The 144,179-nt window shown below is 38.2% G+C and overlaps 1 protein-coding gene across 10 annotated transcripts; it reads left to right on the plus strand.

Moving 5' to 3' along the window:
- The first annotated feature begins 45,092 nt into the window (after nt 1–45,092).
- SNX13 (sorting nexin 13) lies at nt 45,093–116,670 on the plus strand. Of its 10 annotated transcripts, none has more exons than XR_013956288.1 (27): nt 45,093–45,331; nt 45,633–45,816; nt 67,580–67,692; nt 76,902–77,004; nt 81,239–81,328; nt 81,691–81,812; nt 84,181–84,302; nt 84,455–84,556; nt 85,632–85,720; nt 86,104–86,187; nt 88,544–88,682; nt 89,109–89,197; nt 90,334–90,433; nt 92,094–92,287; nt 93,794–93,898; nt 94,450–94,582; nt 95,276–95,313; nt 98,662–98,731; nt 101,284–101,456; nt 103,995–104,102; nt 104,959–105,069; nt 106,341–106,502; nt 107,734–107,805; nt 109,373–109,518; nt 111,267–111,335; nt 112,524–112,653; nt 113,130–113,267. XR_013956288.1 is itself a non-coding variant. In XM_080611298.1 (27 exons), exons 2-27 carry the CDS (start codon nt 45,754–45,756, stop codon nt 113,375–113,377), a joined length of 2,958 nt encoding a protein of 985 aa, XP_080467424.1. In that variant the 5' UTR covers nt 45,093–45,331; nt 45,633–45,753; the 3' UTR covers nt 113,378–116,670. The 10 variants fall into 10 exon arrangements, 9 of the variants coding, with proteins under 9 accessions (XP_080467424.1, XP_080467426.1, XP_080467432.1 ...); XM_080611298.1 differs by having other exon boundaries at nt 112,541–112,653; nt 113,130–116,670; XM_080611300.1 differs by having other exon boundaries at nt 101,317–101,456; nt 112,541–112,653; nt 113,130–116,670.
- The last annotated feature ends 27,509 nt before the right edge of the window (nt 116,671–144,179 follow it).

Below are 144,179 nucleotides of genomic sequence, written 5' to 3' on the forward strand. Positions count from 1 at the left end.
CATAGCTTAATACCAGGGAGTATGAAGCATGGCGTGTGTGGAAAGAGAGCTTTTCCTGCTCAGGTCTGAGCCCTGAGGAAGGGTTATTGTAGGGTCTTGGCTTTTCCAGCTAGAATAGATGAGATGTGCTATAGATGTTTCTGTTGTCTTATCTATCCTAAAAATAGATTCCATTGTCATAGCTGCTCCACTTTTAAACAGGTAATTACACAGACATAGGATAGTTTTGTAATAACATTTGATATTAACATTAAATATATATTCCTCATTATTGATTGACTTCTGTGACCTTGGAAGGCTATTGGTGAAATAAAAATTGACATAGAACTGCTAGGCAGGTGGCAATGGAAGAGAGTGGCTTAGTCCCCTTTGCAGAAGTATGCAAACGCAGTATGCACTCCCTGCTCACAGATACTACTGTCAGGCTGTGTTGCTCCTCTTCCAATTCAAGTCAGGGCCACAGGCACCCTGCTAGTATCAGTTTCTATTTGGTGATAACCTTGTCAGTTCCCTTTCGGTATTCACGTATTATCAACCAAATCACACTAGTTTCTGAAAGTGACCAGTTCCATTTACATTTCATAATCTGTTGAAAGGAAAAATGTTTGTGACTGAGTAAGAGAAGGAAGGAGCTGTCAACCCTGTTTTGTGATTACTGCCCACAAATGTTCTCACATTTTTCTTTAAAAAAGTGTTCTGACAAAAATATTAGCACTAATAGTACAGTATACATATGTTCCTAGAGTATAAATAGTGCAACTTCATCTCATGAGATAGCTAAGGGCTCTATCCAACGACTTTAATGAGGTTTGAGGTTGCTCAGCACCTTGCAGCAGGCACTCAGCACACAGGAGGAAGGCAACATGCTAAGTTTGTAATAGTGTGAGATACAAAGCACCATCACTACTTCTCCAAGCCAATGGGAGTCACAGAGTCTCAGTGTCTGTGGCATCAAGCCTTTACTTCTCTGATAAATGCCAAAAACGTTTCTTTCTCTTATCACGCTGTATCAGCATCCCCCAACAGAAGCATCCTACAAACAGCAATCTGTATTGGCATCCTACTTTCACACCAGAAATGAAACTCATTTGCCCTGACTTAGTTGACTGCATTATCCTCAGCTCCCTGCTCAGGCAATAGAGAGAAATACCTCAAGAAATCAACTCTATCTTCATTCAAATGTAGGTGCCAAAAATTTGATGAGATAGATCCCACCATAGGTGTCTGCTGTCTTTTATTCACTCTTTATAAGGTTTCTTTTTATTACATGAAGTCTTACAGAGGAATTTTTATCAGTCAAGTTGACAGAAAAATAGCCCATCTCATTTCCATATCACCACCAAGCAGAGACATGTCTACTCTTACATAAATTCTGGATTTTTAAAGTTAATATTCATATATTAACTTTATGCCATGCAGGCATTGTGTTGTGTTCAAGATTATCAAATGGATACTCCTTCTAAAATTGCACTGGTTTGCTTTTTAACACTATGGAATGAAGTGGAAACTGACAATACTCATGCATTTGATTCAGAGACATTGACAGGCTCTCAACAATTCTGAGAGTGGCCAAAATGATTTCAGGGGAAAGTCAGAAATAGGAATTAACAGGGGGTGTCTTTTACAGACAAAAAATCCCATTAGTAATTGGCCTATTTTAAATATTCCACTCTATTTTTTTTTTCTGTACTCTACTGTGTTTCATTCTTTTCTTTCTGATCATTTGCCAAAATTATTATCTCTCAGCCAAACAAATTCAGGAAATACTGCTGACAAGAGGCCACATTTAACCTTTGTCAGCCTACCTTTCTTTTGCAAGTAACTGAATAACTTTGTAGAGGTCACACATACTCGATCTACTGCACAAATGCCCAGTTTCTGAAAGCTTTCATGCAATGTGTTGTACCCTGAAGAGACCAGGTTGCTCAAAACCCCATCCAACCTGGCCTTAAGCACTTCCAGCGATGAGGCAGGCACAACCTTTCTGGGCAACCTTGCCAGCACCACACCACCCTCACAGGAAAGAATTTCTTCCTAATACCTAATCTAAATCTCCCCTTTGTCAGTTTAAAGCCATTGCCCCTTGTCCTATCACTACATTCCCTTCTAAAAAGTCCCTCTCCAGATTTCTTGCAGGCCCCCTTTAATCATTGGAAGCTGCTCTAAGGTCTCCCTGGAGCCTTCTCTTCTCCTGGCTGAACAACCCCAACTGTTCCAGCTGTCTTTCACAGCTGTGTGGTCTTCTCTGGACTTGCTCCAACAGGTCCACATGCCTCTTGTGTTGAGGGCCCAAGAAATAAATGCAGTACTGCAGATGGGGTCTTCCAAGACCAGAGTACAGAGGGAGAATCACCTCCCTCAAGCTGCTGGAAACAGCTGTTGCATTTTATTTTTCTTAAGTTCAGTCAATGGCTCCCTTATAAATACTATCAGAGAATATGTGGCTCATTTTATTCTTAAGGGGGATGTCTCTCCTTTTATTCCCATAATTAGAAATATGTGAACACAGGTAGGAGAACAAGTCTGAGAAAACCTCAGACAATTATAATCTTAGTTTTCAGACACTAAAAAGGGCTGAAAGTGTTGTTGCCTCTAATTTTCTGATAGGCTCTATTACAATCAGAATTATTGCCTCAAGTTGTAAAATTAGATAGTGTACTCCCATGATAAACTAATAACATTACTTCTGAAGTAGCTAATTCTTTTTTTTTATTCTGAATGCATACACACAAATATGATATTTCCTTCAGTTTATAAAAATACTTCTCAAATAGACAAACATTTTGTAATATTTCATTATCAACAAAGTTTATTGTTTAAATGTTTGGAAGCAGAAATACTGTTGGGTAGAATTTATTCACAGATATTGAATCAACCTCTAAATTCAAGAAGAGACATGAAAGCTCAGTAAGGAACTGAGCAAATAATTAAAAAATTGTCAATATATGAGTCTATGTTACATTTTAGTAGTTTATGGGAAAATGAATTATGTATACCTGAGATTTCCTGTAATCTTCTACCCCTTAAGATTTTTTCATACAAGGGAATAGAAGGGAAGATGCCTGGGAATATATAGCCCTATTCATGAAGAGCACTGAGATGCGAGATGCTGGTCCCTGTTCTCCAAACAGTATTCAAATAGAGTCTAAATTAACCAGGTAAGTCTGTTGCTTTCCCAAATGAGCCAATAAATGCCAACGTCTTGGAGCATCAAAACAGTGAATTTATTTTCACATTTGTGAAATAGCAAGCATTTATTTGGAAGCATGTCATTAGGGCTAAGTGAATGGTCTGTGTCCAGACAGAAACATAGAGGTACTCATTCAGAATTCGAGGACTTAAGCTGTACTACTCGAGATAAAATTTCACAATTTTGGTCTTTAGGAATGAACACATCTATGTGCTAGTTACATAACACTGTCACTCTTAGAAAAATAGAAAGTACAAAAACTTCAGCTCTGCAAAAGGTATGGCTTCCCACAGTGTTCCAGCTTATGGGTTCAGTCCTCCAACGCAATGAGCACTTTGATCCCAGTCCAGCAAACTACTCAAATATTTGCTTAACAGTATGCACGCAAATAACTGTTATGTTAGGCTGCTACTGTAGCTAAGTAGAAGTCACAAGGTCCTGATATCATAGATGACATTTCTTCAATAGCTCCCTGAAATGCTAGCAATACACTTACCTAATTCACTGAGGTTTTATACACCACCATTCATAAAAGTCTGTAACATGCTATGTGGAAGTGTAAGCAGTCTATGAAATGGCTGAACAATTTTTTTCCTCTTACCAGTTTCTTCGAGGAGGAGATACTTCCAAGAGCTTGAAGGGATTATTAGAACTTGGAGCAGGACTAAAGGAGCTATAGCTCCCTTCTCTCCACTACTGTATATAATGCAGTGTATGCTGGACATAATCTAACTGAGAGATGCTGCCTTTCCCACCTCTTCATTGACCTTTGCAGAAAGGGTGAATGCAAAGCTTGTCACTGGCTGTGCTGGTTAGCAGATTAAGGCTGCTGCAGTCAGGCTTATGCTGCACTCATCAAATGTGATATTAAGGCTGCTTCAGCATGCTTGCTGCCAGAGCTTCCAAAAATGTTCTGTCTGACCTAGACAGGACTCTTGCTCATGGCAGTATGATTCCTCTTTTCTCTCTTCTCCCCATGCCATTTGGCCACATCAGAAACAGTTTGAAATCAATGTGAAGTTTAGCCTTTAGTGACGCCTGAGTAGTTCATCATCACATGAACTGTGGTTTGCAATCCACTTTGTTATTACTAATACTTCATCAACATTTTGCATGTCTCGTGATGAATGTGGGCTAGTGCATTATCCCACTTTCTGTGTGCATTATTAAGCTGCTCCCTTCAATCAGTATTGTTGCAGTTTTTGTTATTTGCTTTCTTGCTCTCTACCCATCTATGTATAATATGACACATTTCCTATTCTAATCTCACTATGAAAACATCAAGAGCTTTGAAAATTGCATATATCTCCAGAGCACTGTAGGCTACTTTTTACCCAAAACAATGTTCAGATGGCTGTCACAAAGAAAGTTAAAGTGAAATGTCAAATGCTGTAAGGAAGAAAAGCTGCACATGGTAGATACAAGATTCAGTGCACGGTAACTCCCTCTTAATAAACAAGCAAAGATCTATTGGAAGGAAAATTTCCTGCATTTGAAATTTAACTGCCAACCATCCACATCCCACACATAACTGTCAGAAAGGATGTCTAAATCTGTCCTCATTTATAACATGTGTTGTGACAAGATTTGACAGTCTCTGAAAGAGCTATAATTGCCACCTAAACATTCAGCATTTTGTCAACTGCGATCATGTTTAGGGAAAGCATTTATTTCACTTAAAAAACCCTAGCATTTTTTTCTTTCTTCTGAATGAGATGACAGATTTCTATTTTTTTTTTCTTTTCTCATTAGGGGTTGCAAGTGAGATTTAAGAAACTTTTTTTGTTCCTTTTTCTTTGCAGTGTTTTTCCAATGACAGAACTTTTCAGATTTAAAAAAAGACTGATTAGCTTGAAGAAACCAATAGCAATTTAACAGAAATACCTTAAGGATGTCTATCAAGATACTGATGCCACTAAAACCTTCTGATTGTCCAGCTGGTTTTAATAGGTGCTCTGCTGAATATCACAACAGGAACCAAGGTGAAAAGGGGGGAAGAGTATCTGGTATTGCCATTTTGTCACTCTGAATAAATGTTATGTAGTTTTAGTCCAGTGCATATAGTTGTCCTAATGCAACTATAAATGTTGCTGCAGCATGGAGGTAGGAGCTATTGGTGCAAGAGCAGAAAGAACGCTTTGGATAAGAGAAATGATACGTGTCTCTTGGGCATTAACAGTCTATATGCTTGGGACTGCAGTTAATATGTAACCAATTAACTCCCCTGATGGTTCAGAAGTACACAAACTCTTACCAGGCCTAAGAGTTTATGTCTTAATTGCTTTCTTGAAGTACTGAGCATTAAAACACACCCTTACTAAAGCAAACACTTCCCAGCAGTATTGCTTTAATTCGCTTGAGCAGCATTCATGGCTGTTCTGTGTTTACCAAAACCCATCCAGCAACTGAATTTTATTCACAGGAATATTCACAAAGTTAAACAAAAATCTGCACTTTGGAGAGCATCAGTGCTAAAAGTGATACTTTTTCCACATATGACAGATGAGGCAGGGACACAGGAAGCAGGAATGTATAGGAAGAGCTGATGCCACCAGATCCAGTTCTACTCATTTTTGCCTGGCCTGCCCTTGCCAGGGGCACTAGTGTTTGGCACCTGGGATGTCTGTAATTGTGCTGACATGGGGCTTTTCAGGAAGTACATGGTAAACTTTTCCTCTGATGGCTAGGGGAGTCAGTAGATGTACTAAACATTTCCTTCTCACTGGAGTTTGACTTCAAAATGGAGATGGAAGCCAAAAGGAAAAGATATGCTGTACAAGTGAGAGCACAAGTTTACATTAACTTACTTTCTCCACCTGTTCATTCCTAATTGCAAGACTCCTATACAGTATATTCTTTAACTGCCAGTTAAGATGCTTACACTCAAATCACAATCATTATTGATTCCTTCTCACACAGATTAATTATCCATAATGAGTGTCCACAGTAACACCACACTACAAACCTAGATGTCAGATAGGAGGGCCACACTGTACAGTCAGTCCAAAGCCTAGTTTCAGTCCAAACAATAAGTCACAAAATAATAATCTGACACCCACCAAACAGGTGGTTTGGTTCAATTTAGAAAATAGAAAGAAGAGTCTTAAAAAAATAGTAACTGTTATTAGTCACATACATTTCCTTAAATATAACGGAAGAGGACAGACCAACATCCATGAATGTTGCATAGCCTTCGATAAGACATCAGAAATAATTCATACATCTATCAGCTTTTACATGTTAGGGCATACTTTTTGTAAGGAGTATTGTTAAACTTAGTTCAAGAAGCACCAAGTACATAAAGGGGATATCCGGGCATACAAAATTACTAGTACTACTAGTACTACTAGTACTACTAGTCCATTTAGATTTAAAGCTACTATCTCCCCAAAAATCAGACTTAGTTACTTGGAGCAACTAATAATGAGGGGGTTGGGTGAGGGTGGTTTTGGCATCTGGGTTAGATTATATATCCCTTGTCTGTTAAGAACTTTCCAACGTGCTCATGTTTCAGTGATGTTGCTCACTTGGCAAAGCTGGTCTCCTACCTACATGCTCTTATTCCTCTGTTGTATATAACGTAACAGAACTTTTGAGTTCAACCCCTAAGCAGCTACTGGGATCAATGGAAGCTGGAGGAAAAAGTATTAGAAATATAGAAAAATTTGGATTCTGTGACATCTGACACCACAATGTCAGATATCCAGCAGCTTCAACTCCCTTTGTAACTGAAGACAGATGGATGCCTCAGGTTTTGCCAGCCAGTAACACCTTCCAGAGAAATAATAGTTTCATCATCTCCCTATTGATATGTACTGTGCATTTTTTAAACATCAGCATCCCGAATGACCTAAAAAAAAAACAAAACAAAAAATGTTTGAGGGAAGTTGGAAAAGAGAAATGCAAACATAAGAGTAGGGAAAAGAAGTACTTTCTGTTGGAATGAGGGTAAGAAAGAACCACCTAGAACACATACAGAAACTTTGGCAAGGAGTTAAAAACTAAGGATACTAGACTGGGATTCTAGGAAAAAGGTCAGGGAGTTCTTGACAGGGAAGTGGACAGAAGGAGGCAGGAGATTTCAGGAAATCTTTAAAATGGATGAGAATGGAAAATGGCACGCTAGAACCTCAAGAACTCTCTGATAAATGCATTGCTCAGCACCTTCAGCAACTGCAAAGTGAATGACAGAATCCTTTGATGTGAGGTTTGAAAATCTCTGAATTTACCATAGTATTATCAATGAGCATCTACGGGAAGGACTAAAAGAGAAAAAGAAAGATTTTTTACAAATTCTCAGTAGGCTGCCTTGCCTTTGAAGGGAAGGAAAGAGAATTTGGCTCTTTCCTGGTAAACAATGAACAATTTAAAAATTGGACTGAAGTTCAGCTTTCTAATCAACTGTAACACCTGTGCAGTGAAGTAATTAAATAAAGCATTGGGTTGTCCCTCTTTTTGTTCTTATGATTCCTTGTATATATCCACTAATTCAGACAGCATCTCACCCTGAAGCTGGAATAAATTCAGGAGACAACAGCAAGCAGAAGGAGATTTTTTTGTGAGGATCCTTCTGAGAACATTCCCCACATGACTCTGTTAAGGTATATAATAATATTAAACTGTAGAGCATACTTCCAAGCCTTTCCAGATGTTAACTTGGCATTACCCTGGGGTACCTCTGTCTGGCTAGCTAAGTAGGCAGAAAGATAAACCTTTTGGTGTGTAAGCCTCTTCAGCCAGGTCAAGAAGCAATCAGTGAAGACCTTAGGCCCACTGTAGAAGAGGATTTGGTTTGAGACCGTCTTAAAAACCTAAACGTACACAAGTCCATGAGACCTGATGAAATCCATCTGCGGGTCCTGAAGGAGCTGGCGAGTGAAGTTGCTAAGCCACTGGCCATCATATTTGAAAAATCATGGCAGTCAGGTGAAGTTCCCGACGACTGGAAAAAGGGAAATATAACCCCCATTTTCAAGAAGGGGAAAATGGATGACCCAGGGAACTACAGACCAGTCAGTCTCACCTCCCTGCCTGGCAAAACCTTGGAGCAGATTCTCCTGGAAGGCATGCTAAGGCACATGAATAACAACGAGGTGGTTGGTGACAGCCAGCATGGCTTCACTAAGGGGAAATCCTGCCTGACCAATTTGGTGGCCTTCTATGATGGGGCTACGGAACTGATGGACAGGGGCAGAGCAGCTGACATCATCTACCTGGACTTGTGCAAAGCCTTTGACACTGTCCCGCACGACATCCTTGTCTCCAAATTGGAGAGACATCAATTTGATGGGTGGACCACTCGGTGGATAAAGAACTGGCTGGATGGCTGCATGCAAAGAGTTGTGGTCAGTGGCTCAATGTCCAGCTGGAGACCGGTAACGAGTGGTGTCCCTCAGGGATTGGTGTTGGGACCAGTCTTGTTCAACATCTTTGTCGGTGACACGGACAGTGGGATTGAGTGTGCCCTCAGCAAGTTTGCCGATGACACCAAGCTGTGTGGTTCGGTTGATACGCTGGAGGGAAGGGATGCCATCCAGAGGGACCTCCACACGCTTGTGAGGTGGGCTGATGCCAACCTTATGAAGTTTAACCATGCCAAGTGCAAGGTCCTACACCTGGGTCGGAGCAATCCCAGGCACAGCTACAGGTTGGGCAGAGAAGAGATTCAGAGCAGCCCTGAGGAGAAGGACTTGGGGGTGTTGGTCAGTGAGAAAATGAACATGAGCCGGCTTCAGTGTGCGCTCTCAGCCCACAAAGCCAACCGTATCCTGGGCTGCATCAAGAGGAGCGTGATCAGCAGGTTGAAGGAGGTGATCCTGCCCCTCTACTCTGCTCTCGTGAGACCTCACTTGGAGTATTGTGTGCAGTTCTGGTGTCCTCAACATAAAAAGGACATGGAACTGTTGGAACAAGTCCAGAGGAGGGCCACGAGGATGATCAGGGGACTGGAGCACCTCCCGTATGAAGACAGGCTGAGAAAGTTGGGGCTGTTCAGCCTGGAGAAGAGAAGGCTGCGTGGAGACCTCATAGCAGCCTTCCAGTATCTGAAGGGGGCCTACAGGGATGCTGGGGATGGACTCTTCATCAGGGACTGTAGTGACAGGACAAGGGGTAACGGGTTCAAACTTAAACAGGGGAAGTTTAGATTGGATATAAGGAGAACCTTTACTGAGCAGGTGGTGAGGCACTGGAATGGGTTGCCCAGGGAGGTTTTGAATGCTCCATCCCTGGTGGTGTTCAAGGCCAGGTCGGATGAGGCCTTGGGTGGCATGGTTTAGTGTGAGGTGTCCCTGCCCATGGCAGGGGGGTTGGAACTAGATGATCTTAAGGTCCTTTCCAACCCTAAATATTCTATGATTCTGTGAGTGATCAAGCACAATTAGAAGTGATCCTGCCTATCCTAAAATATAACCCTAACTAGAAGTAAATAAATGGGTTTAGACTTGAATAGGAGCTTCTACTAAAATTTTAACTATGTAGAGATGAAAAATTAAAAAGAAACTTTAACAAATACAGTGAAAATTCCATTCCTTACTCCAGGAGAGTTTTAATGGCTACAGCCATTATTGACAGAGTATAGCTATGCTAATGTTTATGTGGTTATTACTCAATGCCAGAGACTTCATAAATCAGTATTTGTGCTTAGCTTTTGAAATCAGAAACACATTATGCCATTTCTTATGACTGCACCTTTTCCCCAATACTGAACAAGTATTTGGTTGTAAAAATAAGACTAAAATAGCTGGTTTGATGCTTAAATGGATGGCATGGCGCAGCTCTGAATGCTGATCAGCTTCAGGTAAAGAATGTTCCCTCTTGTGGGAGTTTGCTAAATGTGCAAGCTCAAGCTAAAAATAACCAGCTGACCAGGCCTCATCACAATAACGCTGTGAACTTTTTTCTCCTTGCATGACTGAAAAGCAGGTGATGTCATCATACATTTTAAGACAGAAAGAGGCCATTTTACTCATCTAGAAATTGGCTTTATGCTCGAATACCATTATTTATGTATCTGATGTGAGAAACCTGCTTCATAAATTTGCATATAAAGATCATTCAAACATAAAAGTCAATTCAGGATTTCTCCAACTGTTCTTTTTAACAAAACACTGTTGTACTACCAATGCTTAGCATTCTCTTGTGTTGCTATGATGCAAAGATGCTAACTTTAAGCCCGAAGGCTAATGGTCACCAGAGCAGCGCAGAGGGCCCAGCATTAGCTATCTGTTAGGAGGCCTATGGAAAGTTCTGGTTTGGCGCTTGCCAGAAGCCTCAGCTAAACATTCTTGTAAGAAAGCTTTTCCATGTGAGGTAAAAAGCAGATCTTGATGGAAAGGGAGAGAAAGACTTGTTCTTTAATCCTCAGAACATGCTACAGAAGAACAGAAGGATTGGTAAATACATAAAAAGGATGTCAGTAAGATTTTCAGAATGGGCCAATAATGCATTAGCAAGTAAGAATTTACATTTAACCTAGAACAAGTTTATTTGAAATGTCTATGAAGGGGGGTTGAACTAGATGACCTCTGAATGTCCCTTCCAACACAAACTATGATTCTATGTTTCTTAAATATGTTTGCCCCATATTAATTCCCTCATTACAGGATGACTCGCCTGCTGTTTGAAAAAAATTTCACCTTCTCTTTACCCATTCAATTGCAGGGAATGCAGCTGTGGCTGCTTACTTATCTATCTTATATATAGTGATGATGGTATTCTATGACCATAATAATATGGCTATACAAATCCACTGGCAACAAATTGATTTTGAACTCTGTTCTACAGTTTTTCTAAGGTGAAACTAATAGAAAAATAGTTGAAGAGATAGAAGAATTCAGTTCATCTTTATTACATGCTTAGTTTTTTGTGTGAAATACAATAAACTGGAAGTGAGTATTTTGACACCTCAACTATTATTTTGACAACAATATTAAATGTAATGCATTTTCCTTTCTGTAAAATGTTACAGGTGCTGGATTTTAGAAAATAAAATATGTATCAGAAAAATACATCAGCCGTGTCTTGTCATACTTGGGAGAGGTTTTGTTTTACTGTTGCTCTCAGAAACCCCTAAAGACAACAATTACACAACCTCCAAGGACATCTGTTCTAGTTCTTGGTAATCCTCACCCTAAGAGTGGACTTCTCTATTTTAAACGTTCTCTCCTGCTGTTTTGCAAAAGGACAGTTCAGTGACTCAAGGGGAACACTTTGCTGCGTCTAGCCAAAACCCCCCAAAGCTAGTATCTGACAACATAGCCTCCATGATGAGCTTCTGGGAACTACCAGTGAATGCTGTGCAGAACCTCAGCTTACAAAAGGTAACCCCTGCAATTTAGCTGCTTCCAGATTGCCTGCACCCCATTTATGTCTTTGATGAGATAGTTCTACTTGGGGCAAAATAACCCACCTACCACATTATATGAAAATAGACAAAGCTGATGGTAAAAAAAAAAAAAAAAAAAAAAAAAAAAGAAAGAAAAGAAAGGTAAAAAACTACTTTTTTAATATAAATACATATTAAGAAACACAGATTGCCATTTGAAGGACTGGAAATTAAAAAGTGCATGTGAAATAAACAGAACATTACCTACAATCATTATAAACTGTTCCTTCAGAAAGTTGCATACAGATATTTCACTGCATTCCCCAAGTAACTCCATCCTCTAGATTCTGTCTTTTGCTGTTGCTTCATATGTTCAGATAGAGAATGGAGGCTTCCAGTTCCCATTTTGCCTGGTGTTTTGGATTCACTCAGACTCCCACATCAATGTCCTAACACGTTCTCTTTGAGGTATTTAATATGCCATATTTAAATATTTATTATAGATACAACTAAATAACCTTGTGATCTCTAGTGTATTTTTTGCTGAGAAGAGATAGGCTTTCTCTTGTCCAGGAATCATTTGAAGAGAAGTTCCTGTTTCCCTTGCCCTCCAGGTATGTATACGTTCATGTGAGTACTCTCTCTCACAATTTAACCTCCAGAATTGTCCAACCACCAATGCATATGGGAAATAGTTATTTTTTTTCTTTAAAATAGTCTTCTACATATTTGTCTAGTTGGTGTCAATGTATGAGCTTGTAGAACACAATTTCTGAACTTTTTGTGCTTTTGTGTGAGTTTTAACAACTCTTTAGACATTTTTCCCCATAACAGACTAAGCCATACCATTCAATTAAGAATCATATTCACCAAAAATCAATTATCCTGTACAAAGTAACTGTCAAGTCTTCAAAATCCGTGTAAATATGAACTTTCACATTTTCTAGAATTGTACTTGCTTTACATAAAACTAACTGCAACTTTTGACTAAATGTAAGATTTTCTTTGGGTTGGAATGTCTGTTTTCCCAAGAATGTTTCTGCACTCTTTTGAAGACTGGGATTAAATAAAGTCAGACATTTTCAATTTTTAAACTTAAAATGGCAAATGATGATCCTGACCCCTCAATACTCATGTCTTATACTCCTTGATCCATTCTGACTCAATAGCAATCGACTGTTGATAAAGTTATTTTAGATTTCTTAGAAGGAATTTAGTGTAGAGATTTCTTAAAGTGTGAACTGTGAAGAAAGAATTAAAATAACTCCCACACTCAAACAGGACCTTCCTGCAAACATGGTAAATGCTAAAGGGATTGAATACTAAAGAGAAGAAATAAAAAAAAGGCTGGCCATTTTGCAATTCAGAGTATAATTCCTTGAAAGTGAGGGACTCCTCTTGGAAGTTCCGTAGTGAGACATGACAATTTCACACACAGAACAGAGCTTAGAAGGGTTTGATTTATCTATATGAACAAAAACATTTCTTAAAAGCTGTAAACAAGTAACGCGATACAGTAATGCAGTACAACACTGCTCTTCCATAGTTTATTTTCATCAGTCATATTAATCGCTGCAGAGCAATGCATTAAGGGCCACCCAAGGTTAAAGGAAACAATGCAAAGTAACGAACTGGAACAGAAGCTCATAACCTGGAGAACTCAGTGATTTATAATTCTGAGATCCTGTTGTGGGCTTCAGCATCAGCTTCATGCAAGTTTATTCACCTTTTAATCAGTCACTCTCTGATCATGGCGATGTTTACTTTGCATTAATTTTATTTGCCTTTGGAGGTAATGTAACTGTGATAAGAGACAATTAGTTTTGCACCATCAGGAAGGACAATGAATTGTGACTTGGCAAAACAAAGATAAAATTAACCATTTGCTTAAATGGTGCTGTTCATTGTTGTTTTCTCATAAGGCTGCTTCTGTAATGTTCAGCTCCATAAACAAAATGGCTCAGGATATGCGAGTTTACCTCAAGTAAAACACATTCTGAAATGAACACTACACTAATGTAGCAACACTGCCTAGTAATTCAATGCTTATTTTCCACAAGCCATTAGATCTGTCTAAAGATTCTATTTCACAGACAAAAGTGATGCAGTGAGAAATAAGCTAGCAGTTCAGTTATTGTGGCTAAGGCTTTTTAAATAAGAAGTAAACTGAGTTGGGCTGGGAATGCTTTTTTGGCACAGAAATAACAGCACTATCCTTTAAAATATCCCAAGTATTCTACTCAGAAGGCAAATGGATGCTGGAGTGAAACAAACTCAAATCACTGCACAGAAAAGTTTACAAACATGTTGGATTTTTTTATAATAACAACATTTACCATAAAGGAACCTAACATGCAAGCAGCTTCACAGAAATATGTGATATCACAGAAATATCACTGTGATACAGGTAACCTGTTAGAAGAAGTATACATTTTAGAGATTTAGAATAGTGTCATAGACCCAGAGATTGTGTTGATAAAATCATAATGCCCTAAAAAAAGTTAAGAAACCAAACCAAAACAAACTTAAAAAAAAGACTAATCTAAGATCAATCTTGGAAAAAAACAAGCCTAAACTTAAGCATAACAAATGTTATCTCAGATATATGATAATATTAAATACAACCATAAGAAAGTGAGAAAATAGAAACTAGATTAATTTGTAATTATCAGAATAAAAGAGCATAGATCTACAAAAAGAAATAATTTTATAAGCAATATTGAGGTGATAACTGAGCATTGGTCTGCTACTGAACAAAGAAGGTCTTTTAATTAATTAATTCTTTCAATTGTTTTTACTAAGACCACCCACTGACAGCAAAGGCCTAGAAAATTAATACCAGTAACAGAGGAGTAAGGTTTCTGTGTTAGAGCATGGAAAGAACAGGTAAGAAAGTACTTAAATTTTCACATTAGCTCAATTTGATGAACTTCCTCACATTCATGAAGACCTAATCAACATAATTGCAAGGCCATTAACAAGTGTATTTAGAAACTCATGAAGGATAGAATACTTTCTAGAAGACTTGGGAAAAGGCATGCATAACACCTAAGTTTAAAAAATAATTAAGGGCTGATAAACTCTAGAGATCTTAATTTAACTTTTTTTTTTCAAAGTAATTATGAAATAAAAGAAAATTGTTAAACCAAGAACTGTGGATTTAAAAAGAAATAATAAGTGCAAACAACGATTTCATTTTTTTACAAATTACATTTTCTGGTCAAACTAGTCTATTTTCCTGTAGGACAGGCTTTGTTGTTATAGGGAAGGAAACTAGATTTCTAAATCTTGGTGTAAATAGGTGATCACACTGTCCAGTATACTTTTTTATGGACCCAGGGGAAACATGGTCCAGATACAAATACCAAAACTTGGTGCAACCTCTTTGGGTAGATACCTAAACACATCTTTGTACCTGGTTGACTGGCAAAATGAAGGGACATAGTAGATGTAAACGTGGCCTGTCACATGCTCCAGTCTATGTCTTTCCCAGCCTGGATGGTGGAATAGAGAGTAAGTTATTATATCTGAGGAAAAGACAGACCTAGAAGGAATTATAAGTATGCTGGAGGAGAAGATCAGAACTGAAAATTATATTGATAGCTTAGCAGGGAAACATGAAAACCAGGATGAAATACTATTACGGAAGTGAAAATACTATGCTTGGGCACAAAGAATGCAAAAAATACAAAATATTTAGGTAAAGTTACTTTGAAAGAAGAGCGGAGGTATATCCTGTTGGAAGGTGAGCCTGAGTTAGTAGTTTCATGCTGTTATGAAAAAGCCACATGTAACACTGGAATCAATTAACAGCAAAAGAGACTGCAGGAGACCTAGCATAGTATTCCTGCTCTGCTCAGACAGATTGATTAAATTGCCTTCCAAGGTTGCCTTTATTCCTCTTTATAATACTGTGAGGTACACTGTTAAAATACTTGATTTATTTCGGCAAAATAACTTCCCTTTAAATCATGGAGATGGTGATTTAAGGTGGACATTTTCAAAAAGGCCTATGTACTTAGCTACTACAGGATTTTAAAAGGTTTGAGTACCAATGATTACTGAGAATTTCTGGGGATGCTTGAGAACCTGGTAGGCACATCATTCCAGACAAAAAAAAAGTCACTTTCTAGAGTGAGTCAGAAAATTTTAATACCTAATACTTGAATTTACTCAGATTTTTTTTCTTAATTACCTCTATTTTGACCCGTAGCTCATGTCACAGCCCACAGAGAGTTCGCTTTTAGGCATCCACTTTTGCTTTTCTATAAGGATATCAACAACTACATTTTGATCAATTTTTTCTTTGCTTGGAGCCCGTATTTAATAACTCCCACTGCTTTAGAAAGACATTTCCTTCTCCGTTTATCTTCTGTATCTAAACAAAGAGTTTGGAAATGCCGAAGTCCTTCTTCATAGAAACAGCTGATGTCTCAGTTTCAGAATTAGTAACTATTATTGTTCAAAAAGATTATTTTAAAATGAAACCTATTTTTCAACAGCTCTTGGAATTTTTATATATCAACGTTTTGTATTAGCAAAATAGACCTAAGACCAGTAAGATCTCAAACTTGTAGGGAAAACAGTCACATTACATAGCAATTATTAAATAGAAGTTATTAATTTATATTAGTAACAGTAGGCAAAAAAAAAGGAGAATCAATTAATCAATCCACAAAACAGTTCTATCAAAACAAAGCCTGTCATAGTTTCCCCTAAAAGTCAGATAAAGTCTATTACAGCTTCTTATTTTCATAACAGAGACCACAGCATTACATGCAATGGATAGCCTAATGCTAAGAGCACTGATCTGGACAGAAGATAACATAGCATAGTGTTTCCACACTAATGTTTAAAGAAGAGATGAGAAAGCTGTCTCAGATTCTAAACTTCATTTGCTCTTTTAGAATACAGACTTTTTTTTTTTTTTTCCTCTAAATTTCATTTAGAGCCATGGAAAATAAGTCTGCTCAAAGAAGTCTGCTTCTTATTATCACATCTGGAAACCTATTTGAGGATGTACACCTCTGGAGGAATTCTACAGCATGGGAAAAGGTACAGTGGTAGCTATAGTAAATACATTAAGCACAGAGGGAAAAAGAGGGAAACTTGTTCTGTTGACTTAAGCTGAGTTTACCTTTTTGACTACTTATTTCTGGGTATTGATGACAAGTTCCTAAAGTGTGCTTATGTAATAGTGTGAAATCAGGGAGTTTCTTTGTTAACAGAATATGTAGGGGAAAAGGAAGACAGTCTAAAATGTAGAACAGTATAAAAATAACTACCAAGTCACTTTAAAAACAGTTAGCTTTTCCATGGAAATTTGTGCCTTTCCTAGATAGCCTCTTAAAAAAAAATGTATGCCTTTTTCATGTGGTAATGCAAATACTGCACTTTCAGCAGTTGCATCAGTAGAATTTGACATTGTTTTGATGAGTCATACTAATGATAAAACACTAAAATAATTGTAATTAATATTAATGCTTAGAGTGGCTGTGACCTATAAGTATGTGCTTTAAAATGAGAGTGCATTAAACAAAACCAACTCTGGGGCACTTAACTTCTCTACAAAGATAATCACAGGGAAATCCAGCCCACAGTAAATTGTGCTTTACCATCAGGCTTTTTTGCTATGGGAATGAAGTTTCTAGCACATCCTTATGTAGGCACACACCTGGCGAAACTGACAAAGTACCACCTAGAGCTTGCACTCAAAAGCGTAAACTGGCCCAAAGTTCTTTTAGAACGTATCTTTGAGGAAAAAGTTACGTGACATTATGTATAACCACATATAAAGGCATTCATCTAACGGAGTTAGCTGAATTTCTAAATCTGAAAAAAGAGATAGAAGAAACACTGGTAGCAAACCTTTGAGCCAGAAGCCTGAGAATTCAGGATTGCAATATTTTCACAACAAATATAAAACCAAAAAAGCAGCAGTTGCTGAACCTCAGGAGAGCACTATGCCATATGGAGAGCTTTTAAATGCATTGGAACAAAATTGCCAGCCTTTAATGACACCATTATGAGAACCAGTGGTGCTTTCAGTGCTCGGGGCACAAAAGCAGGCCTTCACAGCCACATTTAAGGCTCTCAACATCTGACGGTAATGAAAGAGAAAAGGGATTTTGTGAAGAGAGATAATTAATGATTGCACATAAGGAGTTAATGATTGAAGTAGATCGTGTATCTTGCCTTGACTTAAATTGTCTTAAGTGAGAGAAAAAAAAAGATAGGAAAGCTTGTTTTAGGCTTTTTAGAGATGTTTTAGGTAGAATCAGTGGAAGATCCTTACCCTTTGGAAGATGTCTTTTTACTTACCTGTCTCGTTTGAGACAAAATCCAGTTATATACATTCTTAAGAACTAATATGTGCTTATAAAGGAAATAGGGAAAGACATAAGCATTCACAGCTATCATTTAAACAATGACACATTTTTGCTTAGCAAATGGCTGTGAAAACTGAGAAATCACTGCTCCTTCAAGTGTCTGTTGCAGCCTTGTGTCCTGCCACTCTCACCCTATAGTGGAAGCATTAGAGTGCAGGATATGCATATGGGTCTCAGTTGCTTCTGTATAAAGCCTATCAAGGTGGTTTAAACCATCAGAGCCAGCAGTGTCACATCAGGTAGCCAAGCATGTTCCCATCTGCTGTGGGGGTGAGAGAGAAAGAAGCTCATAAATGGCGATATTCTGTAAACATCTGAACTGGGCTTCTTAGTCTATGTTTGGGGAAAATAAAGCATGTTTCGTAGATCTGTCAGGTTTTAGTTATCAGACCTTCATTGGACTTTGGTGACTGCGTGCATCTAACCAAGAGTTACAGAAACGGTGGAAATTAAGTAAGATTTTAGGTACTCAATGTGTCAGTTAGGTGCCCATGTCTCTCATCAATCTAGATTGTGCACAGTCCAATAAGCTTTCAAATACAGAAGTACTTAAAATGAAAACACATTCCTGAACAAACTTTAAAGCACCTAGATTGCATGAAACGATTTCAATGGTCATCCACAGAAAGTTTCTGACTTGTAAAATGAAAAACAGATATATAAATTGCTGGGACTACTTCCCATATTCTCTGGCAGCAACCTCTTATGTTCCTTAGTCATCACGCTCACCTCAATTAGAAAAAGGTTTGGGGTTGGCTATTGATGAATATGCAACGCTCCATTGTGAAACAATAGATACAGCTCCCCCAAAACTTAAATTACTTTCATAAAGCTATTTTAATTAGAAATGAGAAACCTTCCGTCTTATCAGCAAAACCCACGATATGTAACAGGATTAGATCAGCTGTAATGCAGACACACACAGTTCCCTAGACTCTCCACTAACCTCTGTTTAATTGCTTTTGAAAGCAATATTTAGCTAATTTCAGCACTACTGAACACCATCCAAAAGTATATTAGGTCTGAATTACTGTCTCAAAAGGAGTTTATGACAAGCAAGAAAATAACATTTCAGTCTGAGGATTTTTCCCAATCAACACTAAACTAAACAGCTAGCATATGGTACACCCTGCATATGGATTTCTACAGTATACACACATCTGTTCCCACCTCAGTTAAAGATGCTGGAGTTAGTGAAGCTGATCTGGCCACAGCTGAAGTCACTGAATATTTTGTCACTGGCATCAATTACAGCAGGATGGGATCGTTTGCTATTGAATCAATTAAAAGCCAAATGAAAAACTTGATACACAGTTTCTTTCTTGGAATTTTTAGTTCCTTCTCTGGCTTCTACTTTCAAAGTATACCAAGTTAATACCCCTCAACCTAACTTCAAACATTTAATTCTACTTTCTATTGATTTCCTTTTTAAGCTCACACTATATATTTCTTACTTTTCCTCAGGTATCACTTACTTAGATTATTTCCTTTGATGAACCATATCAAGAATTTGACTATTTATACAGTAATTTATGAAAGTGATATTTATTTATTTATAGCCTCACACACAGAAAACAATTGACCAGGGAAATCTGTAACTTTCCCAATTATCAAATGCTTAGTGCTTGAGAATATATCACACTGCATTTACTTTCTTCCAACAAAAAGCAAATGAAGCTGGTGAAGGGTCTGGAGCACAAGTCTTACAAGGAACAGCTAAGGGAACTGGGGTTGCTTAGCCTGCAGAAAAGGAGGCTGAGTGGGAGACCTTATCACTTTCTACAACTACCTGAAAGGAGGTTGTAGAGAGGTGGGTGTTGGCCTCTTCTCCCAAGTAACATGCAATAGGGCAAGAGGAAATGGCCTCAGGCTGTGCCAAGAGAGGTTTAGATTGAAAAATTAGGAAAAAATCCTTCACCAAAAGGGTTGCCAAGCATTGGAACAGGCTGCCCAGGGCAGTGGAGTCACCATCCCTGGAAGTATTTAAAACATGTAGATGTGGCACTTATGGATATGGTTTAGTGATGGCCTTGGAAGTGTTAACGGCTGGACTCAATCATTTTAAAGGTCTCTTCCAACCTAAATGATTCTGTGATTCTACGAAATCCAAAGAATTAGCTGATTTGATTTTATTTTATTTTTTTCTGTCCAGAAGCTGTTACTAGAACATCTGCTCTTCTCTTAGCTGTGTTTTCCAAAACACAGCTTTCTGTAGCCAGGCAGACATTTGAACTAAATTGTTTTACTTCATGTAAATAAATACCTAGCTTAGAAGATAAATGAGAGTTTGGTCTCTCAGTAATAACTGGTGGAATTTATTGTTTGGGTGTTTTGGTTTGGTTTGGGGTTTTTGTTTGTTTGGGTTTTTTTGGAGGGTGTTGGGTTTTTTACAAGTTATGCCCTTCCACTGTACTTGCCTGCCAATATATCTTCTACTGATGTTTGCCAGTGGAAGATGATTTTGCAAAGGTGTTCTAAAATTTAAAACCAAATGAGCCAGAATTTTCACTGTAGATTTTTCAACTGAAAATCAGAGCTCTTGCTCATTGGTGCATTTTAAGCGTATATGCCTGAAGTATCATAACATATTGTGTAAGACTACTGTTAAAGTTCATATAGTTCAGGTGTATGTAGGAGAAAAGGTAAAATGTGTTAAGAGGGAAAGTTTTTCTCATAAGTAACACAATATCCACTGATTCTCTCAATTATGAGTTATGCTGTCATTAGCAGGAAAAAATTTTTAAGACTGTGAAGGAGATCAATTCCTTTCTCTTGGCTTTCTTTGCATGTGTAACTCAAGTCTAAAGTCATCAGTTTGCAAAATGAATCTCTGCAGAGCAGAGAGTAATCTGGCCTGACTCCTGGCTAACCATGCAAAACTTTCAGGGCTTTTTTGCAGCCTGAATTATTTTGTGGTCTTATTTTCTTCTTCGCATGAAAACATCCTTTCTACAGCCATCCATCCACTGGTGCTTACGTTTGTTTTCGTCTTATTAGACGCATCTGAAACCACATTGGTGGCAAACTGCTGAGAATGAGCAGAGCATAGCAATCTATTTGAAGCATTGTGGGGGTCAGTAGGGAATATACCCATATTTGTACAAGCCTTCATTTACTTATTTCAATTATGTAGCTCAGACAGTTTGCCTTCTTAATCATGTAAACTGCATTTAGTGGTGTGTGCAGTAAACCTGACCTTTAGAAGCAACTGGAGTATAGCTTTCATGTACTACATCACTGTAGTAGTATTGCTTATGCCATGATACCTAGGAGGGTGTGTATGACTTGTGAGGACTGTCTGCTACACAACAAACGCTTACCACTGTCCTGCAAAATCAAAAGGCAAAGCACAAAATTGAAAGAGCCAAAATAGTGCTGAAAGCTCATTATCTTTTGCAACTCTAGTGATACAGAAAACTGCCAATAACTTTTCATCATAATGCCTATATATTGGACAGCTCCTAACTTCTCCAATCTTTAATTATTTTTTGCATCGAAATGTCAGTGACCTGGTAAGAGTCCTTCCAGACTCTTAATTGGATCAGGACAATACAGTGTTATTATACCATCACTTGGCGACCTTCATTCCCCCTGAATTGTTTGTAATTCACATGTCTTATTTCTTTTTTAAAGAACATTTCTAAGTCTTATCCCTTAAAAAAGAAGCAGTTTTACAGAGAGCTCAGCAAGTGCAACCAGACAAAACAGTTTGTTGTGAATCCACAGTGTTGATGCAGATGGCTTGCAGAAAGCGAGAAGAAAAGGTTACCCTGGAGCAGTAAGTACCCCAGCAAGGGGCTGTAAAAATGGACGCAGGCTGCTCAGGAGCAGCAACCAACATCTAGTACTTGAATTAGCAGTAACAAGAATATTAGAGACAACGTATTTAGTAGTTACTGACTGTTTTGACCCCAAACTTGGTAAAAGAATAATTGGCAGAGGGTTTTCGCAGCCAGGATCGGGCCCTTCCCAGCCATCTCAGATTTATAGAAAAGAGTAATCTTCAGGACAGTAAAATTCAAGTCATGTCCCCTAAGCCCCATTTGCTCAGTGACCTGGCTATAGGAAGAAATATAGTTAAAAAAAAAAATCAGAATAGCTGTTGTCACAGCTTGATTTGCTTTCTCTTTCAGCATTTATACGTTGCATTTACACAAGCTTGCTGATCAACATACTGTGCTAAGCCTTTATTTAAAAAAGGGAATAAACTGCCACCTAGAGTTAAATCCTTGATGTTAGTATTGGTTATATTTATACTAAACATAGACAGCTTTAGCATTACAATATACAGGACTCAGGTATCACAAGTTAGCAGCGTCTTTGAACACTGGCAAAGTGAGTACACATTTGACAGATTACAAATTGAATCTGATGATGCATTTCATTTGACAAGTATCAACCTATTTAATAAAAAAATCACTAAGGAACTAGAGACTACTAGCATATTAGATACTAGCATACTAGCATATACATAGAAATTACTAGCATATGTTATTCTCACCCTGTTAATGCTGATCAATAGACAAGCAAGTATAATTGTAAACAAGGTACTTTTTTTTTTCCTTGCCAGTCAGTCACCTTCAGTCCATTGGTATTGCATATATATTAGCATGTCTCCACAAATTCTTAGGTGGTTCATTTAATTATAGACACATTTTAAAGCAAATAAATATCTACTGGTCTCTACCTGCTGTAAGAATTCAGAACTTCATTTACACATGTATTTAAACTAAAGTATTAATTATATTAAGTGTGGTGAGTTGGCCTCGGTGGCTTCCAGGTGCCTACCAAGCTGTTCTCTCACCTCCCTCAACAAAGAGGGAGAAAATCAGAACTATGGGTCAAGATAAAGACACTTTAATGAAAGCAGCAAAGGCTGCACATGGAAGAAAGAAAGATTTATTCTCTACTTCCCATCAGCAGACAATGTTCAGCTGCTTACAGGGAAGTATGAGCTCTGTATGCACAGCAGATGCTTCAGAAGACAAATACATCAATAACATGTGCAATACCAAGTGCAATCAAATACATCAATAACATTTCCACCTCCCCCAACACCACCTCCACTCACTCACCCAAACCCACTTAACTTGCAATGCTGAGCATGATGTCATATTATGGAATATCCCTTTGGCCAGCTTAAAACAGCTGTCTCAACCTCCCAAATTCTTACCAGCCTGGTGGCCTTTTGCCAGGGTGGGGTTTGAAGAAACAGCCTTGATGATGTGCAAACACCACTCGGCAATAGCCAAATATTGCTCTGTTATCAACACCACTCTACACACAAACAGAAAGCACAGAACTATAGGTGCTTCTATGGGGAAAGTTAATTCCATCCCAGCAATTTCTGTACAAGTAGTAACTTGAACTGCTGATAAACCTGGTGTTGTCCTGTGTAAAAGTAGTTCATGTTAAGGCAGTTTTGACAGCTGAGGATAGCAGTGAATCCTGCATGTTGTCATTGCCCAGAGTCTTGTGAGTACCTAGCTTCTCCAGACACTGATGGCTTCTCTAATCTGACTTCCCATAGCATCTTACACAGATTTTATATTTTAAAAAAATCCCCCTACTACAGACAGAACCTGGAGAAGAGAAAGCTCAGGGGCTTATTAGCACATATTCCTGTTGAATGGAATAATGGCAAAAGTGACCATTCAGTTAAACACATTTGACTCTTGATAAAGGTGGAAGTCGAAGGCATTAACTGACATCAAATGATTAGTGATGTGCAAAGGCAGAGCTGTTGGGAAACACTGAGAAAAAATCCTAGATTTGAGGGCTTGGTCTATCTTACCGGTAAAGACAAGATACTGCACTAATTTTAATAACAATCCCATTGATACACCTGTCTAGTATACTTGTAATAGTCAGATACAGGATCCAAAATAATTATATCATTCTCTAATTTGAGAGTTTTACTTTTTTACATTTTCACAGTGTTTGCCTTTGTGTCTCAAAAAAATCACATTTAAGCAAATTATCTTAAATTACATACCAGCAGGCTTGCATTCCTGTCTCAAACAAAAGAGTTCAAGGTTTGCTTAATTTCAGTAGGAATGCTTAAGTTCTTCTGGAACTCACCTTTCTAGAATGAATTTGATATTAGAACTTACTGTCTTGGAAATTTGGCCTTCTAGTCCACAATACAAACCAAAATGCAAGAAAAAGAATCATGTCAGTGAAAACACTTTTTCCTTATATAAAAGTCTATCAGTCTAATAATATATTGCTATAATTGTAGCTTTAAATAAAAAAAAAATCAGTAACATTATTAATTTTGAAGCTTTCACATTTGTATTGCAGAAGCACCTTGCATCTTCACTCTAAATGGCCACTAGGTATAGGATACACAGATCCCTTTCTCAAATGCATCAACATTTCTTTCTTCCTCCAGCTTCTTCTGAGAGTGCTACATTCTGTTTGTCTGTACCCTTCTTTTTAATACCTATCATCCTGGCCAGGATTATATACTCTCCCTCCAAAAAAGGGAATTAAAGTATAGGGAGTTTATTTCTTCAGCTGCATAGCAATAGCTATGCTTTAAAATAGGATCTTTGTGCATATTTGCTATATTGCCACAATGTGCTGGAAGCACGAGGTCCTTCTTCTCTGTAACAGCTTACAGCAAGTCTTGAATCCACTATTAAATTCTATTTCAGACAGTAGCTGACACGTAATCAAGTTACTTCCCATTACAGTGCTGATGTGCAGCATTAAGTCTGTCACTAGTACTTTAGAGGCATTTGTAGAAGCCATGCTGTTATTGGTGCTATATCATGATCATGGTTTGTGAAGGCTTGTTACATCACAAATATTGAAGTAGCAAACAAGTTTGCCCAAAGTTCATTACAAACCATTAGATGTTAGAAAAGTTGCATCTATTTTTGCAAGTGAAGTACTGAGTTCTCACAATACAGGGAAAACATGCAGTTCAGCTTATGTTCAATAACTGTTTATCAAGCTATAATTGTACCATAATAAATGACTGCTTCCATACTTTCTGCTCTGCTTTCAAGCTTTTACTGCTTCCCTCAAGCACACCAATTCCTTTCCTCCCATCCTCTTAATTTTGTCTAAGTCCAGTGACTTTGAAAACAAGGTTTGGACACATAGTAGTGACAGATAATCCATTTCACATATTTGGAAATGTTTCTTTAGTTTCGTTATTGCTAGCATTCTTTAAATTTAGAAGAGCAAGAGGCAATATCATTAAGGGATGTTTCTTGCCTGCAGTAACTAAAGCATCCCATTCTTCCTTCTCAGTGTACCTGGGATATTCAGAATCATTTAGCATCATTTAATATTATTTAAAAGGGACATGTTTTCAAAAAGCTATAAACACATACTTTGTATTAAAAGTACATTTATATTTGTAGATGATTCACATAATGAGGTTCAAGATAATACTGAAGTAGCAACAGTTACATTTATCAAAGTAGTCAGCCTTGAAAGCCTCAGATACCTAGGACAAGCAAACTACTCATAGATACATGATTCTTCCCTAAGAGCAAGTAAATATAATCTTTTTCAACTGCAGAATTGCTTTTTTCTACAATATTTACAGTCAGGTTTTATTAAATACTTGTGTATTTCTGTACTTAAATTCAATGATAGACAACTATCAAAGTACTAAAAAAACATTGTGGAAAAGCATACTTTTTTTATCAAATGACTGAATTCCTTCAAAACATAGGTTTTTAGCTGATCACCTTTTTCTTTTTTAAAATCTATGCAGCGGCTGGGTTCTAACTCCATCAGTAGCCCATGCAGCCTTTGTTTCATAAGCAGCCTGAATGCTCACAAGATAAGAAATAGGATGTATAAAAATAAACTGTAATGACCCAATTCTAATGAGAACAAACACAACCTATGACCTTCACAGTCTGGAATTTTGAACCTCAGTCCCATCTTGCAAGACAAGAGGGGGTGAAATATACATGTCTCTGCTTGCCAAACACTACCAGTTTTGCTGCAGCTGAGTTGATTCATAAGTCAGTTTGATAAGTCATTTTCATAAGTCACTTCATCTAGGACCACTGAAATCACACAAATGACACTGAAGATCCTGCTGCACTGAAGAAAGATGTTGCTTCACGCTGAATATGCCTTTGGCTGAAGGAACCCTCTGTATTGCAATTTTGAAGTCAAATAGCTTAGCTAAAACCAGCAGTTAATAACCCACTCCTATTTCTGTTGTCACTGACTAGGCTGCGATAAAGATAAGTTTACAATGAAGAACACACAGTACCCAAACACATACCAAGTTTTCCTTACACTCCTTCAGATATTCTAATACTATTAATGCATACGCCAAATACTGATAGCAATGCAGGATTAATTTGGATAAAGTCCTTACTTGAGGAAAGAAGTTCTTACGTCTAAATTTCACAGGTTAAGTCCTGTTTCTCCAAGTACTGATCAGTAAACTGTTATCAGTTAATAGTTGGTTGGTTTATTTAGTAAAAAACCTACCTTCTGACAAAAAGTCTTGATAAAGCTTGCCTATTCTGGCACCGAATTGGAGTTACAAATGGACTGCTGAGTCCCAGCCCAATTCCTTGCCCTGCAGCCACGCTCAGGCTTTGCTGAACCTGTCGAGCATCACTAAGTGTGCTAGCAGAGGCCATAGCACCAGCATGTGTGGCAGAAGGGGAGATGGCTTTTGGAAAGAGTCCTTAGCAATAATTTCAACTATATGACTTAGAAACAGCAGCCTTGTTTTCCTGCCTTTGGCATTTCTTAAGTTCAGAAGTGCTGTCTAGAACTGCCACAGAGCAAACAAAACCAAAGCATTGGTCTGGAGTTACACCTCTCAATGGAGAGGCAACAGATAGAATCATAGAATCATAGAATCATAGAACATTTAGGGTTGGAAAGGACCTTAAGATCATCTATTTCCAACCCCCCTGCCATGGGCAGGGACACCTCACACTAAACCATGCCACCCAAGGCCTCATCCAGCCTGGCCTTGAACACCACCAAGGATGGAGCATTCACAACCTCCCTGGGCAACCCATTCCAGTGCCTCACCACCCTCTCAGTAAATAATTTCTTCCTTATATCCAATCTAAACTTCCCCTGTTTAAGTTTGAACCCATTACCCCTTGTCCTGTCACTACAGTCCCTGATGAATAGTCCATCCCCAGCATCCTTGTAGGCCCCCTTCAGATACTGGAAGGCTGCTATGAGGTCTCCACGCAGCCTTCTCTTCTCCAGGCTGAACAGCCCCAACTTTCTCAGCCTGTCTCCATACGGGAGGTGCTCCAGTCCCCTGATCATCCTCGTGGCCCTCCTCTGGACTTGTTCCAACAGTTCCATGTCCTTTTTATGTTGAGGACACCAGAACTGCACACAATACTCCAAGTGAGGTCTCACGAGAGCAGAGTAGAGGGGCAGGATCACCTCCTTCAACCTGCTGGTCACGCTGCTTTTGATGCAGCCCAGGATACGGTTGGCTTTCTGGGCTGAGAGCGCACACTGAAGCCGGCTCATGTTCATTTTCTCACTGACCAACACCCCCAAGTCCTTCTCCTCAGGACTGCTCTGAATCTCTTCTTTGCCCAACCTGTAGCTGTGCCTGGGATTGCTCTGACCCAGGTGTAGGACCTTGCACTTGGCATGGTTAAACTTCATAAGGTTGGCATCAGCCCACCTCACAAGCGTGTGGAGGTCCCTCTGGATGGCATCCCTTCCCTCCAGCATATCAACCGAACCACACAGCTTGGTGTCATCGGCAAACTTGCTGAGGGCGCACTCAATCCCACTGTCCATGTCACCGACAAAGATGTTGAACAAGACTGGTCCCAACACCGATCCCTGAGGGACACCACTCGTTACCGGTCTCCAGCTGGACATTGAGCCATTGACCACAACTCTTTGCTTGCGGCCATCCAGCCAGTTCTTTATCCACCGAGTGGTCCACCCATCAAATTGATGTCTCTCCAATTTGGACACAAAGATGTCATGTGGGACAGTGTCAAAGGCTTTGCACAAGTCCACGTAGATGACGTCAACTGCTCTGCCCCTGTCCATCAGTTTTGTAGCCCCATCATAGAAGGCCACCAAATTGGTCAGGCAGGATTTCCCCTTAGTGAAGCCATGCTGGCTGTCACCAGCCACCTCGTTGTTTTTCATGTGCCTTAGCATGCCTTCCAGGAGAATGTGCTCCAAGATTTTGCCAGGCAGGGAGGTGAGACTGACTGGTCTGCAATTCCCTGGGTCATCCATTTTCTCCTTCTTGAAAATGGGGGCTATATTTCTCTTTTTTCCGGTTGTCGGGAACTTCACCTGACATAATACATTATACTTCCTGGATATGCAGCTGTAGTTCTCAGCTGCTCCCCATGGTAACATTCGTTCCACACTTGTCTTGTGACCTTTAGATTTCATGCTTAAATGATCCCTCATTGGCAGAAATTAATTTTGTTAACCCAAAATACCTTTAGTACTCATAAAGCACTTCTGCAGTAAGCAGAGCTCTGCTCTCAGAATAGACAACTAGGTTTCACTTTTTGACTTGCTCTACTGAAGTGGAAACCTCATCTTATGTTCTATCACATTCCAAGACAAAACACCGCACTACATTTTCCAACACTTCCTTCAGAATTCAATGTGATAAACAGAGCAGCATAACCAATATCATCTGTCAGATGAGAGAAAAAACACCCAAGACGTTTTAAATGATAAGAAAGCGTCCAATACCTCTGATTCTTCTAGCAAAAGATGTTCTTGCTTATTTTACTCATACTGCTTTCCCTCATCCCTTCTTTCTCTATTTTCTCACAAGCTACTGTGGAAATTTAGATCAAACAAATAATTAGTTGTAGACTTTTAGACAGGGAACTTGGTTTATTAGCTCTATTCTGAGGTGTTAAGCAAGAGAGCTTTAGAAGAAATAAGTTGGGAGCATGCAGCAAAAACACATAGTTCTGCATCCATCACACCCAATGGTAAGAGCCTTAAGTTTCAAATAAGAGACAAGGCAAGGTTATGCCAAGGATTTTTTTTCAGTATTATACTCTTATTAAAAGTGAGCAGGCAAAACGAACATTTGCTGTTTTTGACATACCAAAATAGCACATTATGCAATTTTTCAGTATGAAACATTTTCCAGTTTGCTTAATATATGGTAATAGGCTTGAATGAGCAACGCTCTTTATATTAAGCTGACATTTTAGTAAATAAATGACTAATCAATGCAGTCAGTAAAGAAAAGTAATTGGCTAATTTTGCTAAGATTTCTGCATCAGCACTTTTCAAATTAGCAGAGATATCCCAATACTCTTCCAAAATCAGGAGCATGTTCCTCTTCTCATTTTTAAATAGCATAATGAAATCCAAGATGAAGATTCACTCTGTTTGCCTTTTATAGACAGACTTCCTATTTGAAGAAAAGAAAGTAAATCCAAGCCAGGAAGTTAAGGTAGTCAGCAAACTGAAACAGAAGTTGTCAAAACGCAGCTCAAGCAGGGCTGGTCACTGAAGATGAATACAGTATAGGTAAGCAAGCAAGGCACAGTGCCACCACACCACAGCAGGGCAAGCAGAACAGGGACTATGATGACAAAACTGTTTCACCAACTATCTAGCCATCATCAGGCAAAGAAAAGAAAACAAATCCAAGTTTAACCTACAAAATGTAAACAAACACCCCAACAAACAGGACTGACAAGAAGGACTGTTATGGCTGAGCTCAAACAGAGATTAATGGCCTGGGCCAGAGCTAAAGGAGACCTTGGGCCAGTGGCAGCAGCTGTGTGAGTGAAGGTCTCAAGTGAGTCCTCTCACAGCAATTGCAGCCTCTTTCTGCACTCAGGGCTTTGACATGAACCATCTGCCTTCATTCACCAGAAGAATTCCTTTGGCTACAGAACTAGAGTTATCCTGCTGAGAAAAAGTAATGCAAAAATATTGCCTCGAAATGGATCAACTCATATAATTAAACAACCAGACAGCCTCTGACATCCTCTTAGAATTATCAAAAAAAGATAATTGAACATAGGTATACATTTATAAACATTAGCAACACCGGCTGGGACAAAAACTGGAAAAAATACTTATTTCCTATTAGTTACAACCTGCATTGCAGCCGAGAATGCAATTTCGAGTCTTCAAGAGACTCTGTAGTAAGCAATTGTAGTGCTGAATAAAAGACAGTAATTCTTGAAAACGTTTGTCACAGATTTTATAAGTGTGGTTTCTGGCATTGTCTGCTTGACAGATAGCAACTGTATTAAATACACTTTCTGATTTTTAAATAATTTTGTGAATTTATACACCTATTAGTAGCTTCCTTATTTGATTGCAGAGGTTTATATTTTTAATTTTTAGTTAGTTCTTCAGCTGAGCATGAAGCCATCACTGTGGAAGATAAAATACACCAAATTAGGTCTCCTGGGGCTAAAATGGGAAAAAGAAAGAAGATAACGTGATTAAGAGGAAATTCAGGCAGATTGTTATAAAGCTGGCAAAATAAAGAATCTTACGGTATTCCTGCACTAATGTTAGAAGCTTGGGCAAGCATCAGAAACTACTACAGATTTTCATGAATAAACATTAATTGTAATTGGATTGACAGAGACAACGTAGAACAAGCCTCACAACTGAAATGCTCATCAGTGATACCCTGTACCCAAAATCTAGGGATAGCAAAACTACTATGGAAATAGCAGGCCTAGTGTATTATACATTTGGAGCCATACATTAAAGAGTCAGCCCTGAATACATATGCAAGCAATAGGATCTGACCAAAACAGATAATCTGATTCAGAGGCTCATTCTTCTGCCGCATGGTGTTTCACTTTCGTAGTAGCTCAGAATCATATACTCAATTCAATCTCACTTTAGGAGCCAATGCATTATGCTGAAATGCATGGGCCTCAAAAAGAACATGCTCAGAATTACTCGCATATAATAATTGCTCTTATTTTTAATATAAAAACCATAATGAAAAAATGTGGAAGATAATTAGAAGGTAATGTGACAGTTTTAAACTTGAATTTGGTTCTTTCTTGTGTGTTTTCCTCAGCAAACGAGGATTATGAAAAGGTTATAGTTCAGCAAATTCCCCTTCTGGTAGCTTGGAAACAAGAGGAATCAACAACACCAAAGGCACTGAGGTTTCACAGTTGGTATACATCCTCATGAGCAGTGAAAAAGACACCTAGGAAGAGAACTGCTGCTAATGTTCATTAGAAGAAAGACAGGAAGAATGCAGATATTTTACATCCTACATAACAGAAGTGGTTTGCTGATCTACATAAACTGGCCAGGTGGCCAGCACACGCATAATTGAGCTAGTCATACCAAGTGCTTTGTCTTGTACAGCCAGCAGGTGAAATAAGAGATTTAGGATATGATGGGTGCTGAGGTATTTGGGTTATATTTGCAGATCATGGTGGACACTGGAGATAGTGCTATGAAGGAAGTCAGCAAAGGTATTGCAGAAGACCAGAGTTCTGTAGTGGGTGTGCTATATGCACCTGGGCAACATGAGATTATTAGAATATATGCAAGACTAGGTTATAAATCCACACAAACCCAAACTTTAATATTAACTGCAGTTTTTAAGACAGCTTGTTTTTCTCCTTATCATTTAAAACTAGGGTTTGAAAGTATGTTTTTAACTTAAAATTTTCAAGAATGTTAAGGTTTGTAATTCTAGGTCTTGTGGAAAGATATTATAGGAGCCTCAACCATTTAATTTTGAAATCTCGTATCTTAACCGAAACAGCAAGAAGATGCATATTTAATAAGATGCCTTTTCTCCAATGTGCATTTTAGCCTTTGAAATTAAGCAAATATAATTAGTTATAAAACAGCTTGTCTATAAACATGTTTTTATGATTGAACTATGGAATTAATTCACAGGTACTTAAAGTTTTTAATTTGATCCTGCTTTATATATCATCAGTTGTCTTCTATATGAGTTTCTATAGTAAAATATTTTTGAAAACCCAACATTCCCAAAAAGCTTATAAACTCCATAGAAGCTTCCGAATTCTTACTATATATGTATACTGCTACACAAATAAGTTACATAATCCACTTATTTTTGACTGCTCTTTGCCTTTAAAGCAGTAGTTTCATGCATGGATGATGATTATTTCCCAAAATGTCCTCCATAATTAATTTAAAAGAGGTAAATATTTGCCCTTATATTTTCTTAACCTTTTAGAAAAACTATTGCCAAATCAAATGCCCCTCAGTTAAAATAAGAGTAACAATAAACCAGTCTCCTCTCCTCTCAGTTTCTATACTAAATGGATTTTCACAGAGAAGAAAACTTCAGTTCTTAATGAAAAATTTTGAATATATTTTCATACAGAATATCCAGAAAAATATCAAATTACAACTTACTACACATTTTTATAGTAGAGTTATATCCCCTGCCAAATGGAGAGCACTTTTTCTAGGCTACAGCAAACAAGAAATCCAAAAGTAGACTGTAACTCTAGTACTGCTGTTGCTATGGATGTTCTGCATGTCTCCTTTGACTTCTTTGTCCAGTTAAGATACACTATTAATATACAAGGACAATACAAGGACATTCAAAGTCATGAGTCAATATCATGAGACCAGTCTACAAACAATCTGAGATTATCTTTGTAAATGCAGGGTTGTGTGTTTTGGTTTTGGTTTTTTTATTTCTTTTGATTTGCTTTTTTGTCATTACATCTTCTTTATTTCTTAAAGTTTTCTCTTCAACCACAAAATTAAGAAATTCATGCTTTGTCTTTTTTAAGAAAATCAAGATCATATAAGAATAAGAACATTTAAAAGCTTTGAGAAAAGTACCTGAGACACATGCAAGATTCATAAGAAAGCATTCACTTTCATCCTGCCGTATAGTATTTTGCTTGAAAGTATCAGACAAATGGAAAATAACTCCCCTCCCCCAGAAAAAAAACAGTTGTGAAGTATCAAGTGGGGCACATCCTGCAAAGTTTCATGCACTTTCAGTTCCTTTAAGCTATGTGATCTAGTGCTCTGGAGACCTTTGAAGGTGACTGGCAGCACTGAGTCTCTGCTAGTCCATGGAGACAGGCCTATGGAGTAAACTTTTCCAAATCTACCTTTACACCTTTCAGTCAGCTATCTGATTGCACAGTATTCCCACAAAGCACAGGGGGACTCCAGAGGGTGGAAGACAGGGTAGCAGGGCTGGATGTACATTCCTGTAGCAAGCCCTGCCTGCTTTGTGCTGCTGTCTGCGGGCAACAAACATCTACACAGGCTGGATGGAGGCAACAGGAATCCTTTAAAACTCTTCCAAGCAGTTTTATTAAACCAGGTATTCTAGGGACTAACATCTGTAACATCAAAGGCTAGACATGAATGGAGGACTTGGAAATACTCCCAAAATTGGTAAACAAAGAAGACATAAAACCAGACAGTTGTGCATGTAGAGTGTATCATAACACACACCATCCAGTTTAAGCATAGGCCAAAAAAGTCCCTTTTTTCCACATCTGAGCTATTTATACAGGGTGTCCTCAAGGTAGATTCTCTAGTGTCTAATTATTGTAGGCACTTATACCATGACTTTAATCAGGACACTGATAAGATTTCCTTATTTTACTTGGCCACTTTCCAAGCTTTGCAGGAACACATTTAATTTTAGAACTCTGGGCCCAAGTTAATTTGGTTGGAATTAGCCAAAGGGCTCAATGGCATTAATGGAAAACTGAGAGATAAACAGGCATGTGTGGATACATGCACACTCACACACATGAGCCTACACAGGCAACTTTGTTATCATTTAAAAACAAATCTGAAAATACAACATAAAACAAACCCTTCAGCAGTAATCTGCATGTTATACAACAGCAAATACATAAAGAACAGCTGACTATGTACTTGGTTTGGAAAATTTCCCTGTTGCTCATGAAAAACAAAACTGAAATATAGCGTTAAGCTTATATAGCAGAAAAGGTTATTTTTATAGTCCCAGCAAGATACTTTAACTTATGCAAGTCATAGCACAATGAAAGATTTCCTATTTGTCTAGTAAGATTATGGTGGTCTCTGACAAACACTAATATAACATAGCATGCCAGAGATCAAAGCCTCCATTCTAAAAGACACAGGATAACTCATTAATTCATAAATACTCTTTTGATTTAATTCAAACAGTTTGCTTAAAACATTTTTTAAAGATTTGCAACCATTTTGAAGTAAACAATTTCCTGAAGACAAAACAGGAAATTATTTGGTTCCCTGTCCTTCCTCTTTTTACTTTGTGGCACACCTATTTTTATATTATATGAAAAGCACATGTCCAACCTACTATTTCCCTCATCAAAGTTTTTCTTCAGCACTACTGTCAGCTGTATCGTACTGAAGTGGAAACAGATTTCTTTTCCATAGGTCTCTGGATTTGTGCTTAATATCATACAAGCTATAACATGATTTAAATTTGCAGTCTTTTAAGACGAAAACCTCAAACTTATGGTTTTGCAGAATCAGGTCATGATTATACAGTCAGTTTAATGTGATTAAATCCTGCTGATTAAATTCTGCTGTCAAATGGGTGACATGTGCTCCTTAACTTGTCTGACTGCGCCCACTTGAAAGCCTCAGTGCTTGTACCAGCATAAGGAATATGATGAGAGTGAGCAACTGGGCACACAGGGAGGCAGAGTCAATTTGTGGCTGGTTAATGTGAACCTGTAGCCATTGCTGCATGCCTCTTATTTGCAAGTTAGCAGTAGAGTTGTAGTTTTACTTATTTCTGTGAAGCATTTCATACAGTTGGGGTACTTTAAAAGGTGTATTTTCCTTGTAACATTTGCCATTTTTAACTAAGTAACTTACAACTATTTGTTATGAAAAAGTACATGTTATTAGTTCATCCATTGTATTTTAACAAGAAAACTGCCAAATAAATTCTAATGCACACCTCAAAACTGACCTTAGGACAATTTATGATCTGCATAACAAGCTGATTTTTCCCTTGCTCTTCTTGAAGAGAAAAGCCTACAGCAAATATTTGTGAAGTCAGTGAAGACCTGAAACCTACATCTTCCTTAACCGCCTAGACATACATAAAAACTGGAACAAAAATAAATTTGGGATTGTGTCAAAGTATAGTCTTACACATTAAAACTGGGACTACTGGAAAAAGATACAAGGGAGCATGTGGCCCACTCTGTGCCTAAAATCCTGAAAATTACAGTCAGTAATCACAGTAGTAGGCATATGCACCCAAACCAACAAAACGCCATCTTAAAAACAGATCAACTCTTAAAATTAAATGTCATTCTTAAGTGGAAAACAAATCACAAAGTGACACTCAAACTATTTCATTCTGTATGTTTACAAAGATCTATTTTCCACATCCCTTTTGCAATCTTTTAATCAGCAGCTGTGTACTTTACATACACGATGAGAATGTTAACTACAAAGGAAAAAAAAATGTTCAGTGGAAATGAATGTCATTTTGCTTTCCCTAGCTCCAGTACAGCAGTCTAATTTGTTCTAGATTCAATTCGATTCATTTCAATTCATTCCACAATTGAACTTTCTCTAGACATAACTTCAAGATTTAAGGAGTTTACAAAGCTATGACAACTTCTGTGTAACTAGCCCAGTCCTACCTATGTGCATCCAGTGAATTAATGCAACTCTAGCCACAGCTCTTACCTAAAGTAGGAGAAGAAAGGTATTTTTCTTTATTACCCATGGAAGAAATATCCTTAGGGAACAAATCTCTGTCTCTTTAGTTATTTTTGGGTACAGAATGTGATAAAGAGATGTTCTAAGTTCTGGAAATCTCCAGATTTTGGAGAAGAATACTGAGGACATCCTTTGAAATATTAATCTGATTGTGGAGCACTGCTTGGAATAGCTACCCAATCCTGGCCAGTAGACAGATGTCACAAAGTGTCTAAATATGTTTTGGTCACAATCCTACAGACACTTACACATGTTTGCTTTAGTTCTGTGCATTGAGTTATTACAAAAGTTATTCCAGTAGCACAGTTAACAAATCCAAAGGTTCTGAAGGCTCAAAACATTAGGAGTAACAAAGATGAGGAGTTTGAATCTGGGGATATCTGTATCACAAACCAGAAATGCATCTTCTGTATTTCCCTGGTTTTCTAAGGCCTTAGGATTCACATACGCAAGCAATTCTGTGTCAAGAGGAAGGATGAAAACTTGCTTGCCTAGAGCAGAATCTTTCATCATTACATGGCTCAGACACATGACTCCTCAAACGGCAGCTTTAGGTGAAACAACAAAATCAACCACAGGACCTGCTATAATCATGAACTGTAACTGTATTTCACATGTCTATTAAAAGCTATTTCATATTTACTAAAAAGCTATACAGATTAAAGTCACAGAGCAGACACGTCCTTTGATATATTAGATCCAGAAGTGCTTTTGGTAGCTACCATGAGCTTTATCCCAGAGTAACTTCCCTCTCAGAGATAGATGCTCTTGGGCTTGAGGGAGAAGTAGAAGATGGACAAAGCCCAGCAGCTTGCTCACTGTCTTGGGATGGCACCCTCCCCAGGTGCAAAGCAGAAGACATCAGCCCATATTCATGCTCAGCTGTGAGAAAGAGGTATTTCTGTAAGGAATATGGAGATGTTGCCACCCTAGGGGCCTAGGAGCAGAAAGGAGGAGGGAAGCATATTCTCAGTATGGAAAAGGAAGAATAGAAGTAAAGAAGTATGAAGTCAAGATATTGCAGGGTGAGGAACAAAGGAAAAGATGGCACTGGGTAAGCAGAGAGAATACAGATTGATGAAAGTGAATATTAAGAGACTTTTCAGGGCAGATGTTTATTTTCCACAGCTGGATGTATATGGGACTGCAATTTATTTATTTATTAATTTTAAAATTGTGCAATAAGTATATTATTCTAATATCCTTTTGTTTCTTTCCCCTGATATATTTGGTAGCTATGTGTTCATTGAACCACTCCAGAAAGGTGCAGAAAAAGATCTAGTGCAGTTGATTTATGTTTTGTAACTGGAAAATCTCTGTTCCAGCCTTGCTTTTTATCATTTTTGTCAGATAAATGGGAGCTCAAATTACAGAACTATCTGCTGATTGGGTATTAACTCTGGAAACACCTGAAGCTATTAAATAAGTCTTTAATTGCATCTTGTATTGAGGAAGAACTTGATGTAGATAATATTTTTCTTAACTGGCAAGTTTTTAATCCAATAGATGACTAAACAATTCTAAATTACAAAGACAAAAGTAATGTATCACAGTTGGACTGAACACATCTTTTCTCCTTTCCTCTCTCACCCCCAAAGCACCAGTGAGTTCGGAGTAAAGCAGGCTTCTTCTCACAGTTATTTCATGTCTCAAAAGTGAAATTATGATCCTCATGAGAATCTAATAAGAACAGGTTTATAATAGGCTATTAATCAATCTGCATAAATTCAAAATCTCTTATCAGTATGATGACTAAGCAGATCTGAATTTCAACTCGAAACTGCATTGCAGACTCCTGTGCATAGCTGTTTAAAAGAGTTCAGTTCAGTCTGTTACTTTGCAATCTCAACTTTGACTCCAGAATAGTTTGGGTCAAGTGATGTTTACATTCAGTGTTTTCAAATAAAATCTATGTCATTGTATTGTTGGTTTAATGTGAGAATAAAGGTTGACTGCAGCATTTATACTGCTTGTAATCTGAGGCAAAAATAAGCCTGTAGTACTGTATGCTCAGCCTGAAGAAAAAGTGATACACTTCGTTAAACCCACTGACATCAAGGAGGAAGAGAAAGATGAAACATGCACTTTGGGCTTATAAATCCTTTTTCAAGTTGTCATTTCCAGAGGAACTATGTCAAGAGAGAATGGGAATTATAAGGAAATTATGGGATTTAATATGGAGAATTTCACCATCCTACCTTAGCATATGTCTTTGCTGCAGGGATTAATACTCAGATGCGTGAGTCACTCTGCAAAAGCCTATCTAAGATTATGCCTTTACTGATCCTTCATGACCTTGGATGTATTGCTGATGTCCTCATGTCAGCAGTGGTGGCATAGGTTTTTCCAGTTCTTCCACAATAAACTGTAGAGAAACCTGTCTGTCTTTCTGGAAACTGCATGCAAATTATGAGAACGGACAAGTGGCAATTAGTCCTCTCAGTAAAGCAAAGGAGAAGCCCACACAGGAAAGCTGAGCTCCACTTCACAGCTTCCTGTCAAGGTGACTCAGATGGATAGATGGGATGCTCTCGTGTATCAAAGGAAAAGGCAGCATTGGCTTTTCACGTGACCAGGAGTTGAAGTTAAGTGTAATGATCCTTATCTAATCTTAAACAGTCTGCGGTAGTCTTGCAGAAGGTCTCGTACCTTGTAGAGGGAGTATTACAATCAGAAAGAATAATTTTTTCAAAAAGTAACATAAAAAAAAATCTTGTGAAAAACTTGTGGAGAAAAACAGAATGTCAAAGATAAACCAAACCAAACATAGAAACAGTCAGGTATCAAATCTTTAGTCAAGGACACATTCTGCATATAAAATCCACCCGGATAAAGACTCTTCATAATGGCCTCTCTGACTATGTGTCTAACTATGAGGAAGAGGAGTGTCTGAGGAACAGGTTTTTCTGGTGAAGAGGGGACCTGGTCTTTGTAATATAGGAAGAACAATTTGGAATTGACAGAGGGCCAGTTCTTAACCCTTCTTCAGGGGAGTGGTAAGTGACTTGCGTTGTAAAGTACGTAAGGGAGAGTATTCTGGGTTTGTTTTTAACAAAACCAGGAGAAATGTAATCATTCAAATAAGCAATGATTATCGTACTCCTTCGTATTGTCCTCTTCCTAAGGCATTACAAGCAGCCTTTCACTTCAGGAGTCTGGATTTCCTGTGGCTCTTTTTGATGATTAAAGTAAATCTCCACATTTTGTAGATTTTTGCATCAGTCTTTGCTATGAACAAACTGCTGCAAGTGGGCAGCAAAAAAAATGACCAGAAAAATGAAGCCAATTTGCAAAGTGACCTCAAAGGTCTAAGCAGTGAGAGCTTCAGCTTTGAAAGCATATGTAGTACTAATAACCTCTTTCAGCCGGAGAAAAGACACAAACATCAGTGACGCACAAAGGAAGAAAGTAAAATAAGTCTCAGTATCCTCACAGTTTTTGCCAAGTCCTACAAATTTATTATAACTTACAGTATTTAACGTCTTTCTTAACGTTTGTGGAGCCACATCACTCAACGCAAGAAGAAATAAGCTTTAAAAAGTGTTTGTAGCCTTCACGATTGCAAAGCAAAGCTTGAAAGTACAACTTGACTAATTAGAGGTTCAGGAAAGGGAAGATGTAAACAACTTTCATTTCCAATGTCACAATTCTTAGAGCATGGGTCATGGCTCTGAATATCTGAGGTTGTTGATACCGCCGACAGAATATTTATTTTACTCTCAGCTATTCCATTCTTCTCATCTTCTCTCCCCCATCATCCCCACATAAACATATTAACTGTCTTGAAAAATTTGTTGATTATAGATTAGGCATTTAGGACTCAGTGGAAAACATCACTTAAAGAAAAATAATAAAGTACAAAGTTTTAGAACCACTTTAAATTCCTCTCTGCTCAGGTTTTGTTTTTTAAAATATATTTCCTAACTAAGGAACCTCTCATTTCATGTGTTAACTGCAGCACAGTTAGGCAGATTTCTTAGACTTCTCAGGATATCTTCATCTGGGTTTATGTAAAGAGGACACCAATTTTGCAGAATACAAATACTGCAAATGAAGCTAAATTTTTCAGTGCATAGTAAGTACCTTTGCTTCCTACTTATCTTTCTTTTGCTAGCCATTAGTCTTATTAAGTGGGTATTTTCTACTGAAATGCTTTAGATATAGCCCATTTGTGTTCTTCATGTCACTGAATGTCTTCACATTGGTCATATCAGTCACTACCAAAGTTCAGTAGCACAGTAAAACTTTATCACAGTAGCAATATCAATGTAATTACTATCAAGTCAGTATGTAACCTGAAAATTCTCACCTAAATGTCATCTGCTTGTGACATACACCTAACGCCTGGAAGGATAACCAGGAGATAATGATGCAAATAATTTTTTCTTACCAGAGAAGTAAATGGAGTCCACATGGTCTCCATCCTCAAACAAAACTAAAACCCAAGTACACAAATTTTTTGCAATATGTTCTAAAACCAGCCATATGTGTGCTTGAGAAGATACCAGAAGTCAGTACTTTTCAAGTCTGTGGACCTGTCACTCAGGCTGATCTACCTGCAGACACATTCGAGAGTTCAAAGCTGAGAGGAGAAACCATCCAAACCCTTTAACAACAGGTAGTTGCTGTCATCAGATCAAATGTGGGTAACAGCAAATACTCTGAAAAGCAACAGAAATATTTTCAAACCACAGATACATTCTGATGACTCTTGACCCACTTGAAAGGAGGGAATGGGATCATTTACCATCCTGTGGGATACAAATTCCTTTTAACAGTTTCATCTTCAAATTATTGTATCATTCAAAGAGTTGCAGTTGTTGCTTCCAAAGGAATTTTACGAATTAAGGTGACTTCCCTAAATGTTTTGTATCCTATCTTCCTCCCTGCTGTAGCAGCAGTGTGCAAATAACATAGGAAGCCTTCTGTTTGTGTGCATTATTTTCATAGAAAATTCATGGCCAGAAGCTAAGCAGCTGATGACTAACATCTGTCCTATGATTCTGAGATTACTCTAGTCATTATAGACTTCTGAAAGAGACACCACTATAATTTTGAGAGAGTTCCCTTCGTATTATGAAATAAAGTTTATCTTTATTCTAATACTTGCTTAGACAACTAGGATTAAGCTGATAAGGCAAAACAGTGTCTGCCCTAGCTGGAGACAGCTGTTCGAAGAGCAGAAAATTCACTTACAGTGAAGACACATAAGCTGGGAAAAGCTTTAAAAGAAATTTCAGCCTACAGTAAACAATTCTGAGAACATGAACATTGGGCAGATAATGCATCCGTATTGCAAACATTAAAGCATGATGTACACCTGATGTACATTATGTACCAGGTGTACTTCATGTCACTGAATTGTACATCAGGTGTACCTCAAATTTCTTCAGTAATTATTTATCTAATGCCCAATATTCACATCATGTTGTCTTGAGTGGCCCTTTCACATACATCCTTGCATTTTCTGTCTGTGCTGCATCTCAGGTGAGTGCTGAGAAAGCAGAAGGTGAATGAGTTTTTTAATAGGAAATTATAGAGTTGTGATTCCGCAAAACTTCTCATCAGGCAGCTCAGACCAAAGAGCTTAGAAAAGGCAAAATCCTGAAGTAACACAATATGCAAATTTCCCACGTAAAAGATGCTCTGAGTCCCCTTTCAATTATGTTGCTATGTAGACTTTCGGGGTCATCTGATCTAATTTGGAATGTAATGGATTGCAACCATAGAGAATTGCTTTTAAACAGTAAGACTTAGTACTTGAAACATTTAATGACTACAAAGTTTTCAGACCTCTTCCACCTCATCTTTTCACCCCCCCCAAAAAATAATCCCAAACTAAACAACCCTACGTAAACTCTAACCATGCTTCCAGCCTGAGCTACGAACAACAAAAGAACAGAAGTCAAACTTTGTTCTACGTCATTTGGTTATGGACAATTGGAATTAATTTGTAGTATACAGAAATAATTCTGTAAAAAGATTTTTTCTAGACTGTAGAGAAAGGTAAAAAGTTCAGGCTTGCTGCTGAAGTTAGAAACAGTCTTGCAGCCATTCTAATGAAACTGCTTAGTAAAGCAAAATTGGTCTGTTTTTTGTTCACTGCATCCATCCCCCAATCCTGCCTGTAATTTCCCCTTTCCTTAGTCTTCACTTGTTTTGTTTATGCCAAGAGAACACATCCGTTTGCTCTTCAAATGCAGGTTACTGCTGTTTCAGAGGTTATCTTAATTGCAATTAGGTCACCAATTTCTTTTTTCATAAGCTAGTGAGCTAACAATTATTTAGGCTGTGGGACTGCCCTCCTTTCAAGGCTGTAAAATAATCTGTGCTCTTTTGTGCTTTGCTGCAAGTTGGCACAGTTGCTCTTTTATTGCTAAATCTTGCCTGTGACCCTTCTTCTGTGTGTGTTGCATCCACCCTCTCACAACTATATTTTTGTCTCTGAGACTGCCTCTTAATTTAGTGCACTCACTATGCTTCAGTTCATAAAAATCTTTATAAACTTCAGGGTGGAGAACCTGCCAGTGCTGTCTCTATCTCCTCCTGTTCTATTTCCGATTTCAATGCTTCATTCATCCATAATTTCAGTAGATAACCCTGCACCTTCCAATGTCTGCAGTGGGATTTCAAAATGTGGGTCCAGACCACCAGATAACTTTCTTAGCTTATAGTCTGTAAAAACTGTAATAAACGCAAAGAACACTAAGATATTTGGCAGCAGATAAGAGTTGTTTTCTAAGTAAGAAGCCATTTGCAGCCATTGTTAAGGTACTTCTAGTTGAATTACACATTTCTCTAGGTCTATGAGAAATAAAATTGAGTATTTTAAGGACTGGGTGCAAAAACTTTCTGCAGGTTTGCATTTGACTACAGACATATATACTTGCCCTAACACAGTTCTACATACAGTGTTTTCGGGTTTGTGAAAGTGACAAGAGAAATAATGCGCATGCTGCTCTGCCTGGATGAGAACACTGCTAATGTGGCTGCATTGCTTCCCCTAAGTAAACAAGCAAGTACATTGGCTCCTTGCACTGCCAGTCCCAAGCTCTATGTGTACGAATGTACAAGCATAAAATGTAACGACTCTTTTATGGATGACTCATCAGGTCTAATAGCATTACTGTCACTTGAAGATGGGCTCAGAGAAATAAGTGTTTAAGTGCTTCTGGCCTACCATTGGAAAACCTCTCAACAATCACTGTTGAAGCCTAGTTTCCAGACCTACTCATACTAATTTAGAAACACTCTCTTTCCCAGGGAACAAAAAGAAAAAACAAAAAAAAAACACCACACACAAAAAAAAAACCAACCACAAAAAAAAACAAAACAAAAAAAAAAAACACAAAAAAAACCCCAAAAAAACCAAAAAACAAAAAAACAAACCCCCCCCAAAAAAAAACAAACACAAAAAAACCCAAAAAACCACCAAACAAACAAAAAAAAACCAAACAAAAAAAACCAAACTTTTTTTTTTCTATTTATTCCAAGAACACAAACAGGCAACATAAATGTTCAATTCCTCAGTGATGGGCAGCTTTCTTTTCCTCCTTTGTGCTACTCCTAGCAGACTACTTTTTCAAGAAGTCCCTCATATCCTCTTTCCAAGGGTCTGCCTCTTCTCACCTCTCCTTACGATGCTGCCTCTTCTGCCTTGAGTTTACCTTTGTGTGGTTCAGTCCTTCCTCACAGCCTCATTGCTGCTGTTGCAATTACATTACCTTGCCCTTTTGAAGCTGAGATGATATTAACCAAAAATTACAGCCATGGATTAGAACATCTGTAACTATTTTGTGACAATATTAAATCTATGCTGACAACTGTAAAATCAGTAGGCGTAGATGTTTTTGCATTAGTTACACAACAGGTGATTTGCTGATCATTCTGCTACAGTATGTGTCCCTTCAGGATTTCCTTCCACAGACCTGAGCACAGGGCATTATTTGGCTGAACTGAAGTGTGATGGAAGCCATGAACAAAGAACCACAGCTGTGTCGATTACATATATATATGACTGTCTTCCAAATAAGCATCTACAGCATGCTGTAAATAAATGTTAGGGGACCAAAGCAATACCATGTATTGGGTATTTCACACTCCCATTGCTCAATGTTTTTGAACAATTTCTAATTTATCAAGATGGTGAAAAACCATGTGCAAGATCACTGCATGCTTCTGTTACTGTTAAACCTATTGTTTGAAACAGAGTTTTTGTGTGTGCTGTGAGATTTGTATTTTCTCTGAGGGATCAGCTTGGAGGGAAGATTAATTCTACCATGAAACATTCAAAAACACAGACTCAGAAGTACCAAGCTTACTAGATACTTTAAAAAGTTAGTATTTTGGATTATTTAGAAAAGGCAAATAAATGATTACGAATACTGAGAGTCTGCTTTTTTCGATTCATATGACTAACAGCTGGGTCGCCGACAGGCGAATGACAGTTGTATGAGTAAAACTGAAACTCACAAATAAAAGTAAGAAGTGGGCAATCTTGAAGTGCTAAGTATTTAACCAGCCCTGGGAAAATGAGGGAACTTCTGCAAAACTCACCAGCTTTAAGAGCTGCCTAATGCCCCTTGCACCTCTGCAAGGAAAGGGACTTTGCTTTTATTAGGGGAGAAACCCCCCTGTAACTGAAAAGCATTGGTTTTCATCACATCATAATAGTAGTGCTGCTTTTCCTCCATCTTCACTGCTAATTATAATGACTTCTGTGATGTGCATCTTGTGTTACTGGCAATATAGAAAAAAAATCCCACCTTGCTTCTACTCTACTCATGCACCCAAGGTTAACTTTGTAACTTTGAAGTCTAGCAAAGAAGCAAGCAAGCCAACAAAACAAGCAAGAAGTTTCACCCAGGAAGCTTTCTGTGTATTCAAATGCAGAGCTGTGGGGTATGTCACCCCATGAGCATCTTGCTCTTGCAGGTACAACTCTGCTTCTGAGATGTGTATCTAGAGCAGGGCAAGACATGTAGAGCTGCATACGCTACTGGCGGGCGGGAGGCTTGGTCAAAAATTTAACAAAGTATTTCAATTAGCGTCCTCCAAACAGCTGCTTGGCACCGGAGAGCTCAGACAAGGCACACCACCCTTTCCCGGGAGCCAGGGCTAAAAAACCCAACAAACAGCAGAGCGGCTTTGACAACCGCCTTTCGAGTTCTGCTGCCCTCAACTTCTCCCTTGCGGGCTGCGCAGACTTCAGGGCCAGTGCATCGCGGAACAGGCTCCGGCACCGACACCCCGAGCCATACCCGAGCCCCGGATTCACCAGAACGAGGGTCCTCGGCGCCTTTCCGACCCCCACACGGCCGGACCCTGTGGGAGGGCCGCCTGTGTCGGTGATGGTTCCTCCGGCCCAGGTAGGAAGGTAACACTGGCAGGGAAAACCGCGGGCAGAGTGAAGGCCAGGCCAAGCTGCGGCGGGGCGGAGCGTGAGGCGGACGCGGTAGGGGCGGCTCCGCGTCCCGCAGCCTCAATGGGCGGTCGCGACGGGTGGGGAGCGGCGGTGGTGGTGCACGTAGCTCTCCCAAGATGGCGGCTTCTCCGGACCGAGCTGCGAGAGAGGCTGCGGGGCTGGGGGTGGCAGGCGGCCTCTGAGGGCGGCGGCCGGGGGCTGGCGGCGCTCGCCTCGGCTCCCCGCGGGGTGACGGGGAGCTTTCCGCGCTGCCGCAGGCTTCACCATGCTGCGGGGCTAGAGCCACCGAGGCGCCGCAGCGCAGTGGGGTAATAATGTTAGCAGAGGTAAGTGCCCTGCCGCGGCCGGCGGGGTGCGGGACGGTGGGGGAGCGGCTCTCCGTCCGCCCCAGCCGCCAGCTGCGCGCCGCGGCCCGGGGTGGGGAAGAGATTCTGCCTTGCTCCGGGGCCTCTGACCTGCATAGGTACAGGCAGCCTTCCCCTTGGCCAGGGAGGGCGGCAGCTCCAGGGCCCTCTTACCACTTCTCCCTCCTCCCCGGACAGGCGCCGTTCCCCAGTGGGGGGCTGGCAGGGCCGGGCAGGACGGGGACACTGCAGCCTACGGCAGCCGGCCGGGTTGGGCTTGCAGGTCTGCCGGCAGTTGGGCTTTCCCGGCCGATGAGGGGTCGATCCGCCGCGGTGGGCCCCGTTTTTGGAGGAGCGCACCTGGGAGGAGGGAGCCTGTCTCAGCCGTAGGCCTCGCCGGAGGGATGTCCTTGCCCGGGCCCCGAGCTCCGGCTCCGACTTCAGACCCTCTGGCCTCCTTCTCTGTGGTATGTTCTAAAAGGCTCTGCATTCGTTTTCTTCTTAAAACGAACATTTTTGTTGTTGCAGGAGTTTGTGGTTGTACGTAATTAGTGGAAGTTAGCTGCCTCGGTTCGCCTCTCTGGCAGGGATCTTCTGTCCCAAAGCAGCTGGGCAAAAAAGCTGAGGCAACCAAGTATTTGAGGATCAGCATGGGCTGGAAATGGCTGCTGTGTCTAAAGGTGCTCCCAACCTTATCAACGTGTAGTTGCTGGAAATGAGGCTTTCCTCCATACTCAGTTTTCTCTATAAAGACTGATTAATTTTTTTAATATGTCAGTAGGGTGTCTGGCACGTGGATACTTCTCTAACATGATAACTGTGATACCTGTGGCTTATAATTTGTCGCTTTATCCTGTGCTGAATGTTATTTGTCCAAAACTGGATTGTTTTAAATGGTGAAGGATGAAGGCTTAATTTCTGGCTCCTGAAAAATTTAGCTTTGCTTTCCTGAGTGGTAGCTAAAAGAGTATCCTGAATCTTTCAGTTTACATCAGTTCCAAGTTTCATGGCATTATGAACTCTGATTTCCTTGGGAGGGTGAGATTTGCTGAGTGAGTTAAACCTGTAAAAATACATGACCTATTTTTGCATGAAGAGTATTTGTTGGGTGGTCAGGATTAATAAACTTAGAATTGTAGAATAGTTAGGGTTGGAAGGGACCTTAAGATCATCTAGTTCCAACCCCCCTGCCATGGACAGGGACACCTCACACTAAACCATGCCACCCAAACTTCATTAAATGGTGTTGGTGAGTGTGATGCATAAGCATTAACCATAGCAGCTCAGATTATTTTGAAGGTGGCATAGAATGTTCTGGGTCAGTGGCTCAATACCAGACTGTTTGTTCTGTTTGATGGTGGCTGTGTGTGCCTATCTAAGACACTTCATTGTCTTGGAATTTGTTTTAATTTCTAATAGCACTGGTGTAGCAGCATGGATGACATTTGCTCCATTAGGTTTTTGAGGTAAAACTTAGGCCTTATGCTTGTGATGACCACTGATGATACTTAGCCTTGGTCTCTGAAGGACTGGCTTCTGATGTCCTTTACTTGTACCTGTATATAAAATATTTGTAGACAAGATGCTTCAGGGCGAAATATTCCAGGCTTGGTGTCAAGGAGGTGACTTTAAATTTCTTTTTTGGGAGAGGCTTTGCTTGCCTGCCTGAAGAGCAGTTGTGGGGAGTTCTTCAAACAGCCAGACAACTCTTGGCTGTCAGAGGACCCACCTGACATGAACTGGAAGAAGTCCTTTCCAGCTTGCTTTTTTGAGTGTTCCAGTGGTGACTTGATATCTAAAACACCTTGTGAAAACTGTGCAGTCACACCCATGAACTGTTTCCACACTTTATAGGAAGATGCAGATTGCCTCAAGCCTACTGATACATGTATTCTATAAGCACCTAAATGTCTACCCCCCCCCCTTTGTGAAAATTGAGATGGAATGGATGGCAGACATTAGAGTAGGGCAGTAGTAATAACTGTATGTATCTGTAGGCTGTCTGAATTTATCTTAATAACTTCAAGGAGGGGAACACTGAACAGCCAGCAAGTTGTCATGGTGGTTTTTTTTTTTCCTCTTTCAAAGTAACTATTTTAAGGACATACAGTGAAATGGGGTGAGAATTACTGGATATTTGCAGACGTGTGTAGTCTGCCACTGTTTAGAATGGCCAAGATCACTGTCATTTATTGAGCCATTAAAAATGGTAAGGTTTATATTATAAATGTAGACAACATTATTCTTAAATCTATGTAAACATGAAAGGCAGAATCTGTTTTGACATGTATTGTTATTGTGCAGTTAAAACATAACTTTCTCCTGATCAGTTTCCTACATCCTTTGACTGTGTCCATATATGCAGACCCCAGCAGCTTCAGTCCAGTTTTGTGTGGATGCAGTTAGGATTAGGACCTTGTAATCAGTAATTTCAGGGGAAGATCACACTTCCTGTCAGGAAAAAAAAGCCAGGAGTGTTTTTATTTGGCCTTCACTGCAGGTCTTCTGATTTTGGTTGCATGAGAAATCATGTTGTTGGATGCCAAACACATATACTTATTTATTGAAGCAGCAACACAATTCCCCAATTTTTATCACCTTGGCTGTTGGAACTTATTTCTGCAGTCATGTTGAACACATGCATTGTGAGTCCTGTTGCAGTGATCTTTTCCCTGGACTGTTGGGTTGGCCTTTCTGTGCCTTTTCACTTGTTCCCCTTTTCTTGTGCATCAGATGTCTCCTTTGCTTTTCAAGACCCAGTGTGGCCTGTTTCCATGTGACTTACTGTTTCAGCACTTTCTTGTCTCATGAGGCCGTGATGGACACAAGTTGCAGTGCTCTCTCTTGTTTTCAGATAACTGTCTTCACCGTTTTTTGCCTCTTCTGCAATAGCAACTGTACTGTCCTGGCTGCAGTGAGGCAGCGGATGTTTTACAACTCTGGCTCTAGTTGGTCAATATGTCTTAAAATTTGATGGAAACAAACATTAAATAGGATTTTCATGGGACTTTATTTACAATAAATTTTAGAATGTCTTTCGAATTGATGACTTGTGCTGTCTGCATTTGCAACCTGTGTTGCCTTTAAAGAAGGCAGTTTAGAAAAAGTGAGGACTAGATCTTTTTCCAATTTCTTTTCCTCCAGTTGTTCATTAAACTTTTGAGATGCTTAGTGAGGATTTCACTCTGAATTTAACAGCTACGGCTACGTTTTCAACAGCTTAATTCTCAGTTTAGCAAGGGTACTTTGTTGCAGTACTAGTGATGGTTGAGAAGATTTTTGAAATTTTACAAAGTAGGAAAGCTTTTTTTTTTTTTCCCTTGTCCACAACTAAAAATAAGCTCATACAAAATGAGCTCTGATGTGTTGGTGTTTCTTGTTATTGCAACAAGTCAAGGTAATTCTTTAACATGCAGTATTTCCTTTCTGTTAAACAATCTACTTTTGTTTATAAAAGTTTCTTAAACTTTTTGGATAAACTTTGATAGCTTCTAACCATTAGAAATAGTTTTTGAGCAAATGCAAGCAAATTAGCTTGATTTTTAAGAGTAAAGGTTGACTCAGCAGCTAGTTTTAACTTGCTTTAGAATAATAATGAATTAGCTTTACTGGAACAGTAAGTCCAGCTCCGAAAGATGCAGAATGCAGTTAACTGCTTGATGTACTACAGCATTGTTCATTTTTTCTGTTCCTTGATACATGGCTTTGGAAGGTTGCTCTGATGCTTCATGTGACTGAACTGTGTTTTGCTGGTAGAGACAGATGCAAATGTGTAGAGAATTAGCAGGGCATGGAAAGAAATTAGTTTTCTGTCCTTTCTTGAAACTTTTATGAGAGAGCTTTGCCTGAATGCCAGTGTTTTGCCAGATAAGATCTAGCTGGAACTTCAGTTGCAAGCCCTTAGAGGGAAAAAGCCTCTATCTCTTCTTCGGTGTATTCTGTAAATGAAGTCTACCTTTTTGCTGGTCTGTTTTGTGTTTCTAATTGTTGCTGTGACAGCTTTTTTAATAACTCCATATTCTGTGGAGTGTCAGTTAAAATTACATGAAGAATGGTCGAATTAGGAAAATAAATCTTTTACAAAGAACAGATGTCATTTGTTACTAGTATTTGTTCTTATATTTTGCTGGATATTAGTGAAAGATAGTGTCTGAACTCTCAGGACTATTCTTAGAGTTTACAGTTGGGCCTAAACTGCTGAGAGGTTGCAGAACTCTGCATTCAAACTCTAAAACGTCCATTCTGAACCATTCCCCAAAACAGCATTGAAGAAAAGTGTAAAGTTCCATAGTTCAATAAAAGTAGTAATAGCTTGTTTTGGTAGATAGCTGAAGTAGCTCCAAATGTTGATTTCCTCTCTCTGGTTACACTTGAGGGATTATCTCTGTTTTAAATATGTTTGTCCCTTTCTCCCCACCCTTGCAAAGATGACAAAGCATGTTTCTCTTTGAGCTAGCTTTAGGAGAGTTGCTATTATTAGGAACAAGAAACCACTGGTGTTGTAAGTCATTGGCAACACTTGAAGAATTAATAATTTGAAGTCCCATTAGCACTTTTCACTGTTACTTGGCTGAGAGTAGCAAGGCTGGAGCAGCAGAAAAATCGACTGTGATTGGCACTTGCAGTTACACGAGAAAGAAACTTCAAGAATTACAAGGCATTGTGCTCTTGGGCTGAGCTGCTTATTTTCTCCCTCATGCTCATAAGTAATGTCTGACTTCTGATGGAAAAAAACAAGTCATTATTTCACAAGAGCACCCTAACCCTGCCTACGTAATTTCTATGGTGTTACACCTTAAAATGATGACTGTGCAATTGTGATTATAGGTATGAGGTGAAACAGGCATTTACTCTTAATATGAATAAGCATATATGATAGGTGTGTTCAGTTAGGGGACTCCTTCTATAACTACTGTTTATTTTGGAAAATAAGTAAATTTCTATGCTGTCAGAGTTTGGGAATACCCGTTAAAGATTTTATTCTTGCTGTGGAACAGAAGTAGCTGTAAAATCCTCAGAGAGGGAAGGTGAATTTTTGAAGAAATCAAATGGTGTTAATTGTTTTTCTGTTTTCTGCATGGAAGGGAATGTGATCTCTGTATTGCAGTTAAAACACCATGAGTCAAATTTATTCTTATAGTTTACGGTGGGTGTTTTACATTTAAAAAGCCCAGCAAAATTTTAACTCATTTTGTTTAAGTGAAATTATCTGAAAATCCAGGGATTTCCCATACAGCATACAGTTTGGCCGTAGTGGTGAGTTCAGTAGTTTATTTTGAAGTTATTTCACCAGTGGCCCTTAAACTCATTCAGTCCTGCTGCTTTGCATATTTTCTTGGACAGTAAGCATAAGACCAGTTTGATTTGAACCTCAGCAGTTGGTCAGTCCACCAGCTGGTAGCAGGAGAAGGAGATAAACTCATCTATGCTTGCTTATAAGTCCCTTTCTGCATCAGATGACCTGTATGATATCCTTTCTGTGCCTTGACTTGCTTGGAAGCAATTTTTGATAATCAGAAATATTAAATACCAAGAACTGTGTGTATTTATTTATTTCACAGGTAGAAATAGCGCTGTATTTATTGAAGTGAGGGATAATACGGCCTAATTAAAAGCTCATAGGTACCTGTTGTCCAAAATGTCCATTAATGTCCAAAATGCTTAACTTGGTATCCCATTGCAGTCGGAGTTTCGGGTAGGAAGATGAGCTTTTTACATACTTTCTTTCCAAAGATGGTCCTCAATTTGAGGGCTTACTTTGAGGAGTATTAGCTGCTTAAATGCAGCTGTGCTTCTGTTACAGTGTGGGTTTTATTTTTTATGTCTGTTCCTCTGCCTTTTTTCCCCTTAATCCCATGCTTCTGGGAGAGGAACAGGGTGATCCCAGTTCTATTTTAACCTGTTTGTGTCAGAATGTTATTATTTCATAATTATTACTATTTTAAGATCATGTATTCCTGGTCTTCAATATATTTTTGCAGTTCTAAGAAATAACTGTGCTCAATGCTTCTTCTGGTACCCTTGAGGCTATGTCTTGTGATGTAAGGGAACAAACTTGAGCAGGAAGTTTGAATTGCTACATATCCTATAGGATGCTCTGCATTTCCACGCTTCTAGTCAGTGCTGTCAGACAAGGCCAAGTAGAAAATACTCTTAAGTTCATAGCAAAATAATTTCCACATTTAACCAGCTGATTATGAAACACTGCCTGGGACTCAGGATCATTTCTCCCATAGCTCTTAATTGGTACTGAAAGCACTGGGAAAGATTGTGCCTGATGTTCCCAGTCATCCTGTATTCAGCATTTGGCATTCCAGACTGTGGGGATGAGTGAAAAATCTGGTGTTGTACATGCTTTAGGAAATAAGTATCCAGCCTGTGTAACTGTAGAAAGAATGATTGCTTTAAAGTTTTGCTGACTGTCAAAATGATCTTGGACTGTTTGACTTGGAGGCATAATGAAGCCTTGCTCGTTGCCATGCTGCTGTTCTAGCAACTGCTGCTACAGGCTGAGGAGAGATGTCTCTGATGAGGCTTTCTTTGAGGCCTGGCACTTCTTTGCTTAAACCTGTTCTTTCCATATCCTATATAATAACTGAAAACTTCGTTTATTTTCTGTTTTCCCAGGTATTGTACTATTTGATAACATTGTATAGTCTCACTTTTCTGAAGCATATGAAATGATTTCTGTGACATCTTGAAAATAACCGCATCAGTAGTAATATGTATTCCTTATCCACTGAAGGAACTATTTGTGCTTGAAATTGCATCTGTGTTTTGGTATGTGATGGTTTGTTGTGCTGAATGTTTGGGTTTTTTTTTTCCCCCAGTATATCATGACCTATTTGTTACTGATATAATAATTTTAAGTTATGTTTGAGTGAGGTATCTAACCTCTCATAGCATACTTGGAAGAGAAATATTTTTCTATGTTTTGTACACCAAGTTAGTATTTCTGATCACAATGCTAAAAACTTGAATTTTCATTCCTTTAGTAAAGTAAAATCTCATACTGTGGAAATCTTAAGTCTTGTGATGTCCTAATTACAGGTATAATCTGTATATATAATGAAATGGGGAATTACTTATTATGGTTCATTTACTGTTTATATATAATTTTAAAATTCTTGTGGAAAACAAATTCTTTTATGTGAATACAGAATCATAGAATAGTTAGGGTTTGAAAGAACCTAAATATCATCTAGTTCCAACCTCCCTGCCTTGGGCAGGGACAACTCACAGTAGACCATGTTGCCCAAGCTTCTGTCCAACCTGGCCTTAAACACTGCTAGGAATGGAGCATTTACCACTTCCTTGGGCAACCTGTTCCAGTGCCTCACCACTCTCACAGTAAAGAACTTCTTCCTTATATCTAGAATCATAGGATCATAGAATAGTTAGGGTTGGAAAGGACCTTGAGATCATCTAGTTCCAACCCCCCTGCCATGGGCAGGGACACCCCACACTAAACCATGTCACCCAAGGCCTCATCCAATCTGTCCTTAAACTCCGCCAAGGATGGAGCATTCACAACCTCCCTGGGCAACCCATTCCAGTGCCTCACCACCCTAACAGTAAAGAAGTTCTTCCTCATATCCAATCTAAACTTCCCCTGTTTCAGTTTTAACCCGTTACCCCTTGTCCTGTCACTACAGTCCCTGATGAATAGTCCCTCCCCAGCATCCTTGTAGGCCCCCTTCAGATACTGGAAGGCTGCTATGAGGTCTCCACGCAGCCTTCTCTTCTCCAGGCTGAACAGCCCCAACTTTCTCAGCCTATCTTCATATGGGTCACGCTGCTTTTGATGGAGCCCAGGATACGGTTGGTTTTCTGGGCTGAGAGCGCACACTGCCAGCTCATGTTTATTTTTTCCATCGACCAATGCCTCCAAGTCCTTCTCCTCAGGGCTGCTCTGAATCCCTTCTCTGCTCGACCTGTAGCTGTGCCTGGGATTGCTCTGACCCAGGTGTAGGACCTTGCACTTGGCATGGTTGAACTTCATAAGGTTGGCATCAGCCCACCTCACAAGCGTGTGAAGGTCCTTCTGGATGGCATCCCTTTCCTCCAGCATATCAACTGAACCACACAGCTTGGTGTCATCGGCAAACTTGCTGAGGGTGCACTCAATCCCACTGTCCATGTCACCAACAAAGATGTTGAACAAGACCGGTCCCAACACCGATCCCTGAGGGACACCACTCGTTACCGGTCTCCAGACGGACATCGAGCCATTGACCACAACTCTTTGCATGCGGCCATCCAGCCAGTTCTTTACCCACTGAGTGGTCCACCCATCAAATTGATGTCTCTCCAATTTGGAGACAAGGATGTCATGTGGGACAGTGTCAAAGGCTTTCTACAAGTCCACATAGGTGACGTCAACTGCTCTGCCCCTGTCCATCAGTTTCGTAGCCCCATCATAGAAGGCCACCAAATTGGTCAGGCAGGATTTCCCCTTAGTGAAGCCATGCTGGCTGTCACCAACCACCTCGTTTTTCATGTGCCTTAGCATGCCTTCCAGGAGAATGTGCTCCAAGATTTTGCCAGGCAGGGAGGTGAGACTGACTGGTCTGTAGTTCCCTGGGTCATTCATTTTCCCCTTCTTGAAAATAGGGGTTATATTTCCCTTTTTCCAGTCGTTGGGAACTTCACCTGACTGCCATGATTTTTCAAATATGATGGGCAGTAGCTTCGCAACTTCATTCTCCAGCTCCTTCAGGACCCGCGAATGGATTTCATCAGGTCCCATGGACTTGTGTACATTTAGGTTTTTAAGATGGTCTCGAACCAGATCCTCTCCTACAGTGGGCCTAGGGTCTTCATTCTCACAGTCCCTGTGTTTGCCTTCCAAGACTTGGGTGGTGTGGTCAGAGACTTTGCCAGTGAAGACCGAGGCAAAGAAGTCATTAAGAACCCCAGCCTTCTCCAAATCCTGGGTAGCCAGTTCTCCCGATATCTTCCGAAGGGGGCCTACGTTGTCCCTAGTCTGTCTTTTATTTGCAATGTACCTATAGAATCGCTTCCTGGTATCCTTAACATCCCTAGCCAAGTTCAATTCTAACTGGGCCTTAGCTTTCCTAACCTGGTCCCTAGCTTCCTGAACAGCATCCCTGTATTCTTCCCAGGTCGCCTGTCCCTGCTTCCACCTTTTATAAGCCTCTTTTTTCCTTTGAATTTTCCTGAGCAGCTCCTTATCCATCCAAGGAGGTCTCCTTGCCCTCTTGCTGCACTTCCTTCTAGTTGGGATGCAACATTCTTGAGCTTGGAGCAGGTGATCCTTGAATAACAGCCAAGAGTCTTGGCCCCCCCTGCCCTCTAGGGCTGTGTGCCATGGAACCTTACTAAGCAGACTTACAAAGTCTGCTCTCTTGAAGTCCAAGGCAGTGAGCTTGCTGCACACTCTTCTCACTGTCCTGAGGATCTCGAATTCGACCATCTCGTGGTCACTGCAACCAAGTGATCTAACCTGAACTTTCCCTGTTTATATATAAAAATAATTTTCACTGTTTTGAGAAGAAGATATTTCATTACAGTGCTGGGCTTGGAGTAAAAAGTTGTATTGTAAATTCTCACTCTTACCACAGTTTTCCTTCTCACAGTCAACTTTTTTTTTTGTTTGTTTTGTTTGTAAATTGAGTCCTTTGTAGTAGTTGTGCTAAACATAATCTGTTCTTGCTTTGTGTGTACAAGCATTTAGTACTAGCACTTTGCTTTCTAGTCTTACAACTATATACTGCATTCTCCTTTTTGTACTTCATGCTTGCATTAATTTGACTCACAAGTGTGATGAAAATTTAGAAATAGGTTTTATTTCTTTGTTTGGTTTAAGCTGTGGACTTTAAGTAGTATTGGTCTTGCATCTTTCATTTGGCAGTTGCCCTACTATAGCTTTTTAAAAAATTGAGAAGCTTACAAGTTAGCAATAGTAAGACCAAAGGCAAACTTAATGTTTCTGTGAATATTTTTAAGCTCTTCCATTACTTTATTGGGTATTTTCCTTTACTGAATGCTCCAACTAATGATGGTCTGCTGTTGTCTATTACTGTTTCTTTTAATTGTGCTTTATTTTACCGATACCCTCTTTTCTTTTGTTTTCTATTTGAAATTATTTTTGTTTTAATAATCCTTGCACTCTTAATTTTGCTGTCTGGATTTCTAGAGATTTGCCCATAAGTGTTATTTCTCTTTTTCTCTATTTTTGATGCATTATGCAAAACATTTTTCTGTTTTCCAATTATCAAAGTAACTACATTGCTGCTGTGTGGAATAGTATACCTGGGTTAATCTATGAATGCTTCCACCTTGCTGTCTGTATGGTTATTTGTTTATTGCTTGTTGCTCTTGTGTGTGCCCGTTTTCTTCCTTATATATGCATCTTTTACACTGCTGTTGCTGGAGTGGCCATATATTTTTCTTATGATACCCTGAATGCATAAAGGAATTTGAGTCAATAAGAGTCCCCTTTCGTGTTTGCCTTATCTGGACCTAGCTTGGGCTGCCACTGAAGAGATTTTCTTACTTCCACCAGACGTAAGCTGGTGTGATGCTGCTGCTTGTATCAGGCCTATCAACTACATGAGGAATTGTTTTGTCTTGCTGAACCAGTCGTCTGGGGAGGCATGAGGGTGGGAACGCTGGAGAAGCTGCCAAATCTACAGCTTCATGGTCTGGTGTGAGGGAAGTGCATAGTGCTTTCCTGCATTTCCTTCTGTTTAGATCTGAAGTGAATCAGTATCTAAAATAATTCCTGTCCTTTTGAAAATGGGGGATATCATCATTCCTTCTGTGCCTTCTGAATGTGTTTCTGCCTCCAGGAAAAGTTATGAGTAATGTTAGCTAGCTCCACTTTCGTTAGGTTCACTTTTTGTTCTTGATGTTCTGGACTAGATGGCAATGATTGAGGGTTTTAGATGTCTGCTGTAAACTTACCTTAAGAGCTGGATACTCAAATGACTTAATTAACTTAATCTATAATTAGTTTCAGTCTATAATCTTGAAGTATTAATAGCAAGAATTGATACACCGTTTCTGTGGTTACCTGTCACTCCCCCCCCCCCCCCCCCCCCCGTCAGTTTAAATTTGTTGGAAATATTCCATGCCCTGATGTTTGGTAATGAAGTGTTCCAATGAGTTCATAGGATATTGTTGGCAGATTTTTCCTCTTCAGTGTTGCAGTGGCAGGAGGTAGTGTATATACCTGGGAGTAGTTGGCACAGTGACTTTGGGCTCAGATTTTTTGTGGGGAAGGAGAGAAAGACTACTGGAGGCTGAAAGATGCATCTGGGATACTCGACTGGCTCTTGGCTTCCATAGTGAGGCTGGATGTACAGAGGTTATGGAGCAGAGTCTTGGAAGAAATTGTAGGAGGTTTCACTCAATTTATGCATATCTGATTGCTTCTGAGCTAGGCAGTGCAGTGCCTGTCAGAAGTGTTACGTGGCAAATCACTTGTGAAGTTTCTTAGGGGCTGCAGAGGCAGCAGGCAGAATGGTTTTCTCAGTTACAGTATTTGGAAAAAGGCAAAAGTGCACAGGGGACCCTGAAAGAGATGCACAGAGCAGTCATGCTTTTCCATCATCTCTTGGAAGTGGGTGGTTAAAACAGGCAACTAATAGGGACTGAAGGAGGGATTGGGAAAGGGGGTATTAAACGCTTGAAGGGAAAGATCTGATTTGTTTTCATTACATTTATCCCATTGGAAAAAAGTGTTTAAATATTGTTCCCTTCCCTCCCCCCCTTAAGTATCTCAAAGTACCCTCAAAGTCCTGCTTTCTATCCATTCTACTGCCCATTCTACCACGAGTTCAGTGTCAACTGCTCATTAAAGATGTTGCACTTGTTTTTGCGTATTGTGGACTACTGACTCATTTGGAGACACTAAACTAATCTCTTTCTCCATTTTATGCAACTGGATGATATTCTATCCAGAAAAACGTGTAAGGAACTGGCAATTTTGAGGCTTACTCTAGCTTTGTAAATGTTTTCGTCATTTTGTATTACATGTGTTTCTATGGTTATTTTGTTTTCATCCAGTAAGCATGCTTCATAGGAAACTTAGCTTTGTAGGAGTTCAGATGTACGCTGAGACTACTAGGAATTTGTAGTGAAACAGTGGTTATATCAGAGTTTCTGTATTTTGTACTGGGGAAAAATTATGGCACTTGAACTGCAGCAAGTTTAAACTTAAGAAGGATGCACTGGACCAACTTAATCTTCAGGGGAAGGTGCTAGTAGTCTGTCAGTGGGTATAAGTTTCTTGCAAATGCACTGTATTTGCAACTTGGGATCTATTTGTTATTTGGCTACTGAAAACTGTTTCTTTGTAGTGCATACTATTGTCTTTGAGGTTCCTCTATTGTTTACATCAGTTTCCTTTTGTAGTTTTAGTTGTGATGCCAATTAAAAAGCACCACATTTTTTTAAAGAGTGTTGGGGAAATTTGTCCTGAAAATCAGTCACCTCATCACAGAAAGCTATTAGGTTGGTCAGACAGGATTTGCACTTGGTAAATCCATTTTGGTTGCTCACAACCCTCTTAGCGACTGAGGTGAGGCTGACTAGTGTGTATTTTACTTCCTTTCTGGCCTGGACCTTTCTTCTTGCAGATTTTCTGCAGCTGCCAGTATAATCTGGGAAGTCATTTATGTTGGCTTTCTGCTGAATTTTGGCTATCTGGATTCCATAATACTGGTGGCAGTACTGCTTGTAGTCAAGATGCCATGTGACATTACAGCTGAAAAACTCAGTGTGGTTTTCCTTTCTGAGCTCTACATTGTTAGGGGTTTTTTTTATCCCTTTTAATAAAGAAAAAAGTTTGGTGTTTTTGTTTTTTTTTTTTTTTTTTTTTTTTTCCAGGGGTGGAGAGGGATGGGGATCTTCTAAGAACATTATTTCATTTACCAAAACAATTCCACAAAGGTATGTGACATGACTGACTCTAGTTAGAGACAACAGCCTTGATCACTAGGGACAATGTAGAAATTAATTTTCAGTTGTGTTGAGCATGTGTGTTACTGGAGGACTTCTACTTGTGTTCTCTCATATTTGTAAACTGGCTTAATAAGGCAGTTAGAGTCTCTATATTTAGTCTAGTCTCAAAAATATTCTAAAGTTATACTGCTAACTATATTTTCAAACAAATTTTTTATTTCGGTGAGGAGTGTTGCCTATTTGGGAACTTTCAGATTGTGGTATGTATTTCTAAACGAATAAAAAACCCACAGTAAAATACTATACTGCATCCAAAGTGATTCAATCTTAAACTTGGTAGGATAATATTGTAGTTCAGAGGACTTCGAAAATTGTGCTGCAAATAGCAGAAGCAATACTACTAATGGATTAAAGATTTAAACAAAGCTCTTGGATGACTAATTTTGGAGCCTATGGAAGCCACGGTACTAAAAGGTCATACAGAAGGTAATGCCTGTGTCTTTCTACAGTAGACTTAAGTGCTGGTTTTGTGTGGTGTGTTTTTTTTTTTTTTTTTTTTTTTAATTATTTTTTTTTATTTTTTTTTTATTTTTTTCCCCTCTGTGTGTGCATATATATGTATAAATATGAAATATATATAAGTACATATAATAAGTTTAATTCTCAGTTAAAAAATCAGACATCCTGCGGCTATGCCATTGAAACATATGCTTTATCAGTCTTTTTAGAAGAAATTACTGGTTTTAAGGAATGAGAGAATATCATTTTGTTTATAGATGCTTTCAGTCAAGTCATCAAGTGGTAGAAACAAAATATTTCTCCTTTTTCAGTACAAAATTTTGAAGGTACTGGCTGCTGCTTCATGTGTGAATTTTTTTGGGAAAAGCAGAATAAAAAAACCATAATTACTGCTGCAGTGTATAGTACCAAAATGTTCATAATATTATGGAATTTATCTTATTTGATACCTTCATGCCTTTGACAGTTCTGTATTTGCAAAAGCAAAGTACTTTGACTTCATGTTGCTTTCTTTTTTGTAATATTGTTTGAAGTTTCTGAGACTTCCTAAAGTAGATACTGTATCATTGTGTATATACTTTTTTTTTTTTCCCCCCCTTAATCTAATTCTATCAATTTTTAAGTTTGTGGAAACTATTTTGTACACAGCATCTGCTGTAGAGTTGTGTGATATCTCTATAGAAGAAATAATAGTTTTGTAGTAAGAAATGTAATCATTGTTCATCAGACCTCTTATAATCCATCTTTTTCATTTTCTTAAGATCATGGAGAAGAGTAGGTTGCCTTTGAACAGGAGGCTATGTCTCAAACCATTTATATGTAAATAATCTTTATATATGTTTTCTTAGTAAGTATGACCTGATATAGGTAATGGCATGAATTGGGCAGTATGGGTGAGATTTTGAGTTCAGGGAATAGGCAGCTGCTTATTGCTTGGCAGAAAGGATGCTCATGTGAAGTTAACCACTACTATGGAACATGATCTTAAACCTGAAGAAATTTCTCTTTTACCTTCAAAAAGCATGGCTGGTAAAGTATGAAGAAACCTGTTTAAAAATGTGTCCTGTGCGACACAGGACACAGTTGTGACTGTTTCTGCAGCAGCTCTGAGCTCTGGCCACAAGTTTCTAATTAGGTGGAACATAATGAGATGGCCTACTAGATCTGACCCTTAGGGAGAGAGGCTGATTTAATATATTTCTGTCTAGATAAATATTTGGAATCGTAAGAAGTAGAAATTGTTCTAGAAAGAAAGTTGGTGATTGCTTAAATTCATTTAGTGGGATCAGGTGACTTCATTATTTTTAGCCATTTAGGAGACCAGACTTTTTTTTTTATCACTTGATAAAGATTCTGGGGGCTTCCCCTGCTGTCCCCTTTGCCAATGTTTTGCACTAGCAAAACTAGAAATAGATGTAATCTGTTCATATAGAGGCTGAACAGAGAACCGTCTAGATGATCTTTGGCTTGAATTCAAGCTAGAGTTAGAGAGATTATTTTTCTCAGTTTAGATCACCTTAGCTGATCCTGTCAAGGAATAAGCCTAGCCCCATTTCGATTGTCTAAGGTGATGCAAAGTGTTTTGATTCTTTTTGCCTGTTATCTATCTGTGTAGCTAAACTAGCTTAAATACAAGTCAGTATAGATTGTTACAAAGGAAAAAGGATCACTTTTTTTGAATATCTCACTTCTGCACTTAAGAAAGTAGGTGAAAATGGGCTTGCATCTCCTATTTGCCACTGTTACCTAAAATGCTCAGGTGTTTCTTTTAAACTTGACCGAGACTCCTATCCTTTTAAACTAGATTATAATTCAGAGTAGGTTTTAATGCAGGCATGTTGTCTGAAAGCATGTGTGTGTGTCTGTGAAGGTGGCCTCTTGTTTTTCATAATAAGATAAATTTTACTTTCAGAATAAGGTTGTGTGAAATGAGGCTTTCTGTCCCTTGTTGATAGTTCTGCTGTATGATAAAATAGCTGTTAGCATTGAAAATAAAGGTTAGTAAAATGGAATTAGCAAGTGGACTTTTTTTTCATGTAGTGAAATCAGCAATGCTGTCAGAGCAGATGTGAGAGAGGAGGAGTCAAAAAGAATAAACCTTGACTCTGGAATCCAGGCTGAATTTTACTCTTTTTTTTTTTTTTTTTTTTTTTTTTTTTTTCCTCCCTCTCCTTTTTCTCCTCACTTGAAGAGAAGGCTTGTTGAAAATACCATTTCTGGTAGAAAAATTAGGAGTGTTAATCAAAAGACTGTTCTTTTTCTTCATGAGCTTTATTACACAAGCCAGTTATATCAAAATACAGAACATAATTTGTCCATTTTTACTTTAGTAACAATATTCTGACTATAGCAAGTGGGCAGGTTTTAGTATTGGAATTTGTTGCTTTCTTGATAAGTGCTGAAATTGATCTAACATGCACAATAGCTTTGAAACTTTTTAGTTACATGCTGTACTTTAGTGTTATGTATTTTAAGAAAATGTTAGCAGATATTTTCATTTAAAGGTTTGCACTTCTAAAAATGAGTTTGGTGAATAGTTGAAACAGTGCAGTAATTGTGGTTCTAGAATTTAGATGGAAGGTTGTTCCCTGTTTGTAAGAGCTTTGTTAGACCACCTTGTAAAAACTGTGGGGAGGGGAGGGGAAATTGATCCTCAAAGCTTTTCTGTCTCACCAGTGTGAGGAGCAGCAGGAAAATGCAGACTAAGTAATTAGATGTGATTGCACTTGAATTAATCCAACTGCTAACCAGTTAAGCCATTTGACATACAAAGCACATGTTGAGTGGAAGAGGAGAAGGTGAGGTAGAGAGGGGACAGATGTACTCTTGCATAGCATAGCAGAGGAAAGGAGGGTTCCTGGCCTCTGTAGCCAGGAGGGATCAGCAGGAATACTGAACTTACCCAGAAAAAACTTAATTGGCCTAAGTTCTTAACTCTTCAATTATGTAATGCTTTTCTTTATTTAGAAGATGATTACTGCATATATTTATACTTTAATAGTTTAAGGTTGCTTTGGGGGAAAAAAAAAAGCAAAACTTGGAACCATAAACCCAAAATAGACTATGTAAAATTCCTGTTAAAAAAAGTGCCAAGAGTTTTCATATGAGTGCTGCAGTAAATTGTTGTGTAGGTTCACTACAATTATTTTTGTGTGCTGTGAAGTAGGAATGGTGCTTAGGGTTTTGTTTTGCCTTGCCTCTTTGGGCTAAGGAAGGAAAGGGCAAAACAATAAGGAAGAGGAGGTTAAAAAGAGACCTTTTAGTGATGTTAGGAAATGAGGATATGCACAACTTTTCAAAAACCCCATTTGGCATGTCTTTCACTTGATTGCTGCAACTTTTGCAAATAGAATGTAACTACGAAGATGTTAATGGCTTATTTCACAATTGTTAAATATTTCTCTAGCAGTGTAATATAGCAGTTTCAATGCAAATGAAATTGGCACTCCAGTTTTTACAGCTTTCCAATTTTACTTGTCAGGCTAGTGAAGCGACACTAATTTGAATCCTAAAATAATGTTTTTAATTACTTGACAAAAATGACACCTTAATTATAGAAAGGTTTATATATGAACATGTTCCAGTTATACTCAAAATGGAAGTAAAATTAAAAGACAGATGTGTAGAATTAACAAAATTTAACTTGACATCTACCGTATATGTAATCCTTGAAAATTTTTTAAAATGTGAGCCCAGAGGTGGCATTAAATACATTTGGCAAAACATATTAAAAAAAATTCCAGTTTAAACCACCCAAATGGCAAATGACAGTTTGCTTATCAACGTCTAGTTAGGGACATGTCAGCTGCTGTAGTTTTTCAATATTAATGGGCAAATGTAGTTGAATATACACAGTAAAAGAGTTGTGAGCAAAGTAGTGTGGTTTTATTTTTCAGTTATGCCATTCTTTCGGTGTTCAGATTATTCTGTTGCAGCTATTATATTTGAAAACAATCACACATGGCAATCTCCAGAAGTGGTATGGGCCTGCTGGATGCTACTGGTGCAAAACTTATGTAGTGTTCTGATGAAGCTTCAGGATTGACAAACTGATGATTCCAGAGCCCAGTCACCTTGTACGGATATTGTTTCCCCTCTTGCCCTATCTCCAAACTTGAAATCATAACTACTCTGAACATGGCAGGGAGTTGACAAGAGAGCTGAGCACGTGGAACAGGAGCTTCCAGCTGCAGTGGGAGGACCCTGGAACCCAGAGCCTCTTGAGAGGAAACAGGTGTGGTTGCTGTTTGAGGACAGAGGGAAGGATAGGAAGAAGTGAAGTACCTGCTGGCTGGACTTCTGGAGTAGCACCGGTTTTGCACTAAACTATAAACAGGTATCTTATTACCAGCTACAAGCTGAAATTGACAGCACCAGTTGAAATCCAGACTGCAGACCTATAGTTACATTGGTGAATCATTTTAGTGAAAGTGTATCGAGTGTATTGGTATCAGGTGTGCAGGCTTGATTTTGCCTGTATCAAGCAAGGATTTTGCTTAAAGATAGGATAGAGGCAAAGCTCTGAAAGCATGTCAGGTGGATTAAGCAAACAAGAAACCTGTTGAAGCTACTTTGAAGTATAGTACACATAGTTGTGTTTGTTATTTGAGTAAATTGTTGTGGTTGATACATTAAATCTTTGCCATGCTCCCATTGGTTTTTCTGAAAAATACTCCATTCATAACTACTAAATTATATTATGTCTAAGTGCATACTAAAATACAGTGGGATTTTTCTTTTCTTAAAACTGTTGGTTGAAGACTGTGGCTTAGGTTTCTATGCAGTGAATTTTACGGATTTACGTAAGCTCCTGTGTGGAATGGTCATGATAAATCACATAGTCTTAGTTCAGCACTAACAGTATGCAACTGGGACCATCAAAATGCTGCATTAATTAGGAAGCACAAGCCAAAGAAAGGAAAATCATGTGTATATAAGGAAAAGTGTGGTTTTTTTTTTTTTTTTTTTTGTGTGTGTGTACCGCTTTTAGTAGTTGGCTGTAAACTGTGGAAAAAAACATTCAGGGCAAAGCCTAGTCAAAAAAAAAAAAAGCAGGTGTTGAGAGGTAACAGTCTCGTTATCTGTAGCATCTGGATTAAGCTCATATGAATATTACCTTGGTGTGTCTTCTCTCACCTGATTAGCTCTTCAGTGTCTCTTTGGACTTATAGGCAGCCCTTTTCTTAAATCGCAGTTTATTTTGCTAAAGCAATTCCATACTATGGGAAGAAAATTACTGTGTGTAACTGGTGCTATATTAAGTGTTTGCATATTTGACCTTACAGATACACTGCAGAAGTCTTTCTTTATATTATTTTAGATATGAAAGATAAGAAGTGGTGATGGTGCAGCTGGTATATGGCATCTGTTGTGATGGTAACCAAAAGTGACTGAGTGATGGAATGGTTGTGGATCTGGAATAAAAGTCCTTTATCTGTGTGCACATCATACAGTATATACCCGTATATGCCTGCTATGGGATTAAGGCCTATATTCTTCTTCAGTAGTTAGGTAACTATCCCTAGTTTCTTGAAATTCAGTAAATAGTACTATGATAGTTCAGTTTGGATGTTTGCCCTCCCAGCATAGGCCATGTCAGCTTCTCTTAAAGAATCTGGATAGCTGTGATGTAATGCCAGCATGATACCATCTCTTCAGAAGACTGGCTTGTTCTTTCTGTCAACTGATAAATGTTCACCCTGCACTTTAACTAACTGCAGTAAGGCTAGACAGAGCTTCAGTAAATCTGTGAATCTTCTAAAGAATTGACATTATAAATGAAACTTATTTGGAGCTAAGTTATAAGTAGTGGGGTTTGAATTTAAATACCTGAGCTAGTTCCATACTGACCAGCTGCGTAGTCATAAGCTGCATAGTCATACCTGTGTAATGTTTGGACTTCCTTTTGATAGTTGATTTTGATATTTTAAAGGGACTTTAAACAGAGTTTTAGTTTTTGACTGGGACTTATACTGCTGAAGTCCTTTTAAGAACTGTGAAATTAGAGGAAGTTTTGTTTACAGTTAGCCTAATGGGAACTATACTAATGTTTTTTTTTTTTTTTTTTTTGAATGTCCCAAAATCTGTTAGGCTATAAACCACTTATCTAAATTATATGAGAATTGAGCCAGTATCTTTTGTACTTACTGCAGTCTACCAAGTTGTGCAAGTTTTAAGAAATCCTATTAAAATACCAGATGAGATTTGAATCTCTGTAGCCATATGCTAAATTGCAAAACTAGAGCATAGGACAAAAGGTCACTGTTTTATTTGTTAGATTTATGGAACTTTCTTTGTTAATTATGCATTCATCCAACTCTGAATATGTGTCCTGCTATCTAGTTTAATTAAGTTTTGTTAAGTCATTTAGAGTGCTAACCCAATATTCAGAACTTAACGTTTTTGAATAATGCCATTAAGCATACTGATTTTTTTTTTTTTGACAAAAAAGAGCACGATTAAATGTTATCTTCTATGTGCATGTCTTCCTGTTGCTTATAGTGCTCTGCAGAAGTTCTAAATGTATTTTCGAGGGCATGAATATGAGGGATGTTCTTTGTGTATTGAAATGTAGCTGTATAATGAGAGCTCATGTCTTTTTTTAGTTAATTGTTGTATTTGCAATTTTTTTTAAGTTGATGTCTTTCTCCTCCCCACCCTCTGTGCAGTTTATCTACTGCATTTGCTTATTATGAGTCAACAAAATCTTCTATTCGGTTGTGGCCAAAAATTGTTTTTAATTTACTGTAGCACAGATATTCAACCTTTTAACTGTGTGGATTGTATTGTGAATGTCATCTAATAAAGCACTTTTTCAGCTTAAAGAGAATTGAGTAACTTGCAGACCATTCTTATAATTGCAACACTTTTAATTAAAGGGCATATAAGTAGACAAGAGTAATTTTTTTCCAGTCTCAAACACTAAGAGGAAAAAAAAAGTATAACTTCTGTCTCTTGCTAAGAAATTTTATCTAGAAAGAAAGCAGAAAATCATTTTAATGTTCCATTAAACTTATAATAAACTAGGAAGAATTAAATTGCTCCAATAATTACAATTTACATCTATGAAGCAGTCTCTTCTTAGAGCTACAATTTTGCTTTTGGGCAATCCGATGTCCTGCTCTCAGGAAAAAACTGAAGCTACTTTATGTAGGAGCCTTATTTTATATTATTTTTCATTGTTTATAGGATTTTTGAAGCTTTTTTGTGAGGAAGTTGATTTTTCTGAATCCCATGCCTAAGATGGAACGATGCAATTTAAACAGTCACTTTACAGGAATGGGAGAGCTGTAGGCAAGCCTCTCTTGTCCTCTCTTTTAAAAGCTAAAACAGGGCTCTCTGCAAATATGGTGTTTGATCTCTGCTTGTTTTCTAAATGTCAAACTGCAAGACGAGTTTATTTAAATACTTTCTTAGTGTTACTTGTTGACATAGCAGTTGTCTGAGTTCCCATCAGGGTGTCATTTGATCACTGGTAGGAAAGGCGTAAATTAGACAACAAAAAAAGAAAAGTTGAGAACCTTAGAGCTGGAACAGTTTTGGTGGCCTATAAATACTTATCATGAGCTTCATGCTTTTGGACTTGGCTGTAACACGCTTTCCATATTGCACTAGAGACTAGATTGAATTAAATTTATATAATCTTTGTTGTCTGCATTGCAGCATTGTGAAGGTCCCAAACTATTGTAGCTTTGTTTTCCCTACCTTGCTTTTTAGATTACCCTGCATATATGTGTATATATGAACATACAGACATATGTCTGTCTGTCCAGATAGATCGAGTGTGTATGTGTGTATATGTTTATGAATGTACACGTATTATGACCTACAGTGGCACAATAACCTGAATCTCACTGCTTTTTCATACTCCTGGTGAATCCATCACTGCAGAAAGTTTTGCCTGCTGCATTATACAGGGCACCAGCCCCACAGATGCACTTGTGGGTGATTTTACTGGTACCAGAGGCTTTCCAAACAAGCTTTGTCTCCACTGCTGCCAGGGTATCAGTCCTGTCTGCTAAGCCAGGTCTCTTCTAGGAGCATGATGGTACCTGTGTGGAGAAAATGTTCATCTGGGAATCAGGGATCTCTTCAATATATTAAACATCCTGGTTTTAAAACAGAATTTTATTTAGATATTCAGAAAAATTGTTTGAATATTCTTGATATCTGCGGTAAAAATTGTTAGAGGTAGTTTCTGAAGTTTCTCTCTATTTAAAAAGTAAACTTGTGCAGTAAACACCACCTGTTGGCCCATTTGAGACTTGACTGGAGAAAGTGACACTTTTTTGGTCTTGCAACTGCTTTGAAGAAGTGTAGTGTTCCTGGTTATGGAAAATGACATGTTTAGTTGTATAAAATGAGATTGTATTCATCTCCTCCTATTTTGTTACAAAGCCTACATTTTTCTTGGAAATAGCGGAGAAATTCACAGGGAGGAAGAAAAAGGGTATCTCAAGAAACAAAGTGCACAAAATGAGAATAGAGAAGAAAGAAATTGCACATTAAAGGGCAATAGTTGCATCTGAAGAGAGATGAGTAATAATATTTGAAAAAAAAAATGCTCTAATGTTGGCTTAACTAGACTACTAGCCTACAGCATAATTGGATAGCAATATGCTTTTAAAAAATAAAGGTAATTTTTATTTCATCAAGCAAAATATATTTTGTATGTAGTTAAAATGTCTCAAGCTTTTTAGACACAGCAAATATTGATTTGAAGACTTCAAGTTGCATGAATATCATATTAATTACTTCTTTTCCATGTGTTCTTGTTTACAGACCAGTCTTTCCATATGGGGATGGGGAAGTCTTGGCCTTGTGCTTTTTCTAGTAACTTTTGGACCCTTCGCTATATTTTACTTTGCATTTTATATCCTCTGCTTTGTGGGTGGGTAAGTATACTACTCAATGTTTTTTATGATTTACTATAAACATAAAATTTCAGTGTGTATATTAGCAAATAGTTTGCTCTGAATATCTGAAGTTACTTTTATGTAATTAATATTCCCACAATTCATAGAATCATAGACTAGTTAGGGTTGGAAAGGACCTTAAGATCATCTAGTTCCAACCCCCCTGCCATGGACAGGGACACCCCACACTAAACCATGTGTCACAAGGCTTCGTCCAACGTGTCCTTGAACACTGCCAGGGATGGAGCGTTCACAACTTCCTTGGGCAACCCATTCCAGTGCCTCACCACCCTTACAGTGACAACTTCTTCCTTATATCCAATCTAAACTTCCCCTGTTCAAGTTTTAACCCGTTACCCCTTGTCCTGTCACTATAGTCCCTGATGAAGAGTCCATCCCCAGCATCCTTGTAGGCCCCCTTCAGATACTGGAAGGCTGCTATGAGGTCTCCATGCAGCCTTCTCTCCTCCAGGCTGAACAGCCCCAACTTTCTCAGCCTGTCTCCATACGGGAGCTGCTCCAGTCCCCTGATCATCCTCGTGGCCCTCCTCTGGATTTGTTCCAACAGTTCCATGTCCTTTTTATGTTGAGGACACCAGAACTGCACACAATACTCCAAGTGAGGTCTCACGAGAGCAGAGTAGAGGGGCAGGATCACCTCCTTTGACCTGCTGGTCAAGCTCCTCTTGATGCAGCCCAAGATACAGCTGGCTTTCTGGGCTGAGAGCACACACTGAAGCCGGCTCATGTTCATTTTCTCATCGACCAACACCTCCAAGTCCTTCTCTGCAGGGCTGCTCTGAATCTCTTCTTTGCCCAACCTGTAGCTGTGCCTGGGATTGCTCCGACCCAGGTGTAGGACCTTGTACTTGGCATGGTTAAACTTCATAATGTTGGCATCAGCCCACCTCACAAGCGTGTGGAGGTCCCTCTGGATGGCATCCCTTCCCTCCAGCGTATCAACCGAACCACACAGCTTGGTGTCATCGGCAAACTTGCTGAGGGTGCACTCAATCCCACTGTCCATGTCACCGACAAAGATGTTGAACAAGACCGGTCTCAACACCGATCCCTGAGGGACACCACTCGTTACCGGTCTCCAGACGGACATCGAGCCATTGACCACAACTCTTTGCGTGCGGCCATCCAGCCAGTTCTTTATCCACTGAGTGGTCCACCCATCAAATTGATGTCTCTCCAATTTAGAGACAAGGATGTCGTGTGGGACAGTGTTGAAGGCTTTGCACAAGTCCAGATAGATGACGTCAACTGCTCTGCCCCTGTCCATCAGTTTCGTAGCCCCATCATAGAAGGACACCAAATCGGTCAGGCAGGGTTTCCCCTTAGGGATTTTCCCATGCTGGCTGTCACCAGCCACCTCGTTGTTTTTCATGTGCCTTAGCATGCCTTCCAGGAGAATGTGCTCCAAGATTTTGCCAGGCAGGGAGGTGAGACTGACTGGTCTGTAGTTCCCTGGGTCATCCATTTTCCCCTTCTTGAAAATAGGGGTTATATTTCCCTTTTTCCAGTCGTTGGGAACTTCACCTGACTGCCATGATTTTTCAAATATGATGGGCAGCAGCTTAGCAACTTCATTCTCCAGCTCCTTCAGGACCCGCGAATGGATTTCATCAGGTCCCATGGACTTGTATACGTTTAGGTTTTTAAGATGGTCTCGAACCAGATCCTCTCCTACAGTGGGCCTAGGGTCTTCATTCTCACAGTCCCTGTGTTCGCCTTCCAAGACTTGGGTGGTGCGGTCAGAGCCCTTGCCAGTGAAGACTGAGGCAAAGATGTCCTTAAGAACCCCAGCCTTCTCCAAATCCTGGGTAGCCAGTTCTCCTGATAGCTTCTGGAGGGGGCCTACGTTGTCCCTAGTCTGTCTTTTATTTGCAATGTACCTATAGAATCGCTTCCTGGTATCCTTAACATCCCTAGCCAAGTTTAATTCTAACTGGGCCTTAGCTTTCCTAACGTGGTCCCTAGCTTCCTGGACAACATCCTTGTATTCTTCCCAGGCCGCCTGTCCTTGTTTCCACCTTTTATAAGCCTCTTTTTTCCTTTGAATTTTCCTGAGCAGCTCCTTACCCATCCAAGGAGGTCTCCTGGCCCCCCTGCTGCACTTCCTTCTAATTGGGATGCAACACTCCTTGTAGCAAGTGATCCTTGAATATCAACCAACAGTCTTGGGGCCCCTCCTGCCCTCTAGGGCTATATCCCATGGAACCTCATGGAGCAGGTTCCTGAAGAGGCCAAAGTCTGCTCTCTTGAAGTCCAGGGCAGTGACCCTGCTGCACGTTCTTCTCACTGTCCTGAGGATCTTGAATTTGACCATCTCATGATTGCTGCAACCAAGGCTGCCCTGGAGCATCACATTTCCAACCAGCCCTTCCCCGTTGGTGAGCACGAGGTCAAGGATGGCACCTCTCCTTGTCGGTTCCTCTATTACTTGCAGAAGGAAGTTGTCTTCCACACAATCGAGGAACCTCCTGGATTGCTTGTGCCGGGCCGTACCGTCGCTACAACAGATGTCAGGGTAGTTGAAGTCCCCCATGAGAACAAGGGCCTGCGAGCGTGAGGCTGTTCCTGTCTGTCTGTAGAGTGCTTCATCTGCAGATTCCTCTTGATCAGGTGGTCTGTAACAGATCCCCACAGTGATGTCCCCCATCGCTGTCCTCCCTTTAACCGTGACCCACAAACTCTCTGTTGATTGCTCAAGTGTCTCCAGACAGAGTTCCATACTCTCCAGCCTATCCCTAACATAAAATAGCAACTCCCCCTCCCCACCTGCCGGGCCTGTCTTTTTTAAAGAGCCTGTAACCTTCCATTCCAACACTCCAGTCGTAGGAGCCATCCCACCATATTTCTGTTATGCCTACTATATCATACCCCTGTAGACATGCCCACATCTCTAATTCCTCTTGTTTGTTTCCCATGCTACGGGCGTTTGTATAGAGGCATCTGAGCCAAGCTCCAAATGAAGCTGGCTCATTGGCTGGAGCAGCTGGAATATCTCTGCATCGCTCCGAGCATTTGTGTAGGTGCTGGCAACTGACTGGGTGTGTTGGGATGGAATGATGCCCCCCTCCCCCAACACATCTAGTTTAAAGCAACCTTGACCAGTCTGGCAAGCCTTCTACCAAAATGGCTCTTTCCCTTCTTTATCAAAGCAGCTCCACCAGCCCCCAGTAGACCTGGCCTACGAACTTGGGTCCTGTGTTCAAGGCACCCAAACTCCTGACTATGGAACCACTGTTCTAACCATTTATTAACCTGGCCAATCCTCCTAGCTTTTTTAAGGTCCTCCCCTGTATCCTGGAGAATTGACGGACTATTTGAGCTCCAGAGCCCCTGACCACCTTTCCCAGGGCTCTATAGTTCTTCTTTATGCTCTCCAAGCTACTGCTATCTACATCCCTAGCGCCCACATGGATCACTAGAAGAGGGTAATAGCCTGTGGGACTTCCTAGAGCAGGCAGCCTCTCTGCAACATCCCTGATCCGTGCCCCAGGTAGGCAACACACCTCCCTTGAGACTGGGTCAGGCCGACAGATGAGTGCTTCTGTCCCTTTCAAAGTAGAGTCCCCTACCACTATGACCCACAGCTTTTTCCTGGCAGCACCAGTAGAGATGATCTTTACCAGTGCACCAGCCGGTTGTTTCTGGTATGAGTGCGTTTCCTCCTTAGCGCCCTGCAGGACAGCAAAGCAGTTCTGGGTGGGAACAACAGATTTAGGAGGAAGCCCCTTGCTTTTAATTGTTCTCTTCCTCCTTTTGTTTGTTGGTTTTCTTTGTTACTGTTTCCCAGCTTCCTGGGTTAACGGCCTCCTTCTGTCCTCCATGAGCTGCAGGGGATGCTTGAGGCCCCTGCACAGTTTGGGCCTGGAGCAAGCAGTCCTGCTTCCTATCAGTTTCCGCGACATCTTGCAGCCTATTAACAGCATCCCGCAGCTCAGCCACCTGCTGCAGGAGGACCTCCACCAGGGAGCACAGAGTGCAGCCCTGCCCACTGTGCACCGTTCCCTCACAAGACCAGTACAGGCACTCTCTACACTCTGAGCATTGCACTGCAGCCTCCCCTCTCATTGGCTCTGTCTGGGTGCCTACGCTGGCCACCGCCGGGGCAGCCAGAGCAGAGCTCCCAGACCAGGCACTGGTCATGACTTCTCACCATCCTGCTCACCTGCCTGCGCAAACTCCCTCGACCCGCCCTGGTTGCTCATGCTCCCTAGGGCAGGTTTTTACCCAGTCAGGGCTGGTGCTGCTTTTCCTGGCTCCGCCCCCTGTGAGTCAGCTGCTCGCGTCAGCTGAGCTGCCGGCTCCTGAGCAAGTCCTGTTGAGGACCTGAGGCTCCCTCGCTGGCTCTGGCCGCTCTAAGTTGAGGCTCCTGGACGCTGATTTCCCCCCCCCCGCTCCAATGTTGAAGGCGTCCTCTCTCGAGCTACTCACCTCAGCAATTGACCGACAATGGTCGATAATGCCTGGTTTAAATCTGCCACTGTTCCTCTTAGCTCTTTGTGAGCAAAATTCTTTTTATTAAAGTTTTCTATCAAAAGTTTTTGTTTTTTTTTGCCATTGAATAGTGTTTGTACTACCTTTGTCCAGGAAAAAAAAATCTAATTAAACAAACAAACAAAAAAGTATCTATTTCTAATGAGTGTTAGAGGACAAATGCTCATGTAAAATCAATGTTAACTTCAGTTCATAGTTTCTCTTACCTTGTCAGTTCTTTTCCCGGTGCCTACTAAATAATTATGTCCCCTTTCATTGTAACAATCTCATTTTCCTACCTAAAATACTTTGTTCATGGGGAAAGTGAGTGTATTTTTTTCTGGCTGTGTGGAAATGACACTATGTCTTGAACAAGTAGATCAGTTCAGCAGCTGTAGACATGTCATACTCTGATCTATTTTACGGGGAGGGAGCAAGTGGGTGATGCTATTATAGTCTTTAGCACCATTATTGCATCCTATGTTTCTATTTCAGCCTTGTAACCATTAAAAAAATTATTTTCAATGCCAAGTCTAGATGTGTTAGTGGGATATTCTTCCCTCATCTCATTCATAAGACAAATCTGCAGGATAGTAACATCTTTATGATCTTTAAGACCTACCTGACTTTTCATGGGATGTTCAGGATATCTTTAATATTTTTTACCTTCCTTTGAAATGCTCTTTTAACCTTCTTACTGGATACAGCATAGTCCTGTGTGTCTCATCAAAAAAATTAACGGAGTTTAGTGGCTAGAATAAGAGCTGTTATACTTGGGTTTCAACTGTATTAAACTTGTAATTCCATCTCTGAGGAAGTAAAATAGTCTATTAAAGTGAGTTAAAGTAAAACTGACTTCTAAGTAAATGCTTTTGTCTTGTTAAGTCTTAATACGTGTGTGATTGAAGTATTTTGCTGACTGTTTTTCCAGACCAAAAGGCAAAGAGTTCATCTAAAGGGCAAGAGTTGGTCCGTTTATGCTTGTTTCGTAGTACCACTTCCTTAGTATCTGCAGGATGAAAAATCATGTGGGGTATAATAATTTCTTAAAAGCTTAGCTTTCCTTCTCGCTTAATTTCAGTTGCTTAGCTTTTCGGAGCTAACAGTCAAAGCAGTCTCTCACGGGGTATGTCTGAAGTCAGCTGCAGTTTGCCACCATGAGGCTGCCTGTAGTTCTTGAGCGTGCCTATTCTCAAGTCAGTTCTGATATCTCTTTGTTGTGATTCTTTTGCTGCCTTGTTTCATTTTCGTAGCCAGTGAACATTGATCTTCTTAGGGAAGAATTCATCTTGTGGTAATGTACCCGTTAAAGCAGAATTTGTATTCATCTCCCTAGTATGTGTTTACCTCTATAGAGAGATATGAAGTCTCAGCCCTTCCTGTAGAATGTCATTACTTCATTACTTCATACACATCTACTTGGCTAGGGCTGCAGTCTGGCCCTTTTTTACACTGTTAATCTTTTTCAGTGACATACCTACTTAAGTTTTAACATCCAGCATACAAAGCCATGAGTGCTAACTACGTCAGATAGCTTTATATCTAAATTATTCTTGCCTGCTTTTTCTTTTTTAATTAATTCCCATGAAGTTATGCAAAATACTTGTTCATGTGTCTCTTAAAAACAAACCAAAATTCATGTTAGGAAGTAACTTGTTAACTTATAGTTAGCAGTTAGATATCATAACATAATTAATATAACTTTAGAAAATAAAAAATCTGATTTTGGCTCATGATTATGGCAGTGTCCTTAATATTTAGTGTACCCTTATCTGAGCTGTGCAGGAAAACAATGGTGATGCCTTAGCTATATCAACATATTCAATCTGTTTATACCATTTCACTTCTGTTATGTGTTATTCAATTATTTCTTCTTGATATACTCTGAATTGTGTGCTTGCACAGATAGCTTGTAGAAAGTGCATGCATGGAAGGGTACTGAAACCCTTTGTGTATATGGATAAAAGCTTTAATTTGGTAGTTCTTGTTTCATTTTGTGTTGTTTCAAGACTGATTTATAAAATTTTGATTTTTAGTACACCTCCCTTCTATTCAGGATCTGAGGGATCTTAGGGAACTGAGCTCTTTCCACCAAAAGCAGAAGGCAAAAGACGAATGTTGTTTAACCTGTGTTGCCAAGGCTATTATAAAGTGTTAATCTTCATGAAATATTTTTCACCTTTACTTCAAGTACTGGTGCAGACCCCTTATACTGAGTGTTGTGCCTGTCGTTTACCTTCTGCCTTTTCTTTGTGGTTTGGATATTTCTTACTTTATCTTCTTCCCTCTTTCAGTCCTAGGGAAGTGAAAGAACAATGATGTGAATTGCAGCTCTGCCAACAGCTTTAGGCTTCTGATGTGAGAATTGAAATTTCTTGGACCATCAACTGCTTTTCCATTTAAAAGAATTGGCTATATCATCAAAAAACATATTGATCCTTAATCACATCTGTATATATGTGATTGGCTGCCTGTATTGGTGTTTCTAACTGCTGACCAAATAAGAAGTGGTTCTGAGGGTGCTTTTTGACTTTCACAAAGCATTCAGCTGAGGCTGTTGCTTTTCAGACTTGGGGGGGGGAAAAGTGGTAGATCTGTAGTATTAATTTTTCTGTCTTTCATCTTTGTGGTGTTAATCTGTCCCTGTGCAAAGCTGGTCATAGATTAGTATTGGGAAAAACCATAGTAACAAAAAATATAAGATACAAATTTCTCCTTTTTCTGCTTTTCATTTAGAGAAAAGACTAAAATGATTTCTCATTTGCTGTGTTGAATATTCTCTTGATGAATTAGCCATTTATAGTAGAAGCTTCTGGTTAGCTAACAGAAACACTGAATAGTCAGGCTATGTATCTTTCTCTAATTCACACAAGGTTTTAAACTAGAGAATAAAATATATTAATTTCTGCTATAGAGACAGAAGCTCCTAGTGTTTCTAGCTTAAAGGTGAAAATACATAAAGGCATCGAAGAAGATGAGCACATATTTAAACAATAGCGTATTAGAATATTAGTATTTATTAGCTTTAAAAGTGTCAAAACATTCAAGAGACAACAGATGTATAATCTATAGCTAGTTATTCCTAAGGCTTAAATCCTATTGAATAAAAGAAGGTAAGTACCTTTCCTGTCCTTGCCTTCTTCATTACCCCCAAGTTACTGGCATGTATTTGAAGTTAAAACTGTGAACTGAAAGGCTTAAAAAATAAAAAAAAATAAAATAAAATTTTATATAGATATAAAAAAAATGCATTTTGATATACTGTTTTCTTTAAAAGAAAACTAAGGTTCCTTATAGAAAATAGGTAACAAAAAGAAAACCCCAGCTTTTTAATAGTTAAAATACCCCAACAAAACAACTCACCCCAAACCAAAGCATTAGTTACCTTTTAAGCATAGTGAAACTAATACTGAGATTTTTCTAAGCAAGTTTTTGTCCTTGAACTGAATTATGGTGCTACTAGCATCATTGGGGTTATGATTTTAAAGTTATCTAGAAGTATCTGGAGCAGAAGAGCAAGTAGACCTGCTTTTATTTTTTTGTCCTCAAAGGCAGAAAAACAGATAAAGGTGGCTGTAAGGAAATCAGAGTATCAAGTGAAATTTTGTTATGTATTACCAAGTTATAATTTTGTGTAGCTTTTTTGTTGTTGTCCTGGAGTTGTTACCTCCCTGTGTCTGAATTACTGAGCCTCTGGAGTACATAGGCTGATTCCCGGCTTGGGAATCAAAACCTTCAAATGGCATATTTCAGCTTTGTTGGTAATTTTATTCTAATCATATAAATAAGAGTATTGTATATCAACAGCAATCTATGTTAAAAAAATGTATTACTTCAGCACATTTCAAGTCTGAAATAACTTTGTGAGTCCCTGTGGTCACAAATGTTGGTCAGCTGGCCTTTAAATTGAAGGCTTTGAAATTTTGTAAAAATCTATGCATATTTAGCTTCCCAAAGCTAGTCTGAGCAGCAGTAACTTCATATTCCTTTTCGTTTTTTTAAATGTTTGGCTTTTTAAAGGTTAGATGTTTTGATTATGCTATAATTGGCACAGCCCTTAGGCTTTTATCTATCTCTTAGTAAAACCAGCTCTATGTTTATGTTTTTGTACCCTAGTGTCATAACCCGTAAACAAATTACTGCTATTGTAACAAGGTTGAACTTTTTGTAATGGTGGTTTTTTTTTTTTCCTTTATGCTTTCATTATATCGTAAAGAAAACAATAATAAAATTAACTGCTGTCATACATAACTATAAGTCATAATTTAAATATCAGTGTAGAATTGTGAGGGAAGAAGTCAGTGCATTTCTGATCTAACATTCTTTTAAAATAAATGGTCCAGGAGCTCATTTATTTAGATTTTTATATGCTGAATTAAAAACAAAACAAAAAAGGCACCGGAAAACTCTAGCACACCAAAAAATTCACAACCCCCAAAAAACCAACAGCTTGGGTTTGACTTCAATTTTCTTCTAGATTTATACGTTGAGTCTGTTCTTATGTTCTGTTAATACAAGGCTGGGAAACTTTATACTTAGTGTTTTGTCAGTTGTTTTGAGCTTCATGTGACACTGCAAAAGAGCACTGTACTAGGAGAGTAAACAGTGAGAATTGTCATTTTATAACTTGCCGTGAAATATTTTCTAGAGGGGGTAAAAGTTTACTTGTTCTGCCTGGTATTTCTTTTTCATTTTAGAGGTTTTGTGGTTACTCTTTTATTTGGAAAAAGCAACTCAGAAAAACATCTTGAGCAGTGTGAACATTCATTTCTTCCTTGTACATCAGTTGGGATCCCTAAGGTAAGGAGAGCTTACTGTTTTTAAATTCTAGATCAGATTTTATAACTTTGAATATTAGATTGATGTTAGAATCAGTGTTAATCTAAGGACTGTACCCATTTCCCAGGATAAAAGAACCTGCTTTTATGTTTTGAGTCAGCTGCAGTGTGCAAGTAAAATGCAGGATTTTTCCTTTTTTAAATACAGGCTTTTTAAGCATTATGGGATGTTTGTTTGTTTCAAATATTGTTTTTGGCTTCATTGTGAGAAATTAATTAAGATGTGATTCGCTAATATTATCTGAGAGGGAATTACTGAACCATTCCTTTACAGACTCCTTGTGTGTGTTGGGGTTTTTTGGCGGGAGTGATAGCTCCTCCTTGCCTTTTCTTGTAAGATTGTCGTGATTATTTAGGATTCTTCTGTCACTGGATCTGTAGTCTCTCCAGTTTCGATTCTTTCAATTGTTTGTGTCAGAAAGTTGCTTGCCTAACTGAAGTTTAAACTGTAATAAAGTCTAGATTTACAGTACTTCAGAGATGTAGAAGTTACCATCTTTGGCTGTCTTTAAGACAAGCAAAAGTCCTGCAAATTCATAGATAAATGTAGACCAGCAGTGACATCCCCCTTTCAAATTTGTAATAGCCAAGAGGTAGAATTTCTAGGAATTCCTGGTTTATGAGCCAATATATCTTGGCAACTCAGATGTTTAGATATGTCTTGGCCTAATGCATTTGCAGTCATCAGAATAGAGAAAACACTTTAACTCAAAGGTTTCTAGTATGTTACGTTTAATCTCACAACTCTTTTTACTGAAATGTACCCTTTCTTAGCTGTCAGGTCATTACAATTCATGTTGTCTGTAAAAGGGTGTGTGTGTTTAACTTTCTTATCTGTAGCACATAGAAATCTGTTTTGTGATTCAGCAGTATGTTTTTTGACCACAGACCTTTTTCTGTCAATGGTTCATAGCTCAGTTGATAGGTGGCCTTTTCACTTAAGATTCCAGTCTGTTGAGATAAACCTGGAACTTACGTATAAAATAAACCATAAAGTAGTATCACTGATCCAAATGAAAAATACGTAGTTTGAGGCTGAAAAAGGGCAACCAACTAATGATTCTATTCTGCTAATGAAACCTCATTTTGGGGGACTAAGGTGCTTGATGTTATATAGACATTAGTGCTTAAATGGATTGTGGAGTATTGCTTATGGCTCATGTTTTGAAAGCAGATTTACTAGGTTTTGCATCTTTTAAGTTTCCGCTACATCGCTGAAAGTTTTTTTTATGATATTGTTACTTTTTGAACTCAATATGTATGTATGCCCTGGTTAAATGAAAGAATTATATGTTGTGGTTTGGTTGTTGGTTTTTGTTATGTTTTGGTTTGGTTTTGGGGTTTTTTTGTTTGTTTTTAGGTTTTTGTGTGTTTTTTTTTTTTTTTATCCTTGCCAATTTAGTAGTTTGATTTCTGATTAGAGTGTGGATTATTGACAAATCACTCTTCTCAACTGACCTGTTTTGGCTAATCTCTGGATTTAAGTTCTGTAGTATGAAGGTACTTATTTTTACTTGGCTCACCAAATTATATTTGCTTTCAAAGTGAAATCTATCTTCTGCAATAGTGTTTCGTATTTCTTTTTTGCCACTGTATTACAATAATATTAGGTAGCGTAGGAGAGCTTTTCAGTAGCAGAAAAAGGAGTGCAAGAAAAAAGGGGTCCTAGCCAAAACCAAATATATAGTTTGCTCGGAATTCCTTCTTGCCATTTCTGTATTAAATGTCTGCTGAGTTACCTTTATTGGAAAGTAATATTTTTAACTTTTTTTTTTTTTTTCATGTTTAAAACCCTTGTGGCCCTAAGTGGTCTTGAACAGCAAATATTCTTTCAAGTGGCTAGTGTATGTTATGCTTCTTCCATGATCCAAGTATGAACTGAATTTTCCTTACTATGAAATTATTTTGTGATACTGTTTTTTGAGAAGTAATCTGATAATGGAGGTTGTTTTTAAGAAGCTCTTTTCCTCAAAGTCAGTCAGATTGACTGCCTGATTGATTGTAGAGGTTTTGGTTATTTGGGGATTTTTTAGGCTAAGATGAATGTTCAAATACTTGATTTTAAGGAAATCAGTTATAAGTTTGAGCACCAAAGTTGTGGATGGAAATATTGCATAGAATGTACTGGACTGTAAATTGCAACATAGGATTTGGTGCCACTTATTATACTTATTGGTGAATATATAATGAGTGCCTCATGGCAAGGAGAAGCAGTTAAGTTTGATGGCAGATTAAATAGTTTTGTTTTTTTTTTTTAAGTCTGTTTTATGTAGCTTTTGTGGCAGAGGTGTACTTGATGATGCCATAAAGTGCTGGCTCTATAAAATACAGTTGTCTGCAGTTTTATAATAAAAGTGTTGAATGGAAGGTAAATTTAGAGCCTTCTAAACTTTTTACTGGAATGCTATTTTCAATTAAAGTTATAGATTCAGCCAAACTTTAACGGAAGTGTGGAATGTTCAGTTGTTATAATTCATGTCTCTCATACTTCATCCAAAAGACACAGAGTTTCTGTAGGCAAGGGTACATTATTGCCAAATCACTGTAGGATAACAATGATAACTTAGAAGTACTAGTTGCATATTTGAGACTGACTAGTCTCTGAATCTTTTTATTTTGAGTCAGTTGGTCATGTACTATGTTACGTATTTGATACAGATGTTTAAGTCCTCTGTATCTTGTGCATTCACGAAATCTGTGACTGCAGGTATGCAATTTGGAAAATAGTGGCAGAGTCCAAATGAGGCATTTTTCATATCTAACGGTTTCCAAGCACAGGTTCAAGAAAGGACTTTAAACATATCTGCTAGTGTTTCTTATTTTGCAGCTGAGCTTTCTTGTGTGTTTCCGAATGTGGCTTTATGTATGCAGTTCTCAAACTGAAAACAATATTTACAATTTAACAATTATAGGATTTTATAGTTTAGTCTCTTCTCATGATTTTTTGGCAATTTGAACTTTACTGTGCTTAGTAGAAAAATTTAAACATGCCATTCTGTATTGTTTTGGTAATTTTAACACTGTCAAGACAAAATATTTTGCCGATTCATTAGTATATAACTGGGAGTATTGTTTGAATGAGTCAACATTATTCATATTAAAGTAGTGTTGAACTGTCCCCTTGTCTTGAAAGTTTAAAAATATACAGATTTTTCCAACATAATATTACTTTTCCATTGGGATACAGAACTGGTTAAGTAGGAGGAAGAGGAATGTTTTCTGGCCTCAGTTATTTCACTGCCATTCACTGTTAACAGGTTTGAATGAGAGCTACTTAGGGAAAGCCATGTGGAATAGAAATACTGGTCATATGGTTTATAATTTTTTCATTTATGGTTTTTGCCAGTTCTTCTGTGTTTCCAGTGTAGTCATAACTTTCTCTCTCTATCAAATAATAAAATAGCTTGATTTATTTTGAATAATAGTGCAACCTGTTCGGTCATTATTTCTGTGAAAATAAAGGGATTTATTGCAGATTTCTTCTTAAGTTTGTAGACTGACACTGCATTAATCCACTCAGAGAAGCACTGATAAAGGGCATTTTTCAGTGTGTCACTTGCAAAAAGTCTGCTCTGATGAAGTTGTTATTGGAGTTAACTGCTCTGAGTTGCATGTCCTGCTATAAGATAATTTTTTACCCCCCATCAATTACGTTTTAAAGACTCATCTGCCAAGTAGTGATGGTACAGAAGAGTAATTTTTTTTCTGGCATATAGAATAAACTGAAATGGATGAAGAAATTGAGAGGAAAAACCCCGAACAGCTGAACAATTGCATTATTTCCTTCTTATCTAGTGTTTTAGCAAGCTTGCTCCTTTACAGTAAACAGGTAAGAAGTAGGTTTTCAGGTTAGTTCCTCACCATTATTTACTATATAGTGATATTGTTACTCAGAGAGGTGGTAGATGTCCCATCCCTGGAAACATTCAAGATAGGATTGGACAGAACTCTCAGCACCTGATCTAGTTGATGATGTCCTTGCTCATTGCATTGGGTTGGACTAGATGATTTTTAATGATCTCTTCCAACCCAAACCATTCTATGATGCTATGATTATATGTTTACTGCTCTCTACATTTCATGCTACCATAAAGTCATTACTGGAAGTGTGTGTGTATGTATATATCATGAACAGTAGAGCGGATTCTTAATTATAGATAAAATCTGCAGAGTTACATTTCCTAATCTCTTTCAAGTGCATAGAAGAAATGAAACGCGAAGCCAGACCAATTAAGATTGACAGAAGACTGACGGGTGCGAATATAATTGATGAGCCTTTGCAACAGGTAAGTTTGTTTTGTTTGTTTTGGTTTTTGTTGTTTGTTTGTTTGTTTTAATTTTTGTGGGTTTTTTTTTTGTTTGTGGTTTTGGGTTTTGGGTGGTTTTCGTAGGGTTTTTTTTTTTTTTTTTCGCAAGTAGTGACTGTGTGGTATCTAAGTACTTGAGACAAATACAAGTTGAGAAATTCTATTATATTTAAGAGTATTATGTGAGTTGCATTGTTTCACTCACAATTTCATAAGGGTAGGGGGTTGTATGGTTCACTATGTTTTAAGATGATTGCTGTTGTATTATCAGGCACAAGAAGTTATTTTTTGTTGTCTTGTGTTCATTAGTTCATCCTAATTTTTTTCTTTTCTGATTTCAGGTAATCCAGTTTTCTCTGAGAGACTATGTGCAGTATTGGTATTACACGCTAAGTGATGATGAATCGTTCCTTCTGGAAATCAGGCAGGCTCTTCAGTATGCACTTGTTCAGTTTTCTGCCAGGTAAGATTATCTGTGTTTATGTCAATACACTGCCTAAACAAGTGGACACATACCTTTGTGGGATATATGGTAGTAGATAAATGATTGAATTTATCTATTAGCATAGTTCAGAGCATTTTATAGAACATGTAAAATTTTAAGATCATAATATAAGAACTACAGTCTTTGCTTGTCCCTTAAAGAATGAATGGAGATGATCCTTGTAGTCATGGTCTTTTGCGAAATGGCCTTTTCAAAATTTAGATTAATATCTAAAATTATTGAATCGCTTTTTTTTTTTCCCCTGCAACTTAAGCATGTAAGTTGCAGGAATTTTCACCTTTTTGTATGCAGGTGTGTTTCATAAACAGCAGGGCTATTCCAAAGGTAAGTCAATCTGAAAGCCTTTAATTCAAACATCTGTATCAGCTCTGATAACTTTTTTAAAGTGGCATTACTCCTTAATATGTAAGAATGAGAAGTATTTTTAAAAGCATGGTAGTCTAGGGAACAAAAGGACATGACATGAATGTAAATGATTTTTTTTTCAATCAGGGTTGATTCAGAAGAAATGGATAGTTTGTTAATTGTCCAATGTTTTTTATGCTATTTAAATAAGTAGTAGGAAGTCAGGAAATTCATCTGGGAAATTATTTATCTTCAGTATGGCTTGTTTCTCAGCCCAAGTACCACATGCCTTTTTATCTGTCTACACATTTGTTAGGTTTGATTTTTTGGTATTCATCCACTGTGCTGATTGTTGTCTGTTTTCTCTTCAGAAGTGTTTGTGGGTCACCTAAATGTAATAAACTTAGCAATTTTGATGAGTTGCTGTTCCTCCCTCTGTTACTTGAAAACATAAATCACTGTGCTTTTCTGACAAGGTCTGAAATGGAGAGCTAGGTTTAAGCTTGAAAAAAATTATAATAATATCTCATTGATTGAGAAATAATCGAAAACCTAGGAAATAGTGTTGGAAACAGCAAAAACTAGGCTAAATAAAATGTACATTGCAGCAAGCAATCCTGTGCATGAAATGGACCTGGCTTCAGTGTTTTTGTCTATTTGGCAGAGTTACTTCATTGAACAGGATCAAGCACTGGGTTTGTGTCAAAGCAGGTCAAGTTATAGCAAATTTGATTGTATTTTTTTTCCCTGACAGTACTATAGCTCTTCAAAAATAGCTACTAGTTCTGTGCAGTTGTGGTGTTCTGTACAATGGGTTTCACAGGGCTGCAGCAGTTGCTGTTATTAAGAAAAAATGTAGTGCAATGACTGTAGTTGGATATGGCTGTAGTAGTGTTAATACCATCATCTGGGTATATTTCATATACCCAGTGAGCTTCTGGAGAGAATGAATGCAGTGGGATATTGTGGGGGTTTTGTTGGGTTTTTTTTTTTGTTTGTTCTGTTCTTTTTTCCTCGTTGTTAGTTGCACCTTTTGGCGATTGATGTAATGCTGCCACCTAGTGCTGTTGTGTGTTTTGTTGATTGTGTAGATGGTTTTGATTGACTGCCCTTTGGGACATCTCTGCTTCTTATTTTCACATTTTCACATCTAGATTTTGCAGTAGGCTTCCCTCTCTTCCAGAGCTCCTTATCCCATTCTCTCTCTTTAAGGGAAGAAAGAGCAGGTGAGGAAGAACACAGAAAATGAAGTGTTGTAGAAGGATTCTGCTATAACAGAGTAGAGAGAAGTCAGGTGGAATATTCAGTGGAATCCTTAATGCAGAGTAAAGCCATCAGTAATGTCAAGCTTTGCTAGCCTTTTCAGTTTGGCTAGTAAGGCGTGAATATCATTGGAATCTCTCTGCATCTTCATACCACTGAGGAAATAGTTATATGAAAATCTAACTGTGGCTATTTTCTGACAACTAACCTGTGTGCATTGCTGGAGATTCACAAAAATTACCTCTTACACAAGTTTGTGGAACCAGTTGTTGATAATACTAGGTCACTTGTAGTTTCAAGAGAAACGTGTTTTTTCACTCATATGTATACTGCAAATTCAGAAGAAAACTATTTTGTTTCGGTGCCTTCCAAAACAATAGGAAGTACAGTTGAAGAAGACCTGGGGGGTATTGTAGTTTTAGGTTGTAGGCTGTTTACATCAAGGTTTTTCACAAATGTATCAGAACACTATTCCAGATACTAAAGTTGACCTTAAAGTAATTCAAGCATAAATATTAATATGGTGCGAGAGTGGTATTTTACAATATTTGCTTTGTTTTGAGTGGATAGGCAATTGAGAAACAGATTTATTTATTTGTTTTTTGATGTTTACTGTCTGTATGGCTCTTGGCAGGGAGGAAGGACAAGTAGAAATTCATTATTGTTCTTTGTGTTCAGGATGAAGAAATTAATTTTCATGCATGTCCTTTTCCAATAGGTCAAAGGAAACAGACTGGCAGCCTTATTTCACTACACGACTTGTTGATGACTTTGGCACTCATCTTCGAGTTTTCAGAAAAGCTCAGCAAAGAATAGCAGAGAAAGGCGACCAGATGAAAGGTAACGTAATGATGTAAAGATGTTTTTTATTTGAGTCTGAGTAGGCAGGTGTCTTACATGTATGAAATACAGTTAGCTTTGTAATTCAAGTTTACTCTAAAGTTTCTAATCTTTACAAAAAAGTATGTTTCTTTTTATTTTCTGTTGTATAGATCAAGCTGAGGAACTTGTAGATACATTCTTTGAGGTTGAAGTGGAAATGGAAAAAGAAGTCTGTCGTGATCTAGTCTGCACTTCTCCCAAAGATGAAGAAGGTCTCTCAATATTATTTTCTCTAGTTACTTTTAGTGTAGCAGACTAAATGAAATCACTTAACAGTTGTGTTCACAATATGAAATATACTGAAATCTTAACGTGTGACTTTCAAAGTGTGATTATCTACTTTACATGTATATTTTATATTTCCTAATTTATGTTTTCTAATTTGTAAATATTAATGCTATAAATTATAAAGAGGTATGTATGTATGTAGCTACTCTTCATTAGGAAAATTTTAAGATAGAAATATGTTAGAGATAAATATGATAGATAGAAATATGCCTGAGAGGCAGTGGATGGCTTTGTGTATTCTCACTGCCTTTTGTTAAATCTGCATTACAGTATCACAGTATCACGGTATGCTAGAGATTGGAAGGGACTTCAAAAGATCATCTAGTCCAATCCCCCTGCTGGAGCAGGAACACCTAGATAAGGTTACACAGGAATGTGTCCAGGCGGGCCTTGAATGTCTCCAGAGAAGGAGACTCCACAACCCCCCTGGGCAGCCTGTTCCAGTGTTCCGTCACCCTCACTGAGAAGAAGTTTCTTCTCAAGTTTAAGTGGAACCTCTTGTGTTCCAGTTTGTGCCCATTACCCCTTGTCCTATCATTGTTTGCCACTGAGAAGAGCCTGGCTCCATCCTTGTGACACTCCCCCACTCCCCTTTTATATATTTATATACACTAAAAAGGTCACCCCTTATTACTTATTCCTTATTACTACTCTGTAGTCTTTGTTTAAAAAAATCAGTTATCTTTTTGGGCAAAGTGTGAAGGAGGGGAAGAATCATCTCCATATGTTAAATAAGAAAAATACAGTTAGTTTTTGCTTTTTGGAGTTTTGTTTTCTTTTGTCTAGGTTTTGAGACCAAGACCTGTCTCAGATCAACACCAGTGCAATTTATATTCAGTCTGAAAGTTGTTACTGTGATACTTGGACTTTAAGAATATATATGACTGTATATTTGAATTTAATTTTAAGGATTTATCTGTTGGTTTTTATGATATCAGATAAGATGTGAAATAACATAATATAACATTGTTCTGAGGGTTTCTTGTTCTCCTTCCCTAGGATTCCTAAGGGATCTATGTGAGGTTTTACTGTATATATTGCTACCTCCTGGAGACTTCCAGAACAAGATCATGCGATACTTTGTCAGGGTAAGTACATCCCAATTCTTTGGTTTAGTGTCATAAAAAAAAAAAATAAAATCTGAACTGCTTTTCTTATTTTGTAAAATTGATCTAATAATAGGTTATTTTAAATGCAGTACAATCTTGGTACACATTTAATATCAGAGAGGTGTTTGTGAAATGTTTTTGAAGTTCCTTTTACCTTTAGCAACATTAAAGAAGCTTAACAAAATGGATGTTGTTTTTCTTGAAGTATTAATGTTACATAATGTTAATTGGAATGGAGTGTGCTAATGCCTACTGAATGTTTCAATGATTTTTTGTTTAGTCTCTACACAGGCTACATTGTTGCAGTCATATTAGCTTTATGAATAAATGTATAAAATGAGTTGTTATATTTTGTTTTTCAGGAAATCCTCTCCCGAGGAATTCTTCTTCCATTAATAAACCAGCTCAGTGATCCTGATTATATTAATCAGTATGTCATATGGATGGTAAGATTTATAATGTTTAAAATGAGGGACATTTCCAGACTATTTTCATATAGAGCTTTTCTTGTGTTCCCTGTAATCATGGCAGATAGATATCTGATAGGAAAGTTGTCAGTGGATATATCAGCAGAGATGGTGAACTTACGACTGCTATGTTAAAATATATCTATACATCATTATAAAAATATATATATGTACACACACACACATTCACACTATGTCTGTATTATCTGTATATGGTTGTGGTGGTTAGGCAGAAGTTGCCTGGCTGAGGACAGATAAATGACAGTATAAAGCTTGAGTCTCCTGTTGAGTTTACTTAGCTGTTCAGGAAGTGTGGCAGTAACTGTGGAAGTTTTTTCCTTGACTGTTTTTACCGTGTGTTCCTTAAAGCTTAAGAGGCCTCCAAAATGACAAGTAGTGAGATGGGGTTTTTTTGCTTCTGCTAAGGAATCTCAGGGTGATTGGTTTAAGGATATTTACTTTGACATCTCTCCAGTGCACCTGCAACCCCCCACTCCAACATTTAAAAATAGTACTGTAAAGTAAAATTAACATAAATAGAATATTCACACTTTTAAATTCATGTTACTGATTTTTTGCAGAGCAAGCTAAAACTTACAGTTTATTATCCCTTATAGGTCAGAATCAAGTATATCTCCCCCCCCCTCCAGTTCTCTCTACTTTTATTCATATATTTTAGTCTTATAGAGTGTGTTCAATTACTATGCTGAAATTTGGATTTCAGTGTAAAAGTTCTTACGTATGGAATGAATTGAGGTGCACGTATATAATGTTCCTTTCATTCCAGCCACTTCAATTTCATGTAAAAGCTTGCATGCTGCTTTTCTGTAGGAACCTACCTTTAATAAGAACAAATACCGCTGCTCATATGGACTAAGCTTTTCAATTTTTGTTTCTCCTTTCCTCCTACGCGTGTTCTTTATTTGTAACTTAGCCTCATTCTTTATTTACTGAGCACTGCCCCCATCTACATCCAAAGATAGAATTTTTATATAGTTTTTTATAAAGCTTTCTGTTATGGTAGTGATGTCCCAAATACTAATTTTCATAATTGCTTTCTGAGACACAGAAGTAAATGTGCTGGGGGAAAGCTAAGGAAGAATTAATGCTTTCAAAAATTTAATAGAAGTCTTATGAAATGAAGATTGCAGCAGAAATTAAGGTCAGAAGTAGAGATGACTGAAATAAATTCTAGCTTCTTTTGGAACCTGTGATATAAAATCAGATTTGAATGAAAATACTCAGTTTCTGAAAGTAAGAAGTTTAATTCCATGTTTCTAGGCACACTACAGTTTGATACTAATTATCTTGCAGTAAAATTAGAAGTTAATCTAAACTTGTCTCTGTTCGGTGTGAAATTCGAGTTTCTATAAAACATTTGAATTTCAAGTATTGCTTGTACTATTCAAAATCTAGTAAGATTTTCCATTAGATTAGGTCAGAGGTAGCCAGGCTTCATTCTTTGTGCTCTGTGCAACTCATGTCAGTGCACTTCTGCAGTACGGACCAAGAACTGCATTTTCATAGCAAAACAAGTGTTTATAAAAGATGTGGGTGAAGTGACACTGTGGCTTTGGATGATAAAACTCAACCCTCTGCACCTGCATGCACATGCTATAAAGCTTCCAGCCTTTTCCTGATCTCCACATTGCATTCACAACACAGTTTTCAGTGATCCTGGTGGCACAGCAGGCTTCCTCGACTTGCACAAATTCTGTTGAGTCTCTTGAGCAGGTTCCATCTATGCCAATGGTGGGAAAACAGTATGTATTGAGATACCCTTTGTCAATACTATTAAGCTATCTGAATTAGGGTTTCAGAGAGGATATTTATTAATTAAGTAATTTATTTTTTTATTTTCCTTTTTATTTTCCCCAGTAGGTTACGATTACATTGTAGAATGTTTTCATTCTTTTTCTAATTCTGTATCTTAAGAAGCCATTATACTGGGACATGTACACTTGCAGGGGACCTTGGCAAAGCTGGAACCTTTTCAGTGGTCTCACCAGTTTCTGCCTGCTTAGCTAAGGAGGTGGGTAATAGCAGAAGATGTTTGATGGGGTTTTGGACAAGATCATCAAGTAGGCTGATGGATTTCCATGTGTCTTTGTACTTCTTGAAAACAGAAAATTATGGTGTGAAATAGGTTTTGACTTCAAATGGTGCTTCTTCCTCAGTCTGTAAAATTTTAATATCAAAAGGAAGGTTTAGAAGTAGCAAAGTGTTTTCAGAATGATGCTTCACAGTACTGTATCAGAATAATTCACTTAATGAAAAATCATGTCCTGCTTTTAGTTATATTACATTATTTATACTATAAAACTTTCTGTTTCAGATTCGTGATTCCAACTGTAACTATGAGGCCTTTATGAATATTATTAAATTAAGTGATAATATAGGAGAGTTGGAAGCAGTGAAAGATAAAGCAAGTGAAGAACTTCAGTATCTTCGATCTCTAGATACAGCAGGAGATGGTTAGTGCTATATTTTACAAAATACGAAATGCAGATGCCAGCATGATTTTGTGCTTGTTGGGTTGGGGTTTTGGGTGTTGTTTTGTTTTGGTTTTGTTTTTTAATTTTTAACATCTAGACTAACTGGTTAGGTATGTGTACTTCCTATTGAATTGAAAGTTGCCTGACTGGTGGTTTTGAATTTCAGTAACGCTTTAGTGTTGGTAGTCAGTTAACTGTTAATCCAAAAAAAGGAGAAAGAAGAATATTTATTCCTGTTCACTTTTATCAGTAAAGTATTTAAAACTGAAAAAAATCCTCTTCTCTTCAAAGCCAGTGTGTTTTGTATGTAGTGCTTCACTTTTTGTATGGTATTTTTACAGAATTTCAGAAAAAGAATTTATTTACTCATCTGCATTGCTTAATCCTCTATGTTTTTTCTTTCAGATATCAACACTATAAAAAATCAAATAAACAGTTTATTATATGTTATTAAAGTATGTGATTCAAGAATTCAGAGGTTGCAGTCAGGAAAAGTAAGTGTTTCCGATTTTTTTAGTTCCGAAAGAGTAAAGTTTCAAGTGAATTGCGACTTCAGTCTAGTTTTTAATTCTTGTGTTTTGAAACACAATTTGAAGCATGCAGTTATAGCCAATATATTATACAACTATATATCTCTATATATATATTAACTGTAGTTAGTGTGGTATTTGCAGTTTAAGTACAGAAAAAATTTCTAGAGGTTAAAAAATTTAGAGGTTTTTTGATTCTGGCTTAGGTAGTTTAAATATGTCAGTACATCTTAAACTGTTCTTAGCCTCTCAATACAGGAGTTACACCAAAATGTTACATAGGTGCAAAGCATCTTTGTATTTATACACCTAGATTCAATTCTTTTTTTGCTGCTCCAGTGCATACCTTATGGGCTTCAAGCTTTACTACTTTTTGGCAAAGCTCTCTCTTCTTGCTGATAAAGGTACCTCTCACTGATTATTTCGCAACACCTTGTAGGCTCAATGTATTGCCTTTAGTTAGACATATTTACCTGTTTAGTTCAATGCAAAGCCTAAGGCAAACTGGGATTTAAGTTTGAACCTCATGTTATTTTGCTTTCCTATAAGTCCGTATGTTTCACTTTGCTTAGTTTCTTGACTCTATTAATTGGACCTACATGTGGCTCCAAGGTAATGTTAATCTGGTGCATATTGACTGTTAATATGATTAAGTTTTCTGCAGCTGGACCCAGAATCATTACTGTACCAAGATGTTACATTAATGGAAGAAAGTCGGGCAGAGATTAAGTTGTGGTGACCTATACCCCATTAAATACCAGAATTAGTTCCTCCTGTTAATTAATTTTCACACTACTGTTACTGTTGATGAAGGATTTGTAGTTAATTTGATCTTTATAGTGTTACATGAACAGCAGTATTTAAAACCAGTTTCCCATGTAGCAGAAATAATCCATGTTGACGACAAATAGTTATGATAACATGACCTTACGATCTTGATCTTCACTTATTAGTGATTGTGAAAGTAACTGTGAAGAGGCTGCTTTATTATCTATATTGTAAATTATTTTGTATTACATCTGGCTTGTGGTAAGTAGAAGTTTTAAAAGCTAATTAAAAAAAAATTAAAGCCTATGAACCCACTGAACTGTGTCTTACAGGAAATAGATACTGTGAAGCTGGCAGCAAACTTTGGAAAACTTTGCACAGTCCCTCTGGACCATATTCTGGTAGACAATGTTGCACTACAGTTTTTTATGGGTAAGTGGTAATTTCTCTGATTTATTTTATTTGTAAAGAATATGCTAACTCACAGGATTGTTCGCTCAAAGTCACTAAATACAGATGTTTGAGAACTGAATGTGTATAAGCCCCTTGCCAGAGAGAACTGAAACATTTTTTGCAAATCAATCTATAGTGACTGTTCAGAACACCATAGTACTTACAAGAACTTGTATCAAGCTTGTTTGAATACTGATCTCTCTCTAAGACTATTCTTGCAATGTTTCGTGGTCTGTCACTTCAAGTTTTGTTCTGTTTAGGACAGAATCATTGCAAGAATTGCTTGTAAGTTTATAATTAAAATGACCGAAACTTACCACAGTCATTAACTTTTTGCTGGTCTCACTGAAGCAATTGGAACTAATGGTTATAGATGCTAGATTGAAGCTTAGCAGATTATAAGGCTACTGAAGGTTGTCTATTTGAGAAGCTAAAATACAAGATTGATTTATGTACTACTTTAGGTTTATCCTATAATCAAGAAATTCATGGATTAAAGTTGTAAAATTTAAAAATTAATTTTTAATACTTTCTAATGTTTGATTATCTTCCGTGCATTAATTGGGCTGCTGATGTCATTACCAAGAATATCCATCAGTTTTGGTGGTGGTGATAATCCTTTTAATGCAATAGAGGAAAATACAGTACACCAGAGAGGAAGAAGTCCAGGAGGTGTCTGGGATGTGTGGAAGATAACTTCCTGACACAGCTGTTGAGGGAGCCAACTAGGGAAGGGGCGCCCCACTGGACCTGTTGTTTGCAAACAGAGAAGGTCATATGATGATTGGAAGCTGTCTTGGCCATAGCTATCATGAAATGATAGTTTTCAATTCTTGGAGCATTAAGGATGTGCGGGGGGTTAGCAGAAGTACCATCTTCGCCTTCTGGAGGGCAGACTTTGGCCTGTTTAAGGGCCTGGTTGACAGAGTCCACTGGGAGGCAGTCATGAAGGGCGAAGAAGTCCAGGAAGGCTGGGCACTCTTCAAGCTGTCTTAAAGGCACCAGAACAGGCCGTTCCCATGTGCCACCAGACAAGGTGGTGGGTGTTGGTCTCTTCTCCAAAGTATCAAGTAATAGGACAGAGCAAATGGCCTGAAGTTGTGCCAAGGGAGGTTTAGACTGGATATTACGAAAAATGTTTCACTGAGAGCATTGTCAATTGTTGGAACAGCCCAGGAAAGTGGTTGAGTCTCCATCCCTGGAGTTATTTAAAAAAACATGTAAATGTGGCACCTAGTGACAAGTTTTAGTGGTGTTGGACTCTGATCTTAAAGGTATCTTCCAACCTAAGTGATTCTATGACTCTGTGTGCATGACCTGTTAGAATTTAAGTTTGAACTTCCTCTCAACTTCTGTCGTGCTGTAAAAGTCTGTTATAGCCACACAGTAATGTTGGATTCACTTTTTAAACATGAATTTTAGAACTCTGTGCTTAATTCCTAGACTTTGCTCCCAATTTCGTTTACTAATTATCACCAATATGTATGTAGTACATTTTATTTTTTGACTCTAGATGAGAGTCAAGTGTTCTGAATGCATAACCAGAACCTGAAGTTCAGTATGTAGTTAACATCATAGAGAATTCCTTTTTTAAGATGTGCAAGAATAACTATGATTGTGTGGTGGCTGTTTTCTGTAGATTACATGCAGCAGACCGGTGGCCAAGCACATCTGTTTTTCTGGATGACAGTGGAAGGATACAGGGTTACAGCACAGCAGCAGCTGGAGGTACTTCAAAGCCGGCAGAAAGATGGAAAACATCAGACTAATCAAACCAAGGGTCTATTAAGAGCAGCTGCATTTGGAGTTTATGAGCAATATTTATCAGAAAAGGTAGGAATAACTTCTGCCTTATTTGCAATTTATTCTTTGTGCAGATGCTTCCTCGGTAATCAGGCTATGTTAATGTGAAATGGATGTAATGTAGCACAAGTTGTTTACTAGTTGGCATTTAAGCTATTACTTGTGTATCTTCTTCCTCCTTATGTTAAGCAAATGTCTTGCTTTCCTCCCCCAACCCCCCTTTATTTAAAAAGGCTCAGACCTAGCACTGACTGTCCTGTCAAATGCACTAAATGTGTTCCTCAGAAGCTGACTTTCTAGAATGGAGAAAAATTAGACAAAATGTAAAGACAGAATAAGGAATTCTGGCCCTCTCCTTTCCCTTCCTTTTGCTCTGCCCTCCACCCCTGCTTTTAAGAAGAATTGTTTTTTTTAAACAACCCAACCCAGTATTTTTACAAACCTGGATTAAGAATGGATTTTCAAATGACATAACTTCCTGTGCCTCTCTACATTGTCTAAGTTGCTCAAATACCACCACTAGGTATCTTTCAATAAGCTAAGCTTGAATGCTTCCAGTAGTCTTGTAATAAGTGTCTTCTATGAAATAAAACACTTGTCAACTTGTGCTAACAAAGCATCTTTGTTCTGAATTTGTGTATGCATAAAAATCACCTCTCGCTCAAAAGTTTCCCTCAACAAATCCCCCAAATATGTTGTAATGCTTGCCTTTCTGCATCATTTCTTTAACTTTGGTTTATCATCTCAATAGTCTTATCGACATGGTCATCTGTGTAGAGGTTGCTGTGTTGGGTTTTTGAGCCAACTGAATGCTCACCATTTTGAAGTCAGAAGCCACCTAACGCTAGATCTATTCCAAAGCCAATGAAGTCAGCCTCTCAGCTGTGCTATCAAGTGAACTGCTTTGAGTCTGATTCAGTGCTGGCTCCCTGTCTCTATTACAGAAGATGGGGAAAGCGTGTGAACTTTGGCTTATCTAGAGGAGTGCTTAATGAGTGGTAGTTTGAAATGTGTCACACTGAGAAATGACTGGGAGTCTGATGGCTGAAACAGTTAGCATGCTGATAGCTGTAATTGCATAAAAAGCCACCATGATTACAGCTACTGGTAAACTTTCCAGAAAGTGTCAAGAGTTGACAAACTGTTAGCCTTTCCTCAGATGTTTGAGGAATTCATACATCTGCTTTCTGGTTTGTTCTTGATTTCTGAATCTAGATCTTTCTATTCATAAGTAAGTAAATAAATTCTGGTTTTAGGCCTGAGTAAATCTGGTTTAGACATTGCTTCAAAGTAACATGCATAAATTGTTTTTGAAGTGATTCTTAGTATTTGATCCTGAAACCTCTGAGTTTTAATACCAACTCTGAACTTAATTTTTGGTGGAGAAGGGGGTTTACAGTGCTCTTGTGTGTCCTGGAGATACTAATCAAGGAATTCCATTTACTTAGAAAATTGCAGCATTGTGTGGTATTTTATTTGTGAAAATAAGACTTTCTTATTTTTATGCTGCAAAAGTTGATTTAGATCTCTGTGCAGGCATCTCCAAGAGTTAATATTGATGACAACTTAGTAGCAAAACTGGCAGAAACACTGAACCATGAAGACCCAACACCTGAAATCTTTGATGATATTCAGAGAAAGGTATACTTTATTTATCCTGTATTTCATAAGAACTCTTAAACCTTTTGTGAGGTAGGATTATACTGTTTTGGCTGAACTGGAGATTTTCAGGAAAGCAGTATGCAGTGTCTTCCCTCTCTTCCTTTACCTCTTCTCACCTTGTCCCTCTAAGTGTTTGCAGGTCTACATTTATAGTTTATCAACAAAGAAGGACTCAGAGAGAACGTGTTCTGAAATGAGTAAAGGCCAAATATGTTTACAGTGCAATTGGAAAGGTTAAGAAGAGAGGAAGGAAGCATTTAAAGTTCATGTACTATTGCCCTTCTTATCTGTGCATGTCTCACTAGTTAAATATTTTTGGAGACTATATTATACTTCTAGCACAGTTAGTTTTCATAACCTTTCTGTTAAGTGTAAGCCTGAATTGAAATTTCACAGACTTGCATTAGGGTTTTAAAGGAAACCCAGACACACAGAATGCATAGATGTTGTTCAAGCAGAATTTAAGAAAGCTTGCCTGATTGAAGTAAAAAAGCTGACCTTAGAAATACTTTTTACATTTAATCAATCAGGTGTATGAATTGATGCTGCGAGATGAAAGATTCTACCCTTCGTTCAAACAGAATGTGTTGTATGTACGTATGTTAGCTGAGCTGGATATGCTGAAGGATCCTAGTTTCAGAGGGTCAGATGACGGTGAAGGAGGTAAGCTCTATATCTTTAAGAGGGATTTCATGGAACCATTCTTTTTTTTTTGCTTTAAAATGAAAATCAGGAAGTTATCCACATTGCTTTTGAGAAGTTCATGTAGTATCACATCTGATTTTTAAATTAATGTTTAAATTAATGTTTCCTTCTTGTGCTGCTTTTCTGTAGTAACTTTATTAATATCACTTTTTTTTTTTTTTAAGCTTTGGAAGTAAGTATGTTGCTAAAGTAATTGTGCAACTTTTTTTTTTTCCAGAAATATTTGAGGTTGTTTTAACATTGGGTTGTTTTGATACAGAACTATATTCATATTCTTCATCTGGAAATAGAAATTGAAAGTACATAGGAGATGGGGCTTTTTAAAGCAATTAAAATAATTCTTCTCATTACCTGAAGTACAAATCTAATGGAAATTCTTTAAGTATTCAACTGACTCCTTAGTGAAGCAATTTCATGTGGTGCTATCAAGTTAAAAGGAATATTCTTCTGAGTATTTATTTCATATCTGTAGCTGTATAAACTTACATGCATTTCCCTTATGTGTCTTTACTGAAACTTTGAAATTTTGTGCAAAGTCCAGTTGTCCATTATTTGCCATAATGTTTTTGCATTTTTATTTCTTGTGTGTGGCCCAACATTGGAGCAAATCTTCTAACCTTTTTTTCCTTTCTATTTCCTCACTGCTCACAGAATCATTTAATGGGTCTCCTACTGGCAGCATAAATCTGGTAAGTGTTTGGATTTTTATGGGTTTTTTTATTAGTAGTATTTTTTCACCCCCAATAGTAGGAAAATTATTATTAAAATAGCTTAGGTTATGTATATTAGAGGTTTTACTTCACTGCAGCTTAATTTCTGAAAAAAGTTCTTGAATTGAAACACATGTAAGGTATCAATCAGCAAGATAAAACTGTCCCTTTTGTACTTTTCTTAATGAAATTTTGCATTGTTTGTCACAGAAACAATGTGTAATAATCTATATTTAATTTATGCAAAGCATATTTTCTTATTCCTGCCTTTTTTTTAATAGACATAAATTTGATGTCAGGTGAAAACAAATCCTTTGAAATCAAGATCTTGACGGATAAAATTCAAGTAGACTGTAAAATGAGGCATTTAATAGATTTTCATAGATTGATTGTTGCTTGTGGGTTTTTTGAGTTAACATTTGATTTGGAAACATAGAAGTACCTGGAATTCACTCAGAATAGAATCTTTGTTTTCTAATCTGGCGTTTTTGATGTTCAGTTCTTGGTTTGGTTGGTTTTGGTTTTTTTTGCTTTGCATTTTGTTTTTTTTTTTTTTTTTTTTTTTTTTTGTTTTTTGTTTTTTGTTTTTTGTTTTTTGTTTTTTTTTTTTTTTTTGTTTTGGTTTTTTGGTTTTTTTTTTGTTTTTGTTTTTGTTTTTTGTTTTTTTTTTAGCAATTCTTGGCTGAGTCAGTTTGTCAGAATCTTTGTTACCTGAATGAACCAAAAATTTTAAATATGCTTCTGCATTTGCCAGTGGTTGGATAAGTATAAAGAGAACAGTATACTTCTACCAGTCTTTTTCCAAATAACCTGTTCCATATAGATCTTCCTAGATTCAAAATGTTTTAAAACAGAAATCAAATGACAGCTATTTAAAAAGGAAAAAATCATAAAAATTTTGATGTATTTCCTCCCCTTGGTTTTTCAGGTTATGTGTAGCTGAGCCACAAGGTACAAAAGGCTCAGCTGGGCATATGAGAGTATTTTTCCAAATCTCTTAGTTTTAGGAAGGTTTGCAATCTGCATACAATTTCCTGGCTTTATGTGATTCACAAGCCTTTCCAATTCATTCTTGGAAGATGCTGTAGCTCTCTAGCAGTTCCAATGCATTGGTTAGGTCATGCTTGCACGCAGAGGAAGAGAGTTTATTTTGTAAAGGAACACATTTAACATAAATGTAAATGTGTTTCCCTGTGGATTGTGGGGTTTGTTTATATTTTTTGGTTTTTTTGAAGCTGGGATTTTTTCTGTATAGTTTTCCTCTTGTTTATATTTTGAAATACAAAGAAAAGGGGAGGTGTTCAGCTGATACGATTTACACAAACTCCTGTTAAGTACAGAATGCAAACTTAATTTAGCAAAATTTTTTATAAATTGGCATACAACTCTGGTGATATTTCACAAGAGATTCTTTTGATTGACTTGGCTCTTAAAAAAGATCTTTCAGATGTCTCAAGTACTTTTTCTAAGAATGTTCTGACATGAAAGTCATGTTTTATGGATGGGGTTTGGTCATTGCAGTGGCTCCTTTAGCTGGTTGTTACCTGCTTAGTTTCATATGGCCTTTCCAAACTAAGCTGTAAAGTCTTAAAACCTTTATCAAGCACTGTTGCAATGCAAATAGACAATTGCATGTTACAGTTGAAGGTCTTGATTTTTTTTTTTTTTTTTTGTTTTTTGGGGTTTTTTTTATGAAAATATGTTTGCAGAATAGTACATTTATTATTTGCATTAAGAATGAAGAACATTCTAGGAGAAATGCATAATCCTTTATTTATGCTGAAGAACTTTTGCTTTCTGTAGGCCATATTGTCTAGGGTTTTTCGATGCTTTTACAGGTGTTTGAATACTGGTAGATTAGTTTTTCCTGGCTGAATTCCATGTCAAGAGCAAATTTCTATACACATAGTTTAGCTCCCTTGTGTTAGTCAGTTACATGAAGAAAAACAGACCTTGGAAAGGTGACTTTAAAGGTCAGGGAATTTCTGTACTTTTAGCTAATGACGATGTATTAAATAAGATGGGGTTGTGGTGTGATATTTTTTCCTTTTAATTAACTTGTGTTCCTGTGAGTATACCTAATGTCAAAGATATTAGGTAATGTTAAATAGAAACTGTCTGTTGTGCTATCTGCTCAAGCTTCAACCATTTCATTTACTCATATTAACTGTTGCTGTATAATGCCTTGCCACAGGAGTAGTTATGGTAGTGAGTTGTGTCATGAGATACTTAGGAGACTTCTTACTGCAGTACATGTTAAAGCATAGTTAATGTGTTCAGACCTTTTTAATGACATCATTTATTTAGTATCTAAACTTGATAGCAGAAATATATTTTACTCGCCTTCTATAGTGGATGTTTAGCAGAGACTGATTAAGTGGTTGAGGCAGAGAAGAGCTGTTCCTTCCAGACAGCTTGAAAAGGAAGGAGTGGAGTATTATGTTGGGACATCATGGGAATGATAAAGATTCAGATGAAGAGTGAACAAGAGCAGAGTCTTTATAAATAATTTGTTTTCAAGTTCAACCTATCTTTTGATTGTAATTCCATAAGATTTAAGGCAACAGGAATTTAGAAACTTGATTAATGCCTATTAAGGTTTTAATTTGACAAAAGTTTTTCACCCAATAATCTTGCAGAGCTTTATCATGTTAAATCTTAGTAGTCAGATGTATTAGTTTGAAATAATAGCAAAGCTACTCTAAAAGACCCATTGGGCTTCTTTTGGTCCCAGCAATTACTGAATAGGGAGACAGGGCATTAGCCAGCTGAGGATGTACCTGTTCATTTTTTATGGGGGAAAACATTTGAGAAAAGCTGGGTTTTTTTACATGCAGCAGAGAAATCATTTAGGTTTTACTGCACTGTAACTCTTGTGTAGTGCTTTCACTTAATTAAGAGAAAACAAAAGGATATAAAGATAAACCCAAAAGATCTGTTATACAACATTTGTAACAAATGGTTTGGGTTCCATTGTTTGCTTTGGGGTTTTTTTCATACACAGTAAAGACTATTTGAAGCTGTACTTCTATTAGAGTTGAGGTATCAAGTGAAAGTGGCAAATGTTAGAGTGGTCACAAAATTGTGAAACTGGTAGGGGAAATTAAGGGCTCTACTCTCTTAAGTAGAAGAAAGGCTTTAGTAACCAGGCAATACAAACACTTACTTGCATTGTTGCAGTGCATTAAACTATTCTATTAGTGTAGTGAACTGAAAGCTTGAAAATTAAATGGATGAATCAAAAAGCCTCTCTCAAATGAGATGTATCTGTGATCTCATTCTGTCTTGCCTATTTCTTCCTTTTCCTCTCTCTCCGCCACCCCACAGTCCTTAGATGACCTTTCAAATGTCCCTTCTGATGAGACGGTTCAACTTCATGCATACATCTCAGATACTGGTAAGTGAATCTGTTATGATGGTTACTTACTCGGTTTCTGCCATTTGTTTTACATTTTCTAATATTACAGGCCCTTGGAATCCTAATCCTTTAATTTTTTTAGCTTCATAAAACATTTGAATTCATATTTTCTATGAAGTCCATGTAATGGAAATCCTTATAGAATTGGTGCTGTAGGTCATAGACTATATACCTGTACTTGAAATGTGATTTAATTTTTATGTTTATGGTAATATTACTTTTCATGTATCTGGAGAATCGTTCATTAAACCTAATATTAAGTAGCATTTATTTTAACAGTGATTTAAAGGACAAATTCTGAAAGCCATTTTTGTTTTTCTAGTCACACAATAATAATTCTTGACTGTTTACTTCTCTTACTATAATAATTTTTGCTATTTTTTGTGCTTCCTTGTTGACTTACCTTAATTTACGGTAGTGACTCATTACAGTGATGGCATTTTCAGTAATCTTCTGAAAAAAATTGCCTAGTAATAAGGTAACCTTTTCTTTATTACATGAGAATAAATAGCAAACTTCTCAAGTATTATTTGCAGATATTCTTGTTATTTGCGATTGCACTGGTTAATTAAATTGTAAATTGATCTTCAGATACTTTTTTTTTTAAAGTAATAATTTTAAAGTAGAAATTTTTTAAAAGGTAATTTAAAAGTTAAAAATTAGAAGTTTGGGTTTTTTTTATTAAAATGGTGTGTAATATTTTTTCCAGAATTAAACTTAGATGTTTCATTGTTTTGATCTAAGAAAGAAGTTAAACTTAGAACCACACAAATCACATTAAATTTATAATCTTAATGGCATTGTGTATTGATAAACTGTTACCTTGAATCTGTGAATCTGTAGTATTTCAGTTGAACCAGGGGTATGTACAGATTCATATTGTAAGATAGATTAAACTGGACATGTTCTTCCTCTTCACCTCATGTTTGAGCAAGAAATGCAAGTTCCTGCTTTCTGAATGCTACAGGCAGTTGGTGCATCTTGCACCTGTGTACAGGCTCCTTTCCTCTTCCCTTACTACCCTTTACTGTGTTTGTGGGGTGTGTACAAGATCTTCACCGGAATCTTTGAGGATTCATCTTGTCTTGTGTTGCAAAATAGATGCTAATTAAGAGGTTGTGACACAAGGGGTGGTGGGGACAATTTATTTCTTTTTCTGCCATTCTTGTCCTGAAGTGTTCCTCCTAAAGGTGCAACTTAGCAATGCCCCTGAGATGTGGTCTGGTGACCGCACAGGAGAGCAGTCAGTGTGGGTTTTAGAGTATAGAGCTTGCTCAGCATATGTGGGACTGGTATTTCCTGGCTCCATTCCCTGGGCAGTCTTTTGGCAGCATCCTGACTGCTTGCTCTTTTCTCTTGGGATTCAGCACTCAAGATTCTTCTAGAGGGTAGATGGCAAAGAAAAGATGCTCCATGCCCACTGTGCACCTTGCTAGTGAGTAATTCTTGCATTGTCAGCAGCTGCTTCTAAACTGGAGCTGCTCCCTGGCTGCCTAGACCATGGCATTATACTTGAGAAGAGTCAAGGCTGGACGTTGGTGCTGATGATTTATCAGGAAGTGTATTTTATGGAGCATGGCGGCCTTGAAAAATCCAGAGAACTTGATTAAAAAGTATTTCATCTAGTCGCTGGAAAATTATGGTTGCTGAGCATTGGCTCAGTACTTAGAGGTACAACATGTTACCAATTTAAATGATGTGCAGTGTAAACAACATTGGTTCTAGGTTATTCTGTAGATTAAATGGAAGTTTTTGAAACAAATTCTATGCTGGGAGAATTCCATGATGGAGGAATGCCGTTGAGAGTTTAAATATTCAATGAAGAACAAAAAGATGCTTGCTTCTCTTTAAGATAGCTATCTATGTTCTTTCCATTTATAAACTGACTTCTCAATAAAAATTTGTGCGTGCATGTGCATGTACACACACAGAATTCATTATATATATGTACACAGAGAATGCATACATATGTGCATATAAGTAGTTTCTGTTGACTTAAATGCAGGGGGAAGAGGATTTTTTTTTTTTTTATGTTACAGTTAATAACAAACTTCTGGTGTTAATAAAGTCAGATGCTTACAGCTTGTAAGTGCTGTCTTGTATTTATAGATCTACTTTTGTTTTTTGATGGGCAAACGTTTGCAATATGATTAGAGTACTTTGCGAAGTGGAATTTCTTTTGATTTCACAGCTGTCTTTCACCCCTATCTTGAGTTCTTCAGGTTAAAATTATTTTTAAATGATACATTCACTATTCCTAAAAGTTAAAACCCTTTCTATTCTTTCGTTTTGCATGAGCGTGAAACTTTTATAAAGCTGCTTAATCTCTCTATTTAGGTTTACGTAATAAGTTTCTTGAAGGTGTCACTTATACAGTGTTTTGCATAAAGGGATGGCTTACTCTTCTGCTTGCATGTCCATTTTTGTCTTTCAAGTCTGTCATTCCAGACTTTCTTTCACTTCACATTTGTGTCCTTCCGTCTTCCTTCTTTCTGTTTGTCCCTTTTTTGTTTTTGTTTTTAAACTACTAGTCTATGCTGACTCTGACCCATATGCTGTGGCAGGAGTGTGTAATGACCACGGCAAGACATATGCACTGTATGCTATCACAGTCCACCGGAGAAATCCAAACAGCGAAGAGACATGGAAGACATATCGACGCTACAGTGACTTCCATGACTTTCACATGAGGATCACTGAGCAGGTAATTAATCTCCTAAATTCTTTCAAGGTTTCTTTGAAAGGTGCTTTTTCTGTGGGATGGCATGGCATGAGTATTAGTTTTCTCAAAGTGACTTAAGATGTGGAGTTAAAGCATTACATTATTTTCCATAAAAGTTTACCTTTTTTACTGATTATATCATGTTATTTGTACTGAGCATTTTACAGGTGCATGTTTATATAGTTTAGTACCTGATGGCTATATAATTGCTCTAACAAAAGAAAATGGAACTTAAAAATCTTCCTTCCCTCAGCAGTTGAGTATTTCATTTGATATGTTTGTCACAGACATTAAGAAATAAAAGCTGAGCTTGGGAAATAGGTATTCAGGTTTTAAGTGAAATGTTAAGGATCGGTGGGGTCTCAAAAGGGACAGCTGTTGGCAGCTCAGTGTACTGCTAGACAAATCTGCCTTTTATTGGTGCACTTGTATTCTCAGGCTCTTTAACTCTCCTAAAATGAAAGAAGTTAAAAATAGAGACTTGGAATTCACCAGCTGGTACAAAGTAAACCTGATGGTATGAAAGAGTGTCAAAAAAGCAATGCTTTTGAAAGAGGAGGGTGAAATGCCTTTAAACCCAGTCTTTGGAGAAGTCAGATTTGACTGCATAATCTTTAAACTAGTCAGAATTGTTGGATTATATCCCTTTACTGTGTTATTCATAGAAAGGCGTAGAGAACAAATTCTGTGTAGGTAAGCTAGCATTATGAAATCACAACAGGAGTAAAAATAGAAAAGACTTCATTGAAAAAAGCGTACATCGTGTTGAATATTTATATTAATTATAAAAGAAGTCTGCTCTGCATTTCTGAGTATTTTAGTGTGCTATCACTAAATTTGCAATACCAGTTTTTGAACTCTTCTTCAAACGGACAATTATGCCTTCCTAGATCTCACAGTGAGTGAATGTTCTGCTGATGTGGGGCCGTTATTTACAAATGGACTACCAAGAAATGACTAGAAAAAATGTCAGAAGCAAAATTTTTCAAAATATAAAAGCTCAGATTTTTTTTGTTGCTAAATCTGATTTCTTTGAATTTACAGAAAATTGAAATGTTATCCTAGAACACAAAAATTGCAAAAAGTAAAGAAATTCCTGTGCTATATTGTAGCATCTTGGAAACTCCCGACAATTTTGCTTTGTTGTGAGAATGAAATAGACATTTCTGCTGAGTTTGTGGGCACAGAAATGTCACTGATACACTGAACACCCTTCTTGTGTGCGTGTCTCAGATATTTTGGTGACATATTAAGGGTAAAGGTTTGGATTTTTTATTTAAAATTAACAAGTAGGGCAGAGATTATCGGTTTATATTTTTTCAGAGAAAATAGGTACTTGATCCAAAATGGAATTGAAGTTAGCTGTGCGTAGTATCTGTGCGAGCTTTTTATTCCTTAAAGTACTGAAGAGATTCACACCAATTTCTTTAAGTCAGTAATGTAACAAAAATCATTTGGAGTAGCTATCTGTATTTAAAATCGATGATTTTCTCTGCTTACGTCATTTCAGTTAAGCTTCAAATATCCAAATAAAAACTAGACTGTTTTCTGTTATTTCCCCACATGACCTATTTGTTTCTAAAGTTATAAATTTATTCTTTGGTGCTTCCTACAGGCCATAAATGTTACAAGAGCTCTGTGACCTTCCAAAGTTTAATGCTGTCTTTGCACAAACACAGGTTACAGGGACTGAATTAAATCACTCCTTAAATCTGTAATTTTGTGTGCTTCTCTAGGGAGAAAAGGATACAACCATTTTCCAGGTTTTTTTCTTAAGGCCTGGATACTATACCTCTCTCTCTTTACCACCTTAAAATTATTATTTATTATTTATACAAAGTCTAGATTCTATATGTGAATAATCCTGATTCTTAGAGTTTTATTCTTGTCACTTTTTTATTTTTGTGCACTGTAGCAAATATATTCAACCTTCTTAAGTGCTAGGGCTTCTTGTTTCCTAGCTGCTTCTCTGGAACACAAATTCTATCTGTAAAACATGTCAACCAGTGCCAGTCGCTTGTTACCTGGGGAAATGGCACGGGTGATAGCGTATCAAGCATGGTATGATAACATATGCATAAACTGGGTGCTGTCATGAGTTCTAGGAATAAAAGCTTAATCATTTCCTTAGTAGGTATGATCAAGAGAAGAAGAGAAATACGTTTTAGAAGGATTTACAAGTTCTCTTGATGTAGTCTCATAAACCTATTAACTTTAACAGTGAATCTTGATACTAAACTTTTTGCACATTATGCTAGTCTGTATTTAAAAAATGAGTATCACGTCTGTGCCCAGAAGTTGAATTTTGCCCTTGACAGTCTCCTGAGAAGTTTCGTGCATTTGTTCTTGTTGGCTTACTGCTCATTTTGGTTTTTCCAAGGAGTCCGAGTTCCAGGCTTGATGCAGAAATTATTTGTCAGATGAGAAAAGGTCAATGTAGTGAACCCTGTAATTTCTGAGCCTATGTGGTGATATGAAACTTTTGAAAACAGAAAAAAAAAAAAAATCTTCTTTTTCTAGTTTGAAAACCTTGCAAATATACTGAAACTTCCCGGCAAAAAAACATTTAACAATATGGACAGAGAATTCTTGGAAAAGAGGAAAAAAGATTTAAACGCATATTTGCAGGTAAGCTGATAGGCATCTTTGGTTATGTTCTTGGTTGGAATTCTTTTTTTTCTGAGGTAGAAAATATGGTAGTGTGTTTTGTTTGTGTGTTGTTTTTTGGTGGTGGTGTTTTTTGGTTTTTTTTTGTTTGGGTTTTTTTTGGTGTGGGGTTTGGTTTTTGGTTTTTTTGGGGTTGTTTTGGGGATTTTTTTTCTCTTTGTTATTCTCAGCCAGTTCTGTCATAACTCCTGAGCTGGTGAGATCCACCTGTGCTGGTTTTGAGGTCTATATGATTAACTTTCTTCCATTACACTTGTGTTTGTGGTTACTTTCGCTTGTGCTGTTGCATAAGGATTGGTGCGGCACCCAATCCAGCAGTGTAGCAAACCACCCAGCTTCTCCATTCAGATAAGGCCTGTATCAGCAGAACCAAAGGAATCTAGTTATCTGACTTCATAAGGACTTTCTGGTCATCCAGAACTAAAATATGTTGGCCAACTCAATGGACATGTAAACAGTAAATAATGAAGATGAATAAAGCATTGTGAAATCTGATTGTTCTGTTTAGAGTGCTTATATTTTTTCTTTTGAGATATGCCCTATTTTTAATAGCAATATTTTTTCAGTCTTTTTGTTTGCTTTTTTTAGAAGCGGTTTGAGTAGTCATAAATACATGCATTTTTTTGTGAGATACTATAATTAACCTGGAAGCACACTGTTTCCATCTTGAGAACAGTGTAATGTTGTAATAAAATTTAGAGAATGAAAGAGAAAATGCATAGCAAGATGTAGTGTGTTTGTGCATGGTACTTTTACCAAGTTGCATGGTCTGGCCTTTTTCATTATTTATTAAAAAGCATTTTAATATTTTACTCAGCTCTTGTTAAATCCAGAAATGATGAAAGCTTCTCCAGCTTTAGCCCACTATGTGTATGACTTCCTGGAGAATAAAGCCTACAGCAAAGGGAAGGGAGATTTTGCACGGAAGGTAAGACTGTGAACAGAACTTCAGAACATTCATTAGTGTGCAATGATTGAATTAAGCAGAGATGAGAACTGGGATTGAACAACTATACAGTGTTTTTCAAAACAACTTGCAAGTGAGTTGCTTTAATACTTTGAGTGGCAAAGTATCTGAGGACTTGTGGAACCAAATATTTACCAGTTTTATAGCATGTAAATGTATGACAAGGAAATAAAATTTTCAAATTGGACAGTGTATCACACCAAAACTACTTTAAAAGTTACTTTGTCAGATATCTGTGTTCTGTTTTGTTTTTTTCCATAGTCTTATTCTTTCTGATTTCTTTTTTCCAGTTCTTTACTCTATATTTGCTGCTGTTACCATGCTCTCCACTCTTCAGCTCAAAAGATGAAATGCATTTCCCTTCAAAAGCACATGTTACGTATTTAGTTGTTGTAACCATTCAAAGTCATTGGTTGAATTCGGAGCTCTGAGCTGTGCATCTTTTTTGTTAAGCCACTGGAGCTCTCAGCAGACAAGTGATTCCATGTTCAGTTTTCCAGTTTGTGTGGGCATCTGCTTTGCAAATACAGCTATTTGTAAACTTCTAGTGGTTTTGATATAAAAAGCATCTGCAACTCTGTTGTCACTTCAAGTTGTTCTAGCTATATTCCTTAAATGGTTAATAGTGAAACAGTTATTAAGGTTTATGTAATGACTGCTTAAGATTTGATTTCCAGTGTATCAGGTTCTTCATAAACTTAATCTTTTAAGGGCATCACACTAGTATTTGTGCCTCTGTTTGGACTGAATTTAGAGTATATACTGAAAAAAAATTGTAACATCTCCTATGAAACTACTTTGTTTTTAATTATACTTGCCATGGTATTAAAGAATATTACTCCAGTGCTGTTTGAAAGAGGCATGTTTCAGAGATGAAGAGTTGAAATCAGAAGTGAAACATCTGGAAGTAGGAAGCTTGGAAGGGAGAAATGGCATTGAATGGAGATGAAAAGGCAAATAAGATCAAGCTAAGAAAAGCTGAGGGATGGGAAATGGGACTCAGAGAATAGAAGTGTTGAAAGATGTGAATAGCTATAGTAGTGCTATAAGGAATGAGAAATATAAATGAAAGTGAAGCTAAAGCTTTATTCTATCTTCTGTAATGAAGTTATACAATGTGAGTCGTTCTTTATATTATTATTCTCTGGAACAGTGTGATACTTCTCATAGCATATTAATACACTGGTGTCCTCATAGATTATACAATTATGGTTAAACATCTTCCCCTTCAGATGGACACATTTGTAAACCCACTGCGTAACTCTATGAGAAATGTATCAAATGCAGTCAAGTCTCTCCCTGACAGCCTGGCAGAGGGAATGACTAAAATGTCAGACAACATGGGTAAAATGTCAGAGAGATTGGGACAAGACATAAAGCAATCATTTTTCAAGGTAAGAAAATATTTGGTAGTTAATACATACTAGTAAATTAATAGAAGATTAGCTACTGACTCACTGAAACTTATGTATATCATAATGAGTCAAGTCATTGGACAGAACTTTGCTTTATACTTCTACCTTTTCAGTAGGGTTCAGCAGTTATACTACAAACATGGAGTTCTCATTACTATTAAGTAACATATATTAAGATAGCATCTGCAGGCTGTTAGAGCAATACTTTTTTACTTAATTCAGTGCAGCCTCTTGATAGAAATGAGAGCGGTTTTCTTTTTTTTTTTTTTTTTTTTTTTAGCAACCATTCTCATAAGGCTAGCTTGCTGCATCTGCTGCTTTCATTAGAAAAAAGAAAACCCAACAACTATATTTTGAAACTTACATTTAGAAGATAGCCTCTTTTCTGCTTATTCCTTGCTGAATTCTGTTTTTTAATTAAATTTTCTTTCTGTCCTTCCTGCCATCTTTTCTCTCATCTTCGTAAAATATAGTACCTTACAGGTGGGGAATGGTAGCATGGCATCCTATTTAGAAAACCTATGAAAGTAATAATAATCCTAACATGTCCATCTTACTTTCTTCCACTTTCTGTGTGTAGCTGTAAGGTCGGTGGTCAGGGATTGTTCTGTTTTGTGTTACCAAAGCAGTTGCATGTGGCAGATGTAGGACAGCAACCAAAGTGAGATAACCCTTAAACCATGAAAGGGAATAATTAATCTGTGGGGGTGTTGGGGAGGGTTTCTGGGTTTGGGGTTTTTTGTTTGTTTCTGTTTGGTTGGGGGGGAGAGGGGAGTTAGCTTTTTTCTTAATTGCTTATATAATAAAATGAGTGGCTCTGGACTTTCTCTTTGCTGGTAACTTTTCTGGTGTGTGACTAACAATATATCTGCAATTATACTCACTGGGAAGTGTCTGGCTAGGCAGGACTTCAGATAAAGGGGAAGTATGAGAAGAAATATCAGACACATATGAATTTCTAGGTGTTTTCCAGTTGAAGCATTAGGCATTTAAGAAAATGCATGGGGATAGTCTTAAAGCTGTTGGTAACTTAGATAACTGTAGGAGAATACCTACAGGCTTGATTTGTGGAGGATGAAAGGACTACTGTATGGTTATCTGCAGTTATCAGTATGGTTATCTGACTTTTGGCCAGTTGCAAAAATTGGTCTGATTTATTGGTATTATTAAATATTATTTCCTTTATAAGCTTTACTTTTTTTTGTTGTAGGTGCCTCCTTTGATCCAGAAAACCTATTCAGATCCTGACCATTGCCGTGTTGCAGCACCAATTGATGACAATGTATGACATTCTTCCTTTGAGTTGACTCCTTTAAAACCAAATTAATGTGTTCTTATTCTGTATTAAGCTACATATTTATTATTTTCTGATACTATACTAGGCACTCATAAACAGTTCCAAACTTTTTAAAAAAAAAAACATGCTTCCTTCTAAAATTACCATCTTTATTAGTACTAAAATGGTTTGCAGAACAGTGAAAACTTAGAGTGCTCATGCTACGACTTCTGTTTTTTGTGAGTGGGGTTTTGTTTGGTTTTTGAGTTTTTCTTTTTTCCACTTCTCTCTCCAATATCTGTATGTTCAAAGTTAGTATGGTACCAGACTCTTAGCATCATTTCAGTTGGCATTTTACAGATTTTGATTTCTGATGTGACCTATTTTAAAAAGCATTTGGTTAATTGATCAGGAGTAGTGTTTGATATGTTGTTGTGGAAAACATCTTCAGAATGTTTTCCTTAAATAATAAATGTTTAGTATGTGGATGCCTAAATTGTATTAAGTAGTAATATTAGAAACTTGAAAGTGAAGTTTAAGCTTTTGATGCTATCATAAGCTATGGTATTTCGCTATTGTTTTGATTGAAACATTGATCTTATATGTGAAAACAATTGGTAAAAACCTTTTATCTCTAAGTAGGACTGAAAGGCCATGAGATTACCAGTGATTATATGCAATTTGCTATGGTCATAAATCTGCACCTGTTCTGTCCTTCACATTTGGGGTTTTTGGTCACATCAAAGCATTCCAGTTTGTCTTCCTGTGCATAACTGCTATGGTGGCTTCTATAATAAAAGTGTTAATAACAATTAAGATGAAAATCTAATTATACTACAGAATTTAATAATCATACTACAGAATTTAGTAAATTCTCCCTCAAATTTTAATATTTGAAAAAGAAAAAATATTGACAGTTTCTACAAATATATGCCTTCCATCGTTTAAGATTTCTACATAGTTACTGAATCCTCTGTTTTAGTGTTTCCGTAGCTGTTTTCTGTAAGGTGGTCTGTGTCACATCATCTATTAAATAGTAAAACGATGATGCTTTTCATCTAAAGCGTAAAAGCACTTATATCTGTGCAGAATTGAATGATATCTAAATAAAAAGCAGTTCATTGCAATGAAGTGTCATTGTTCTTTGGAATTGTTCTGAATTTGGCACAGTGCATCCATAAGAAAAAGATGCCAAAGAAAGCTCCTTCTAGACTTTTCGTATTAGGCAATTAGAACAGCTAACAAAGGGAGAGTTCAGGGACAAGCTGTCCCTCTAGGACATGTTCACTTGTCTTAACTTTGTTCAGCTTTGGTGAAATAACTATTTCTGTCTTATTTTAAAAAGTCAATGGATTTAAGCCTAGTTCATCTTCAATTTTCAAGCTTGCTTTGCTGTTAGTGATGTTACAGGAGATTTAGGGAAGATTTCATATTACAGTAAAATATAGAGCAAAGTGTTTCTGTCATTATTCTGCTTATACTGAAACCTTTGACCTGTGAAGTAACTACTAATACTGTGGCTGTCTTGAACTGAAATAAATGTTTACTGATTATACTTTTACTTGGTGGTTAGGTGGATGACAATATTCCACTGAGAGTAATGCTCCTCCTTATGGACGAAGTCTTTGATTTAAAGGAAAGAAATCAGTGGTTAAGAAGAAATATAAAAAATCTGCTTCAGCAACTTATTAGAGCAACATATGGTGACACAATTAATAGGTACTGTTTTTCTTATATAGAGTGATTATGTGAGTGAGACTGTGGACTGTCTATAAATCCTTTTTGGTATTACTAAATTACTGTGATTTAGATCTGCTTTCATTTGCCTTTGAAGAGGATCAATAAACGAAGTACAAATGTAGTGTAAAATGAAGATAAACACAATGCATTACTGAACGACGAAGTCCAGTAACTATTACATGCCAGAGAACTTCCAAAGAGCTTTAATGTATCAGCAAGGCTGTGAATGTAACTTAATATTGATGATGTCTGTACTTTTTGCCTTGTGTTTTACACTATACTTTTTTATTAATACTATTTATTAGTTTCTGTGCTATTTCTGTTTGCATCTCTTTAATGCCACAAATGATACCCTGGCACTATCAAATTATGTGAACTGTACTGAGTTGCTGTGTTTTTTTCTCTTACACTTTAAAAGATTGAGGGGGGGGAAGGGAAAAGACAATTATGGGGTCTGTTCTCCTTCCTTCTTCTCTCCCCCTGTGTTCTCTGTAATTCACATGTGCTTATTCATGCAAATGCACAGCAAATTAATGGTGCTAAATAAGTAATGTTTCTTGCCCTAAGCTTAGAAATCTGTTTTCATGCTTTCCCTTCTAATAGGTTGCTTATGAAGTGTAAATAAAAATACAAAGAAAACCCAAATTTGTAGAAACAGGATTGTCAGTAAATTGCCACTTCAGATTAGTGCCATGAATCAAAAGCTTAATTTCTACCAGGTGGGAAGTAGTTTCTTACTGCTTTTTCAGGATATTCCTCACAGTACTTCTTACCCTTCGCAAGTATGTTTGTAACGTTTTTATCGCTCTTAAACATACAGACAGTTCTTGTGGTACCAGTAGTGATGCAACCATATAGTAATAGCAGCACTGGGTATTTTTCAGATAATTATCTTGAGACCTGTGCTTCAAAAAGCATGCTGCCCTTTTGAACAACTAATAGTTGTTCCTGTTTTCAGACTGTAGTATATAACAGGCTGCTGCTTACTTACTGCAGAAATATTATGCTTCAACCTTTGGAGCTATTCGAGATACTCACAACTTCCTCTGGTTCATCAGTCATAGCTTGTCCTGGCAGATTCTAGGGGTTTTAGAAAAACATTGTGTTCTTTTTTTTGTTGTTTTGGTTTGGTTTTCATACTTGTCGTATTTTCTTATTTCTTAGAAAACTAAATTTAAATTATGTTTAATTATTTCCCAGGAAATAATCCTGGGATTGTGGTGATAGACGTGTATATAATTTTTGTAAATATCCTAGATTTGGATATTGATCTGTGTGTGTGTTGATGAATGAAGGTTGAACTTTATGATCAGTCTGTATCTGCTGTTAAAGGTTCTGAAGTAAGCTCATAGATAAGTATGTAATTTTGAGATAAATTGTCTTTTTGCTTGCAAAAGCAGAACTTGAAGAGTGATCCATGAAGAGGAGCCCTTTACAGGCAGAACAGTTATCTAATGCTGATGGGAGATGCAGGATTGAATTTGCAGCCTGCTTAGTCGTCATATATTTGCCTAAAAAGGTGTTAGCTTTAGGAGTGATCGGTGACCTCAGATTTTTATCTTTAGAATCAACACTTGCCTTCCTAGTGTGTAGTTTATAAAACCTACTTAAGGAGTTGGAGAAAGCTGAAGTTGTACTTTGTTTGCCCTAAAGTGCTCTTTAAAATGCTGTACTTTTGTTCTCTGTTCTAAAAATTAAATGAGAGACTTGTTTGCTTTGATTTTTAGAAAAATAGTTGATCATGTTGATTGGATGACATCTCCTGAGCAAGTAGCAGATGCGGTGAAACGCTTCAGGTATGTCTTTTGTCATAACTCTTGCATATGAAGTACTTGCCAATTGGTGTCTAATATCTCTGTATCCTTCCTATTCTTTTTATGTGAGGAAGTTGTTTGTGTACAGAGTTCCAGCTGGAGCATACACTGCTTTTTACATGGGTTAAGTCAGAGAAAGTAAATTTCATGTGAAGAAGAATGTTTCTGAGCTCTCTCCTCTTTCTTCAGAAGTTCTTCGTTAACCAGTCTAGAAGAGCTGTACGCTTACAAATTTCATCATATTACTGATCAAGTGTCTTGTTTGCCTTGATGAAGGCAGTTGCATGCTCTACCTTAAAAAGACAATTATTCCTAAAAAAATCCCCTAGCTCTAGGCCAATGTGTTTCATATGTGGGCACATACTTTCAAATTCAAGCTTCAGTTCCCTTGTATCAAAGGCTTTGTTGTTCCTTTTCCTAAAAGTCTTAACGGCTTCTGCAGCACTGTTGAGCAAGAGCTGTCTTCCTTGCCTCGTGTTTTTTGTTTGTTTTTTTTTTTTTTTTTTTTTTTGTTGGTGGTGGTAGTTTTGTTTTGATGGAGTAAAGGAGATAACACAGGATAACATATTAGGTAAAGTATAAATAAAGTAGGATAACCATATTAGCCATTAGAATACATGCTTTACAGGTATTCTGTTATTTTTCAATAAAACCGAGTAAGAATCTCTGCTTCTTATTCAGAAAGAGAATGTTATTCACTGAGGCATATAGCTTTTTAGGCAGTCATGTCTTTTGCATTGGGATTTAAGCTATACTGAAACATCTCAGCTTTAGCTTGTTGATAGGCTAACTACTGTCAGAGATCTAATGAAGCATTTAATAGGCCTAAGCCTAGAGTCTGTTAGTGGTGATAGACACTGGTTGGTAGAAGCAAATCTGAAATACATTTTATGTGAAAGCTAAGTGGTATTTGAATGCTTTTGGTGTGTAATGTTTTCTTACAATTTTCTTCATCAGATTGTTGTGCTAAAAAAAGTATAGGGTAGCTACTAATACACTGAGTGTACTGCACATCTTGCCTTTGATTTCTTTTTTGCCTTTTCCCTTTTCTAATATTTGAAGTCTGTGTTAGGTGGTGTGCAAATTACTTTCTTGTATTTAATTCATGGGATAGCTTTGAGGGATTAAAAAGAGCCTTTCACTTGATAAAATTTTTATGTATTTTGACAGATTTGCTTTTGTTACAGAGATGCTTTCTGGCCCAATGGCATTTTAGCAGAGACAGTTCCACGGAGGGACAAAGCTATTAGAATGAGAACAAGAGTGGCAGGGAAGACCAAATTACTGGAGGTAATGCCAGGTAAGTGAGTCTGGAATTGAAGGCTAATAATCTTTACTATATATTGTTGCTGGAATTAGTCAGTATTCTTACTGATAGTTAAAATGTTAACAAGAAATGTTGACATATGAACTGTATTTAAATAAAAAGGTTTTTTATTATTAAAGCACTGCATATTTTCACATATATTGTGACTTTGCAACTGTAATTCTCTTAGAACCACTCAGTATTTAGTTTCACTAAGTTTAGCAGATGAAATACCTGTATTCCAGTGCACCATGATTACATGTAAAATAACATGGTTACACATATATAGTGTAAAAGTGAAGTAATTTTCAGAAATCCTTTCTGCTGTAAGAGAACTTTCAGTTTAATTATGTTGTGTATAATAGAGGCACTGTTACTACAGATTCCAGGCTACATAAGTTGAAAGACTTAGTTTGTTAACACAGAAGCAGAATTTAGATTGAACTTCTGTGTAACCTTCGTTTTTGTAGACGAATTGAAGCACATCATCGGCGCTGAGACTACACGGAAGGGCATTCTTCGGGTCTTTGAAATGTTCCAGCACTCTCAGCTGAACAAGAGAATGGTGTACGTGTTTCTGGAGAGATTCCTAGAAACCTTATTTCCACAAAATAAGTTCCCTGAGCTCTTCAGCAAACTGCATTCACGGTCAAAGCAGATGCAGAGGTATAAGCAGAGACTACTTTCTACTCAAGCGCCTTCCTTACAGAAAAGGTGACACTTCAAACCTGCAAAGCTGGTGTATGTTTGTCCAGGATTAATTAACTTGGGCAGATTCTCTGGGGCTTCAAACTCACATGCTGTTATTTCTGCACCAGTCTTCTAGTGTCACATATTAGGTTATTAATGCATCTGTAAGACCCGTGGATCTTCTCATCTTCACTTGTAATTCAACCACTACCAGAAGGGTTTGTGTGTTTTAAATGATTTGGTGCGTCTTCATGCAACATTGAGAGGAATACTGGCCCAATATATAAGAATTCTGATTCCTTCCTTTCCAGAGTCGATGTTTTGCCAGCAATGAAAAGTGCCAGACTGCTCAAGTAAAGCACAACTGTGGTGACACAATAGAAGGAAAGGATGTTTTGGCAGTGGGAAATAGTGCAATGTGTGAGAATCAGGTGGAATTGTTCAACATTATGACTGTTGAGGCTCTGTAGGGCTCTCTTAACATTCCTGTAAAGGCTGAGCTAACAGGAAAAACAGTCTCTGGAATAGCAGGTTCGTAGGAGAGGGGAGAAATAGTTATAGCCCCATCATAAAAGTACATTTATTAAAGAAAAATAAAGGCAATGTGGCTGTTATGCCCCATTTACAACACCTTTCATGTTTTAAAGAATAACATCAGATCTAATAGGGGGTTTAGCAAAGGCAGAGGTGCAGTAGAAACAAACTCTATTTTGATTATTCTGTAGCTTAAGGGCCATATTCTGCTCTTACAGCACGTGGCATAGATATTGCATGTAACTTCAGTGGAGAAGTGGCATCATATTTATGTTCGATTGACATATTTGAACATATGTCAAGTTGATAGTTGTAGAGGGAAGGGGATACATGTTAAAAAGAGGATAGACATGCTAGAAGATGAGGAAATTGCACTAAGACGCAGTTTACACACAACTCCCCACTAAATTCTGAAACTTTTTTTGGATGTGAAAGACTATGTCCTTCATAAGTGAAAGATTCCTAACCTTTTAGTGTGTAAGCCTCAAATGGAAAAATGTTAAGTAAGTTGGCTCCTCACAGGTAAAAGATTTCATTAGTCATATGCAAACACTTGGAAAATCCTGAACGCATCTCAGTGTATATATGAAAATAAAAATGAGATAAAACTGCAATATTTTTTTAAATATTTTTTTTATTTTTTTGATGTAAAATTTTAATAAAAATTTGACATCAAGGCCCCACATCCATCTGTTTAGTTTCAGTGAAGAATTTCTGTCCAATTAAAAATAAAGTAACAACCAAATAATCCTGTTTGGCCACAGCATATCTCAGTTTGTGTTTTCCATAGTCCCCTACTGTTTGAGCACCGCTATCTGGATATAAATAGGAAGTAATCCTACAGAGGCCGGTACTTTTCTGAACGCTAAGCGCAGGGTAAGATAGAGCAATTGATCAAGGATCCTTATAGCAATTTGTGTCATAATGGGAACAAATGATCCTTTTACATGAGGGAGGAACATAGACCTTTTATGAAAGCGTTCTAAGAGAAGACAAGAAGGCTCTCAAAGGACCTAGTTAAATTGACTGAAGCCTCTATATAGATCATTTTTTCTCATGGACTCTAATGCAATGTAGCCTTTTATCGTACTAAATGATGATCATATTGTACTGTTAACATTCTCATACAGTATGCATGGACTCAAGTGCACTTGTTTTTTTTTTCTTTATTGCAGAACTAAATACTATAAATTAAATCCCTTTCTTTTATAGTCCCTAGGAAGACAAGTTGGTTAAATATGTAAGAACCCTTCCCCCTTCCTCTCTGCAGGTTCTGTAGAACTGTGTTGAATTTAACAAGTTTTTTGAGTTCTGTGTTAAGTAATCAGTGTAGCCAGCTCCTGTTGTTTACAAGCCTGTATCTTCCTCTAATGTCAGGGTGCTCAAGCATTCCTGATATCTGACTGATGAAACATCGTTCAGCAATTGTTTTTCGTGATATAGCAAATACATCCTTGAGCCTACCAAATCTAATTTATGGCTTTTAAATCACTGAATTTATTATGCAGTATGAAAGCGGGAATTTCAAATACTGTTTTGTCAAATCTATGGAACTTTTTATGTATCTGTAGGTACCATGAAAAAATTCAAGAGAATAGTGGTAATGTGCAAATTTGGGATTTTTTTTTTTTATGATTATCTGGTACATTTCTATACAAAAATAATATCTCTAGGAATGTGAAGTGAACATAATGCACCATGTTTATTAGTTTTACTTAATGAATTTATTACATATATATACCTATACACACACTTGTATGCCTATGTGTGCATAGGTATATATGTATTGAAGTTTCGTCTTCTGTATTTAATTACAGAATGTGGCTTCCTAATTCAGTGGTGCCTGTTGGCTGACAAGAATAATCAGAAATGAATCCTTTTTGTTAACAAGAGTTTGTGGTGTATCTCTATTTAAATGGTTTTCCTGTTGACAGCTTAAAGTACCTACCCTGTCAACCCAAGCAGCCTCTTATCCTAGGAAGTTTCCAAAACTGAATGTTAATATACAGCACCTAAGTGTCTGGGTGTATCTTCTGGCCTTTGGGTGCTGTGACTGGCTGCTGAAAATTGTGCCATTGTCAACAAATGCACTTGTTTTAGCCTTAATTATTTTTAAGAGAAAACAAGCAATTGAATTTTCCATTTGGTTCATTCTCAAGCTTGTGCTGCTGGTGTTTGCTAGAACTATACAGTAAATTTTAAGTGCTACCAGAATGTGTACCAAAATAAAAGTATATGAATTCCACAATCTAAATTTTAATTTTGTGCAATATTTTCATTTACTGCATGTGTATTTGAATAACTGTAAAATAAATGAATTTTTAATGTTTTGAAGTCTAGGTTAAAAATATCTTCTCAGCTGAACAATTTTGCATTCTGTTGTTGCGTTAGTTTATTTAAGGACTTGTTTTAAAAGTCTTATTTGTTACTCCTGTGTTAATTTTACCCTTGTTCTCAATGATCCTTGCTCATCTGAGCAAAGCTCATATATTACAAGGGAAAAATCTGAAGAGCACATCTCATGAATATAGCTGTTATGAATTACTTGTGCATATCATTGTACAGTAAGTGTCAGCTGTGTACCTAATTGTTCTATTGATGCTTTTTCCCTCCCTTTTCCTTCCTCTTGTTTCTGTAACAAAGAATGAACATGAACCAGGCCGCCATGGTCACTTCTACTGAATGGCAGAAGACTGAAATTTTGTTTTGTTTTGTTTTTTTTGAGTTTGCATTTATGTTCTGTCCAATAGAAAGCTAAAAAATTACACTAATAAAGTATTAACAGGATTCCGACCAGTCTGTTTGTTTTTAAAATAACTTTCTCACTAACAGGTACGAATGTTCCTCAAGTCTGGAAAAAAATCACTGAAGATAAAAACACTGCTTTTAAAGCAATCCTTTCATGTTTGGAAGGTTTTGCTTTTAACCAGTTAATCTCTACATTCATCTTCAACCAGCTTTTGCAAAGAGTCCTGTATTTTAAAAGGATTTATGCAGAAGCTGTGAGATTGTTTGGTGTAGGAGGTTTTTTTTATATTGTTGCATTTTTTTTACTCTCTGGCTTTTTCCCCCAGGTTTATTTTTGCAGCAGCTGAATCTACCATGGGAGCACAATTGTTACCCTTGATATATTTATTCCAGCTGTTTCACATTCATCAAAAAGACATCCTGAGTTACGGAGATGTTAGTTCTTTGACCCTGGGGTAAAGTGTTTACCACTTTCACTAATTTACTTTTTCTACAGGATATAGACCCATCTCAGGAATTTCGCTAGCTGATTGCAAGGTCTTATTGAAGCTAGAATAACTTCATGGCAAGAAATTCACACCATTATGAACTTCCTCTAAAAATCTTTAAAGTATCTGCCCTTTGCTTAGTGAGGGTAATATGTTTTAGTGTATTATTTAAATCTCCAGTCTATTTATCACATCTGGTTTATTTTGGTTTTGCTGTCTAGTGAATATGTGAGGATTGCTGAAGTTTTTTGTAAAGTTCAGTAATCAGCATCACTCTGCGTTGACTTATTTAACTAAAGATTTCATGATTCATCTTTTAGAAGGAAATTATATATTGAAAGCATATAACAAAATTCTGTGTATTTGAAAATAAATTACCTTTGTTTTCACTGTCACTGCAGTTTCCTCCACATACACAGAGAAATATGTTTGAATACTTTCGTATTCAGATATCTGAAATAACTGTTTCCCATGCTATGTCTCTTTGAATTACTATGGCATGTTGGGGTTGGGATAATCTGCATGGGTCAGTTAAATTACTTGGTATCTGGTTCAGCAAGGGCCTACTGGAACTCTCAATTTGACATTTTAGAATTGAATAGGACATACATTAATTCTGAGGTTGGGCTTTAATAAAGAATGATGTATTGAATTTACTGGTAATTTGGGTGTAAGGAATGTAGCTTTTAAAAACAGACCTGCTCTTTCTTACTATAACAGCTTTAAAAGTAGTTGTTTCAGCCTTTGTGCTGAATTTTCTCATCTTGAGGTCTAGAAACATGGTAATTCTGAATTGAGAGATACTGATGGAATTTTCAGTTAGCAACTTACTGGAGGTTTAGGCAAGAGATTCTCATAAAATTTTTAGAATTGGGAGCACCATTTTTAATTTTGAATATGTGGAAGATGGTTTTGTGAGTTACCTGGTTATTCAATGCACAGAATAGCCAGAACTTGAAAGAAACTTCTACTTTTCTGTTCTTTTTCTTAAAATAGCTGGCCTGTACTAGGGTACGTACAAAACTTCATTTGCAGAAGTCATTTCATGTTACCACGTAACAGGTTTCTTACTTTTCAGTGTGAAGTTTAAGTTACAATTTGATCATCAAAGGCAACATTTGCCTTTTTCTTAACATTCTTTGTAGTCTGTTTAAAAAAAATTGGTTTCATATCTTACCTGATCAACTTTATATTGCCTATGTTGATTTAAATCCCTAGTTTCCCAGTAATCCCTAACATCATTTTTGCAAACAGATGAGGCCTACTTATACCCAGTGTAAAAACAAAAGGTATTTTGGGGAGAAAAGAATAGGAGCTTCAGTCAGTATTCTGCTGTCTTGGATAATTGTATGCATACCAAAGCGAAATGGGAATGTCAGGCAGTTGGAAATTCACAAATTTTGCTGTGCTTGTGCAGTGCCATGTAAAGGAAACATGCAAGGTTCTCCTGTGTATTACACATATAAAAAGAAAACCAAGATGTTTTTCTTATGTGTAGGTTTTAGGTGGTGCTGAGGCCAGTGGTTAACAGGTGTGCTGAGGGTCTTTGTTGTAGTGTTAGTGTTCTGCTAGAAAGATACATGCAGCCTGCAAAAGTGTGTTACTGACAAGGGATCTTTAGAACCAAAATACAGGCTGTCACCAGGAAAAGAACTTGCTCAAGTACCTGAGCACCTCCAAGTGATTCCACATATAAATATTTGTGCTATTTCACTTGCTATAGAATCCATCCTATTTTTTTTGTGAGTGTCCATAGTAGTGATGCTACCAAGAACGTTGTAGTCTGTAGAGGATGTGTCTTCTCGAGCCATAAGAAGCATAAAGATATTATACGGATGTCTGTGTAGGTGGAGTCTTTCGTCTTGACGGTATTGGGGACAGGATGCATCACAGGTGATGTTGCAGAAGATAGTAAGTAGTATTCTTTTCAAGTAAGGTGGTAAACTACTGAAGTAGGAAAAACAAGAATACCTTCAGCAGTCATTCGATTTCTGAATTTAAACCTTTGGTATTATGGTACTTTATATGCCAAGATTTTTACTGTGATAAAGGCTGTGCTGTGATTCAAACACTAGAATCAATCACATAGTAATCAACCTGTTACTGTAACAGGCTATCACTCGCTTCTGTGGAATAGAGTGCAGGTGGATACTGGAGAGGGAAACATCCCTTGATTTTTTTTTTTTTTATTTTTTTTTTTTTCTGACAGAGATGGGAAAAACTTCTGTTTCTGTCCATTCTGGTGGTGGTTGCTATGCAAAGAGACAGCACAGTGGTTAGACCCTTCCCTCTAAGTAGCATGTGAAAATATTCTGTATGCAAGATCATCTACTAAATCCGTAGTTAAGAAAACTGGATTGCTGATTCATATCTAAATAAAATGACAGTCACAGCTTCAGCTGTTCATGTTGAAAACAAATCCTTCACCTGATTTTTGTCAATGCATACAATATATCTGCGCACTTTTGTGACCTCTGTAATGATTTTATTATTGTGGACTAGAATTAATAAGAATCCATAAGAAGCTTCCTTTTAATTTTAAAAGTTGTTTTAACTGACAAGTAGTGTACAGATGATTTGTTTTATGCCAAGTCAAGTGATTTTTTTTTTTTTTTTACTAAACTGAAAGATGTGCTCTCATAATGAGTCCATTAACCCATTTCTTCAGAAAACAAAGAGTTAAACTTTGTACCCACTTAGTAACAGCATGTGATGTACAATATTCTCACTGTTTCCATTAACTTAGAGACTTGAATAAACTGGAAAGAAAGCACTACAGAAGAGAATTTGAGGTGGGTCAGAAATATCCTTCAACTTCAGAATTGTATTGGAAACGTTAAAAGCACCACTAACCTCCCTTCCCACCTGACACTTTCACACTGCTTATACAAATTGGATTGTACATAATTGAACTTCGCAGGTTGTGAAGAGCAGTTTCTTTACAGGTCTATTAGGTTTTTTGTGCATCTCTGATACTGTGTGCATGTGTTCTGATATTTAAACATTTTGAATCAAGCATTTCACATTGGAGAAATACTATTTCACAAGGAATATTCCTTTCCCATAAACTCTTAGTGGGTTTTATCACAGATTGAATTACTCTCCAAATCATAGAATGGTTAGGGCTGGAAAGGACCTTAAAATCATCTAGTTCCAACCCCCCTGCCATGGGCCCGGACACCTCACACAAAACTATGTCAGCCAAGGCTCTGTCCAACCTGGCCTCGAACACCGCCAGGGATGGAGCATTCACAACTTCCCTGGGCAACCCATTCCAGTGCCTCACCACCCTTAAGAACTTCTAAACTAAAGAACTAAAGAATTTCTTCCTTATATCCGGTCAAAACTTCCCCTGTTCAAGTTTGAACCCGTTACCCCTTGTCCTGTCACTATAGTCCCTAATGAAGTGTCCCTCCCCAGCATCCTTACAGGCCGCCTTCAGGTACTGGAAGGGTGCTATGAGGTGTCCACGCAGCCTTCTCTTCTCCAACTTTCTCAGCCTATCTTCATACGGGAGGTGCTCCAGTCCCCTGATCATCCTCGTGGCCCTCCTCTGGACTTGTTCCAACAGTTCCATGTCCTTTTTATGTTGAGGACACCAGAACTGCACACAATACTCCAAGTGAGGTCTTACGAGACCACAGTAGAGGGGCAGGATCACCTCAAATAAACTGCATAGTCTTTGCAAACTGCTGTTTTTAACCACATCAGAAGTCAGTTAAATCTTCATTGCCTAGTCAGCTCAGGTAGAAAGTATTTATCTTGCTGTTAAAAGGCAAAAAGGATGGAGTGCCACCACTAGGAATGGCCGGAGGTGATGCATGTTTTTTTTCTCTGATTACTTCTTTTTTTTTTTTTTTTTACCAATCAGGAAATCCCATTTTCCTTCTTCCAAGGAAACCAAAACAAGGAAGTCTAAAATATACATATTCAGTACAAACATCCTTTTTTTTTTTTTTTTTTTTTTTTAACCATATATGCTTTTGCCTTTTACATGGTGGCAGTTGCTTAAGTTAACTGAGAAAAACACCTCAATTAGGACTTCTATTTCTGGGCCTGTCTCTGTGGGCCTGGAATAATTTTATTTAAATAAATCTTCTCTTTACTATTAACAACTCCAAATGTAAGACAAGTTCTATTGCTTAATAATAATAGCTGCTGCATCTTCTGGGTCATTTCAGTTCACAAGACCCAGGAAGAAAATTTTGTAAGAATAACTACCTGAGATTTTCCACATATCCTTAGTGTAACTTGTCAAGTTAAAAAAAAATAAATCAACAAAAACCTGCTTTTTTTTGTTTGGTTTTTTTTTCTTCTTTTTTAGTGTCTTTGAAGTCAACCAGACATTTCTAGGCTTGTTTGTTCTTAGCAGGTTTGGCTGCAGCAGCTATTGTTTACTCAGGGTAGGAGTATGTATGAGAGACTGGGTTTTGTTAAACTAACTCAACTTACAGAAAAAAAATACTTCCAGATGCATTTAAACCAGATAAAACAGTATTTAAAATGTGTTCTGTTTCAATTGTATGGTCAATATTGAATCAGTTTTTATCCCTCAGACCAGTTTGCACAGCCAGGATAGCATGCTTCTAAAACAAATTAATTTTGGAGGAATAGTGCACACGTAGAGGGTTGAATGAGGGTAATCTTGGACTGGCAATGAAGTTACTGGGAGCAGCAAGGAAGAAGTGGGGTAAAGGAGCTGAAACTCCAAATATAGACACCTTTGGATTGTAGAGGTTAAAAGGGAAGTGGGGTGGTGGAGTGGAACTTGGATCTTCACCCCATCTATCCATCCTTCCTGCTCCCTGCAGAGTGTTTTGGTTATGCTTCATGGCTTCAAGGAGCTTGTCACTTGGTTTGATTTACTGCTGACATTTCATAAGAACAGTTGGTTGTATGAGATGAAAACAAATACTTTGGAAATATTTATGCATTTTGATCCAAAACTTCATGACACCAAGTTCCAGACCTCTCATTTAATCTAACCCTGAAACACATTCCCGGTCTGCATTCCTTTCCCTTTACAAAGCATTTCATGTGCTGTGTTTTTTATCAGTATGTGATGGGCCAATTGCAGAAGATCTGCGTGGTATAAAGAAAGTGATTGTATATGTCAGTATGAACAGTGCATGCAGTAAGGGAGCTGCAAGGGGGAAAACTGACACACAGCAGGTGTGCAAGGAATAAGCAAAAACATTTTATTATGATAATGATCATGAAACTGAAGGCCAGAGAATGCAAACTATTTGTAAGGCCCCTGATAATTTCATCAAGTGGTCTTACAGTACGCGCTTGCCATCGTCTGTTCAGTTGTAGAGAGTTTTGAGGGAAAAATGTTAATTCAATGCTGCTGTGTTTAACAGTCCCAAAACTTCATGTCAGCACGTGAAAGTCAGTGAGCTTAAAAACGAGCAGAAGGTGTAGCTGGAGTATTTTCTCCCAAAGCACTTGGGATCTGCACATTGTAGCATGTTTGGGGGTAGTTCATGCTTCACAGGTTTGAGGTGGCAGGAGTAAGTGTGTTTCTGTGCCCCACAGGATGGGGCTGAGTATTAGCTGCAGCCAAGCATGCTGCAGGGTGGGCATATCTTCATGGAGCCAGGGGTAAACACCAAAATCCTCTGTTCTGGTAATTCTGATGCATTTGGGAAAGAGGGAAATGGCTGCTTGGAAAGTTTCTCTGTGGCCACAGACACTACATAACACACCTGACAACCATTTTGTTTCAGAGGTGACACTTCTGAAATTGCCAGGGCTGGGGCTATATGAGGAGGTTGTCCTGGATTTAGCAGGTAGATCTGGCGCATATTCTACTTCATATTACCACACCAGAAGATTTTTTTGAGTCAGGGACCTCCTTGGCATCTGAATCAGATTGAGAGAAATGACCGATGTGTTTAGAGGTCAATTTGTTGGCGATCTACAGTATTTCGTTGCTAGGAGAGAGCCTCAGAATAGGACCTGTCTGTGCAGAGCGGGCGCTAGCAGGAGAAGCCTTGAGAAACCTCCAGTGAGCCCTCCAGCCAAGAGTGGCTCCAAGAGGAGAGGCTGCCCAGGCAGTGGAAGAAGAGTTTTGTTTCCCACCGTGTGGTTGCACCAGCTATAGCTTCGATGGAGGAATGTTTAGGTGTAGTGGTATTGGGGTGATCTCCTGTGCCCTCACTTCTCTTTCAGGGAGTCCTGAATGGAGCTGATACAAAGTCAGTCCTGCTTTCAGTGACACAGAAATATCACAAGGCTCTGTGGGGAGCAACTGGGCCTGATGTGTCTCACTTTGGTCCTTCCCAGGACTTCAAGATGGTGCTCACAGTCTTCTCTGAACAACAATTAAGACAGCCCTGATGGCGCAGACAAAATCCATTAGTTTGCCACCCTGGTGCTCGTTTAATACCCTGTGTTTCATGCTACTTGTTTTACTAATTTAAGAAAAGTTAATCTGACTATGATCACCCAACATACGTGTATTTTTGCCTTAGTGTATCAGTCTGGCCAACCCAGCTCCACAGTAGTTGGGACCTTTTACCCTCTTGGGAAAAACCTTCTAGCTACAGGTGTTTTTCTTTTTCCATAGTGGGGTTCTCAAAGGTCACAGAAGCATGAAATGGATCCTAATTCAGCTTAGCTGCTAATCACCCCAAGAGAAAGGGAAGTGTGACTGAGCACTGGGTAAATGTCGGCTGGCACCTGTTTTCACAATCTCAATTTGTTTTTTCTTCCCACACCATATTACACCTCTTAATTTAATTTGTGACCGGCCCTTTCTCCCCCAGCTGTCCAGGGCTGCAGCGCACACGTTCCAGCTGCTGTAACCGGGGGCTCTGCTCGGCCCAAGGACTGAGCTCAGCAAATTACCCACGTTCTGTGGCCGCCTGGGGTCTCAGCGCTCTCTCGCTGCTTTAGCTCACTTACAGGCTGGTAACTTGATTCCCAGGACCTGAAACAGAGTATACATATTTCAAATACCTTTAAGAAGCCTTTCCCATCCTAACCATGTTGGTTTGGGATTAAAATGGGCTTCAGCTAACAGAGCAACCCATTCAACAGCTTTGCAGTAATTGCGGTGCTAATGTTGATTTAAGTCTGTTTTTTTTGAATGGGAAAGTTCCTAATGGTATTTGCAGAAGGGCAGGCTGGCAGATGCACTGTGAGGGTGTCACGTGCAAGGGCTGCATTCTCCTTCCCTCCTGTGTGCAAGCACATGAAAAAGCAGAAGGGCTGGAGAAATTCAACATCCCACCCCTGTGCCCCAGAAAAGTTTAAGGCAGTCCCAAAGTGACGTTCAGAGAAGTAGCAAATTTAATTTCTTGGACCTCAGGTTATGATAGCTTAATCCTTCCTCTCTAGAACAGCTATCTTCAGAAATAAGATGCATAGCTGTCTGGCAAAATTAACTGAAAGATGATGACTTCGCAAGGTACAGAAGCCAGTGTTATCTCTAGAGCTCCCCTTTGCGGAGGATCTCAGTGTTTCAGGTCAAGAAAGAAGAAAATTGCCCAGCCCTGTTCCCCCTGAGCAAATGTTTCTTGTCTTCTGTCAGCTCTGTGAACTTGTAAAAATTACAGTGGTTGTATGTGGTGGTGTATGTTATTAAATAGGCTATTAATTTGCTCTGCTAATCTAACTTACCAGCTCTGACAACCGCTGAAGCCTCTCAGCTCAGGATGGAAGCTGTGACAGCTACCAGCCCTACCAGCTCATACGGACTGTGTAAAGAAGCTCTAGAAACTTATTTCCCCCAAACCCCAAGTGATTGCTTTGTTTGTATTAAGGATGGTTTGATATCACATTTAGCTTCAGCAAGTCATTCTCTGTTGCCTTTCTCTATCAGTTTCTTGCCTCCATGCATCTGTAAAAGCTTCTGGTGGGCAAAGAAACTTACATCTTTAAAAATGTTACCCTCATTCTACATTGTTTCTCATGGATGTAAGATGGATATTTGAGAAGAAACCATCTTTCAGTCCCCAGGTTTTGATTTTTAGTAAGTATCTGCTTGCACAAGATGACTAAAGAGGAATTTTTAGAAAAGTCACTCTTGTCACAGCCGGTTACTGCTTGAAGCTTGAAACTTAACACATGTAAAAGCTATCATCAAATAGGTTATTGCTTTTTCCCCTAGCCTTGACAAGTGCAATCTTACCTCTCCAGAGTGCTGACACAGAGACCATCCTTTTAACATAGGCTCTTATAATTTTCTGCTTTCTGGCTATAGCTGTTTCAGAGTACATGGTCTTTCCAGTCCCCCAGAACCTGCAGAAGCAGTACTTGTAACAGGAAAAATTAAGCTGCAGAGAGATCTGACACCACCACCTGAGAAGTCCTCTGTCAGTTTTTGGCACATGGTATTTAAAAAAACTCCACAAACTCATGCTGATTGACACTTGATCTTTCTTTCAAGAAACTCTCCCAGCTGTACTTCTCTATACTCCTCCTAGGCCCACTCACTGCTCATAGCAAATGTTTCTTCAAGCAAATGTGGAGCAGAGTCTGCTGTCTCTCACTTCACCTGAAGTCTGGTGGCTGCTGCTGCAGCTGGTAGGAGACCTGGGTCTGCTCATGGCATCATCTTCCTATCCACCCTGGTGCAATGCATGGGATCCATCTACCAAGTGATGAAGGTTCATTTCACTGATATTCATTCTTCATGTCATTCCTGATGTTTGGCAAGACTATGACACTGAAACTGGACACTTCTCCGCTTTGAATTTCCACATATTCTTTTTCCTGTCTGCTAGACTTGCAGATTTGCCCTAATAGAATTATCAGGTTGAGTATTTTTTGTTTGTTTGCCTGTATCTCGTTCTGAATGCCACTATTTTGAGTCAAAAATGTGTGGTTGGTAGCACCCTATTTTGACAGATCTCCAGCTGAAGTCAAAGTGAAAGGTTTGTATAAAACGTTGGAAGAGATTTGACTCACTGGCAGTCTTCTCTCTCCCTTGCCTCACTTTGCTGTGCTTATTTTAGCCCTTACATTGAAACCTGCCCTTTCGAAGAGTTGTCACAGGGGTGATATGGCAAATAACTTGTGCTGATGACAAAAATGCCAGAAAAATCTCCAGCATGAGCAGGTTAATCTCATGGGAAGACTTCCGAATTTCTTCTCCATTCTCTCTGACAAAGGATGCTAAGATTGTCACACTGAGGTAGAAAAAATAAAAGTGAAGCTTGGAAGGGAAGTAAACGCTGGGGAAATATGCTCACCTAATTAGTACTGGTGAGAGCAGGCTGGGGTGAACTTCCTAAGATCCTTCTGTGTTCTGGCAGACTTTTATTTTTCTAAGTGCAGAGAAATTCTATGTCTAAAAAAACAACCAAAGATGAAGGCACTTGCCTCAAAAGCAGGACCACTTAAAAGCAAGTCTTATCCCTTTCCTGCAGTAAAATTTGCTATCCTAAGTATTTCAGCCCCAGCACATCTTGAAAAGTCATGAGAAGTAACATCCAAAGTCTGTAAGGTGAAGTTGTGCATCCTTTGCCTGTGAGGCATGGGGAGGAAGAGAAATTTGGTGGAAGGCGCTTCTCTTGAGAGGAGCCATATGTTCAAACAAGAGAAGCAAGAAGTCTTCATAGTTGGAAGTACAGCAAGATTCTGTACAGGAGGAAACAGATTTCTTTTATCAGCTCTGAACAATTTACCCAAATCAGTAAAATGACACTTCTAAAAGAATTGCCTCTCTGTTCCAGATGGTCCTTACTGAATAGATACTGCAATGTCCATATTATTTTTTTCTGCATAAGATGAACAGCCCCTGTCCTGTGTTTCTCAAATTGCTCATACTCAACTTCACTGTCCATCCCAGCATGGCTGGAGGAGAACACAGTAGACCTTTTACTACACAGCAAAAGAACAAAGCTAATGCAGGATCTTATGCACAATCTTATGAGGAGCAGCTGAGGGAAATAGGGTTTTTTGGTATGGAGAAAAGGAGACTGAGGGGAGACCTTATCACTCTTTACAACTATCTGAAAGGAGGATGGAATGAGGTGGGGTTTAGTCTTGTCTCCCAAGTAACCAGTGATAGGACAAGAATAAATGGCCTTAAGTTGTGCCAGGGGAAGTTTAGATGGGATATTAGGAAAAATTGATTCACAGCATTGGAACAGGCTGCCCAGGAAAGTGGAGTCACCATCTCTGGACGTATTTAAAAGATCTGTAGATGGGGCATTTAGGAACATGATTTAGTGGTGGCAGTGCTAGTTGGAATCAATGATCTTAAAGGTCTTTTCCAACCTACATGATTCTGCGATTCTCCGGATATTATCTGAAGTCTCTGCTGCTTAAGGAGGTGGCTTGGTTCTTCTTGTCCTGCTATTTGTCTTAAAGACAATATGGAGGAACCCAGTCATGTAGTGCCTGCGCTATTTCACTATTATCTATGCCCACTTGGCTCTTTTTGCATGGCTGATAATTAAAATTGGTGTTTAAGGTCTTTTGATGGCTGTAGCCAATAACTGCTGTTTGTTCAAGCTAACTTTGTTAAACGTGGCCCCCCTGCCTCTTACTGTTCAGGTTTTGTAAAGCTGCATTTTTAGATTAGCCATGCTTCACTACCGAATCTACTTGTTAAAGGAAACTTTGCTGCCTCAAGTTTTTATGCTGACTACCTTAACTTAAACAGAGATGCAGGTTTTGCTGAAAGAACATCTTTTGCAGAATGGTCGTGACTTTGGTTTTGGCTGCTGGCTCCTGCAACAGTATCATGGCATATTACTAAGGTAAGAAATACGTTTCCTATCTTTGTGCTTGTCCTTGTTACTGGCAAACTCTCAGACAAATGAACTGTGCAAATAAGCATATTTTTCCAAATATTCATTGTCAAACCAGAGTTCAAGTAACTGACAATAACTTGGCTGCCTTAAGACAGAAATCTGTTCTGTCCTTGCTCAGCTTAAAGTGCTATTAATAACTGTAAGTACACTTTATTAATAAGTTAATATTTTTTGTAAAGAAGCTCTTAAGAAATTCTTGAACTAATGGATATTGAGCATTTACTGAAAGAGATTTGAGGCTTTCCAGCTGCAGTATACCTACTCTAAGGGCACTGAAATATACTTTTCTTGTTTGAAATGTGCAGATTCTGAATGTATCACAAACTGCAAGCTAGTAAATGCCTTAGTAATCATACATATCTTATTTTATGGATGAAATACTTCATTTTCCACAGATTTGCTTGGCTCCCTAACTTGCTGTATTCAATCTCTTTCAAATTATAATATGCCTTTCCTTTTGGGCCTCTCCATGCCTCAGAGTTGAGGAAACTGGGAAGAAAGTGACGGTTACACAAAATTTGGCAAGGAATGTATGCTGTCACCATGGATTCTAGATGATGCTGTTGTTCTTCCTTCTCACTTTTTCATAGGGCTCTGCTGGGGGTTGAGCGTGTTACTGGTGGTGGCCCAGCCACTGCTGTGCCCTAAAAGGTCTCTGTTTCTCACATGTGCCCTAATCCTGAGGTGAGACAGAGCTGCTGGGGGTGACCCGGCTTTGGGGTGTCCCTTTGATCCCCCACATGTGGGCTGATGGGCAGCACACCTTGGCGCAGGGAGCACTTTGAAGCAGGAGTGGGGCAGTGGCTCACTGAGCAAAAGTAAGGGAGGAAGAAACTGTGCTCAGGTCTCAAAATGTTTCTGTGGTCCTGAGGTTTCAAGCTCCTCTGTAATTTGAGTTGTACCGTGCTCACTTCTGGGGACATAGAACACTAGCAGAAGTTTTTCTTCATCCCTTCGCTATAGCCCATGTTGCTCTTCTAACAGCAAGGATAAAGCAAGCGAGCTTCTGTCACTGTTAGTGACATTCTCCACTTGATACCTCATTGGTACTTCGTTAGCTGAATGTTTTTAAAAAGTGCTTGTTTTATTCAAGTGGTTATATGACATAATCTAAAATCAAGAGGAGAATTTTTACTGTTGTCTTTACAAAGCTCAACACAATGGTGGTGCCCCTCAACCTTTCTCCTCACAGCAGCATGGGTGAAGAGCTTTCTGACTGTGCTTTCTGACATGCTGCTACCTTTTTCTTTTCTTGTGTTTACCATGAAGGACAGGTGCTAGCAGCAACCATAACAAATTTCAGCAGAGGCATTTCCCGGTGAGCTGATGACTGACTGGCTTAATGACCCTCAGCTTTTCTCTGGGTCATTAACTCTTCTAGGTAGTTATTAATCCCCAGGAAACATCCTGGGTCTTAATGTTCAGTACTTAAAGACAAGACAGTCTCTTGCAGATATTTTTCCTACAAAACATCCAAAACACACATTCAGATAAGTCTTTTTTTGTTTTCTTTCCAGATATTCCAGTGTTTTTCAGCCTTCTGGAGAAATCTTCTCTTATCTTGGTGATTTATTTTGGCATCTACTTGAGTTGGGTGGTTGCTGCTGTTACATGTCTCCAGACTGAATATATCCACAGTCTTTGCTCTTAGGGCCTTCACTCTCGTTTGATTAAGCTAACTGCAAATGTCGGTGCACAACATGATGATTGTTGTGCTTTGGAACATATAATTATTGACCTAATTCTCTCTTTCCATCCTTTAGAGTTACTGCACTTTACAGATGTCCAGAACAACAGCTGCTTGCAGAGGATGGAGAGATTGATGCTCTTGCAGACACTAGCACAAACATGTCCTCTGCAAGTCAACAATTAATTCAGTATTTTTAGAGGCAGAAGATGAGGACTTCAGCCATTCAGTAGCCACAGCATGGCTTGAATGGATGATGCCTCAAAGAACCAGAAATGCTTTTATTTTACTGTTGTGTGCTCTTATTTCCTTTAAAATACAACCGCTTAAGGTGTTAGGGGGGATCATTGAAAGTATTTACATTATGACGAAAAAGCATCTGCCACAAGGCACAGCTGAGTATTGGAGAAAACAACTCATTTCAGCTGCCTCCAGAAGTACATTAATGCACCAAAAGCCTTACTCAGAATGTGTCTGAGGTACAATGACAGGAAAACCTGACACTAGACACATTATGAAATGCTCCTGAGAAACCTCAGCTTCTGGTATTGTTTGTGCACAAACTCTTCCTTTAACATTAAATGTTTTGAAATCTTTAAAATCAGAAATGGTTTATTACTGCCTGATTAGACCTCTGTAGCAACTGATCTCTGGGTTTTACACACAGCTTGCAAGAGGGAGGATTTTTTTCAAGGCGGCCTCAGTCTGGAGAACATTTCTGAGGTGCAAAATACCAAGTTGTGTGAAGTATTGCACGTGTGACAGCAATGCCTCCAGAGAGCACGTGCACTGGGAAAAGCTATAACCAGGCTGTGACACCTGTAGAAGATCCCAGTAAAACTTCTTCCTGTTGCACTTTCGTTTCTCAGTTTGTCTCTGTCTGTATCCAGGACCTTAGAAAGGCAGAATGGCCAAACCATTCCAAAATGAACAGAAAAGCCATGAGAGAAGAATAGACCTGAGGAGTGAAAAATCACCCCAGACTTTTATTTCCTCCAGTTCAATGAGGACAGCAGGCTTTGCTGTGGTAAATCTCCCATTCTCTTCACTAAAGTGTTGCAGGTGAGATTAGGCCCTGTGCAAGAAGTAACTCCTTCCCCTTTATTTGTAGGAAGTTATCGTTTCTCTGCAGACCAGGGCTGAATTGCTTTGGCTCATTTATTTCAAATACATATTTGGATAATTTGTGTGTGTTCAGGCACCTATTCCTTTTTTATTACTCCAGGTTCTTCCAGGAAGAAAAACTTATGGTATCTTCCCTGTAGAGAGCTCCTCTGTGCTTCTTTTGTGAGGTAAGCAAGTCACACCTCCAGCAAACGAACAAAAACTTTACACTGCAAGTACTTCCACTGAAAAAGTTATGCCTATAAAAATAGGCCGATGAGCAGTTTCTCAGTCTTAAATGTAGCTATAGATAATGAAAGGACAGTAGCTGCCAAGAACAACTTTTTAAAATTATACTGTTTTCAGGCAAATGCACAACTTTATAATATCTTTATCTCTAGAGACTAGAGTTGGGTTTTTTTCTTTTCTTTTCTTTTGATTTTGTGCCCGTGATAAGCCTGTAGCTGCCAGTTTAAAATCAAGTTATTTACTCTGTGTTTTTTTCCACAAAGGCTGGAGTCGTGCTGCTGGAGTCTGACTGGAAATGGCACAAATATGAAACAAGATTGCCACCTTGTGGAAAAGTTTTGGAACCTGAAGTGAACCGAATGCGCTGAAATTTGGGATGTTTTTGTTTAAATGGTTTTCAGATGGTGGTAAGTATTAATGTCTACTTTTCTGGCCATGTGCTAGCTAACTGCACGGCGGAGTTCCCTCATGATGAGCCTGTGATTCCCAGGGAGAAGGGTATCACGCAGAGAATCTGCTGCAATGACAGTGAGGATGTTTATTGCTTTTAGTCAGCTCGGTGACTCCTTTAAGCCATAGAATACAGGGGGGAATACATACCAAACAATTTAAAGATATTAACTAATTATAGGTGTGGGAAGTGCAACCAGTTAGAGCTGTCTTTCCTGCCCTAAAAATGGAAAAACAATTGAGAATTATTGTTCCTCAAATATTCCTATGAGGATAAGAAAGGGCAAATATTTTGGACTTGGTCTCTTTAAACTATCTCTTTGAAAAAGCAGTGGTGTGCAATGTGCAAGTTTACCAGTAACACTTTGTTTTCAGAATTTCTTTTTAATTCCTCAAGTCAAAGCCTGGAAATGAAGCTAGTGAATATAGTTTTAAGCACTGTGATAATATCTCAGTATTCAGTGTGTGGCTGTGTGGGTGAACACTTGCAGTTCTATTCAGTTCCAAGCCAAAGGTGACTTCCTTCAAAAGCAGAAGCTGCAATATCAGAACTGAATCATTTCACAGTCAGGTAAACTGGCATTTTTCCAGTGGAGCAAACAATGCCACATTTGTTTTCCTACTGCAGTTACTGTTTTATAAGACATGTATTTAACAGTTGGCATAAGTCAGCCTGAAGAAAGTCAGCCTACAGACCTTAAACCACAGTATTTTATAAGCAAACTATAGCCCTAATAATTCTAAAGAGAGTATTTTTTCAGAGCTGACTGGGACTGCTATGGATAGAGAGCCCTGCTGCAGGTCCTCTGCCTTGGTGTGTCCCTCTGCTTTGGCCATGGGCACAGGCGAGAGTGGCCAGTCCTCTCCCCAGTTGCCAAATTACATTTGTGCTGTTTCTCAGTTACTGATTCTTGCTCTGACTGATCTCTCCCTTGGGACACTAATAACAGAGATAAACGACATATTTGACTCTTTGCACAGTGTGCATAAAAAGATAAATCAGTCTTCTTGACTGGTTGCCTTGAAGGCCACACTCACTGTCAGCTGTTTTCTGACATTCAAATGATACCTGAAATGGAGCTTTTGCTATAACATTCTATTACAAATTCAATTATGAAGTCTGAAGTTGCTTCTCTGATCTCTTTTTCAACTGTAATGGAAGAGCAAACAGCCTGTATGGAAGTTGCATAGACATACATCCAAACTACAGGGAAATCCACTTACCGAAAGTATATAAGAAGTGGCTAAATGCTATATCGTTCAAACAAAACTAGGCAATCTCCATTTACCTTAGCTGACCTCTGAATATGTTAGTGCCTGTGTTTTGCTTTTACCTCATGCATTTATTTTGCACCAGTACAAATAAAGCTGCAGAAGAAAACCTATCCATGAAAATCTTTCTTCAGCTTGTTAACGGAGTGCAGAAAAGAGAGGTAGAAATAATGGTGAGGTGCTAATTATTTACTGCTTATTGATGAAACAGAGGAAAAATAAAAACTCCAGCTTTTGGAAACTGACCCTTCCAGTGCTCAGAGGTGACTGGTTTTATCTAATGCTGTTTCTGAAAGCTGAGGTAGCCTCCTGCAGTGTATGTAGTGTGGAAGGTGCGGGGTAATGCACTGTCTGAAAATACTCTGTATGGAGGAGATCAAACATGGCACTCTAAAATGTGTTTAAGCCAGCTTATTAAATGTACAAAATAAGCAATTCTGAAATCATGTTTTGTAAAAGAATCAGAAGCTGATTTTTCACTGCAGATACTACTTTGAATTTGAAAAGAAACAAAGGATAAAAAAAATCCAATGGTGAAGATTTATTTGGCAGAGGTGATGCAATGAGCCACTAACACAGCACAAAACAGAACAAAAAGTTTCCCAGGTTCCATGTTTCACGAACTGATGCCATGCTGGAGACTGTTACTGCTCTCAGGCGGGTTGTGTAACAGGGACATCAGGTCCTGCTGTGCCTGTGAGGTCGCAGTTGTGGGCTGAACTTCATACTTGCTCTCAGGTATAGATGCTTCTGTGCAGCTAGAGCAGAATGAGGCTCACATAGAGTTTCCTTCCCAAGGCTGGGTCAAACAGCTGAAGAGTAGATATATCTACCATTACTTATCTACTAGAAGTCGTACTGAGCTAACTGACTCAATTTAGCAGAGGTTATTTTGCAGCTGTCTCATTTACATCACTGAAAGGAAGACTTAAAACTTCCAAACATGAAGCACTTGTAAAGTAATGCATTAACTCCTATTAAACTCTGCACTTGTTCTTCCTCTTACAGGATCTGCTTGGTGAAACAGCAAACTGGAAGTGTATGCATGGAGACAGGCTTATAGCACTAAGCATTACTGCTGAAAATTTGAGGAGAGCTGCCAACTAATTAACACATCCAAGCAGCTTTACTTTCCTGCTGAGTTACAGCTGCAGAGGGACTATTCAGGGAGCTGGTTGTGAGCACAGTAGTTCTCTGTGCTTTTTCCCAAACTTCTGATATGTGAGCAAGTGACAAACTGGAAGAAGAAAAACATTCATATAAATACTTTTAAAGGACCTCAGGAATTACTGAGAAGCTCCTGTTCCTGTGAATGTTAATATCCGATTAAAAGAAAAAGGCCCCACATGGAAACACTGGAAACACGTTTCATAGGGAAGAGATGGTTTAACAGGGATTTTCATCTTTAGTATGACACCTTTTAAGAGTCAGAGTTATCCCATCTCCTATTTCATCACCTGAGATCCAGATTTTCAGAAGCAGACAAACTGGTAAGTGCCTTTGAAAACATAACCCTAAAGGCCTCTTGGTCATTCGGAAGCCTGGTGCATGATTTACTCTCTCAGCAAGGCTGGAGTGTGTTCTGTGGAAAGTCTGGGACATGTGGACATGTGAACAGACCTTTCTTTTCTGTGGCGCACCAATTAGACTTGAATTGTGGCCTTCATAAGCCCTTGCTAGAGCTTACGTATCTCCTCCCTAGGTACTGGGTACCTGTCAGAGCTGCCTTGGCATTCTGGCCTCTCCTCTTCAGGTTTCACCTGCGTTAGCCTCTGGCATTAACTCTATTTCATAGCCAGAACACAGACCACATAAAACCTGTTCCTTGTGCATACAGGCCCTTTCTCTTCTAAAAGTGGAAAAGAGCTTTGTAACAGAACCTGTCTGTGACCTTAACAGCAAGGAGAAGACTCCCAGGTGGAGCAGGCACTATCCTTTCATGGGTAATCATCGTGTCGTCACTTGGGCTGAGCAGTGCCGCAGCTATTTCTTATTTTGGCTTTCCTTTGCCTTTTCCTTCTGCATGGGGTGATGCTGAGGACTGACCATGCCAGATCCTGGCTGTACCCGACATGTCCACAGCCTGTGGACAAGCTGCAGGGTTTCCAGGAAAAGTAATCCATAAAGCATGCTGGAGAAGCAGCACAGGCATACAGCAGGGGCTGTCATTTTCCTTTGCCATCACTTCTTTAATCAGCCTCTTTCTGGCTTTCTCTTTCTACTCAGCCTTGCAAATTGTTGTCTTACTGACCAAGCCAATATTAGAGATCACACAAGGTTTCAGAGCATTTTACTGCACCTTGCTGTATATTACTACAGCTCAGGCTCCATAATTTGGACATTTAGAAATGGATAGAATTTTCTGCTGCTTCAGAATTTTATTTTTTTTCTCCATTCTTCAGTAATCTCTTCACGGAAAACTTGTGTAAAGCAAAACCACATTAAGTCAAGCTTCAGAAGCACTTTAGTGTCTTCCCCCACAGTGCTAGATCTTTCATTTCATGTGGTTATATTACCATTTAGATCATCAAAAATATAAACTGATATATGCATGTGCTGCATTTGTGGGTTAAATGTCTATAGTTTTTTTGAAAAATTGCTCAAGATTACAAATCATGTCAAGATAAAATCCAGAAGGGCTCTTAATGAAAGCTTAAAAACGTAACATTGCTTTTCAGACAGATGTCTGCAACAGGAGTAAACACTGATGAGCATAGGCTTGATGGACTAGTAGCGCCACCTACTGAATAAGAAGGAATTAACAAATTTATAGAACTCCCTACTAAATAAATTTACAGTTTCTACAATTATAAAGTGTAAAAGAATAGCTATAAGAAGGAAATATATTCTTTTCCTTGGATTTCAAGCCTGAAACTCTTGGACTTCAAATAACAGACTGTATTCATGGTACTGTGATAAGGCTTGTCTATTGCCACAAGGGGATATGTATCACATCATGGAGTCTTTTTGGGTTGGGTTTTTTTTTCAGATATGTATTTTCTAATAAAGCCAGTGTGATTTATTTTTCATGACCTCTTTGAGAAGTTTCCCATTCTGTATTAACTTGTTTTATCTTAAAGCATGCACACAGGGTAACATGCATCTAATACTGTTCCTGAGTGACATTTTCACTGGCAGGGTTTAAGGATATGACAACAGGAAATCAAGTGCAGCTGGAGATTTTTCCTCTTTTTTTTTAGGTTTGGTTTGGTTTGTTGTTAGTTTTATTTTTTAAGAAAAAGGATCTTTGAAATCTCAGGTTTGGAAATCTCAGATTTTGATTCAAAATATGAATCGGTATGTGGTATCTGTCCCACATGACATCCTTGTCTCTAAATTGGAGAGACATCAATTTGATAGATGGACCACTCGGTGGATAAAGAACTGGCTGGATGGCCGCACGCAAAGAGTTGTGGTCAATGGCTCGATATCCGGCTGGAGACCGGTAACGAGTGGTGTCCCTCAGGGATCGGTGTTGGGACCGGTCTTGTTCAACATCTTTGTCGGTGACATGGACAGTGGGATTGAGTGTGCCCTCAGCAAGTTTGCCGATGACACCAAGCTGTGTGGTTCGGTTGATACGCCGGAGGGAAGGGATGCCATCCAGAGGGACCTCGACACGCTTGTGAGGTGGGCTGATGCCAACCTTATGAAGTTCAACCATGCCAAGTGCAAGGTCCTACACCTGGGTCAGAGCAGTCCCAGGCACGGCTACAGGTTGGGCAAAGAAGAGATTCAGAGCAGCCCTGCAGAGAAGGACTTGGGGGTGTTGGTCGATGAGAAAATGAACATGAGCTGGCTTCAGTGTGCGCTCTCAGCCCAGAAAGCCAACCGTATCCTGGGCTGCATCAAAAGCAGCGTGATCAGCAGGTCGAAGGAGGTGATCCTGCCCCTCTACTCTGCTCTCGTGAGACCTCACTTGGAGTATTGTGTGCAGTTCTGGTGTCCTCAACATAAAAAGGACATGGAACTGTTGGAACAAGTCCAGAGGAGGGCCACGAGGATGATCAGGGGGCTGGAGCACCTCCAGTATGACGATAGGCTGAGAAAGTTGGGGCTGTTCAGCCTGGAGAAGAGAAGGCTGCGTGGAGACCTCATAGCAGCCTTCCAGTCTCTGAAGGGGGCCTACAAGGATGCTGGGGAGAGACTCTTCATTAGGGACTATAGTGACAGGATAAGGGGTAACGGGTTCGAACTTGAACCGGGGAAGTTTAGATTGGATATAAGGAAGAAATTCTCTACTGTGAGGGTGGTGAGGCACTGGAATGGGTTGCCCAGGGAGGTTGTGAATGCTCCATCCTTGGCGGTGTTCAAGGCCAGGTTGGATGAGGCCTTGGATGCCATGGTTTAGTGTGGGGTGTCCCTGCCCATGGCAGGGGGGTTGGAACTAGATGATCTTAAGGTCCTTTCCAACCCTAACTATTCTATGATTCTATGATTCTATCTATCATCTCCATTGTGATCTGGGGGGCTGCTTTCTGTTCCTTGAGAGGCTGTGTTTAATATGACGAAATCCTGAGTGATTACATGCACTATGCTGACTACTAATGGCATGCTCAGCTGGTAGGGTAAACAGAAGCTGAGTTTCTCCATCATAGCCTAATAGTGCAACTTTGCACAGAGATGTCCACTGTAAAGCATTAGGTCTTACGCACATGCAAAAGCTATATACTGAGGATACTCGGTGTTTTGCCTTTCTTGTTTATCACAACTTGGCTGAATGCAAACAGGTTTTTGAAAGTATTTGCTTTAAAATAAACACATAAATAAAGGAGTGATTCAAGTAACATGCAGGAAAAAGCAAGAAAGAAAAGATTGCCCCTCTGTATTTGTCTGAAGTGGTTTTCGTAGGTTTTTTTCTTCTTCTTTCTTCTATTTAAGCCATCTGAAACACACATTTGAGATCAAAATAGTTACTGGAAACAAGAACACTTACCATCAATAACCTTCTGCGTCACACTGCTTGCTTCCTGTTTTGATGTATTTGTCTTTTGCAACAAGAGAGATTCTTAAAGAAGAAATTTTTCTTTGTAATTTTATTCCATTTTTTAAAATTTTTTTAGGGGAAAAAAGGTTTGTCTGTCCTGCATTTTTTTGTCGATTTTCATAGTAATTGCTGTAATTCACCTTCTTATACCATTGTTCGAGCTCCTTGTCTGTAGTTGAATGCAAATAAAAGCTCCCTTGTGGCCTGGCACATGCTGACTCGACCCTGTTGTGGGATGGCTCTGATTTAGTTATTTATTATTATTGCTCCTTTTTCTCCCCTCCCCTGCTCTGAATGGATCTCTCTGGTTAGTTTTACTGGGATGTGAAAGTCTGTGACTACTCTGCTTGGCAGGTCTTTCTCAACAAGAAATAATGGAGCAGATTCTGTCCTGAGTGACTCAAAAAACACTTCCGGGCTGGATGAAACCCTTCTTGAATGAGGCCATGGCAAATTGTTGTAGAGGGGAAATGCAATTAAGGAAATGTCAGCCCGAGTGCTTAGATACGAGTCTTTAGGAAAACCAACCAACAACAGATGCACAGTCTATTGCTGACCTCCAAGGTCAAAAACTTGTACATTTAAGAGAAAAATGCTTTGGTGACTAATGGAGCCCTTTGAGTAACATCCTTTCCCAGCCCAGGAGAGTGGCCATTTCAGCTTCATCAGAAAACTGCCTCTGAACTGTATCTTAGCCCTGACAACTAACCTGTTCAAAGTAGAAACAAAATGTAAAGCGTTCAAAAGGGTCTCTGATCTTTTATCTTTATCCATACTGGGTTATGAGTGGGAGAGTGTGTGTTCCCTGAGCATGCTAAGAATAGAGATGCAGTGTGCTGGTGATTATTTTTTTCTAAAACGCTGTTCTGTTTAATGTACTAAATCATACTCCTATAAGGTTAGATTACACATATAAATCCAAAAAGTGGGGATTTAGAATTCAGGTGGCTTGTTGTTACCTGAATAATACTCCCTTGTGAATAATGCGTATCTTTTTTCATAGCAGGATCTTTCACAACAAGATCATGTAACAGTGACTAGTCTGACCTACTAATACATTTTATGGGTATGCTCATCATATAATTTTCCCTCTCCAGTGAGTATGTGTTTAGGGTATAATGGGAAGAAAGTGGGCTAGAAAGTCTTATGATTTATTCAGACTTTCAAAATAATAGCATTTTTCTTTAATATTCTAACAATATTGTACTAAATTCTGAGATTCTTGTCCTCAGACAATGACAGAAGAAAGCAAAGTAGAAAATGGTGAGTATCGCAGGCTGGGGTGAGGTTTTGGCACTCACTGTTTGCAGGTGTAGCCCAGAAGAGGCAGCTCCAAGGGGGTGAAGATATATACCTTTCAAATCTGTTCTTTCTGAGAGCCAGCACAGGCCTTGGTATGACATCACACAATTCAGACACTCAGAAAGGCAATATTTTTTTGACTGCATGGTCAGAAAAAAGACATTGTTGAGTCAAACCAGTGACTTTCCGCATGTTGTTCACAATAGCTTCCTGGGGCTGGGGAGGCAATCTTCTCTGCCACATCCCTGTCCTAAATGCCTTTATGCTCCCATCCTTGTCTTTTCGGCATTCTCAACCTACTAACAACCAAGAAAAGTAGTGTTTGAGTGGCTTCCCATCATGGCTGCACATAGCAAGTTTGGTTAAGTATGAGCCCCTTCCTGACTCCTCCACCCAATGCAAAGGTGCTTCTTTTCCCCCATGCTTAGTGGTTTGGGGCCATCCTGAAGGAGCAAGTTCTGCAACTGCGACTTGTTGCAGGTTGGCTTTTAACAGTGGCTCTGCAAAAAAGCACTTCACACACACACACAAAAAATCACCAAACAAACAAGTAAATAAAGGTAACTTAAAATGTTTGAAACGCACTAGTGTGTTTTGCTATTTTTGGTGCTATTGGTAGAATCAGAAGCACTTTTGTTTTCTGTGCTCCCTGCCTTTCAATGTCTGTTTGATTAGCTATGTGCAGGCTGTCTTTTTGGAAGGCAGAGGAAAAAGTCTCAGTAAGCTTTCAGGGCCATTTAATTTTTGTCCTTTCCAGCTCAGATAGCTGATTTGGTTTTAAACAACTATAGTCAGATAGCAGCTGGACCCTGAAGTAATTCTTTGCTATGAAAAATATACTGAGGGTCATATATGTTCATCACTGGTTCCAGGGTGCTCCTAAGCAGCTTCAGTACAGTTCAGAGGGTCAAAATCAGAAGATTAAATTTCAAATACAATGCAGATGGATATAGATATCAACTATGCATAGACACAAATAATCACTTATGCTGATGCAACTTGCAAGGAAAATTCATCTTGCTTCCTTAACTTTGACTTGCATGCTAGCTACACCTCAGACTTCGTGTGCTTTTCTTGTTTGTATGCAGCCTACATTTCTTTTCTGAGTGAAGGAACAGAATTAGGTTTTTTTCAATATTGCATTTACTGTTTGCTGTGCTGCAGATGGTATTAATGGTGGGAGCACTTATAGTTTAGACTGACTTTCCTGAGCTGCTCTTATCAAGCAGTGCTTATGCTTTGGTGTTCAGTAAGTGCTTTCATACACAGTATTCATAATAGTTTTCAGTGACTCTTAGTAAGAGACTTTTAAGAGATGCTCCCACTGTACCAGCATTTGCAGAGAGATGCCTAGCTGACTGGCTGATGCCATGTCCCTGCTGATTCTATGTCTGTGCATGGAATGCACACCAACCTGATACTAATGATGGCTGAAAGATAACACCTTTTCCACTGCAAGATGGCATTGTGTCTTAAGGCAGGAAAAGTGGGGTAACTGATCAATTTTATTGGCATAACTTTTCATTATATTCTAGCAGCTGTTTTGGGGGTTTTTTGTTGTTTTTTTTGTTTGTTTGGTTGGGTTTGTTTTTTTTTTTTTTTTTTTCTGACTGGAACTTTTATTTCTTGTATTGTAATACAAAATACCTATTCAGTTAAAGGAGGTGTGTTATTACTGTGTATCGCAACATGAGGGAAACTCCCTCTCAGATGCTTTATTCATAATCACTGCTCTCTAAAGGTAACTTGCAGCCTTAGGCTTGAAGCTTGCCTAATTAATGATATGGGTGGAATGTACTTTTGGGAAGTTTTCATTCTGCTACAGAAGGATTCAAAAAAGATGCCTGTTTGAGAAGTTTACTGAGTGCAAAAGATGGTTTGGGAACTACAACATGTACCTTCAAAGTGAAGTCACCCATTCACACATCTCATAAGCTCTTGAAGGCTAATATAAAAATGTGTCTAGTTCAAATCTAACCTTGCTTCGTTGGGGATTGGGTGTGGGAAGAGAAAGAAAAAAGTTACACAAGGAGAAAAGAAAATTTATGCCTTCAGCTGACAGAGGCTTGGCACAGTAGGCTGACTTCAAAGTGTACTAATATTCTGCAGAGATCAGTAAACATGATTAATATATAGTCTGAGATATATTATTTTGTGGGTGAAGTTACATAAACTTCTAAAAACAAAAACAACTTTTATATTTAACATCTAATGTATTCCATCTGGTGGAGTGTATATCAGTATGTTGCTATTAAGAGCCAGTTTGGGGACATAGTGCACATGCTGAGTAGTAACTTAGCCTGCAAATAGTGCAATAGCGCTGTTCTAATAAGGAAATCATTAGCGTATGAGTTTAAATCTCCCATATCAATATGCTTAGAAAAGCAGCAACATGCTGCTCTGTGTTTTCTCTTCTGTGCCTTACTTGTTTGCCTCCTTTAGGAGGGAGCCTGGGGAACCGTGAAGCTCTGATACTAGTTTTTGTTCTGTGGTGGGTCTGGTCTGTGTCAGACTACAAGGTCTGTCCTACTCATGCCAGTGTGGCTTTACTGGGAATTCTTTCCCAGAAGCCACTCTTCCTTTGTGCATCTTAATTTAGCTTAATGGGTGATACATCTCCTCATCAGCCGATGCTATTAGCCTAGAGCAGTGTACTGATGGGTCTTGTGTCTCATTTGGTAATCATGCTCTGATTCAGGTGTCCTGAGTAATCTGTTTGTATTCATTTGCTTTCTTTAAATGTCAAAATTTCTGGGTTTTGTGCATTTGTGGTTTTTAGACTTTGAAGAGTCTCCTTTGGATATTTGTATGGCACTTGAACTCCAGTCCTGTTCCTCTCTAGCAAGTAGTATAATCTGTGCTGTTCTGTTATCACTGATCTTTCAGCTGGTACAGCAATCTGGTATTTGTAAATGGCCACGTCATTTTCCAGCAGTTCTCTTATTTCCATTTTTATTAGGGGGAGAACAATATACATTTAATGTATTTCCTTCCTCCCTGCATTTCTCCCTGAAATTATTTGTACCAAAGCTATATGCTGTTAAATTGTAAAGTTTCCCTATTCCTCCTCATCTTCTCTGCAGCTGTTAAACAGTTGGCAACCAGCTGTAACTTAAAAGGGGAGGTTTGGGGGCATTTGGGATTTTCCACTGGCACCTCTGCCAGCTCTGTCTGCAGCCCTACTTGGGTTTGCCAGGCTTTGTGCAAGGCGTGTGTGCTCTCTCTGCTCTCACTGCTGTCATTACTGTGAGCCTGGAGGACACAGCCTTTTCCTACTGTTGTATAAGCTACCTTGGCCAGCCTGCATCAGCCTGTGCTTTCATCCACAGATGTTACAGGGCATGGTCTGTAAGTGAATGTCGGGAAGAGTAACTTAATCTTCTTCCTTCAACTTACTACTCCTTTGGAAAGAGCTGCAATCAAATGTAAGACATAAACTTGTGAAAATCACACTTTGAAATATTGTGGATTTCAACTTGAAGTCCTACAAAAGGCTTGTATACAGTATATAAAGAATTACCTGGTTGCATAGTATGGATTCTCCCCTGCATCTCATAAAGCAAGGTAAATTTTCATCCTTCCTAATAGGAACGTGATGCAGCTGATGCCTATGACAGCAAGGATACAAATACAAATGCACAGGATCATCTCCCATTTGGGACTATTATTTAAAACAAAACATTTTGAGGTGTAAACTTACTGCTCTGGCTGTGGGTGCCAAGAGAAGCAGAGCAGGTATATTTTTTTCTGATGGCTTCAGTCCATTCTTGACACTGCTCTGTCGGACCAGTTGGTCAGAGTGGGAGAATTGGGATGTGGCCCTTTGTGGTGGCGTCCTGCCATTGCAAAAGAGAGATCACTCTCTGAACTTCAGTTGTTCACTTTGAAATGGGCCATAGGCATCCTGGAGGTTGGAGCTCTCCCATTATGACTTATATATTAACATTACCAAGGGGAGGCATCCAGGGCTGAGTTTCTAGAGGAAGAGCCTGAATAGTGAGATTGCTGTGGAATATGGCTTTCTTGCAAGAAGATAAATTACTTTGTGTGTTTCTAATGCCATGGAGTTACCAGTCTTTGTGAGGATTTAACTGATGCTACTGATGTATTATGTTGGGATTTTCATTTCTGATGCATGGCAAGAAGTTAGAATAACAAAAGCACTTGCAAGGATTTGCTACAGTTGATTTCATTTTGAGCTAATTGCCAAAATTTGTAACTACATTTTTAAAATGTATTTTCATTGTCCTGTAATTTGATCAGAATAATAAAACCCTGTTATACAATGTGCTTGGCAACATATTAGCACTGGAAATCTGTTTAAGATCCATTTAGTATGCTGAAATCTTCTGCAAGTTGGGTGCTTTGCTCAATAACAACTGACAATTACTTCAGAAACTTATATATGCAACCTTTTCAATGCGGTTGCCTTGCTTGCACATGCAATAGATGCATCAAGCTTTGACTCAGTATTCTGTGTAAGCAAGATGTGGAGAAAGTGAATATAGAGGATTTCCAGGTTTCCAGTGAGGGCAGTGAGACCTAGGATGAAATAGTAATACTTTCCAAGGGCTGATACAATTCATATTCCATGAAACTCAAAGAGATTAGGCATTCAGTATTTGTGTGATCAGTAGCTTCTTCTTTAATGGAATTCTTTGACTGAGGATGAAACTAAAAGGCTCAGGACACTATCAGATGGGGAAAGAACAGGCAGTGAATTTCTCCACAACCATCATGAGTCTTTTAGGTTGAAATCCATTCACCATTGCCATCTGCTATATTAATCTTGATTTGAAATGCCTTAAATGGCCCCAGGTTGTACAGAGTTAATTAAATATTAAGACATTTTTATTAAGGGTTTTCCCCCCCTGGATTCCACAGTACTCTATTAAAGAAAAAGACCAGAGTGAACTTAATGTTTTGGAAGGTATTTCTCCTCTGGGAGCGAGACATTTACAGAAATTCCGCACATGAAAATGTCAAATGTTACTCATCCTCTCTGTGGCTTTTTTTTTCCCTTTTTGAAGTATGTTTGCTTCCACTTGGTAGCTGAGGGTGTCACTGCTTGTTATTTGATATGTGGAACTGGGGCACACAAAAGGATGACTAATCCCATTTACTGGAATTTTACAGTTTTCATCAAGGCCACAGTTTCCATTTCAAGCTTTATAGTAAAAGCAAAACACCAACTGGCAAACTGACTTGTGTTATTGTTGTAGTAAATTAGTATGGATTGC

This window comes from Psittacula echo (assembly GCF_963264785.1).
Source record: "Psittacula echo genome assembly, chromosome: 2".
NCBI classification, from domain to species: domain Eukaryota; kingdom Metazoa; phylum Chordata; class Aves; order Psittaciformes; family Psittacidae; genus Psittacula; species Psittacula echo.

Excerpts from the sequence above, each read along its gene's own strand:
- SNX13 (XM_080611298.1), top strand. The coding sequence starts at position 45,754 with ATGTCCTTGCCCGGGCCCCGAGCTCCGGCTCCGACTTCAGACCCTCTG. Across the intron at positions 67,693-76,901 it reads ATCCTCTGCTTTGTGGGTGG|AGGTTTTGTGGTTACTCTTT; the intron begins GTAAGTATACTA and ends TTTTCATTTTAG. Across the intron at positions 94,583-95,275 it reads GTCAGATGACGGTGAAGGAG|AATCATTTAATGGGTCTCCT; the intron begins GTAAGCTCTATA and ends CACTGCTCACAG.